General features: G+C 43.0%; 3 protein-coding genes across 4 annotated transcripts in view; all 3 read left to right on the top strand.

Moving 5' to 3' along the window:
• The window catches only part of LOC123992735 (ETS homologous factor-like), a 17034-nt gene extending 5593 nt beyond the window's left edge, over window positions 1-11441 (top strand). The window contains exons 2-9 of one of the 2 annotated variants that reach the window (XM_046294206.1): window positions 4339-4444; window positions 4640-4897; window positions 5237-5293; window positions 8452-8493; window positions 8599-8661; window positions 9196-9225; window positions 9379-9574; window positions 9669-11441. In XM_046294206.1, the coding sequence (XP_046150162.1) occupies window positions 4348-4444; window positions 4640-4897; window positions 5237-5293; window positions 8452-8493; window positions 8599-8661; window positions 9196-9225; window positions 9379-9574; window positions 9669-9768 (843 nt within the window). In that variant the 5' untranslated portion in view covers window positions 4339-4347 and the 3' untranslated portion in view covers window positions 9769-11441. Of the gene's footprint in view, window positions 1-4338; window positions 4480-4639; window positions 4898-5236; window positions 5294-8451; window positions 8494-8598; window positions 8662-9195; window positions 9226-9378; window positions 9575-9668 lie in introns of both variants that reach the window. The other variant, XM_046294215.1, reaches the window with a different exon arrangement.
• A 23745-nt stretch (window positions 11442-35186) lies between these two features.
• On the top strand, window positions 35187-98032 carry pdhx (pyruvate dehydrogenase complex component X). Its single transcript, XM_046309494.1, has 11 exons — window positions 35187-35361; window positions 42091-42174; window positions 54446-54546; window positions 61211-61389; window positions 62735-62833; window positions 72586-72757; window positions 77338-77485; window positions 82913-82971; window positions 88057-88215; window positions 93421-93485; window positions 97004-98032. The coding sequence occupies exons 1-11, from the start codon at window positions 35226-35228 to the stop codon at window positions 97257-97259; spliced, it is 1458 nt and encodes a 485-aa protein (XP_046165450.1). The 5' UTR covers window positions 35187-35225; the 3' UTR covers window positions 97260-98032.
• A 37660-nt stretch (window positions 98033-135692) lies between these two features.
• Window positions 135693-144179, top strand: part of LOC124002160 (CD44 antigen-like) — a 34392-nt gene continuing 25905 nt past the window's right edge. The window contains exon 1 of the mRNA XM_046309479.1: window positions 135693-135975. Coding sequence (XP_046165435.1) covers window positions 135909-135975 — 67 coding nt within the window. The 5' untranslated portion in view covers window positions 135693-135908. The remainder of the gene's footprint in view (window positions 135976-144179) is intronic.

Genomic DNA, 144179 nt, shown 5'->3' with positions numbered 1-144179 from the left:
ATGTGACAGTCATTGCAAGTACTGTGGTGCAGCCACTCCGCCTTCCTCTTATATACTCGTCACAGGCCTCAGTGCCGACCTCCAACTTGAATAATGTACTCTGAACAAAACAATGAGGGCAACATGCAACAATTTCAAATATTTTATTGAGCTACAGTTCCTATAAGGAAATAGATTAATTTGGCCCTAATCTATGGATTTCACATGACTGAACAGGTGCGCAATGGGGAGCCAGGCCCAGCCAATCAGAATGTCTTTTTCCCCACAAAAGGGCTTTATTACAGACATAAATACACCTCAACACATAGTATATATTTACATATTGAATGCAAATATGGTTGTGGTGAACGGTTTTCTCAACAAAAGTTCAATGAACGCAACCATGTTGTTGACCCACTATGGCCAACACTTCACGGGCAGTCAAGAGTGGTGATATGGAGAAGAGTATACCATGGTTCACATACAGTACTGTAGCACTACTGTCTTTCTATAAATATTCACTGATGTTATTTATGTTGCATTTACTTTTACAATGGCACTTCAATTCTTTGGACCTTCATTAACTTGTTTGTCAACTTTAAACGTGTCATTAAAGTCAAAATGGGGCCAACCAACATTCTGGTCGAGAATGCAGTGATGAGTACTAAAATTGTCGCCCGTAATAAAGTGCAGTGCGTTATGATAAACTGCATCTAATGGCTTTAAAGAAGTGGCAGCTGCGTTCATATAGATGATGTCGCCATAGTGTAGGACTGATGGGAACATTGACTGAATAATCTGCTTTCTGTTATTTAGCTAGAGGCAAGAACTATTTCTATAGAAGAAGCCCATTTTTATTCTCAACTTCGTAACTCATCAATATGCTTTTTAAAAGACAGCTTTTCATCAATCCAGATGCCCAGATATTTGTAAGCACGGACACGATCAATAGACACCATCCAAAGTGCATATGCATAAATCATCAGACTTAATTTTATACGCCCTAGAGAAGAACATATATTTAGTTTGACCTTTATTCAGTACTCATTTCTGGTCAATAAAGTTTTTGTATAATATGAAAGAAGACTGTAGTATAGATAGAGCCTTTTCAACCGTGGGGGCAATAGCATACACAACAGTATCATCAGCATACAAGTTTAGGTCACATTTTTTTAACGATGGTCGATAGTTAATGTTAACAGTAAAAAGCACAGGACCCAGAATCGACCACTGCGGGACTCTTTCTGTAAGGGAACCTGATTTAACACCATCGGTAGATATACATCGAGTTCTATCTGTCAAGCAAATTTTAAGCCAATTACATGCAACCTGGTCTAGGCCAATTGAGGAAAGCCTCTGAATTAGCAATGAGTGATCAACAGTTTCAAAAGCCTTTGACAGGTCAATGAAGAGGGCAGAATAATGTTGATTTTTATCCATGCAGCTAACCACATCATTTATACCTAGGGATGAAGCAGAGATGGTGCTACCTGATCAAAAACCTGAATGATGAACACTATACTGTGTATAAAAAATTGTGGACACCCCTTCAAATTAGTGGATTGGACTATTTCAGACACACTGTTGCTGACAGGTGTATAAAATCGAGCACGCAGCCATGTAATCTCCATGCTCAAACATTTGCAGTAGAATGGACTTTCTAAAGAGCAACAAGCTCACAGAATGGGTTCACTGAGTGCTGAAGCACGTAGTGCTGTCCTCAGTTCCAACACTCACTAGTGAGTTCCAAAATGCCTCTGGAAACAACGTCAGCACAAGAACTGTGGTGTAAAGCTCGTCGCCATTGGAATCTGGAGCAGTGGAAACGTGTTCTCTGGAGTGATGAATCACGCTTCACCGTCTGGAAGTCCGAAGGGTGAATCTGGGTTTGGCGGAAGCCAGGGGAACGTTACCTACCCCAACGCACAGTGCCAACTGTAAAGTTTGGTGGAGGACAAATAACGGTCTGGAGCTATTTTTCATGGTTCCAACTCGGCCCCTTAGTTCAAGTGATGGGAAAACTTAATGCTACATCATACAATGACATTCTACACAAATCTGTGCTTCCAATTTTGTGGCAACAGTTTAAGGAAGGCCCTTTCCTGTTTCAGCATGACAATGCCCCATGCACAAAGCGAGGTCCATACAGAAATGGTTTGTCGAGATCGGTGTGGAAGAACTTGATTGGCCTAAACAGAGCCCTGACCTCAACCTCATCGGACACCTTTGGGATGAATCAGAATGCTGACTGCTTGCCAGGCCTAATTGCCCAAAATCATTGCCAGATCTTGCTAATGCTCTTGTGTCTGAATGGAAGCAGGTCCGAGCAACAATGTTCCAAATTCTAGTGGAAATCATTCCCAGAAGAGTGGAGTCTGTTATAGCAGTAAATTGAGCACCAACTCATAATTAATGCAAATGGTCTTGGAATGAGATGTCCGACGAGCAGGTGTCCACATACTTTTCGTCATGTCGTGTGCATTTAGAATACATTTCAAAGATAACAAAGATCTTAGCTGAGAATGAATCAAGGATTCTAATATTTTAGCTTGGCAAGAAAGATTAGAAATAGGCCGCAACCTTTGTGAAGGGAAAGTACATGGGCCGCCTTCCAAACACCGGGAGTATCACATCATTGAATGTAACTAACCCCATTCATTCTACCATCAGAAATACAAATAGGCATACAGTGCAATCAGAAGGTATTCAGACCCCTTGACTTTTCCCCATTTTGTCACGTTACACCCTTATTCTAAAATAGATTTTTTTTAATCCCCCATTAATCTGCACACAATACCCATAATGATGAAGCAAATAAAAGATATATTTTTTTACAAATGTATTAAAGTAAATTAAAAACAAACACCGTATTTACATAAGCATTCAGACATAAGCATTCATTTACATAAGCATTCAGGTTTGTCCTGATTCCATTTATAATCCTTGAGATGTTTCTACAATTTGGAGTTAACTTGTGATAAATTCAATTGATTGGACATAATTTGCAAAGGCACATACCTGTCTATATAAGGTCCCACAGTTGACAGTGCATGTCAGAGCAAAGACCAAGCCATGAGGTTGAAGGAATTGTCCATGGAGCTCAGAGACAGGATTTTGTCGAGGCACAGATCTGGGGAAGGGTACCAAACAATGTCTGTTGCATTGAAGGTCTCCAAGAACACAGTGGCCTATATTATTCTTAAATGGAAGATGTTTGGAACCAACAAGAATCTTCCTAACTGAGCAATCAAGGGAGAAGGGCCTTCATCAGGGAGGTGACCGAGAACCCAATGGTCATTCTAATAGAGCTTCAGAGTTCGTCTGTAGAGATGTGAAACCTTCCAGAAGGACAACCATCTCTGCAGCACTCCACCAATCAGGCCTTTATGGTAGAGTGGCCAGACGGAAGCCACTCCTCAGTAAAAGGCACATGACAGCATGCTTAGAGTTTGCCAAAAGGCACCTAAAGACTATCAGACCATGAGAAACAAGATTCTCTGGTCAGATGAAACCAAGATTGAACTCTTTGGCCTGAATGCCAAGCATCATGTCTGGAGGAAACCTGGCACCATCCCTACGGTGAAGCGTGGTTGTGGTAGCAACATGCTGTGGGGATGTTTTTCAACAGCAGGGACTGGACTAGTCAAGATCGAGGGAAAGATGAACGGAGCAAAGTACAGAGAGATCCTTAAGTGGCCCAGCCAGAGCCCGGACTTGAATACGATTGAACATCTCTGGAGAGACCTGAAAATAGTTGTGCTGCAACGCTCCCCATCCAACCTGACAGAGGTTGAGAGGATCTGCAGAGAAGAATGGGAGAAACTCCCCAAATACAGGTGTGCCAAGCTTGTAGCGTCATATCCAAGAAGACTCGAGGCTGCGATAACTCCCTAAGGTGATTCAATTAAATACTAAGTAAAGGGTCTGAATACTTATGTAAATGTGATATCATTCTTTATTTATTGTTAATTTGCAGAAAATTCTAAAAACCTGTTTTTACTTTGTTATTATGGGGTATTGTGTGTAGATTGATGAGGGGACAAAAACAATTTAATACATTTTATAATAAGGCTGTAGCGTAACAAATTGTTGAATTCAAGGGGTCTGAATACTTTCCGAATGCACTGTGTATGTATGCAAAACAGACACACACACTCTCCCTATACTAACTCTCCCTATACTAACTGCACTTTCACAACTGTCAATGTTGTAATTTAGAAATATCTCATTTGCAAACATCTCAACTCACTATTGGGAATAACACTGTCTATGTGCACTGTGTGTGATTACATGGCAGCCTATCAATCACCTTGTTTGGGGTTTTACTCTCTACTGACTATACGTGTCTTTCTCCCCCAGCTCTGGACCATGGTCCATCATACCACCTGTATCATGAGCATCCCTTCCACTGCCAGCATTGAGAGCCAGCTGCCCACAACATGGAGCTCCTACCCCTGCCTAGACAGTCAGGACTTGTTTGGTTACTCAATGGATCTTTCAGTAAATTGCTCTGCTGGTTTAATTATTTACAAGTACCTGGGTTAGCCAGTGTTAATATTTTTTCACGAAACCCCCAGCACACTCTGAGATTAAATATTTGATATGCTACTCACAGCTATTACAAAACGCACCTAATCTCTATCTTCAACCCTATCCCCAGTTTCTACAGTGATGCCCGGTTACACCAGTCGCATGTGGTCCCAGGACTACAAGCCTCAGTATTGGTCAAAGTACATGGTGTGGCAGTGGCTGCAGCAGATGGTGGACATGCACCAGATTGATGCTGCCAGCATCCACTTCCAGAACTTTGACGTGGACGGCGATCAACTGTGCAGCATGACCTACCAGGACTTCACACGGGCCGCAGGCACCGTGGGGCCTATCCTCTACCAAAGCCTCAACGAGCTCAAATGGAGGGGTAGGTTCACACATTGGACAAAGCTGTAACGTCCTCTGTTATTGTTAGTGTCTTGTGTTAATCAGAATGGAGGCCAGGTCTGGCCATGTATTGTAAAAACATACTGTTAGTGATCAATTTGCTCTTCAGATTTTTGAATGTAGTATTTAATTTCAACATGATTTGAGTTGTTTAGAAAACCACAAACAAACCAGAACAGACAGTTGAACCAGTGTATGGTGGAAGGATCAAGGATTTAAGCATCAAGTTTGATTACATGCAACACAAAATAAAGAAGGGTGTTGTTACTGTCAGTGAAATAACAATGACCTCTTGTTTCTCCATGTCATCCCTACACAGGACAGTATCCTGGAGTGGAGTTTAACCCACTCGAGATTATCAAATCAGAGCCAGATGGTAAGAGCTGTGAAAAGCATACAAACCCAGAGAGGATGTAGTACATTGTTTTCACGTCCTTTATTCAAAATGCACTGTTGTATGCTTATAAAATTGTAATTTATAAAGTTATGGAATATGTACAATGCTTCAGACCCTCTTAGAGAACGGGGAGTCTATAGAGACTCTAGATCAGGGTTCCCAAACTGGCGGGCCTTGTGCTGGATTTGGCCTGGGGGTGGTTTTATTTGGCCCCAAGCAACAACAACAACACAAAATAATAATGTTTTGTTGAATTTACATTGTTGGAATTAAAAGACTAAAAACAACAAAAAAGCAGTTCCAAGTTATTTTAATTTGGAAATATTTTCCCAAGCATTCACACGCATAATAGAGAGACATATGTGATCATATACAAATGATAATAATGAATAATGGATTGGATTTATAAAGCCCTTTTCTACCAACTGAGGTACTCAAAGCGCTTTGCATACAGTAGTAGGGGGGAACTCAACTCACCTCATCCTCCATCAATGTGTAGCACCCACTTCAGTTATGCACGGCGACCATTTTGTACTAGAACTCTCACCACACATTAGTTATCATGTGGAGAGGTGAGGAGTGATATATGCCAATTAAGAATGAGGAGGATGACTAGGTGGCCATGATGGAATGTGGCCAGGTTGGGAATTTAGCCATAACACCGGGGTGAACACCTCTACTTTTACAATAACCGCCATGGGAATTTAAATGACTACAGAGTGTCAGCACAACCGTTTTAACATCCTGTCCAAAAGACAGCACCATAAGCAGGACAATATTCCCAAATGTAATCAAGGTTTGAAATTATGTCCATACGGGAGTTGCAACGATGGGACAAGTCTAACTACCAACTGGATAGCATGACAATTGGGAATAAAGGGGTGTAATTTGTTTGAAATCATTATGTTTTAGACAAATATATCTGTTTAGGCTTCTGCGGTCAATTTGCGGTCTAAGAATATACAGTACTATTCAAAAGTTTGGACACACATACTCATTCAAGGGTTTTTCTTTATACATTCTACAGTTTTGTTATGCAGGTGAATGAGGACCCAAAAGCGACTTAGCGAAAACAGAGTCTTTATTCCAGTAAATAGCAAAAGTAATACTCCTGGACAATTTAAGAAGAAAACAAAACATGAAAAAACTTAAATCCACTCGTAGTGACGAGGACAGACTGGAGACTCGACCATTGACTGCAGGTTGCCTCGGGAAGGCACCGACCGTAGCAGACTAAGACACCTGCTCACACGCAGCATCTGAAGGAGACAAGACACGACAGGGCGAGACAATGACACAGCACAGCGAACATCATACAAGGATCCGACAAGGACAGAAGCGGAAAACAAGGGGAGAAATAGAAACTCTAATCAGAGGACAAAATAGGGGACAGGTGTGAAAAGACTAAATGAGTGAGTTAGGAGAATGAGGAACAGCTGGGAGCAGGAACGGAACGATAGAGAGAGGAGAGAGAGGGAGGGGGAGAGAGAGGGATAGAAAAAGGGAACGAACCTAATAAGACCAGCAGGGGGAAACGAACAGAAGGGAAAGCACAATAACAAGACAATATATGACAAAACATGACAAGTTTAGTGAAGACATCAAAACTATGAAATAACACATATGGAATCATATAGTAACAAAAAAGTATTTAATATATTTTAGATTATTCAAGGTAGACATGCTTTGCCTTGATAACAGCTTGCACAATCTTGGCATTCTCTCAATCAGCTTCACCTGGAATGCTTTCCCAACCATCTTCAAGGAGTTCCCACATATGCTGAGCACTTGTTGGCTGCTCATCCTTCACTCTGCGGTCCAACTCATCCCAAGCCATTCATTTAGGTTGAGTTCGGGTGATTGTGGAAGCCAGGTCATCTGATGCAGCACTCCATTACTCTCCTTCTTGGTCAAATAGCCCTTACACAGCCTGGAGGTGTGTTTTAGGCCATTTTCCTGTTGAAAAACAAATGATAGTCCCACTAAGCGCAAATGGGATGAGATGGTGTATTGCTGCAGAATTCTGTGGTAGTCATGCTGGTTAAGTGTGCCTTGAATTGTAAATTAATTACTGACAGTGTCACCAGAAAAGCACCCCCACACTATCACACCTCCTCCTCATCCATGCATAATGGTGGGAACTACACACGCAGAGATCATCCGTTCACCTACTCTGTGTCTTCCAAAGACATTGCAGTTGGAACCAAAATTCTCAAATTTGGACTCATTAGACCTAAGGACAGATTTCCACCGGTCTAATGTCCATTGCTCGTGTTTCTTGGCCCAAGCAAGTCTCTTATTACTGGTGTCCTTTAGTAGTGATTTCTTTGCTTCTTCCGATTCACACAGTCGATGTTGAGATACGTCTGTTACTTGAACTCTGTGAAGCATTTATTTGGGATGAAATTTCTGAGGTTGGTAACTAACTTATCCTCTGCAACAGAGGTAACTCTGGGTCTTCCTTTCCTGTGGCAGTCCTCATGAAAGCCAGTTTCATCATAGCGCTCAATGGTTTTTGCAACAAACTTTCAAAGTTCTTGAAATTTTCCACATTGACTGACCTTCATGCCTTAAAGTACTAATGGACTGTCTTTTTATGCTTATTTCAGTTGTTATTGCCACAATATTTACTTGGTCTTTTACCAAATAGGGCTATCTTCTGTATACTACCCTTACCTTGTCACAACACAACTGATTGGCTCAAACGCAGTAAAGAATTAAAGAAATTCCACAAAATAACTTTTAACAAGGCACACCGGTTAACTGAAATGCATTCCAGGTGACTAGCTCATGAAGCTGGTTAAATAATGCCAAGAGTATGCAAAGCTGTCAAAGCATAGCGTGGCTACTTTGAAGAATCTGAAATATAAAATATATTTTGATTTGTTTAGCACTTTTTTGGTTACTACATGATTCCGTATGTGTTATTTCATAATTCTGATGTCTTCACTATTATTCTACAATGTTAAAAATAGTCAAAAGAAAATAAAAAAACCTGGAATCAGTAGGTGTCCACACTTTTGACTGGTACTGTATATTTATAAAAAATCTAGTCTGTGATTTCAATAAACTCTTGAGATGTTACTTTATGCCTCTCATTAAGTAAGTGTAAGCTTTATGTGCTCTCTTCTCCTCAGATTTCCCTTGTCCATTCCCAGATCCTAGCATATATCCTGCAGGTAGGTACCACATTGGAATGGATAGGAGAGACTTAAAAATGCAACATTTTAACTAACTTACGGACAGCATAATTATTTATATGTTGACATGTCTTTACTTTTTAGACATTTTTGATCCCTCGTGTCAATGTCTCGCACCTGTGGCATCACCCACTACCTCAAGTCCAGGTAAAGGATGAGCCCTGAAAACCTATAAAACATTATGTACACAAAGACGTTGGAAAAAGACCCAAGCCTTGAGAAGACTTAGATCTAGATATACAGTAGCCTAGTCCCCAAATAAATTGTTGCTGCACCAATGCGAATTTGAAACATAAGACATCATTGAGCAAAGTGGCAATTCAAGGCTATTGAAGTCCATGAACGTTCAGTAAGTGACAGTTTGGGTCAGCTGAGTTTACTCCTTCACTAAACAAAGCCACTGAGCAAACAATGTATAACGATCAACTGAACAAACTCATCCTGTAAATGTTTCCCACACCCATGTAATTGTATAGTATTGGGTTCCATAGAATTCATATGGAATGTGTAAGACAGCGGTACAAGTGTTAAACACGTATGAGTTAAAGCTCTGTTTGATTAGTTGGTTGGACTGCTATGATGCTAGACCCACTAGTGAGTTTGATTGTCACATGTTCCAAATATATTGAATTTGTTGTGAGCATCTGCTTAATGACCATGTGTCTATTAATTTATTTTCAGACAGTCGCCCTCATCAGATCAAAAAACACAGTGAGTAGTATTTATCATCTTCAATACAATCGTTCATTATCTTTTAATGCAAATGCTCAATCAGATGATGGCTACATGCTGAATGTTTTGCCTACGCTATAACTGATGTGCAGTAGATTGTTCTAATGCCACCACACATGTGTTTCTCCTCAGACCCCCGGGGGACCCACCTGTGGGAGTTCATTAGGGACATTCTGCTGAACCCAGAGCGGAACTCAGGCCTGCTCAAGTGGGAGGACCGGACAGATGGCGTGTTCCGTTTCCTCAAGTCAGAGGCTGTTGCTCAGCTGTGGGGCAAGAAGAAGAACAACAGCAGCATGACCTACGAGAAGCTCAGCCGAGCTATGAGGTAAAGACTGAAGGGATTTGGGTGTTTTGATGTATATTTCCTGGTTCGCATCTTAAGAAGGCAGTCATTTTGGCTCTTCCATTAACCTTTCCAGATATTACTACAAACGGGAAATCCTGGAACACGTGGATGGCCGAAGGCTGGTCTACAAGTTTGGGATAAATGCACAAGGATGGAGGGAGTCAGAAAAGTAAAAGAGTCTGGAGGACACCTCTCCACTATTTTGTGCCTTTTTTATCCTGTCTATTTATGTTTGTTTTTTATTTTAATGTGTCACTGTGGTGTTTTACTATGTCGTTGTTTTACAAAGAGGAGCATTACATTACATTACATTTAAGTCATTTAGCAGACGCTCTTATCCAGAGCGACTTACAAATTGGAGCAGAATGCCTTGTTGCAACTCTTGACATTTGATGGAGTTTTTGTATGATATGTTTACATTTGGTTAAGCAAGACTACATTTTACATTTAATTGCTTACCCAGCTAGCACATAAATGTTCTGAGAACCAAATGTTTCTTAGAGCTTGGTGACAGCGGGGTTGTCATATGGTTATTTTGCATACAACCTTCCTACAACTTTCTGGGAATGGTGCAGGATAGTTGCTTGACTGTGGAACATTCCCGGCACATTTAAGGAACTTAATTTTTTTATTTTTTATAATCTTGGTATTTCATTTCTTTAACTGAATGTTTCCTAAAAGTTCAAACATGGTTGGATTTAATGTCAATTTTGGTAATGTTCTAGGAATGTTCTCCAACTAGTTTGACATTGGGAATGTTCTCAAATAGTTCAGAGAATATTAAGAAACAACAGTCTTCTGTGGGATTTTCAGTACTTCAGCATAATGTTTTCTGCGTGTTTCCTCATGGTTATTTTTAAAGTCAGGTTCTCAGAACGTTAAGATAATGTTCCATAAAAACCACAAGAACATTAGTAACATTCAAATAACTTTCTAAGAATGTTATTTAAAAACATTTCATTCTTAGCATCAACAAAACTGTTTATCCTCTATCTTGTTAAGTGTGTTCAGGTGTGTTGGCCTCACCCACTTATTGGTCACACCTGATCTTTATTAATGCTTGTTTCCTTTCAAATGGGGTCTGTTTGAATAGACTAAAATGAACATGGTATGCTAGCTCCATCCTGGTTGCGCAGTGGAGTAATTCCATGGATAGAGAACCGAAGACTATCGGTACTGAATTTCACTGACGTTGTGCCACAACAAAAAATATGTGTTTGCAAATTCATTTCTGTGTCCTATCTAGGGTTGCAAAGGGAGGGTATTTTACTGGAAACTTTCAATTATGTAATCTACCACTAGATACTGTATCTACTGGTCTTTTGGGGGTATTTCATAATATCACCGGTGTCTGTAATTCTCTCTGTCCTGTTTTCTGGCCTTATCACATGGAAAATATGAAATAATTAAATACAATTATTTAAAAAATAAAATGAATGAGAAAGCTGTGAAATATCATCCTAAATATAAACCATCCAACTTAGTGAATACCATTGGTGCATTTTTATTTATTTTACTACGTCAACATGTATTTTTTTGTGAATGTTTTTGCCTCAAACTGGTGAAAGTTGTGATTAAATGTTGATTAGATGCTTTTTGATTAGATGTTTGTTGATTAGATGCTTTTCTAGGCTATTTTCTCTTCACCCATATGGTCTATCTATTAGAAACTTATGGACAATATGGACACAGATATATAAATGAACACTATATATGAACATATCTTTTTTAAGATATTCAAGTATAAATTACCAAAGTTAAGATAGATTGCAATAGATTTTCTGTTAATTACCAAAATTAATGAAGATTTCTGAAACTTTGGTACCGATAGGACTAGGTTTGCAAAGCATTCTGTGCTTGGAGTTCAAAACAGTTAACCCAAACTGTTATTAAAATTATTTTTAAGAAAGTAACCTTTTGTTCATTTTGTTCAAAACATTCAGAGAATGTTCTCAGAACTTTATTTAATTACCTTCAAATAACCAACCGTTTCCGTTCTCAGAACATAGAAAAAACAGCAAGTATTTCAGGGAATCATAGTAAAACATTCTCAGAACCTCCCTGAAACCCCCCAAAATTTACCTAATTTACCATTCCTGAATAGGCTAAATTTTCACTTTCGTTCTCGGAACATTTAAAAAATGTTCTGTTTTACTGCCACAGAATTCTATGGAATGTTATTTAAGTGTTAGCCATTGATGCCATTAATGCTAGTTAGTCCTACTGTATGGCATTGTTCCTAGAAGCAATGGTAAACCAAAAAAGTAAGTTCCCACAACTTCCATTTGAGTACTTGCAGTGATGAGTGTTTGCAGTACTGGGTACTTGATGATAATTTGCACTGAACTACTGTAGATGCATTCCCCATGCATCTGTGCAGTAAAAGGGAAGGACATTGCACTTTTACATATTTCCGGCTTGTTGTACATATTTAAACTGTGTAATGTTCTTTCCAAAGTATGTTTGATTGATGTGTTATACAATGCATTCAGAAAGTATACAAATCCTTTGACTTTTACACATTGTTACATTAGACTAATTCCAAAATGGATTAAAAAAATAACAAGCTCTCATTAAACTACACACAATACCCCATCATGACAAAGTGAAAACAGGTTATACATTTTTGCAAATGTATTAACTAAAAATATGAAATACCTTATATACATAAGTATTCAGACCCTTTGCTATGAGAATCGAAATTGAGTTCAGGTGCATTCTGGATTGTGTCGAGACACAGATCAATGGAAGGGTACCAAAAGGTTTCTGCAGCATTGAAGGTCCCCAAGAGCACAGTGGTCTTCATTATTCATTAATGGAGGAAGTTTGGCAGCAGCAATATTCTTCCTAACTGAGCAATCGGGGGAGAAGGGCCAATGTCAGGGAGGTAACCAAGAACCCGATGGTCACTCTGACAGAGTTCCAGAGTTCCTCTGTGGAGACGGGAGAACCTTCCAGAAGAACAACCATCTCTGCAGCACTCCATCAATCAGGCCTTTATGATAGATTGGCCAGGCGGAAGCTACTCCTCAGTAAAAGGCACATTACAGGCGCTTGGAGTTTGCCAAAAGGCCCCTAAAGGACTCTCAGACCATGAGAAACAAGATTCTCTGGCCTGCTGAAACCATGATTGAACTCTTTGGCCTAAAAGCCAAGCGTCCCATCTGGAGGAAACCTGGCACCATCCCTAAAGTGAAGCACGGTGGTGGCAGAATCATGCTGTTGGTTTGTTTTTCAGTGGCAGGGACTGGGAGACTCGTCAGGATCGAGGGAAAGATGAGCAAAGTACAGAGAGATCCTTGATGAAAACCTGCTCCAGAGCACTCAGGACCTCAGACTGGAACAACGATTCACCTTTTAACAGGACAACAATCCTCTCTGAATGTCCTTGAGTGGCCCAGCCAGAGCCCGGACTTGAAGCCGATCAAGCATCTCTGGAGAGACCTGAAAATAGCTGTGTAGCAACAATCCCCATCCAACCTGACAGTGCTTGAGAGGATATGCAGAGAAGAATGAGAGAAACTCCCAAATACAGGTGTGCCAAGCTGTAGCGTCATACCTCAAAAGACTCGAGGCTGTAATCGCTCTCAAAGGTGCTTCAACAAAGTACTGAGTAAAGGGACGGAATACGTTAAAAAAAATCTGTTTTTTATTTTTATTAGTACATTTGCAAAATTTGTCAAAAAGTTTTTGCTCTTTTCATTATGGGATATTGTGTATAGATTGATGAGGGGGTCTGAAAACTTTCCAAATGTGCTGTACAAAACATATCCTTCAGTACTGTTAATATGAAACTATTATAGGTCTTTCTGTCTTCTTTGCATTCATCCTCATCAGATGTATTTTAGTTTTGTATAGGTAACAGATTGGGCAAGTGTAGCTGCTAAAACTAAAGTGTTAGTAAAGCCGCTAAAATCATGCAGTACAGTATACATCAAGTAGTTTATTAGTTACGCTTGCGGGACCCGTGGCAATAAATAAATTAAACCAAAAGATTACCTTGACTTGGAAGAGTTCCAGTGTTGGATAGCCATAGCCAGCTAGCATCCCTCCCTGCTTGAACCGGTTGTTTGAATAGGGTAAACTAGCTAGCTGCATTCACTAACTAAGTAAGTGAAAGTAATATATGTATATATACATACATACATACATACATACATACATACATACATACATACATACATACATACATACATACATACATACATACATACATACATACATACATACATACATACATACATACATACATACATACATACATACATACATACATACATACATACATACACTACAGTTCATACATTTGGGGTCACTTAAAAATGTCCTTGTTTTTGAAAGAAAAGCACAAAAAAATTGTCCATTAAAATTACATAAAATTGATCAAAAATACAGTGTAGACATTGTTAATGTTGTAAATGACTATTGTAGCTGGAAACTGCAGATTTTTTATGGAATATCTAAATACGCGTAGAGAGACCCATTATCAGCAAACATCACTCCTGTGTTCCAATGGCACATTGTGTTAGCTAATCCAAGATAATCATTTTGCAATTATGTTAGCACAGCTGAAAACTGTTTCCTGATTAAAGAAGCAACAAAACTGGCCTTATCTAGACTAGTTGAGTATGTGGAGCATAAACATTTGTGGGTTCGATTACAGGCTCAAAATGGCCAGAAACAAAGACCTTTTTTCTGAAACTCGTCAGTTTATTCTTGTTCTGAGAAATGAAGGCTATTCAATGCGAGAAATTGTCAAGAAACTGAAGATTGCGTACAACACTGTATACTACTTCCTTCACAGAACAGCGAAAAACTGGCTCTAACCAGACTTTCAAAGAGGAGTGGGAGGCCCCAGTTTACATTAGTGTCTAGTTTGAGTCAGACACCTCACAAGTCTTCAACTGGCAGCTTCATTAAATAGTACCCGCAAAACCCCAGTCTCAAACTTCAACAGTGAAGAGGCGACTCTGGGATGCTGGCCTTCTAGGCAGAGTTCCTCTGTTCAGTGTGTGTTCATTTGCCCATCTTAATCTTTTATTTTTTTTGGCCCGTCTGAGATATGGCTTTTTCTTTTTAACTCTGCATAGAAGGCCAGCATCCCGAAGTCTCTTCTTCACTGTTGACGGTGAGACTGGTGTTTTGAGGGTACTATTTAATGAAGCTGTCAGTTAAGGACTTGTGAGGCGTCTGTTTATCAAAGAATTACCATAAAGAAGCTCTGGGATTTGTTTATTTTAGACGGTGACGATTCCACATAATGAAACACTGTATTAGGGCTCCCGGGTGGCTTAGCAGTCTGAAGCACTGCATCTCAGTGCAGGAGGCATCACTGTAATCCCTGGTTCGAATCCAAGCTGTATCACATCTGGCTGTGATTGAGAGTCCCATGGGGGTGGCAGGTAGCCCACATTGGTCTAGTAATGATACCATGATAATTTTACATGGTTATGGAAAATAGAGACCAGTCATATAATACGATATGTGAGTGAATTGTTTCTAAGGGTATGCTAAATTAAGCGCACATAAATGTTGGGGTAGATTAAAACAAACGATTAATGATTTGAGGGAGTACAATGGACTTATCAAGACTTATCAAGATCATGTTTTGTTTGTAGTTAAAACCTCTGGGTTGATGATTATGATATTAGTATATTGAATGCTAAATAAATTGACATTTCTCTTCCAGGAGAATGGGGGTAGTAATTTTATCTGTTTGGAATGTTTCCTCCGGCTATGGTCTTGGAAGAGGGGTTAGTGAAATTTGGCAGTTTTATAAGCATAAAGGTATCCGGATTCAGTCGTTAAGAGGAGTTACCAGGTTACATAAGGCCTGGCCAATTTTGTTTGTTTTTGACCTATAGTTTAACACACACACACAACTTATTGGGTATGTGCCTAGGTATCTTAAAGGGGCACACACACAAATGGAATTTTCAGAAGTGTTTCTTTTCTGAGTTTTAATTGAACACATATGAATTATTTTGATTTAAAAAATGTACTGAAGAAACTTACTGTAAACCTAGGAGACGAAATGTATGACATGTTTGACAGTTTTTTAGATAATTGGTCTAATAGAGAAAGTAACAGAGTTTGAATGACCTCTGACCTCTGTCTTGACTTTCTAGTGTGGTTTGATCGCCCTCACTGGAATGCCGAGAGACATTGGATGATGATTTAAAGGTCATATTTAATACTGGTTTAAAAGTCATTTGTAATACTGATAATTCCGGAGAAGTTTTATAACTAATAGGACCACAAGAAGGTTAGACCTGTCTATAGTCTATTTTTACTATGAGGATATGGGTAAAACAAAAATGTTGTTGGAGTTAGGGTAGTATTTGATTTGTAGTGTTGTTGTTTTTACACAGTCACTATGGTGAATTATGCGTCAAGATGGGGGAATTACCTTCTTTTCTTTTTTTGGGGAGTTTGAAGTTCACACCTTGAGTGATATGTAGGGATATATTGAGTGATGTATGAAGGATTGTATTGTTGTGTTGTTTGTTCTGTTTTGGTTTGATAAATCTCACCAGATTGGGTCTGCTGGATGATCAGCATCATTTCCTGACTCTGTGAATGATCCAATGACTGATGAGGTTGACGGTGTGATAAGGGAGTATAAGCTAATTTGGAACATTTATTCAACAGAATGTGATATTTTTTATTTGACACGTGTTTTAGAGATTTGCATTAAGAATATTGGTAGTAGTAATAATTTGAATTGTTGTTCTGATTTGTCCTTTCTTGAGGTTATGGTGGCGATGGTATTTAGATGCATAGGAGGGATAATTTGACCAAACAGGGTGTGGACCTCAAAACCCCTCTAACCGGCTGAAGAAATGGCTTTCACTACAGCCCTGTCCTGCACCACTTCTATCTAGAGACCTGAGTCTGAGCCAGCAAACGGTGTACAGCATCCAGTTGAAGTTATCAAATGTTTTTCACTCAGGAGTGCAACAGAAGTCCACGTGGAGTGAGCATGGACAGAGATCTGTTCCAAAACTTCTCATATTGCTGGTTGTGGTGGGGTTCAGGTGAGACCTTTGAAATTGGGACATTATCATGGGCCATCCACCTTGAACTGTGAAGTCATCTGAAGAAGACAATTAAGAAAAATGCCAGAAGATTAAGTGCTGGAGAAGGGAGGGGGTTGGTCAACTTTACCCGTAATTATTTTAGACTTGGAGGTCTACACTGCTATATTTAGAGTGATTTAAGCTAAGAATGCATTGAGATACTGATCTGTAATTATAACCCTGATTAGGAACTTAATACTATAATTATGAGATTAATATATTGTAGGGTAATATAAATGTACATTCTGCCAGTGTTAAATTGAGGGTTTTTGATTTTGAATGATACAACCAATGTGAATCACTGTGCAATGTCATTCTAAATTTGTTGGATGATTAATTGGGTTTTAATTAGGATTTGGAAACTGAATGATTTCCCTGACCTATTCCCTATTCCTGACTACATTTCTGATGAGGACCCCAATCCTGAGCATAAGGACCCAGATGTGGAGCCCACACTGAATGTACAAGGTGCCCAGAGAGTGGTGTCTGTCACGCTGACCCCTGTCTTTGTGCAAAGTGCCAGTGTGACGACTGTCCTATTTCCTGTAATGAATCAGGTGTGATTACATTTATGTTTCATTTTCTATTCCAGATTGACTGTGTTTAGTTAAGATATGTCTAAAGCTCAGCAACCAAAATAAAGTTTGTTTACTATGGATGAAATATCAGGCACTAGAAATATGTAGTTGTTTGTTTGAATTTATGTTTAGCAATAATCATGTAATGCTTGTATACTTACATTTTTTGTGGAATAAGCTAAGCTTCGAGAGGGGAATGTCAGGGAAAAATGACATACTTACCTGATTTGTTTGATATTAATAGTAATTTATATTTAACTAAGACTGAGTCTGGCCTGCTAATGCTCCCTGCAGCTAGTCTGGGTGTCGGGGACATGGTTTTTACTAGAGATAGCTTGAAGCTGACGATTGATATCTCAGTGATAAAAAAACAGCCACATTCCAGTCTATCATTAGAGGTGTATGTGAGACATATGTCTCTGGTCTAACTGGGCCTGCATGCTATAGATGAGATTGAGGCTCTCTCTATGGTTCTTAGACATCCTGGCATCTGGGAGACAGCACCAGAGGCAGATGACGATAGGATGAACCCAAAGTGGCTTATCGTGTGCCCCAATCTATATGGGATGGGTGGAACCAAGCATTCTGGGTATAAGCTTTATGAACTGTGCATTGTCTGTATGATTCAGACTCTCAGCCTAACAGTCAGTCAAGACTGTTGGGTTAACGTCTCATTATTGCAATAATGAATAGATATTAAATAAAGATGATTGTTTGAAGAAATTACTAAGTCTCTCTCAGTACTGCATTTCCACAATGTGTGGTGCATATATTTAGTATAGTTTTATCTAAAAAAGATTTTAAAAAGTTGTTTCACTTTTTCAATTTTTCTGAAATCCACCGAGGAGGATGATCCTTCCCTTCCTCCTCTGAGGAGCCTCCACTGACTGGCACTGTCACCATGTTTGGCATGCACAACGCATGCTATTAAGTTGTACTGCAAGCAGTGACATTGTAGCAGTGGTGGAAAAGTACTCTATTGTCAAAGATAGCTTTTAAGAAAATTACTTAATAAAAATATATTGGCACCCAGTAAAATACTATTTGAGTAAAAGTCTAAAAGTATCTGGTTTTAAATGTACTTAAGTGTTATGCAGGTGAATGAGGACCCAAAAGCGACTTGGCGAAAACAGAGTTTTTAATCCAGTAAGAAACTTTACAAAACAAAAAGCATAATACTACTCGTAAAGACGAGAACAGACTGGAGACTTGATCGAGAACTGCAGGTTGCCTCGGGAAGGCACTTGAACCTAGCAGACTCAGACACCTGCTCACCACGCAGCATCTGAGGGAAACACGACACGACAGGGCAAAACATAGACACAGCACGGTGAATTATAGATGAGGATCCGACAGGGCAGGTACGAAAACAAGGAGAGAAATAGGGACTCTAATCAGGGAAAAGGATCGGGAACAGGTGTGGGAAGACTAAATGATGATTAGGGGAATAGGAACAGCTGGGAGCAGGAACGGAACGATAGAGAGAAGAGAGAGCGAGAGAGCGAGAGAGGGAGGGGGAGAGAGAGGGATAGAAAGAGGGAAAGAACCTAATAAGACCAGCAGAGGGAAACGAATAGAAGGGGAAGCACAGGGACAAGACATGATAATTAATGACAAAACATGACAGTACCCCCCCACTCACCGAGCGCCTCCTGGCGCACTCGAGGAGGAATCCTGGCGGCAACGGAGGAAATCATCAATGAGTGAACGGTCCAGCACGTCCCGAGACGGAACCCAACTCCTCTCCTCAGGACCGTAACCCTCCCAATCCACTAAGTATTGGTGACCCCGTCCCCGAGAACGCATGTCCATGATCTTATGTACCTTGTAAATAGGTGCGCTCTCGACAAGGACGGGAGGGGGAGGGAAGACGAACGGGGTGCGAAGAAAGGCCTTGACACAGGAGACATGGAAGACAGGATGGACGCGACGAAGATGTCGCGGAAGAAGCAGTCGCACAGCGACAGGATTGACGACCTGGGAGACACGGAACGGACCAATGAACCGCGGAGTCAACTTACGAGAAGCTGTCGTAAGAGGAAGGTTGCGAGTGGAAAGCCACACTCTCTGGCCGCAACAATACCTTGGACTCTTAATCCTGCGTTTATTGGCGGCTCTCACAGTCTGTGCCCTGTAGCGGCAAAGTGCAGACCTCACCCTCCTCCAGGTGCGCTCACAACGTTGGACAAACGCTTGAGCGGAGGGAACGCTGGACTCGGCAAGCTGGGATGAGAACAGAGGAGGCTGGTAACCCAGACTACTCTGAAACGGAGATAACCCGGTAGAAGACGAAGGAAGCGAGTTGTGAGCGTATTCTGCCCAGGGGAGCTGTTCTGCCCAAGACGCAGGGTTTCTGAAAGAAAGGCTGCGTAGTATGCGACCAATCGTCTGATTGGCCCTCTCTGCTTGACCGTTAGACTGGGGATGAAACCCGGAAGAGAGACTGACGGACGCACCAATCAAACGACAGAACTCCCTCCAAAACTGTGACGTGAATTGCGGGCCTCTGTCTGAAACGGCGTCTAACGGGAGGCCATGAATTCTGAACACATTCTCGATAATGATTTGTGCCGTCTCCTTAGCGGAAGGAAGTTTAGCGAGGGGAATGAAATGTGCCGCCTTAGAGAACCTATCGACAACCGTAAGAATCACAGTCTTCCCCGCAGACAAAGGCAGACCGGTAATGAAGTCTAGGGCGATGTGAGACCATGGTCGAGAAGGAATGGGGAGCGGTCTGAGACGACCGGCAGGAGGAGAGTTACCCGACTTAGTCTGCGCGCAGTCCGAACAAGCAGCCACGAAACGGTGCGTGTCACGCTCCTGAGTCGGCCACCAAAAGCACTGGCGAATAGATGCAAGAGTGCCTCGAACACCGGGATGACCAGCTAACTTGGCAGAGTGAGCCCACTGAAGAACAGCCAGACGAGTGGAAACAGGAACGAAAAGGAGGTTACTAGGACAAGCGCGCGGCGACGCAGTGTGCGTGAGTGCTTGCTTAACCTGTCTTTCAATTCCCCAGACTGTCAACCCGACAACACGCCCATAAGGAAGAATCCCCTCAGGATCAGTAGAAGCCACAAAAGAACTAAACAGACGGGATAAGGCATCAGGCTTGGTGTTCTTGCTACCCGGACGGTAAGAAATCACAAACTCGAAACGAGCGAAAAACAACGCCCAACGAGCTTGACGGGCATTAAGTCGTTTGGCAGAACGGATGTACTCAAGGTTCTTATGGTCTGTCCAAACGACAAAAGGAACGGTCGCCCCCTCCAACCACTGTCGCCATTCGCCTAGGGCTAAGCGGATGGCGAGCAGTTCACGGTTACCCACATCATAGTTGCGCTCAGATGGCGACAGGCGATGAGAAAAATAAGCGCAAGGATGAACCTTATCGTCAGACTGGAAGCGCTGGGATAGAATGGCTCCCACGCCTACCTCTGAAGCGTCAACCTCGACAATGAATTGTCTAGTGACGTCAGGAGTAACGAGGATAGGAGCGGACGTAAAACGTTCTTTTAGAAGATCAAAAGCTCCCTGGGCGGAACCGGACCACTTAAAACACGTCTTGACAGAAGTAAGAGCTGTGAGAGGGGCAGCAACTTGACCGAAATTACGAATGAAACGCCGATAGAAATTAGCGAAACCTAAAAAGCGCTGCAACTCGACACGTGACCTTGGAACGGGCCAATCACTGACAGCTTGGACCTTAGCGGAATCCATCTGAATGCCTTCAGCGGAAATAACGGAACCGAGAAAAGTAACGGAGGAGACATGAAAAGAGCACTTCTCAGCCTTTACGTAGAGACAATTCTCTAAAAGGCGCTGTAGAACACGTCGAACGTGCTGAACATGAATCTCGAGTGACGGTGAAAAAATCAGGATATCGTCAAGATAGACAAAAACAAAGATGTTCAGCATGTCTCTCAGAACATCATTAACTAATGCCTGAAAAACAGCTGGCGCATTGGCGAGACCAAACGGCAGAACCCGGTACTCAAAATGCCCTAACGGAGTGTTAAACGCCGTTTTCCACTCGTCCCCCTCTCTGATGCGCACGAGATGGTAAGCGTTACGAAGGTCCAACTTAGTAAAGCACCTGGCTCCCTGCAGAATCTCGAAGGCTGATGACATAAGGGGAAGCGGATAACGATTCTTAACCGTTATGTCATTCAGCCCTCGATAATCCACGCAGGGGCGCAGAGTACCGTCCTTCTTCTTAACAAAAAAGAACCCCGCCCCGGCCGGAGAGGAAGAAGGCACTATGGTACCGGCGTCAAGGGACACAGATAAATAATCCTCGAGAGCCTTACGTTCGGGAGCCGACAGAGAGTATAGTCTACCCCGAGGAGGAGTGGTCCCCGGAAGGAGATCAATACTACAATCATACGACCGGTGAGGAGGAAGGGAGTTGGCTCGGGACCGACTGAAGACCGTGCGCAGATCATGATATTCCTCCGGCACTCCTGTCAAATCGCCAGGTTCCTCCTGAGAAGTGGGGACAGAAGAAATGGGAGGGATGGCAGACATTAAGCACTTCACATGACAAGATACGTTCCAGGATAGGATAGAATTACAAGACCAATTTATAGAAGGATTATGACATACTAGCCAGGGATGACCCAAAACAACAGGTGTGAAAGGTGAACGAAAAATCAAAAAAGAAATAGTCTCACTGTGGTTACCAGATACTGTGAGAGTTAAAGGTAGTGTCTCAAATCTGATACTGGGAAGATGACTACCATCTAAGGCAAACATGGGCGTAGGCTTGTCTAACTGTCTGAAAGGAATGTTATGTTTCCGAACCCATGCTTCGTCCATGAAACAACCCTCAGCCCCAGAGTCAATCAAGGCACTGCATGTAGCACCCGAACCGGTCCAGCGTAGATGGACCGACATAGTAGTACAGGATCTAGATGAAGAGACCTGAGTAGTAGCGCTCACCAGTAGCCCTCCGCTTACTGATGGGCTCTGGCCTCTTACTGGACATGAATTAACAAAATGTCCATCAAATCCGCAATAGAGGCACAGGCGGTTGGTGATCCTCCGTTCCCTCTCCTTAGTCGAGATGCGAATCCCTCCCAGCTGCATGGGCTCAGTCTCAGAGCCAGAGGAGGGAGATGGTTGCGATGCGGAGCAGGGAAACACCGTTGATGCGAACTCTCTTCCACGAGCCTGGTGACGAAGATCTACCCGTCGTTCTATGCGGATGGCGAGAGCAATCAAAGAGTCCACACTGGAAGGAACCTCCCGAGAGAGAATCTCATCTTTAACCACTGTGTGGAGTCCCTCCAGAAAACGAGCGAGCAGCGCCGGCTCGTTCCAGTCACTAGAGGCAGCAAGAGTACGAAACTCTATAGAGTAATCCGTTATGGATCGATCACCTTGGCATAGGGAAGCCAGGGCCCTAGAAGCCTCCCCACCAAAAACTGAATGGTCAAAAACCCGAATCATCTCCTCTTTAAAGTTCTGGTAATTGTTAGAACAATCAGCCCTTGCCTCCCAGATAGCTGTGCCCCACTCTCGGGCCCGGCCAGTAAGGAGTGAAATGACGTAAGCAACCCGAGCTCTCTCTCTAGAGTATGTGTTGGGTTGGAGAGAGAACACAATCTCACACTGGGTGAGAAAGGAGCGGCACTCAGTGGGCTGCCCGGAGTAGCAAGGTGGGTTATTAACCCTAGGTTCTGGAGGCTCGGCAGGCCAGGAAGTAACAGGTGGCACGAGACGAAGACTCTGGAACTGTCCAGAGAGGTCGGAAACCTGAGCGGCCAGGTTCTCCACGGCATGGCGAGCAGCAGACAATTCCTGCTCGTGTCTGCCGAGCATGGCTCCTTGGATCTCGACGGCAGTGTTACGAGCCTCTGTAGTCGCTGGGTCCATTCCTTGGTCGGATCCTTCTGTTATGCAGGTGAATGAGGACCCAAAAGCGACTTGGCGAAAACAGAGTTTTTAATCCAGTAAGAAACTTTACAAAACAAAAAGCATAATACTACTCGTAAAGACGAGAACAGACTGGAGACTTGATCGAGAACTGCAGGTTGCCTCGGGAAGGCACTTGAACCTAGCAGACTCAGACACCTGCTCACCACGCAGCATCTGAGGGAAACACGACACGACAGGGCAAAACATAGACACAGCACGGTGAATTATAGATGAGGATCCGACAGGGCAGGTACGGAAAACAAGGAGAGAAATAGGGACTCTAATCAGGGAAAAGGATCGGGAACAGGTGTGGGAAGACTAAATGATGATTAGGGGAATAGGAACAGCTGGGAGCAGGAACGGAACGATAGAGAGAAGAGAGAGCGAGAGAGCGAGAGAGGGAGGGGGAGAGAGAGGGATAGAAAGAGGGAAAGAACCTAATAAGACCAGCAGAGGGAAACGAATAGAAGGGGAAGCACAGGGACAAGACATGATAATTAATGACAAAACATGACACTTAAGTACAAGTCACATTGTATAATGATTGGAGACAGGTGCAGGAATACGTAATAGTGGGTTTTATTGGTACGAACACCCAAAGAAATGAGGGAGGTTTAAACCTCTAAATAATACATGGAACGAGAAAAAAGTGCACAATAACATGTAGTGTGGAAGCCGATACAATCGCAGTGTCGTGACGTTGTATTAGTTAATGTGACGTCTGTTGCTCATCAAATGATTAAAAGTTTCTAATTGCGTGATTAACTGAATCAAGCAATCATTAACTCATTAACCTGGGGCACCATGGGAAAATGTGTTTTTATTGAGTTTCTATTTCCCAAATTAACTCATAGAATATCAGAATATAGATTTTCCAACAGCCGCTAATTAACCAGTTACCTCTACAATCTTGTTCTGAATGTCGCATAATCCAGGAATCTGCACGGACCCGGGTCTCACCAATGAGTTCGTACCACACCACACACTTAGATGAGCATTTATTTACTAGAAAGCTAAAATGATAAAAGATACACATACACAAAAACACATTCTAGGCTATTGATTAGAACTTAGTATAACGGGCCAACACACTATGGTGCGTGTTACCCAAAATGGGGATTTAAAAGAGAGAAAAAGAGAATGTACACGAGAAAAATATACATTTGGGTGAATTTGTCAGCTATGCTTATTCTAACCCTAGCCTTGCCCCAAACTGCTGCTCTTATGGGTCAGAATATAATGATGTAATTACGTGAGGAAGGTCTCTGTGGATTTCTTTGTCTTCAAACTTGTGTTGCGTTTTGGGTTCTTTGACTTTTTAGACCTTGGCTGCAGCTTGGGTCACTTAGTATTGTCTGTAAAGTCTTTACTCACAGGTTTTATACCCTCGTGTCAGAAGTGGGCGTAACTGCCTTTAGGGCAATTCTCTGGGCATTTTCCATACAACGTACAATGGATAAACATCAAACATATACTAGGTAAACTGTTGACGTTGCAATGTTTTCATAATAACGTCATCTATTAACCCTTAATAACAAAACAAAAATGACATACATTTTCATATTCCATCGATCGTCATGACCACCATTGTGGCTGATGGAAACCATTGTTCCAAAGTCCCTTTATTTCATGTTAATGTTCTGAGGCTGGTTCTCCATAGTAACAGGACAAAAGGAATTTGTCTGTGGCCTAAGATTTACCAGAGGAGTGAGGGGTCATAAAATCCCACATCTTCAGACCCCTAGATCTCTCCTCCTATGTTGGGGTTGAGAGATAATCTGTAGGGTTGTGTTCTCCTGTAACCTGACCTGATCAGGACAGTCATGACAACAGGTACTCCCACGACCAACAGTCATGGTAACAATAACAGACAAGGGAGAACAGAGGGCACATACATACGCATACTAATCAGGGAGAATGGGAATCAGGTGTGCGTAATGAGACAAGACAGTCCAGGGTTAGTGGTAATGAATCCAGTTCAATGACACCTAAAGGCCGGTGACGTAGACCTCCGGAGCTGGTGAACAGAATGAGCAGCAGTACCGTCGGGATCCCTCCCACCCGATGAGCTGAAGGTGGGATGACACCGGCCTTGGAGACGACTACAGGGATAAGGTGCGGGTCAGTCAGGGCATCGACAGTGATAATCCCTTTTCAGCGAAGCTTCCAGGTTCTCCACCGCAGGAACACAGCAACGCGGGCTCCTCAGTGTGCAGAAACCAATCATTCACCACAGGGGCCTCAGTCTGGCTCAGATGCCAAGGCCAGCTGATAGTGCTAGGACCATGCCCCAGGACTACCTGACATGATGACTCCTTGCTGTCCCCAGTCCACCTGGCCATGCTGCTGCTCCAGTTTCAACTGTTCTGCCTTACTATTATTCGACCATGCTGGTCATTTATGAACATTTGAACATCTTGGCCATGTTCTGTTATAATCTCCACCCGGCACAGCCAGAAGAGGACTGGCCACCCCACATATGCTCTCTCTAATTCTCTCTTTCTTTCTCTCTCTCGGTGTCACAACTTCTACTGACACTCGGAGGACCTGAGCCCTAGGACCGTGCCCCAGGACGACCTGACATGATGACTCCTTGCTGTCCCCAGTGCCCCAGGACGACCTGACATGATGAGCCAGAAGAGGACTGGCCACCCCACATAGCCTGGTTCCTCTCTAGGTTTCTTCCTAGGTTTTGGCCTTTCTAGGGAGTTTTTCCTAGCCACGATTCTACACCTGCATTGCTTGCTGTTTGGGGTTTTAGGCTGGGTTTCTGTACAGCACTTTGAGATATCAGCTGATGTACGAAGGGCTATATAAATACAATTTGATTTGAATTTGATTTGATATCCCAACACGCACTGGAAAGGAGTGAGTTTAGTTGAGGAGTGGCAGAAGGAATTCTGTGCGTACTCAGGGGGGGGGGGGGGGGGGTCAGTGACAAAGTCCACCGAGAGGTTAGACCAGGGTTGTTGTGGAACTGGCAGGAGAAGGAGGTTTCCATAAGGGAGGTGTCTGGGTGTCTTAGACTGGACACAGATGGAGTAGGAAGAGATATAAACCCAGACGTCCTTTGCCAAGGTGGGCCACCAGTACAACTCAGTCAGGCAGGCGATGGTACGGCCTATCGCAGGATGACCCAACACAGGTGCCACCCAGGTAAGGAGGCAGTCCCACACACCTGTAGGCACGGTTCTCCGGGCAATGTGCAGGTGTGGGTTCAGTTGCAGGGCCTGCCGTATGTCGGTGTCCACTTCCCACACCACTGGTGCGATGATACGGGACGGAGAGAAGGGAGGCTCGTCTCCCTCCCTCTCCTCTGTGTCATAGAAGCGAGACAGGGCGTCTGGCTTCACATTCTTCGAGCCTGGCTTATGAGTGCGAATTGGATCCTGGCGAAGAATAGAGCCCACCTGGCCTGTCTCAGGTTTAGCCTCTTCACTGCCCTGATGTACTCCAGGAAAGGGTGTTTGGACCCCTCCAGCCAGTGCCTCCACGCCTTCAGAGCCCTCTTGACTGCCAAGAGTTCCAAGTCCCCTACGTCGTAGTTCCTCTCAGCGGGGCTCAGCTGCTTGGCATAAAAGGCGCAGTGCCACAGCTTTGGAGGGGTTCCGATGCGCTGGGACAGCACTGCACTGACTCCTTCAGAGGCATCCACCTCGACGATGAAGGGAAATGAGGGGTCGGGATGTGCCAGCACAGGACAAGTGGTGAAGCGTGCCTTAAGTGTCTCGAATGACGACCCCCCTCTCCACCTCCGCCGTCCAACGAAGCCGCTGGGGAACTTCTCTCAGCAGGGAGGTAAGAGGCACGACCACCATGCTGAAGCCCTGGATGAATAGATGGCCAGACTGAATTTAGCAATGCATCCCGAAATGGTTACTTATAGTGGAGTCTTTTGTTAAGACATGTAGCTAGCTAGTTATGTAAACAAAGAACCATAATCCCAACTCATGATGTTACTATCATGCATGAATCTGCAGGTAGCTAACCAACCAGATCAATGTTAGCTAGCTAACATTAGCCTATAGCTAGCCAAGCAAATGGCTCTTTCTGTCAAAATGTGAGACGTGTAAAATCTGAAAATGTAGCTAGCTAGACTATCTTACCCATATACATCATTCATGGTTAGACACATCGCCTGTCATGGTTGCCTTTAGTTTGAGACAGGTGTTTTCTCCATCTCCTTAGCTACCAGACTCGAATTCCACTGATTTCAAAACTCAGTCCTCCAGAAAGTGGAGAGCAACACAGTTTTAATACACAATACATAAAAAAACTGCGTTAGACAGGATTACCTAGACATACTGACCAGCACAAATAAACAGAAGTATGCTTTGTGGCGGACCAATCCAAACTCATCTCTTGGCATGTCCAGTACACTCATTATCTCAGCCAATCATGGTTGCTGTCTTTGTCTTTGGCTAAACCATCTAGGCTTGTAATTTAACTTCTTATGGCTGCGGGCAGTATTGAGTAGCTTGGATGAATAAGGTGCTCAGAGTAAACTGCCAGCTACTCAGGCCCAGTTGCTAATATATCCATATTATTAGTATATTTGGATAGAAAACACTTGCAGTTTCTAAAACTGTTTGAATGGTGTCTGAGTATAACAGAACTCATATGGCAGGCAAAAACCTGAGAAGAAATCCAACCAGGAAGTGGGAAATCTGAGGTTTGTAGTTTTTCATGTCGTTGCCTATCGAATATACTGTGTCATGGGGTCATATTGCACTCCCTAAGGCTTCCACTATATGTCAACAGTCCTTAGAACCTTGTTTGAGGCTTCTACTGTGAAGGAGGGGGGAATGAGAGCTGATTGAGTCAGTGGTCTGGCAGAGTGTATTACCCTTGGGTCCAGTCAACCCGAACACCACATATTTAATACAAATTATGTGTAGGGGGGTGCACAGTGTGCACTCAATGAAAATGTGTTATTTTTCATGTTCCTCACAGAAAATGAGCCAAGGCCAATGAGTCTCAGGTTGAAAAAATAATTTATTATATCATTTTTATGTTAGTAAACATTGAAAATGGGTCCCACAGATCTGAACACCACTCCACCATACCAAGGGTTAAACTGGAAGGTAGCCTAGTGGTTAGAGCGTTGGACTAGTAACTGAAATGTTGCAAGATTGAATCCCCAAGCTGACAAGGTCAAAATCTGTTGTTCTGCACCTGAACAAGGCAGTTAGTTAGCCCAATGTTCCTAGGCCGTCATTGAAAATAAAAATATGTTTAACTGACTTTCCTAGTTAAATAAATAAAGGTAAATAATACCCTCCTTTATTTATGTTGCTGTAGGCAATCTGCTGCCGCGTGCACGTGTAGAGCGCAAAGAAACAATGCTTATTTGTGGAAAATGTGATATTTTGAACTAAAGCTTACAGTATCTATTAAAAAATTAGATATTGGCAAAGGTGGGTGTTTTGGAAACCTCACCTCTTTCTGATACGATATAGTAATGTTGCGCAGCGGTCTAATGCACTGCACCGCAGTGTTACGGTGTCACCACAGTTTGGGGTTCGAACCCAGGCTGTGTCACAACCGGCCATGACCGGGAGTCCCATAGGGCGGTGCACAGCCAGTCCAGCGTCATCCAGGTTAGGGGAGGGTTAGACAGGGGGGGGGCTTTACTTGGCTCATTGCGATCCAGCAACTCCTTGTGCCGGGCTGGGTGCCTGAAGGCTGACATCAGTCGTCAGTTGAAATGTGTTTCCTCCGACACATTTGTGCGGCTAGCTTCCGGGTTAAGTGAGCGGGTGTTAAGAAGCGTGGCTTGATGGGTCATGTTTTGGATGATGCATGACTCGACCTTCGCCTCTCCAGAGCCCGTTGGGGAGTTGCAAGCAGTGAGACAAGATCGTAATTGGATATCAACAAAAAGTGGGTAAAATATATTTTTTAATTCTAACATCGTGTGTGTGTCAAACTGACTTCCTCTGCACTTCTACCGTTAAGTAGTAATTCAAACCATTTTTAGTAAAACCCATGTGTTATTCAGAAAGTGTCTGGTTTCCGCTAGTTTGTGTACTTAAAGAGATCATTTTCACTGTCTCATGAATGGTATGTTGAAACACCTTCTCATGTGATGGTGTTCAGGATCTGGAATTCAAACAAACACATTTGTATTGATGAAACTGTTACAGGGATACTTTGTTTTAATTCAATGTTGATTAACTTGTAGCATATCTGGTTAGATTGACTAGATGGATACCCTATCCACATTATTTCATTGGAGGCCAGGAATCTCTGACAAAAGGGTACAGTATGCATAACCCATGCAATCACTTATCTGGCTCCTCGTATCTTTTGTCACATTGGAAAGATTAGATCCCAATTTGAATGAGCCGTGCTGGATAGTTTTATTTCAAAGCAAAGACATTTATGCAATCAGATAGACTGCGGAGGAAGAATAAGGAAGTGATGACAGAACCACAGGCATAAAGACAAACCAGCAATCAGCAAACTGACACTTTTGTATAGTATATCCTTAGTGGATATATCATACTATCCCAAAAACACACTGATAATAAGTAGCCTATGACTCCATCTGGAAAGGAGCAATGTGCGTTTGGAAACACTCTCTCCTCTACCGGAAGATATACCTTAAATTTTTGTTACCACAGAAACAAGTGAGAGGTTCCTTTGGATAGCCAGAGTGATAGAATACGTAAGCAACTTTTAACATGTCTGACTATCTTCCTCAAACATCTTCCTAGAACATTCCTGTCTCCAATTTTCTGAAGGTTAGGAGAATATTCCAGCCCACTGATCCCACTTACACAGAGCTACCTTACGCCTTGATCTCTTGCTCCCCTCTCTGTTCAGATGAAATCCTGCGACTAGTGATGTCAAGCCGCCCAACGACCTGCCCACTTGAACCAATCCCCTCCTCCCTTATCTAGACCATCTCTGGAGACCTTCTCCCATTCCTCATCAACTCATCCCTGACCACAGGCTGACTTCAAGAGAACCCAAGCCTTTACTCCTATGAGTCAACTACAGACCAGTATCCTTTCTTTCTTTTCTTTTCAAAACACTTGAGCAGCTGTCTAACCAACTCTCTCAAAATGATCTTCTTGACCCTAACCAGTCAAGATTCAAGGCGGCTCACTCAACTGACATTGCGCTCCTCTGTCACAGATGCTCTCCGCTCTGCCAAAGCAGACTCTCTCTCTCTCTGCTGTCCTCATCCTCCTAAGTCTATCCACTGCCTTTAACAATGTGAACCATCAGATCCTCCTCTCCAACCTTTCAGGGTTGGGCATATCAGGCTCTGCACACGTCTTGAATGCATCCAACCTAGCAGGTCGCTCCTGAATTGACTAATTGTAAGTTGCTTTGGATAAGAGTGTTTGCTAAATGACCAACATGTAAAAAAAGTCAAGGTATTGGAGTGGCCATCACAAAGGCCTTACCTCAATCCAATAGAAAATGTGTGGGAAGAAATGAAAAAGCGTGTGTGAGCAAGGAGGCCTACAACATCTCTGTCAGAGGAATGGGCCAAAATGCATCCAACTTACTGTGGGAAGCTTGTGGGAGGCTACCTGAAACATTTGACCTAAGTTAAACAATTTAAAGGCAATGCTACCAAATACTAATTGAGTGTATGTAAACTGACCCATTGGGAATGTGATGAAAGAAATAAAAGCTGAAATAAACACTTCTCTACTATATTCTGACATTTCACATTCTTAAAATAAAGTGGTGATCCTAACTGACCTAAGACATGGAATTTTTACTCTGATTAAATGTCAGGAATTGTGAAAAACTGAGTTTAAATGTATTTGACTAAGGTGTATGTAAACTTCCGACTTTAACTGTATATACGAATTATATGACAAATCAAAAACAGGTTTAGAAATTTTTGCAAATGTATAAAATAATAAAATATCAAATTTAAATCAGTTGTGACCCTTTCTTCAGTAATTTGTTGAAGCACCTTTGGCTGCGATTACAGCCTCGAGAATTCTTTGGTATGACGCTAAAAGCTTGGCACACCTGTATTTGGGGAGTTTCTCCCATTCTTCTCTGCAGATCCTGTCAAGCTCTGTCAGGTTAGATGGGAAGCGTTGCTGCACAGCTATTTTCAGGTCTCTCGAGAGATGTTAGATCGGGTTCAAGTCCGGGCTCTGGCTAGGCCACTCAAGAACATTTAGAGACTTGTCCTGAAGCCACCATTGTGTTGTCTTGGCTGTGTGCTTAGGGTTGTTGTACTGTTGGAAGGTGAACCTTAGCCCCAGTTTGAGGTCATGATCTCGTTGGAGCAGGTTTTCATCAAGGATCCCCGTGTACTTTGCTGCATTCATATTTTCTGTGATCTTGACTTGTCTCACAGTCCCTGCCACTGAAAAACATCCCGACAGCATGATGCTGCCACCTCCATGCTTCTCCGTACGGATGGTGCCAGGTTTCCTCCAGCCGTGACGCTTAGCATTCAGGCCAAAGACTTCAATCTTGCTTTCATCAGACCAGAGAAACTTATTTCTCATGGTCTGAGAGTCTTTAGGTGTATTTTGGCAAACTCCAAGCGGGCTGTCATGTGCCTTTTACTGAGGAGTGGCTTCCGTCTGGCCACTCTACCATGAAGGCCTAATTGGTGGGGTGCTGCAGAGATGTTTGTATGTCTGGAAGGTTCTGACATCTCCGCACAGGAACTCTAGAACTCTGTCAGAGTGACCATCAGGTTCTTTCTTGGTCTCCTCCCTGACCAAGGCCCTTCTCCCCCGATTGTTCAGTTTGTTCGACTAGCTGTAGGAAGAGTATTGGTGGTTCAAAACTTCTTACATTTAAGAATGATGGAGGCCATTGTGTTGCAGAAATCTTTTGCTACCCTTCCCCAGATCTGTGCCTCGACACAATCCTGTCTCGGAGCTCTACAGAAAATTCCTTCGAACTCATGTCTTGGTTTTTGCTCTGACATGCACTGTCTACAAATCATGTCCTTTCCAAATCATGTCCAATCAATTGAATTTACCACATATGGCCTCCAATCAAGTTGTAAACATTTCTCAAGTATTATCAATGGAAACAAGATGCATCAGAGCTCAGATCTGTCTCATACCAATGAGTCTGAAAACTTGATATTAAAACATATATTTTTTTAAAAATACATTTGCTAATTAAAAAAACTGTTTTCACTTCATCATTATGGGATATTGTGTAGATGTATGTATTCAATCAATTTTATAATAATGCTGTAATGTAACAAAATGTAGAAAAATGCAAGTGGTCTGAATACTTTCCAAAGGCACTGTGTATATATAAACAGTACAACACCTACTCATTCAAGGGTTTTTCATATTTTACAATTTTCTACATTGTAAAATGATAGCGAAGTCATCAAAACTATGAAATAACACAAAATGAAAGATTAGTAGAATCTGTGTGGGTAGCTGGACAGGTAGGATGACTGACAGGGAAGGTGAACAGGTGGTCACGTGTCAGGTGACTGTGGAATGGATGAGACTGAGGCAGGAATTCCTTTAACCAAAAAGGGGAATATTTACTGAGTAGTCTGTGCTGCATCACAAAGGAAACAAATAACACGTATCCGATCAAATTCGTCAACCAAAAGATCATATCATAACAATCATTCATGATTAACATAATTAGGGAAGTCAACAATCCAGTTCATTAAGAAGTCAATAGTAATCATATGTTTGAAGCGTGCGCTCCGCGGTAATAACGTTAAGCAATAACTGATGGCCCACTCCCCCGATCGCCACAGATAGTTCAGATGAAAGGTAAACAAAGTCGGTGGATTCATGGACGCACAGAACTTCTGGATCAGACGGAGTTAAGGAAGAGAAAGCAGCGAGATCAGGCGTTGGCAATTTCCTTCTTTTATGGAGTTGAGATCTGTCGGACATTTCCACCTGACCTAATTAAAGCGCCCCTGGCCCAGCTGAGTAAGTGGCAATTATTCCACCAACTCCATAGGCCCTTTCTACACATATGGAATCATGTATCAACCAAAAACGTGTTAAACAAAGCTAAATATATTTTATATTTGAGATTCTTCAAACCTTTTGCATTGATGACAGCTTTGCACACTCTTGGCATTCTTTCAACTAGCTTCATGAGATAGTCACCTGGAATGCATTTCAATTAACATGTGTGCCTTGTTAAAAGTTCATTTGTGGAATTTCTTTCCTTCTGATTGCGTTAATGCTACAAGATAGGGGTGTTATACCCATTAGGAAAAAGACCAAGTCCATATTATGGCAAAAAATAGTTCAAATAAGCAAAGAGAAACGACAGTCCGTCATTACTTTAAGACTTGAAGGTCAGTCAATTCAGAAATGCTCAAGAACTTTTAAAGTTTTTTCAAGTGCAGTTACGAAAAACCATCAAGAACTATGAAACTGGCTCTCATGAGGACCGCCACAGGAAAGAAAGACCCAGAGCTACCTCTGGTTCAAAGGATAAGTTCATTGGAGTTACCAGCCTCAGAAATTGCAGCCCAAATAAATACTACACAGAGTTCAAGTAACAGACACATATCAACATCAACTGTTCAGAGGTGACTGCGTAAATCAGGACTTCATGGTCCAACTGCTGCAAAGAAACAACTCCTAAAGGACACAAAGAAGAGAGAAGGGACTTGCTTGGCACAAGAAACACAAGCAATGGACATTAGACCGGTGGAAATCTGTCCTTTGGTCTAATGAGTCCAAATTTGAGATTTTTGGTTCCAACCGCTGTGTTGTTGAGATGCAGAGTAGGTAAATGGAGGGTCTCTGCATGTGTGGTTCCCAGCATGGAGGAGGAGGTGTGATGGTGCTTTGCTGGTGACACTGTCAGTGATTTATTTAGAATTCAAGGCACACTTAAACAGCATGACTACCACAGCATTCTGCAGCGATACACCATCCCATCTGGTTTGCACTTAGTGGGACTATCATTTGTTTTTCAACGGGACAATGACCCAACACACCTCCAGGTGGGTAAGAGCTATTTGACCAAGAAGGACAGATGACCTGGCCTCCACAATCACCCAATCTCAACCCAATTGAGGTTTGGGATGAGTTGGACCACAGGGTGAAGGAAAAGCAGTCAACAAGTGCTCAGAATTTGTGGGAACTCCTTCAAGACAGTTGGAAAAGCATCCCAGGTGAAACTGGTTGAGAGAATGCCAAGCGTTTGCAAAGCTGACATCAAGGCAAAGGGTGGCGACTTTGAAGAATCTCAAATATAAAATATATAATACTACATGATTCCATCTATGTTATTTCATAGTCTGTACAATTATTCTACAATGTAGAAAATAGTAAAAAATATGAAAAACCCTTGAATGAGGTAGGTGTGTCCAAACTTTTGACTGGTACTGTGTATATATATGAATATATATTTCTAAAATGTGTATATATCTGGCGGATTGGAAATGATGCAAATAATTATATTTGCAGAATTAAAGCTGATCTTTTTAAATCGAAGATGTGTTTTGTGCTGCATGAGACAAATGGTTGTCACGCCCCTACATTTTCTAGTATCCTGACCACCATATGTGACCAACAGATACATCTTTATTCCCAATCATGTGAAATATGTAGATAAGAGTCAAATTATATTATTTAAAATGACAGATTTTCTTATATGAACTGTAACTCAGAAAAATCTTTGAAATTGTTGCATGTTGCATTTATATTTTCAGTATTCAGTATATAATACATTGTTAAATATAAACAAGTTTAAAGAAAGAATATATATATTTCAATTGTGCTGTGCTAGCCCTTTAACTGTGAAAAAATACTTGAATTGACATGTACATCAGGTTGCAGCTGAACTACAAGTTCATGACAGAGGAAGACTACAAAGAAGGACCTCAAAGATCCAATAAGGACGTCTTTGGCATTTAGTTTTATAGGAGAGTTGCAGTCAAATAGTCATCTTCATGAATGTATATCTGTCTAGTCACATGGCTCATTTTACATCGTATATAAACTATTCCACGTAATGGCTTCGTGTTGTACCACTTTACGGTTTATTTTCTTAATCTTATCACCTGTCAGGCATAAACTTGGGCAGCTCTTACCGACTGAGGACGAAAACATGGCGGCCTCCTTGCGTTTGGGTCGTCAAGGAATTCTATTTGGCCTGAGATTTGCAAAGCTTAAAAAAAAATCCTGGAACACATATTCGTTTCAGGACAATGTCAGGCAGTTCTTTCAATCGCCATATTTCTTTGGTAAGTGTTGACACTTCATTTGTTGTACTAACGTTCGTTGCGGATGACGGCCGCTAGCAAAGTTGCTAGCTAACCTCTTATTTATTTTTTTACTTCACCCACTTCTAAAAAAATACGTTTCAGCCGAATGTCACTGCATCTATGGGTTTTATTGAAGTAATATGGGTTTTATGTTTCCTTGGCTTTGCTGAACATTATCAGACGCTCGCTATCCGTTAGTTCTTCTCGTAGTTGTTACAGCCGAGCTGTCAAGGTTGCGCAGATTAGGTAGCTAGCCAGTTAGCTAACGCTAGTCATAACAAGTCTTGGTTTTTATTTTTCTAGCTAGCCAGTTGGGTCATTCCTACGATTTGCCATAGTTTTGGACCTCAAACATTTATAAATGTTTTTTATTATATATTGTTTTGTATTTTATCAGAAAAGGACGTTTGACTTTCAGGAAAACATTTGTTATCCTCAAGCACTTTCATTTTTTTTCTTCAACCTGTTAGTTGCAGGTTGGAAATGTAGAGCCTAAATTAGTCATGAACAAAATTGAGCTAGCATAATGGTGAAGACTTGAACAGGACTTTATCTTCTCTGTCAAACATATTTAACTTGTATAAATGTGTTTAATTTTCTCTAGAATTAACCTAATAGGGTGGACATTTATGGGTGAGACATAGACTAACAAGGTAAAATAGATTCAACTGAGTGTTTGTTTATTTATTTAGCTTTGTTTCTCACCGAAGACATTACACTTCCTGAATTAGTTATTTTCTGAAATGGATAATTACAACAAAATAACAGGGTGGGTGGAATGTGATTTAATAAAATAGTCATTAAAAATACATTATTGATGAGAGATATTTTAACTAGGACCAGATTTGACCAACCTGAAAGGTCGTGTTGTTTTTTCTGTATGCTGCTCAGTGTCTCTCTACATAGCTCACTCTGTCTTCCTGCTAAAGCTGACAAAACATAGTAGATATGTTGTAACTAAGTCAGTGATACACTGATGTAAGGTTGATCACGGTTACTCTATTTTAACCAATTCACTCATTCTACCTGGACCTTGTGCTAGGTCAGTTGAGTCATGGACATGGGGCCAGCTTTTACAAATGTGGGGTAATAAGTTTTAAAATCATTTGTGTTAAATTCTGCTCCCCACTTCAGATTGTGGCCCTCCTTGCTTTTTTTGTGAAACCTTTTTTTTAAACAAAATATCTAGGCCTATGATATTGATATCAAATTATATTCTGCATTTAAAATGTTAATAAGATACTCGCCCGTTGGAGACGGACGTGGAACTCCACGGTCGGCGCGGGGATGAGTTGATGAGCGAGGTGAGGTAAGGAGAGGTCTCCGGAAATGGTCTGTGAGAAGAGAGAACAGGGATGGGGTCAACGGTCAGTGTTGTTTGCTGCTCAGAAGAGGTCGTCTGATCTGAGGAAAGAGGGACGAAGGGCTGACAAGAACATAGTAGAAATGGTGATACTTTATTTGTCACATACACATGTTTAGTAGATGTTATTGCGGCTGTAGCGAAATGCTTGTGCTTCTAGCACCAACAGTGCAGTACTATCTAACAATTCACAACAATATACACATAACCAAAAAGTAAAAGAATGGAATTAACAAATATAAATATTAGGATGAGCAATGTCAGAGTGACACAGACTAAAATACAGTATAAAATAAAATATAGTAGAACAGAATACAGTATATACATATGAAATGAGTAAAGCAAAAATATGTAAACATTAGTGACTAGTGTTCCATTATTAAAATGGCAAGTGATTTCAAGTCTATGGGGCAGCAGCCTTTAAGGTGCAGGGTTACTTAACCAGGTGGAAGCTGCCTGGTGATGGGTATTTGTCTGATGGCCTTGATATAAAATTTGTTTTTCAGTCTCTGTCCTCATGAGATCCCATAACAATTGAGGGAAATAGGCATACTGCTTTTCAGTTTACTTAAGGTGCACAGAAAACATTATCTATTGGGGGGCAGTATTCTAAGATTACACTTAAGATTCAATTTCTGAAAACTGGCCCCTGGTGATGCTGTCTTTTGCTGGATCATTGCCATCACTAATAAAAATACCCCCTGGCCCAACGATTTGGCAATTCACAAAGGTTTCCAGCAGAGGGCAGCATTGTCCCATTCGTGTGTGTGTACATTACCAGTCAAGTTCGGACACACCTACTCATTCCATGGTTTCTTTATTTTTATTATTTTCTACATTGTAGAATAAGAGTGATGACATCAACTATGAAGTAACACATTTGGAATCATGTAGTGGGGCTCCCGAGTGGTGCAGCAGTCTAAGGATTTGCAACTCAATGCTAACGGTGTCACTACAGACCCTGGTTCAATTCCAAGCTGTATCACAACCAGCTGTGATTGGGAGTCCCATAGGGTGGCTCACAATTGGCCCAGCATCGTCCGGGTTAGGTTTTGGCTGGGGTAAGCTGTCATTGTAAAAAATAATTGTTACTTAATTAAAATAGTAACCAACAAAGTGTAAAACAAATCAAAATCAATTTTATATTTGAGATTCTTCAAAGTAGCCACCCTTTGCCTTGATGACAGCTTTGCACACTCTTGACATTCTCACAACCAGCTTCACCTGGAATGCTTTCCCAACAGTCTTCAAGGAGTTCCCACATATGCTGAGCACTTGTTGGCTGATTTTCCTTCACTCTGTGGTCCAACTCATCCCAAACCATTTCAATTGGGTTGAGGTCGGGTGATTGTGGAAGCCAGGTCATCTGATGGGAGTACTCCATCACTCTCCTTGTTGGCCAAATAGCCCTTACACCGCCTGAAGGTGTGTTGGGTTGTTGTCCTGTTGAAAAACTAATCAATCTTGTTTTCATTAGACCAGAGAATCTTGTTTCTCATCATCTGAGAGTCTTTAGGTGCCTTTTTTGCAAATTAAATGCAGGCTCTCATGTACCTTTTACTTCTGTCTGACCACTCTACTGTAAAGGGCTGATTGGTGGAGTGCTACAGAGATTGTTGACCTTCTGGAAGGTTATCCCATCTCTACAGACACACTCTGGAGCTCTGTAAGAGTAGCCATCAGGTTCTCGGTCACCTCCCTGACCAAGGTCCTTCTCTCCTGATTACCAAAACATTTCTGCATTGTTGAAGGTTCCCAAGATCACAGTGGCCTCCATCGTTCTTAAATGTAAGAAGTTTGGAACCACCAAGATTCTTCCTAGATCTGGCCAAACTGCGCCATCGGGGGAGAAGGGCCTTGGTCAGGGAGGGGACCAAGAACCCGATGAGCTCTGTAAGAGTGACCCAGAGTTCCTCTGTAGAGATTGGGTAACATTCCAGAAAGACAACCATCTCATAAAAGGCACATGACATTGCGCTTGGAGTTTGCATTAAAGGTACATAAAGAACTCTGACTGTGAAAGACAAGATTCTCTGGTTTGATGAAACCAAAATGGAGCTCTTTGGCTTGAATGCTAAGTGTCATGTCTGGAGGGAACCTGGCACCATCCCTACGGTGAAGCATGGTTGTGGCAGCATCATGCTGTGGGGATTTTTCAGCGGCAGGGGCTGAGAGACTAGTCAGGATCCAGGGGAAAATGAACAGAGCAATTGTACAGAGGTCCTTGATGAAAACCTGCTCCAGAGCTATCATGACCTCAGACTGTGGCAAAGGTTCACCTACCAACAGGACAATGACCCTAAGCACAGCCAAGACGATGCAGGTATGGCTTCGGGACAGGTCTGAATGTCCGTGAGTGGCCCAGCCAAAGCCCCGGAGAGACCTGAAAATAGTTGTGCAGCGATGCTCCCCATCCAACCTGAATAAGTTTGAGAGGATCTGCAGAGAAGAATGGGAAAAACTCCCAAAATAACAGGTTTGCCAAGTTTGAAGCATCATTCTCAAGAAGACATAAGTCATAAGGTGAATGGCTGTAATCGCTGCCAAAGGTGCTTCAACAAAGTACTGGGTAAAGGGTCTGAATACTTATGTAAATGTAGTATTTCATTTTTATTTGTATACATTTGCGAAAATCTATTAACCTGTTTTTGCTTTGTCATTTTGTGGTATTGTGTATTGATTGAGGGGGAAAACTATACATTTTAGAATAAGGCTGTAACTACAAAATGTAGAAAAAAAATCCAAGGGGTCTGAATACTTTCTGAATGCACTTATATATGTGTATGTATATACTGTATGAGGAAATCACGTCACTGTCAAGTGTTTTTCATTTACTCAATCTTATCTCTACTCACCTCCTTTACAAAGCGCAATGGATGAGAAGATCCATGTGATTCAATGCGTTTTGAGAACGAGAAAGTGAGGAATGGAATGAATAAAGAGCCACTGTTCCTGCCTTCCTGGGTGATTTGACCTGATTGAATCAGTGTAGACCTATTTGCAGACCTTAATTGGAACTGCCTAATCAGCTTGTTTGTTTCCATGGTCAATTTGAAGTCACAGATACCATCATCTTTGCTCTCAGCTAATGAGTCAGTGATGTATTTCTATGTTGGGGCCTATTTCATCTGATTTTTAAAATGAAAATGAGGCGTGGCAGAGCAATGTTTTACAGACATGAATTGGTCGGCAAGCTCCTGTCATGGCGGTCACGGCCCTTACATTCTCTATCTCTCTGCCTCTCTCTCTCTCTCTGTGTGTCTCAACAAACGCACACACTCAATTGCACATTGGCTTCCCCTGCCTGTTCGGATTAAGAGAGCGAGGGTTATGAATGGGAGGTTTCAGCGGGTGTGCTTTCAGGGCATTGTTGTGCAGATATGTGCTCATCCAGGCCTGAGTTCTTCACACATGACATGCAGAGCAGAAGGAGACCTTCGTACATGAACGGCAAAAACAACACATGAACAACAACAAGAGCACCAGAACATGAGGTTCCCTCTGTTCACACACAGCCATGGCTCATCACCATGTATCATTCAGGCATTGCAAGCCATTTTTAATCCGCTAGTTCTATCTAAAGGTCTGTATTCTAGCATTTGTCATTCTAAGGCAGCGTAACATTGTAATACTCAGTATTACAAGGTGACTTAGTTGGGCATTAGCATGGCCAGCCCAATGCCTACATGATCCTGAGCCAGCTGAACTGTTGTCTTCTGAGTGGCTCTAGCTGCTGTGGATGGCTAGGTCCCAGGCTGTGGTGACCCAGTGGTTGACAGGGCTACCAGCCCGATTCAAGTATGTCAGCCGCCATCGCAGCCTACTGTTGATCTGCCTGCACTGCTCTCTCTTCTGTCGCCAGTGTGCTGTCCACTTCCTTTGGCCTGGTGGCTTTCATATCTCCCTGTCAGTGGATGAGTGCTGAGGCACGAGCCCCACAGCTCTCACCCCCTCTCCTATTGCCTCTTACTGTACCACTTCTTTCTTCTTCGTAAGCGCCTATGCATTTCTAGTTTCCTAACTTTCTGCTCCTCTTCCATCTCAAAAGACTGACTGAATATAGCCTAGCTTGCCTTTTTTAATGGACTTATTTGATGTCACAGACCCAATCAGGATAGGATATACACTACGTGACCAACAGTATGTGGACACCTGCTCTTAGAACACCCTCCCTTTTGCTGTTACAACAGCTTCCACTCCTTTCTACTAAATGTTGGAACATTGCTGCAGGGACTTGCTTCCATTCGGCTACGAGCAATAGTGAGGTTGGGCACTGATGTTGGGCGAATAGGCCTGGCTCACAGTCGGCATTCCAATTAATCTCATGGGGTTGAGGTCAGGGCTCCATGCAGGCCAGTCAAGTTCTTCCACTCCGATCTTGACAAACCATCTCCGCATGGTCCTTGCTTTGTGCACAGGGTATTGTCATGCTGAAACTCATTGTATGCTGTAGCGTTAAGATTTCCCTTCACTGGAACTAAGGGCCCTAGCCCGAACCATGAAAAACAGCCCCAGACCATTATTCCTCCTCCACCAAACTTTACAGTTGGCTCTATGCATTGGGCCAGGTAGTGTTCTCTTGTCTGTCGGACTGCCAGATGATGTAGCGTGATTCTTCACTCCAGAGAACGTGTTTCCAGTGCTCCAGAGTTCAATGGCGGCGAGCTTTACACCACTCCAACCGAGGCTTGGCATTGCGCATGGTGAGATTAGGCTTGTGTGTGGCTGCTCGGCCATGGAAACCCATTTCATGAAGCTCACGACGAACAGTTCTTGTGCTGATGTTTCCAGAGGCAGTTTGGAACTCGGTATTGTGTTTGTTGCGACCGAGGACAGACGATTTTATTACTCTGGGGTCCCGTTCTGTGAGCTTGTGTGGCCTGCCACTTCGCAGCTGAGTTGTTGTTGCTCCTAGAGTTTTCCACTTCACAATAACAGCACTTACAGTTGACAGGGGAAGCTCTAGCAGGTCCGAAATGTGACGTACTGACTTGTTGGGAAGGTGGCATCCCATGACGGTGCCTGGTTGAAAGTCACTAAGCTCTTCAGTAAGGCCATTCTACTGCAAATGTTTGTCTTTGGAGATTGCATGGCTGTTTGCTTGATTTTATTTTTATATATATCTGTCAGCAACGGGTGTGGCTGAAATTGCCAAATCCACTCATTTGAAGGGGTGTCCACATAAGTTTGTGTATATATGGTGTTGCATAGGCCTATTAATGCATTTATGTTCAATAGAATTCTAGTTATGTAGACTAGGGTGAACATGTCCCTCCTGTTTATAGATGAGCATGTATTGCTACTTGTTATCTGACTGGTGTTGATGTGTTCTCTCTTTCCTCTAGGTGCTGCACCTGTCAAAGTGGAGATGCCTGCTCTCTCTCCCACCATGGAGGAGGGAAACATCGTCAAATGGTTGAAGAAAGAAGGTAAGAGAGCCGTGCCTCCATTTGCCAATGTTCACAACATACTCAGCTTTTCTGTTGCATGCAGACTACAATGCTACATAATATAATCGAGCCTACGAAACAAATCCAATATGGTTGATTTTAATTTTACATCTCCATCCAGATACCTTCATAAAGACACACATCGTAGATGGAAAAAAGCTGTCCTCGAAATGGTCTTGATATGTTCTTCAAAAGAAGATCAGCAGAGTAACGCCGAGGTCCTTCACAGTTTTATTTGAGACGACTGTACAATTAAGATTAATTGTCAGATTCAACAGAAGATCTCTTTGTTTCTTGGGACCCTACATCCTCTCAAGAATGTGGCTTGATGGTTCAAAAGCAGCACTAAGGTCTAGGGCACCAGATGTTCACCCAAATAAGGTCATTCATCCACCTTCACAAGTGCCGAGTGCCATAAAACCAGACACATTCTACATTTTGAGATGTTAATAATGACTGGATATTCCATGGTGCAGTTTAGTGTTTGTCAGATTAGCCAGCTCCTAATTTATTAAGGAGGAGAAAAGCAGTGCCCTGTTTCTCCCTTTCTCCACCCCGGAGTGATAGGGGGCCATTGTTAAAAATATATAAAATAAATGTTTGACCATGTGACATCACATCCTTCTACACAGCGGTCAGAGCCCAGGCATGCTGAGAAAGTAAGGCACCTGAGGACTGCTGCCAGTTAACTGGCCCAGAGAAAGTTGGCGCTGTCTATGTCACCGGGTTGCAACGCTGTTCGCCGCCATAGCCACATAGCCTTGGGTCTTTGGCCTGGTTTGCTATCTTACTCTCTGAGTGCAGTGTATAAAGCAACTGCCTGTCACCACAGGCGTATCCCAAAGCTCGATCCTAGGACCCAGCCTCACCCCCCCTATATGAGATCTACTGCAGCCGTCAACCTCCAAATACAACATCTGTTCTGCCAGTCACATTCTGTTAAAGGTCCCCAAAGCACACACATCCCTGGGACGTTCCTCTTTTCAGTTCGCTGCAGTTAGTGACTGGAACGAGCTGCATCAAACACTCAAACGGGACAGTTTTATCTCAATCTCTTCATTCAAAGACTCAATCATAGACACTTACTGACAGTTGTTGCTGCTTTGTGTGGTGTATTATTGATTCTACCTTCTTGCCCTTTGTGCTGTTGTCTGTGCCCATGTGTTTTGCTGCTTCCATGCTGTGTTGTCGTCTTAAGTCTCTCTTTATGTAGTGTTGTGGTTAGTAATGCACCAATATTACATTTTTGGCCGATACCGATATCCAATTTTTTCCTTCCCAAAACAACAAACATACCGATATTTAACATTTTAGTGGCCTTTTAAGCATTCTAGTACAGTTAAATAGTTAACACACACACATGGACGCAGTGGTCTAAGTTAGAGGTCGACTGATTAATCGGCATGGCCTATTAATTAGGGCCGATTTCAAGTTTTCATAACAATCGGTAATCTGCATTTTTGGACACCGATTTTGGTCGATTACATTGCAGTCCACGAGGAAACTGCGTGGAAGGCTGACCACCAGTTATGCGAGTGCAGCAAGGAGCCAAGCTATGTTGCTAGCTAGCATTAAATGTGATTGTTTTTTATAAAGATAATCTTCACATAATCACAAGTTATAACTACACATGGTTGACGATATTACTAGGTTAACTAGCTTATTTATTTGAGACTAAATACATTTTATGTTTTATATTAAGTTAAAATAAGTGTTCATTCAGTATTTATTGTAATTGTCATTATTACAAATAAAAAAGTTGGCCAATTAATCGATATTGGCTTTTTTTGGTCCTCCAATTATCGGTATCAGCGTTGAAAAATCAACATCGGTCAACCTCTAGTCTAAGCCACTACATCTCAGTGGAAGAGGCGTCACTACAGTCCCTGGTTCGAATCCAGGCTGTATCACATTCGGCCGTGACTGGGAGTCCCATAGGGCGGCGCACAATTGGCCCAGTGTCGTCCGGGTTTGGCCGGGGTAGGCCGTCATTGTAAATAGAATTTGTTCTTAACTGACTTGCCTAGGTAAATACAGTTTACACACACACACAACACTGACCAAAAAGTTATTTTGTTGGCATTTATGTATGTCCCCATTTCTAGTAAAACATAATCAAAACCCATTTATTTCACTTATTTGCTGTGCTGTTTCGTTGTTCATTTGTTCAGTCTCAACCAGGATTTCATCATACATGTCAAGCAGTGAAGTTTCAGCAGTCTGTCTGTGGCCTCGATTCCTCGGTGTGCACTGTCACTGTCCGTTTCCCTCTTGTCCAGCTGTGTAGGTAAAATGCACTTAAACCCTTAATTTTCTGCATCGAAGTAGCGGTCCTTGTACCTAGCATCAAGCATGGTGGCAACACAGTAGAGGCTCAGAGACAATGCCACCAAATTGCTTCTTCACAACCTCTAGTAGAAATGTTTGTTGAGCAGGTGTTTCAATGCAATGACGTATCACGTCTGCTGCAGATGCAGTTGAGATTATTTCTCGAGTCAGTTGTTCAAATGGAGCTGGGAATGTTCATGTCTCCAAATTTAAACATGTTCTCAAATGCCATTGAAATGGAAGCAGCGGTATGAGAAACGGCACATTCTTGAGTATGCAATACTGCTTTCCTCAGTATGAAATCCTCATCGACCCACTGCTGTCACACTCATAATGCTCATAGGGCTGACATCGCTGGTTCAAATGTCAGTCATGAAGCTAATAACAGTGACGCCCATAGCAAGTATCTGTGAGTTTCAACAATACTGTGTAACTCTGGTAACGAAACATCAGAAAAATAGCACCTACTTGGTAATGTGTACCGGTGCTCGACCAGTCGCTCGATGGATTCCGCCGTTGCGCTGTCTCACTGAAATGTTCTTACTCTTTAAATGACTGCTCGACTTGTTGACTGCTCGATCCACACAGCAGACATTGTGGGCTAGGTTAGGAATGCTGTGTTGCACGTGTAGCGCTATATTTTTCGTGGCATTATTGAGTCATCTACCTACGTGCATACCTATATAACGTCACCTTTGACATCGTTTTTTTCCACATCGCCGTTAAACTACACATGCCATTGTTGTCATTTTTAGCTAATATCCGATAAGCTTACCTATATTGCGCATCACTATTTGTGCATAATTTTTGCTGTTGAAAATCACAATGAAAGTGCCCATTTGAGGCCCTTAGACCTATACATGCCCCCTGTAAGACCCAATTATCAATGATACAGGCAACATCTTGGTGTCATTATACTCCATAGTGTGCTCTAAAATATTTAGTATGGCTACTTTCTGAAATACAATTTTACACTAATTTATTCAACATTTAAAACTATTAATATCTCAAGTCCCCTTTTTGTATTTATTTGACATTGTTTAAAATAATATACTCTACAAGTCCAGTAAATTTCCAGAGTGGGCTCTCTGCTGCTGTTATACTTTATGAACACCACCAACACATTCAGTGGGGAAATTAATTCAAAGGGAACTCTGCTGGTGATTTGATGAATATGCAATCCTACAGAAGGGCTATGATTGGTTAAAGACCTATAATGTCAATTTCCACTCTTGAAATTTGATGTTTGAATAGTATATTCTTCCAAACAATATGTGGGTGATTCCACATGAAGGTCATCCTGAGCATCCCAAATTAAATTAATAATTTCCAATGGAAACTGTTTCTTACTATTCTGAAGGTCTATATTTTGGAGGACACTGTATGAATTCTGACTGTAGGTGACCAAGTCTCTAAGGCATTTCAGTCAATCATATTTCGTGGCTTTTAGAAAGGGCTTATAAGAGCTTGTTTTTCCACTCACAGCTGTCCCCCAGTATTAGAAATGAAGTTGAGATGTTAAAAGGAAGCAATACAGCCTACATTTGAAAGTGTTTTGAGTTTTGTTTGTGTGTTCTTCAGTCTTGTACAGCTGGGGGTGTACAACATGCTCCTTACATGGGAACTATGCAACAGGCAAAGCGTCAATACAGGACTAAGATTGAATCCTACTACACCGCCTCGGATGCTTGTTGGATGTGGCAGGGCTTGCAAACTATCACGGATTACAAAGGGAAACTCAACCACAAGCCGCAAAATGAAATGATCCTACTCAATGAGCGAAATGACTTCTACGCTCGCTTCGAGGGACGCAACAATGAACCATGCATGAGAGCACCAGCTAATGGACAAAGCAAAAACAGGTTTTTAGAAATGTTGTCCAATCAATGTAATTTACCACAGGTGGATTCCAAGTTGTAGAAACATCTAAAGGATGATCAATGGAAACAGAATGTACCTGAGGTCAATTTCGAGTCTCATAGCAAATGTCAAGGTATTTCTGCTTTCATTTTTAGTAAATTTGCAAAATATTCAAAACCTGTTCTTTTTTTTGGCTTGTCATGAGGTAGATTGAGGATGAAAATGTATTTAGTACATTTTAGAATAAGGCTATAATGTAACACTGTGGCGTAAGTCAAGTGGTCTGGATACTTTCTGAATGCACTGTACATGTTTCAAGCAGACCACCATAGTCCCTTTGCACAATAACCTAAGGTAACATCTTGAAATGACTATCGCGCCTGCTTAATCCCCGCCTGTACTCCCTTTTTCACATACAACTACGTGGCAACACACACGACTCCGATACCATCATTAAGTTTGCTGACGACACAACAGTGGGAGGCCTGATCACAGATTACGATGAGACCGCCTATAGGGAGGAGCTTCACAGACCTGGCAGTGGTGCCAGGACAACAACCTTTCCCTCAGTTAAACAAAGTAGTGGAAACGGAGAGCCAAGCACACCCACATTCACATCGACGGGGCTGTAATGGAGCTGGTTGGGAACTTCAACTTCCTTGCCGTCAAAATCTATCGTGGTCCAGACACACCAACCCAGTCACAGTCGTGAAGAGGGCACAATAATGTCTCTTCCCCCTCAGGAGGAAGAAAATAATTGTCATGGGCCAGCATATTCTCAAAGTTTTACAGCTGCACCATCGAGAGCAACTTGCCTCGCTGTGTCACCGCCTGGTATGGTAACTTCTTGGCATCCACAAGGCGCTACTGAGGGTAGAGTGTACGACCCAGTACATCACTGGGGCCGAGCTCCCTGCCATCCAGAACCCCCAAAAATTGTCAGACTCAAACTAACCTAGCAACGGACTGTTCTCTCTGCTACTGCACAGCAAGCGGTACAACAGTCTGGAACCAACAGGACACTTGAACAGCTTCTTCCCCTAAACCATAAGACACAAGATTGCTAAATAGCTAATCAAATGGCTACCTGCATTGACACATTTTTGCACTAACTCTCTTGCACTGACTCTATGTACACACACACACACACACACGACTCTACTCACACATACGGACACCCCAACACACACACACACACACACACACTCTAGATGCATTTTGACTTCGATACCAGGTTTAGTATCACAGTACTCGATACCATCACAGTTCTCAATACCAAAACTATACCCAAATGATTCCATGGCAACAAAAAGGCAGATTAGCTAGTCAGTCATAGAATGCTCTGTTCAATGGTTGGACACCTTTTTAGTTCCACATACATTAGCATTTCTTTTTTTTTTTACAACTTTTTTCCAGAGATCCATGTATGCAGTAATGAATCAATTGCACAATCATACAATCAATTTGACTTTGGTCAAAAAAGATCTATCTACTTAATGGGTATCATTTATTCAATGGTAAATCTTTATTGATAAACTGGTAAATCAAGATGTAGCTTAGGCCTATCCACAATACAGGTGAATGCGTTTTCAATAGGAGTGTGTGCATGCATTTAGTTATTGAGCTTGTTTTGGCTGATTTTCATGGGGTTACTAATGACAATCTGTTTCCCATTCCATTTGGGATTTATGTTTATTATGCTGATGAACAACATCTGCATAGCAGTAGCTTCTTTCATAATTGCGCTTGGTGGTTTTTGCGCCTGCACATAAACATAAAAAAAGAAGTTTTTGACATTTTCTGACTTGACTGACCTTCATATCTAAAAGTAATGATGGACTGTCTTTTCTCTCTTACTTATTTGAGCTGTTCTTGCCACAATATGGACTTGGTCTTTTACCAAATAGGGCAATCTTCTGTATACCACCCCTACCTTGTCACAACACAACTGATTGGCTCAAACACATTAAGAAGGAAAGAAATTCCACAAATGAACTTAACAAGGCACACCTGTTAATTGAAATGCATTCCATGTGACTACCTCATGAAGTTGGTTGAGAGAATGCCAAGAGTGTGCAAAGCTGTCAAGGCAAAGGGTGGCTACTGAAGTATCTCAAATATAAAATATATTTTGATTTGTTTAGCACCTTTTTGTAAAAACAAAGAACATCCCTTGAATGAGTAGGTGTGTCAACCTTTTGACTGGTACTGTTTTATTTTTGAATGGTGGAATTGCATTTGATATGATTGCATTTAGGAACCCAATCCCCCGTTGCCGCAAGATTTAATAGTTTTGACCACGGTCCATTGCTATGATTGGTGCAGCTAGAAATCATAATGTCTATCCTATTCTGAAAAGGCACCCGCAAAATTAAATTCCACAAAGTTTATCCATTTTGTGTTGTTTAGATTTGTATTTGGTTTCTTGTCCAATGCCCTCAGGGTCCAATGCCCTCAGGGTGTTAGATATTATAGTGCCCTATTACAAACTGAATCCAGACATTAAAACGGAATTCAACAACATTGAATTGTATTGAATTTAGTATTAAATCAACTTATTGTATTGAACTTATTATAACATTAATATGGCCAAGATTATCCAGCAGCCTACCAAAGGTTACAATGTAGAAAAATATGTCTAGTCCAAACTTCCGATAGTTCCGTATTACCAGCTTCATCTTATTCTTTTTCTATTTCTATGGCGGATTCGCAATATTTTTTTAATTTTTATAAATGTTCACCTAAAATGACATACCCAAATCTAACACCCTGTAGCTCAACCTAAAGCAAGGTTATGCATGTTCTTGATACCATTTGAAAGGAAACACTTTGACGTTTGTGGAAATGTGAATTTAATGTAGGAGAATATAACACATGAGATCTGGTACAGGATAATACAAAGAAAAAGCATGCGTTTAAAAAAAATGTATTATTCTAGCCCAGGCACAATTTAGATTTTGGCCACTAGGTGGTAGCAGTGTATGCAAAGTTTTAGACTGATCCAAATAACCATTGGATATCTGTTATTAAAATGTATTAAGACTGCCCAAATGTGCCTAATTTGGGTTTTTAATAAATGTTCAAGTTCGTAATTGTGCACTCTCAAACAATAGCATGGTATACTTTCACTGTAATAGCTACTGTAAATTGGACAGTGCAGTTGGATTAACAAGAAATTAAGCTTCCTGCCCATATGAGATATGTCTATGTCCTGGGAAATGTTAGTGTTACTTACAACCTCATGCTAATCACCTTAGCCTACGTTAGCTCAACCGTCCCCTGGGGGTACACCGATCCCGTAGAGGTAGTTAAATAAGAAAGCTTGCTACACTTAACCTTTTTGGCTAGGGGGCAGTTTTTTTATGTCCGGATGAAAAGGGTGCCCAAAGTAAACTGCCTGTTAACCTCTCTAGGGTAGGTGAGATGGTAGCGTCCCACCTCTTCAACAGGAAGTGAAACTGCAGGGCGCAAAATTCAAAACAACAGAAATCCCATAATTAAAATTCCTCAAACATACATGTACTTTACACCATTTTAAATATACACTTGTTGTAAATCCAGCCACTATTATGTTAGTTTAGTGCCTATTCACAGAATAACACAGCCATTTTTCCAGCCAAAGAGAGGATTCACAAAAAGCAGCAATAAAGATCAAATTAATCACTAACCTTTGATCTTCATCAGCTGACACTCATAAGACTTCGTTACACAATACATGTATGCTTTGTTCGGTAAAGTTAATATTTTTATCCAAAAATTTCAGTTTACATTGGTGCCTTACTTTCAGAAGTTCCAAAACATCCTTTTGATTTTGCAGAGAGCCACAGTAATTTACAGGAATACTCATAATAACCACTGCTAAAAGATACAACTGTTATGATTGTAATTTTAGATGCACTTCTCCTTAATTCAACCGCTGTGACAGATTTCAAAAAAGCTTCACGGAAAAAGCAAACCATGCAATAATCTGAGTTGGCGCTCAGAGCCCAATCAAGACACAAATATACCTGCCATATTATGCAGTCAACAAAAGTCATAAATAGCATTATAAATCTTCACTTATCTTTGCTGATCTTCGTCAGAATGCACTCCCAGGACTAGAGATCGACCGGTTATGATTTTTCAACACCGATATCAATTTATTGGAGGACCAAAAAAGCTGATACCGATTAATCAGCTTTATTTTTTTTCATTTATTTGTAATAATGACAATTACAACAATACTGAATACGTAGAATGTATGCACACATGACTGTAAGTCGCTTTGGATAAAAGCGTCTGCTAAATGGCATTTTTATTATTATTATTATTATTACATCAATAAAATCAATTTAGCCTCAAGAAAAATAATGAAACATGTTCAATTTGGTTTAAATAATGCAAAAAAAATGTGTTGGAGAATAAATTAAAAGTGCAATATGTGCTATGTAAGAAAGCTAACATTTCAGTTCCTTGCTTAGAACATGAGAACATATGAAAGCTGGTGGTTCTTTTTAACAGGAGTCTTCAATATTCCCAGGTACAAAGTTTTAGCTTGTAGTTATTATAGGAATTAAAGGACCATTTCCCTCTATACCATTTTGTATTGCATTAACCTTTTGATTATTGGATGTTCTTATAGGCACATTAGTATTGCCAGTGTAACAGTAAGGCTTCCGTCCCTCTCCTCGCTCCTCCCTGGGCTCGAACCAGCAACACAACGACAACAGCCACCATCAAAGCAGCGTTACCCATGCAGAGCAAGGGGAACAACTACTAGAAGGCTCAGAGCGAGTGACGTTTGAAATGCTATTAGCGCGCTAACTAGCTAGCCATTTCACTTCGGTTACACCAGCCTCATCTCGGAAGTTGATAGGCTTGAAGGCATAAACAGCGCAATGCTTGACACACAACGAAGAGCTGCTGGCAAAACGCACAAAAGTGTTGTTTGAATGACTGTTTATGCGCCTGCTTCTGCCTACCACCGCCCAGTCAGATACTTGTAGATACCTGTATGCTCAGTCAGATTATATGCAACGCAGGACACTCTAGATAATATCAAGTAATATCATCAACCATGTGTGGTTAACTAGTGATTATGATTGATTGTTTTTTATAAGAGAAGTTTAATGCTAGCTAGCAACTTACCTTGGCTCACTGCATTCGCGTAACAGGCAGTCTCCTTGTGGAGTGCAACGAGAGAGAGGCAGGTCATTATTGCATTGGACTAGTTAACTGTAAGTTTGCAAGATTGGATCCCCCGAGCTGAGAAGGTGAAAATCTGTCATTCTGCCCCTGAACGAGGCAGTTAACCCACCGTTCCTAGGCCATCATTGAAAATAAGAATGTGTTCTTAACTGACTTGCCTAGTTAAATAAAGGTGTATAAAAAAGTCGAAATCGGCATCCAAAAATACCGATTTCCGATTATGAAAATTTGAAATCGGCCCTAATTAATCGGCCATTCCGATTAATCAGTCGACCTCTACCGTGAACCTTACATGGTACAGACAACATCTTTGTGTCATTATACTACAATATGTTCTAAAATATGGAGTACCTCTATCGGTATCGGCGTTGAAAAATCATAATCGGTCGACCTCTAGTTCACGGATCAAAGGGTCTCACAGGAATAATGTCTAGGTCTAAAAAAAGGGCGTAAAAGGGCCACTTTCCTCATGATTTTCCCAAACAAATGTGTCATACATATGTAAAAAGCATGTTAAACGTCCTTCCTCGCAATACATTTGTGAGTTGCCGAACAATATGTGATACCAAAAGTTTTGGGAATCGCCCACTTGGCTTTGTCAATGGATATCCAGCTTTTCCTCTGACCCCATCCCATCCCCAGTGGTGTAGTGCTATATTTTGTTTTAGTTGAGGGAGCACCATTATTATTATTTTTTGTGACGTCATATATTCTTAGTTTGTACAGAGTACCGACAGATGTAGCCTATTGAATATCATTGTAGGATAGGTCTGCATAAACTACATCCTTCAATTGCCACATCTGCCTATGTCCACCCATATTGTTTTAAGGCATACCTCATTTCAAAATAGGCCATAATCGCTGTCAATCGTGAATGATCATTTTTTTACATGTTACGGGTGAATGTCCAAACTGCATGCAAATCATTTTCACTTGCAAATCAGTTTCATGGGAATATGCATTAAGATCTTGAATTAGTGCTTTGTGAGTGAATTAAAGCTGATGGTGTTAACAAACTGGCCTTTCTTGTCGACCTATTTTGTTTTAATCAAAGCATACAGTGTGTTCCTTGACTTTTTCCACACTTTGTTACGTTACAGCCTTATTCTAAAATTGATTAAATAAATAAAAATCCTCATCAATCTACATGCAATACCCCATAATGACAAAGCAGAATGTTTAAAAAAAATCTTTAGCAAATGTATACAAAGCGTAAATTGAACTATTACATTTACATACGTATTCAGACCCTTTACTCAGTACTTTGTTGAAGCACCGCAAGAGCGGGTCCAAGGCAGACGTGGTGAATTTGGATCCTAGATCTCATCGGTGTGTTAAGGTTCATGTGGTGGATCAGTTTGTCTGCATACGCAATCGAGGTGGTACGTTTCTGTAAGCTAAGCACTCTGACAGAAGGTCGAGTTCAGGTGCGTCGTACATGAGCCCTTAGTCCATAACAAACTGGAGGACAGCCGTTTTAGCAACCCCTGGTAAGGTTTTATGTCTGTTCCTGTCACGTCAGATTTGGCCCGCTCGAAGTTGTCAAGCCTCTGGCCGACGGGCCTCTGCACACACGCCAACAGTTATTCATTATTCGCACGACTGCCAGAAAGAGAGAAGACAGGGAAGAACATCCCTGCCCATCCCCTTGTATTGTACGTTTGTGTCACCGTGTAGCTTAATCCTATTGCCATTCCAGTGGAGAAGAGTTGAAAGGGGCAGGTGGTTGATTTAACTTTTAATATCGCTCATCACTGGCTAACCCCTTGGGTCATCTGGTGTTAACCACACACACACACATCCAATCTAGTCCTCCCTTCTCCCGGCTCTCTGGAGCTTCTGAGGTCAATTCTCACTCCCACCCCTGCCCACTTCTTCCCTCACATCCTCTATGATCCTCCCACTACCCTCTCTCCCACAATTATCCCTTTCGCTCATCCTAAAAGTTGAGGTGATCTTTTACTAGGCAGGATATTGGAGCTGAGGATGGTGTTTTCCTGTATGGATGTGTACCTTCTCACTCCCTGTGTTATTGTGTTGACCTGAAGTGACCTTCCCGCCCTAGGATCACCTGTTGAAAATAAAGTCTGACTTAATGTGACCCCTGCCCAATAGGACCCAGCATCCATCTTCCTCTTCTGCCGTGTCTTCACTCAATAACAAATGGCCTCTTTTTAATAAAACATATTGAATTACCTCTCCCCTCTCGTGTTTTAGACTTGCTTTCCCTAGCTCCATAGGGAAATGTAGATACATGAGAAATATTATGAAGAACATATAAATCCACCAGAACCCCTTCCTTTACACCCAGTACTGTTTGAATTGAAGGGCAGTCCATAAGCGCAGCAGATGAAGGATATAAAGGATATGGAAAGATTCTGTGTGGAGGAATGATCTTCTCCAATCACATAAAACATTTGAGAAAAAGCCTGTCGTTATCCTTGCAAGGGCAGGGTGCTGGAGAACTGAAAACGGGTGCCAATCATTTTGACCCATATCTTTTTGAGATTTTGTTTTTATTACTTTTTAAACTAAATCTATTTTCTCTGAGCAATTGTATTAGTATATACTGTATAATAATAATAATAATAAATTGTCCCACTTTTTTTCTCATACAGTATACAGTAGCTCAGTTGTATTATTGTACACTATTTTTTTGCTCATCTTTATCATGGGTGACTTTATGTACCCCACTGTATAGCCTAATGATCAGTGTTACCACCATAGCAATATAGCAGTTCTATATCTATGATTTCATCATCCCTTAGAAATTGACTTTCTACACTCTCAACAATTTTTTTTCATAACTTTTTCCTTTTCCCAATTATTGGTCTTTGACATTCTAAGCGGTCTGACTGTTGCCGGTGTCCTGCAGGTGATGCGGTAGCGGCTGGCGATGCGCTCTGTGAGATCGAGACTGACAAGGCTGTGGTTACCCTGGAGTCCAGTGATGACGGCGTCCTGGCCAAGATACTGGTGAGTGAACTGTGTTGTGTGTGTCAGTTCTTAGGGCTTCCCTCTTCTCCTTAGTTGGCGGAACATCAGTGATGAGGTGTGCTTCGTGACCTCTGTCTCTGTGTGTGTGTGTGTTGTGTGAATATTAATGACTCTGCCAAAGACAGACCGATCACTTGTCTTTCATCAACACTGCACCACATGTTTGTCCCTCAGAACAGAGGGATGAAAGCAGTTTATCCTCCGCTGTCAGATCGATCTGGCAATGGGAGAAGAACCTCCAATTGGAGGCTTAACGAGAGAGAGTGAGAGGATATTGATGGAAACTCTGTGGTACAGCTTTGCCTGTAAACCATCCTTTCCTCTGTCCTCTTAATTATCAGAGGTAATTTATCCAGCAGTCATAATGACATACTTTTGTATATATTGTGTATGTGGACACACCTTCAAATTAGTGGATTCGGCTATTTCAGCCACACCTGTTGCTGGCAGGTGTATAAAATTGAGCACAGAGCCATGCAATCTCCATAGGCTAACATTGACAATAGAATGGCCTTACTGAAGAGCTCAGTGACTTTTAATGTGGCACTGTCATAGTCAGTTCATCAAATTTTTGCCCTGCTAGAGCTTCCTCGTTCAACTGTTAAGTGCTGTTATTGTGAGATGGAAACGTCTAGGAGCAAAAACCGCTCAGCTGTGAAGTGGTAGCCTAGGCCACACAAGCTCACAGAACGGGACCACTGAAGCGCGTAGCGTGTAAAAAATATTCTGTCCTCAGTTGCAATACTCCCTACCGAGTTCAAAACTGCCTCTGGAGGCAACGTCAGCACAATAACTGTTCGTTGGGAGCTTCAGGAAATGGATTTCCATGGCCGAGCAGCCACACACAAGCCTAAGATCACCATGCGCATTGCCAAGCGTCGGCTGGAGTGGTGTAAAGCTCGCCGCCATTGAACTCTGTAAACACGTTCTCCGGAGTAATGAATCACGCTTCACCATCTGGTAGCGGATGCCAGGAGAACACTACCTGCCCGAATGCGTAGTGCCAACTGTAAAGTTTGGTGGAGGAGGAATAATGGTCTGGGGCTGTTTTTTTCATGGTTCGGGCTTGGCCCCTTAGTTCCAGCGAAGGGAAATCTTAACGCTACAGCATACAATGACATTCTAGACGATTCTGTGCTTCCAACTTTGTGGCAACAGTTTGGGGAAAACCCTTTTCCTGTTTCAGCATGACATGACAGCACAAAGTGAGGTCCATACAGAAATGGTTTGTCGAAATCGGTGTGGAAGAACTTGACTGGCCTGCTCCGAGCCCTCAGCTCAACCCCATCGAGCATCTTTGGGGTGAATTGAAAGTGCCCGACCTCGCTAATGTTCTCGTGGCTGAATGGAAGCAAGTCCCCGCAGCAATGGTACAACATCGAGTGGAAAGCCTTCCCAGAAGAGTAGAGGCTGTTATAGCAGCAAAGGTGGGACCAACTCTATATTAATGCCAATGATTCTGGATTGTGTCCACATACTTCCGGTCATGTAATGTGTTTTTTTTGTATTTATTTTCAACCCAACATTCATTAAGTGACACACACACACAGACCCTTGCCTGTCCCACAGCTGATGCCATGGTTCCCTCCAGTCAGTCATCCGATCAGTGAGTGTCACATCGTTCAGAACAGTGTCCTAGTGGCAATTAGCCGTGTAAACCAGGCCACATAGCATAGTTCAGCGAAGCATACCCATGTTGTTCTAGTGCTGTGGTTCAGGTGGTGTCTGAGTATACCCTGAATAAAGAGCTGATGTGGAGTAATTACTTAGACCGATAGCAACACGTGTGCATAAACAAGAGTGTTGCTCTGGAAATATAACATTTATATGACATCACTATCAGCAGGCGAAGTGTCTCTCATTGTTATGTGTTTTCAATTATTATAATTTCTCTCTCTGCCTTTTTTAGCCCCTGCTCCATTCTCATTCTCTTCTTCATGTTTTCTTTCTCTTCCCTCTCCCTCCTTCCGATCCATGTCTCGGCTGCCATGGGGATAAGGTAGTTTCCATGGCAACAGCCCAGGAGTTGGAGGGGCTTTTAGGAAGGCTTGGAGCTGGCAGAAAGAGGGAGAGCGATAATCCCCCCCCCCAGGTTCAGCTAGCATCCAGACCAACACCCCCACCCCTGAATACCCCGGAGGGGTATTAGAGAGGAAGCGTGCCCGTCTCTGTGTGGATGTGTGTCTGCGTCCTGGTGTGTATCGTGTGTGGTGTTACTAGTATGAGCGATGTCTTTCCTGGCTGTGTGTGGAAGGGGCTTGATGGCCTCTGCTCTCTGTAGATCACAGCACAGATTAGCCCACAGTGGTGTAGTAGTGGTGCTGTCTAAGCATGTACCCACTAGGATTCTAGTTTAGCAGCCAGTGTTACATCCGTGAACACACAAAAGGCTGATATGGCACATGTAGAGATCCCCCACACATTGATGGATCGATGGGTGTGCAGTGATTTTCAAGATGGATTGATATGGTGGACAGAATGCATGTCAACATTTAACAGTCGAGATAACGAGTGGCAATATGGATGGATGGAAGAAGGAAAGGCTAGATGAAGATGGTCTGACATGGTCCACAGTGCTAACCTGACAGCATTTATCATGCAATTTATCACTCTGCTTCCCTCCCTCCATTCCTACATACTTTCTCATCAGGATGCTGTCATTTTAGGATAGATTAATCATCCAAGGGGGAGTTTGTTGGCTGTGTCTCTGCTCAACTGACATCTTCCCTGCACTACAACTAGCCAAACCATGACTGTAAAAAGAATGGACAAAGCCATCCATCACGTGACATCATACATTTCTATGTGAAGCCTCAATTGATCATTGAAGTCAAATGAAGTTAAGATGGCGTCTCATGGAGGCATAACGTGTAGTTAGAGCTACTCGAGGAAGTGACGTTACAGGCTAGCTCGGTGCTGCCCCCTCAAATTCAGTAATGCTGCGTTTACCTGGTATGAGGTAGACGTCAATCCGGATGTCATTGTTGTCAATGAGAGCTCAACGGTAAATGCTGTTGAAGCTGGCAGTGAATGCAGTCAGCCACCATGGTAGATGGGACTTGCAGCCAGAGTTCAAATATTTAAACTTTTGCCATCTGCCGTAGCATTGTTTTCTACCGGATGTTGATTTGCTCTGAAATCACCATAGCAACGCATCCCGTCATGCTGGCTTGCTTTTGCCATCAGTCTTTCTTGCTTTCTTTCCCACAATGTCGACTGGTATGCCGGTTTTTGCATCCCTCGTCTAAACGCAGCATAACTCAAGTTGATGGCCGGCCGGGATACTGCATGCTGCCATTAGCAACTCAATTAGCAACTCAACTGGTTTAAGGACATACATCTGGTGTATCAGAAGCAATTATTGGTACCATGATTGTCTTCGAAGCTGTTTATTTACATGAAGATTGCCATTTCCCCATTCACTATAATGGAGGATCATGCTTTCTGCCAATAATACCTGCAGGAGCGGTGGGCCTTCTGTGGCATTAATGAGAAGGGCCAGTCGTTCTCCCCTGGGCCGGAAGCCTTATGAAAAGAAGAACAGAAAGGTCCGCATGTTGAATATGCTCCCAATTTACCACCTTTTTATAGGCAACGTTTCAATCCAACACAGATCTTTGTCTGGTCATTGAATTTATACAAAATACATAGGTTAACCTCATAAATGGTGTTTCGTTATATAATTTATGAACTAGTTGATATATTCAGGATAGACCCCGTAGGAACACTATACTCACTGATCTCCCTCGTCTGCTTTAATTTATCAGATTGAGAATGCAGACGAATCAAAAGCCCTGGGAGAGAGAGGGCTGCTGGGGAAAATGCCTCCTCTGGACTCTAATTAGACTAGTCTGCCCAGTAACAAGTTGCAGCATATAGGATTCAATCATATCGCCTCAAATCCCTCTTTCTGTCTCTCTCTCCTGGCAAATCAATACACTCACACGGAGGCACACACACACACCAAATCAATACAGTATATTTTTATTCCAAGAGTCTCCAAATAAGCCAACCTCTTCCCCACCCCTTCCTTTCTCTTTGATCTGGAGGTTGAGGGACTAATTGTGTACTATTTACAAGTCACATGTGTCAAGCCTATCCTTGTTGAGGGTGCAAGTCTGGGTGTGTGAGTCTTGAATTGTGTCAGAGATCACAAGAGTATCTAATCAATGGTCATTTTCTGAAATCTGTGCATAGCCCGCTAAAAATGGTGTCCTCCTCATCCACCTCTTGACTTATTGTTCTTTACTGAAATCAGCCAGGTCTTCTAATGTGTGTCATTCAGATTGAACCTGTGCCATTTCACTGTCTGCTGAGGTCTGAGGTGCTCCTCAGGTATTTGGCTAAGTGCCTGTGTTTGCTATGATGTGGCGGAATGGTTCAGGACCGGCACTCTCCTTTTGCAACCAGATGGCAGTGTTGAGCCCCACACTAGCAGTGTGTTACACTCTTCTCCCTTTTCTCTCTCTGTGTGCCAATGTGCTCTTGCGTCTTTGATGGAGACATCCACATAAGACGCCACCCCATCTGTGAATAAGTAGAAAGAAAGGGACGATGATGATGTGTGTGTGTGCGTGCGTGTGTAAAGGCTGTGAATGACACAGCCCCCAGCTGCAGCTTCTTCGAGAGCTGTGTTAAACGACTATAAATACCTGCTTGTCTAACTGCTGTTTATAGAGAGCCTAATGGTAGGGAGAGAGCATCGCTGGTCTCTCACTCTCACACACACCAGTTACATGCATTGTGTGGCACAGTATTGTGCAAGACTGTGGTTGTATGTTTTCTAGTTCATTGCAGCCCCACAGTCGCATTGGAATTTAATGGGTTTGTTTTGTAGCACAATAGTGGTGTGCCTATTGGGATGGTGGTTGTCAGAGGCAGTTTGAAATACTGCAGTGTTGCACTGGTATATCATGTGGATTATGATGGGGATATACTAATCTGTCATGCCCTTCAGACAGCTGTATGACCCAGCTAGGGTCAGGGGTCACTGCCAGGGCTGAAGTTCAGTGTCATGTCACATCCAACTGTTCTGGTAATCCTGTCATTTCTCATTGTGGTGAATGTAACCAACATAGCCACATAGTCCTACTGTATGTGGTAATGGCATTTCTAAAGCCATGAGGCCCTGCCATTTATTGATCACCTCACACTGGGCCAGAGGTGCCATGGACACACACACACACACACACACTACCTGTAGCACCTAGCATATGGACAGAATGCCATATGTGTGTGTGTAACGCCAGGGTAGTGGGTTCGATCCCCGGGACCACCCATACGTAGAATGTATGCACACATGACTGTAAGTCGCTTTGGATAAAAGCGTCTGCTAAATGGCATATATTATTATTATTTATTATTATATATATTAGTCACACAACAAACAGACCGGGTAGTTTAATGCATCAGGGATGTTGTGCCACTAGCTATTTTGTAGTAAACAAAACCGTTTTTTTCCCTTCTTCTCACTGCCAAAGCAGTCACATCTTCCCTAGCTACCTACTATCCAATGGAAATTAGCCTACCTTTTTGCTTTTAGGAATCCCTTGCCTCTACTCAGTGAGACATGGTAGTAAAGTGTTTTTGACTGTTGTACTGAGGGGAATATCCTGGGTGAAACTGGAGCTGTGCCTGGCTGTGCCTGGCTGGCTGGCTGGCAGGCCTGGTCAGCCTGGGAGCGCAGGTGGTCTTATCCTGCTGCTGTTTCTGGTTAGGTGGAGTCCGTGGTCTTATTGGAGCGCATCTATTGTTTAGATGCCACTGGGGAGACGGTGACTGGGTGAACTGCTTGATTCAAAGCTATCTGACATTCAGCCAGTTACAATGGCTTGTGTTCTGATCTAATGCGGAAACCAATTGCCTGATCAATTTCATTGTCGCCATGATTGAATGGGACTGCTTTCCCTGTCGGCAACAGCGGTTGTTATTTGTGTTGTTTTTCTCTTCTTTTCTGGCGAGCGGAGCTACGCCCTTTAGGAGGAATGACAGCTCCGTAAGTGGATACCTTTTGGAAATAGATGGAGTGTTACAGCCCTGCCTCATCCATTGTGCCTGGCCTTTCATTTAGAACTAATCAATATTGACCGGGGGAAAACACCTTTCTGACTATGAGGGGGTGAAGACATACACGCTGTGCCTTAATGACGCTGTTAGAGACCGAGATGAAGAGAAAGATGGATATTGAGAGCGAATCGAACCGACCGGGGGGGGGTGTGTGTGAAGGAACAGTAAGCATTCATTCCCGCCTCCATTAGAGTCCTTGGCCTTGCGTGTTTTGTCAGAACAGAGGTGAGGGGAAATGAAGTGAATTGTGTAGGCAGTGTGGACAGACACACAGTGGATGGAAAGGTCTGCCTATGGTCCCTCTGGTAGCAGTAACATATTATGTCAAGAGGTAATGATCTTTTGAAAATCCTCCTCCTGGTGGTTCTTTCAATTCTTCCTATCATGTGTTCTCTCCCTCTCTATTTGCTCTCTTCTCCCTTCCTTCTTCCCCCAAATGCTCTTTCTTTCTCGTTCTTATGTGCTTTCTTCCCCTCTATTTCTCCACCTCTCCTCAGTCATCTTGCGCATTCTGATTCAAATTCAAATGCAGCTTGATAGTGATTATTATTATAAAAGTGTGTCTGCGTGTCCTCAGATGGAGGAGGGCAGTCGTGCCGTGCGTCTGGGGACTCTCATTGCCCTCATGGTGGAGGAAGGGGAGGACTGGAAGACAGTGGAGATCCCGCCACCTGTGGCAGCCACCCAAGCAACTCCCGCTCCGGCAGCCCCCACTGCACCCCCACCACATCCCCCCAGAGCAGCCTCCACAGGACCGTGAGTCTCACCTCTCTCCTCTTCTTCGTCTCTCCCACTATTACATCACTCTACTGTCATGCTCTACTCTGCCATTCTAATCAACTAATCATTAAATGAATCAGTAAATCAATTGGTATTTATGTAGTGCTTTTCACAAATACACAAACATTTGTCAAAAGTGCTTGATAACAACCTTGGCATGACCCTGTAAAGAGCAAATAGATGCTTCAGTGGTAAGGAAGAAACTCCCAAGGAAGGAAGAAACCTTGAGAGGAACTAGACTACAGCTGAAGCCCATCCTCTTTTGCCTGGCCAGATAAACGTTCAGAGTACATACAATGAAATACAAATGGTATAGAGGGAAATAGTCCTATAATTCCTATAATAACTACAACCTAAAACTTCGTACCTGGGAATATTGAAGACTCATGTTAAAAGGAACCACCAGCTTTCATATGTTCTCATGTTCTGAGCAAGGAACTGAAACGTTAGCTTTCTGACATGGCACATATTGCACTTTTACTTTCTTCTCCAACACTTTGTTTTTGCATTATTTAAATCAAATTGAACATGTTTCATTATTTACATGAGGCCTAATTGATTTTATTGATGTATTATATTAAGTTAAAACAATACTGAATGAACACTTATTTTAATTGTCATTATTACAAATACATTTTTTTATTTTTAAATCAGCCAATTAATCGGTAGCGGCTTTTTTGGCCCTCCAATAATCGGTATCGGCATTAAAAAAATCATAATCGGTCGACCTCTAAAATGGACTCTGAAAGTCACTTGACTTCAATAGGTGTTTGCTAATTTAAGCAGTACCACTGTCATTATCCTCAGTCTATATTGAAAAAGCGTGAGAGCAGTGTCATGTCAATGTTTTTAGGATTGAAGTGGGTGTTAAGGCCCAACGGCAGAGACATTAAATTGGTCCTTTAGAACAGTTTAATTGCTCCTCTATTAAAATGTCACAGGGCGAAGCATTTACGCTTATAGCTGCTTTTTTTTTGCCTTTTTAGGTGAAAGTGAATCTAATCAAATAAAATTGTTTTTGTCACATACTTCGTAAAACAACTAGTTGAAACTAACAGTGAAATGCTTACTTACGGTAGTGAATGGTACCGCAGGTGCATGTTCTGAACTGTCTAGAATGTACACAAGCTGAGTGCATTGACAGCTTAATGGGCTAAAGCCTATATGGCCTACATAAGCCGAAAAATAACACATTCTGAAAAAATATTTGTTTACATTTAATGTTCACTATTCATGTTCTCTGACCAATCAGGACATGCTTATGGTCAGATTAATTTTGTGTCTGTGTGTCTCTCTGTCCCTGTCCTTTCTTCTCCCCCAGGTTGCGGTTGAGCCCGGCAGCCAGACACATCCTGGACACACACGGTCTGGACCCCCAGCTGGCCACCCCCACCGGACACAGGGGCATCATCACCAAGGAGTGAGTTCACGTACGAGATGTGTTCAGTGTGGTGAAGTGTAATGAATAGGGCGGACATGATTCCCCTCTTCTAATCTAGCTATAGACTGTCAAGTGTTTTGTGACTTTAGACTCCGAGTGTGGGTACTGGGTGTTTTATGTGTGTTATACACTACTGAGCAAGTTAAAATAGTGAAAATCTCTGAGGAAGCAATGACAATCTAACTGACAAAAACAAGTGCGAGAGATGTTGTGAATGAAAGGGGAGAGAGGAGAGTACGGTGTAAAGTGACAGAAATTCACTGAGTGCAAAAGTTCTCAAGTTGCCAGGTGCTTTAACCCTGGTATGCGGGTGTGCTCACACCAGAGGAAGCTGTGAAACTGTGAGCGCAAACAACACACACACACACACACACAACTTTAATGGCCACCTGCTGTCACGCAGGGTTTGATGGAACGTTATAGTTACCCAACTCGCACCCTGCTGGGGAATCTCATTAAGACACAGCTGTCTCTATGGCAACCCAGTCTCCAGGGCCGACTGGTGGCCATAGAAACACAGGCCATATGTTTTAGGAGACGTATCTGTCGATGTTCCCGTGTGTCTCTTTGTTATTCACATGAGTTTGTGCGCGAGTATGTCTGTTAGAGCGAGTGTAAGGGGACGTAAGGAACCACACTCGACACGGGAAGGTCACCTAAAGGCCTTCCCACACTGCGTTGGATTCAGTCTTTTGCGATTATTATATGTCACATTGTGTGATGTTACCAAATTTAAATCTTACAATCTGGCCATGTTGATATTATGATTTGCTTCAGTTCTGTCGTCACATTCTGCGATTGTCTTGTGAGGCTTCGTCAGCCGATGTAGGGTATTTCAACTGCAGTGGTGTATTTGGTCTGTGCATGTTCCAGCAGCGCAAGCCTTCCTCTATGCTTATGGGCAAGTAAAGGGAGTTTGGAAGAACTGAAAGTATGCATCTTAGAAATAGTTTTCACATGCTTTTAGTCATGTTGTGTACAAGGTTATATGTGGACACCTGATCATCAAAAATCATGGGCATTAATATGGAGTTTGACCCCCCCTTTGCTGCTATCACAGCCTTTCCTCTTCTGGGAAGGCTTTCCACTTGATGTTGGAGCATTGCTGAGGGGACTTGCATTCGTGAGGTTGGGCGATTTAGACCTTGATCGCAGTCTGTGTTCCAATTCATCCCAAAGGTGTTAGATGGAATTGAGGTAAGGGCACTGTGCAGGCCAGACAAATTCTTCCACACTGAACTTGACAAACCATTTCTGTATGGACCTTGCTTTTTGTACGGGGGCATTGTCATTCTGAAACAGGAAAGGGCCTTCCTTAAACTGTTGCCACAGTTGGAAGCACAGAATCGTCTAGAATGCTGTAGTTCCAGTGAATGCAAATCTTAATGCTAAGTGGCCTGAACCATGAAAAACAGCCCCAGACCATTATTCCTCCTCCACCAAACTCTACAGTTGGCACTATGCTTTGGGGCAGGTATCGTTCTCCTGGCATCCGCCAAACCCAGATTTGTCTGTCGGGACTGTCACATGTGGAAGCGTGATTCATCACAGAGGCAGGTTGGAACATGGTCGTTGTGGTAAAACAATGCACAGAAAATGGTAGGGGATTTTAAGGATTTTTCAAAATCCCATCAGGTAGCCTGATTTCAGATGTCATGTAAACACGATTATTAGGGAAGTCGTTCTTCATCCAAAGCATGAACATGTTTAAATTGAACTATTATATTAATCTGACTATTCACAATAATAATTTGACCCTATTGTGTGCATGCTCAGTTCCGGCCGTGTTCCTGTTAGTCATCGGGATCTGCTCATAACATCAGCCACACTACACAATAAAGGCTCCAGATTTCTGACACTGCCAGAACATTGTTGGAGTCTACGATCGCACGGTAGACTCCATCGGCAGACTTAGACCCGAACGAGGCAAGGTGTCCGGCAATTGTTTACTACCTGAAGATTTACCCATGGCCATGAGGTGTACATTTTGTCTGGGATGACAAAATTGTGGCATAAGAAGGCTAAAATTGTACAGTCTGTGCAGACCTTACTGTAGACATTGCAGAAAAGTATGTACACTTCTTTGGTGAGGGTAGATTGCCAGCAATGTTTCCCCTATATGCATTTTACTGCAGCGCACTCAGATAGCATAAGAACAAGGCTTAAGCTACGTAAACGTGTAGAATTGTAGGAAACTAGCTTTAAAACTAACATTTTCTCTCTGCTCTGGCGCAAAATGAGTAGAATTGCAGAAAATGTGCTTTAAAACAGCAACATTTTGTCTCTTCCGGCCAAGAGGAGTGGCCTCTTGTGTGGGTCATTTAGGAGTGGAAGGGTTAATTTAGGAGTGGAAGGGGATGAGGATGTTGGGTTTTTGTATCACTGGTTATTCAATGCTTGATTTATCATACCAATAGCCCTCAAACACAATGGCGCATGGAAGTAGAATTTTTTTTTGAGGCCACTCCCACTTTAGTGTAGCCAACTGCTCATCTATTTTCTGGTGCATCAGTGAGTTTCCTAACTAATGTAAACGCATGTTACATGGTGCGATGATATGACAGCTCTGACACCAAAACAAACTAACTCCACTGTCTCTCAGATCATTAGTCTTTATCTCTCTCTCTTCCTCTATTCATTGTCTGTTGATGTTGAAAAGGAGGCCCGGTGTTTCTGGAGAACATTGTGTACTGTTAACTTGGGGGATATGGGGGATTCAACACGGTGTCAAATAACAATGGCAGGCATGTGGCTGTCCTCTTTCCTTCTCTGTCTCTAAGGCCTACAGCTACAGCATGTACAGAGAACACACATGACTGGCTAGCTACAGATAGATAAAGCACCACTACCTATCTCTACCATGCTTCACTTCACCTCAATGGCTTAGAAAACACTTTCTCATTTGCTGGATGTGTTCCAACAAAATATATGGTTAATGGCATGGATTTATGCAATTATCATGCATGCCTTGTAAGGATCTGACTACGAGTGGGTAATCTGTCTCTACCATCAGTCAACGTATAATCATTGGATAACAAAATAGACGAGCTACGATCACGAATATCCTACCAACGGGACATTAAAAAACTGTATCTTATGTTTCACCAAATCGTGGCTAAACGACGACACAGATAACATACAGCTGGCGGGGTTCATGCTGCATCGGCAAGATGGAACAGATGCCTCCGGTAAGACGAGGGCTGGTGGTCTGTGTATGTTTGTAAACAATAGCTGGTGCACGAAATCGAATATTAAGGAAGTCTCAAGGTTTTGCTCGCCTGAGGTAGAGTACACTATTGACCAAGAGTATATTTTTCATAGCAGTCTATTTACCAAGACCGCACTCAATGAGCTGTAAGCCATAAGCAAACAGGAAAACGCTCATCCAGAGACAGCGCTCCTAGTGGACTTTAATGCAGGGAAACTTAAATCCACTTTACCTCATTTCTACCAGCATGTTAAATTACCACCTTTACTCCACACACAGACGAGTGCAAAGCTCTCCCCCGCCCTTCATTTGGCAAATCTGACCATATTTCTATCCTCCTGATTCCCGCTTACAAGCAAAAACTAAAGCAGGAAGCACCGGTGACTCGGTCAATAAAGAAGTGGTCAGATGACTCAGATGCTCAGCTACAGGACCGTTTTGCTAGTGCAGATTAATCGCCCGGGGAGCAGTTGTTGTTGGGAGATAACTGCCTTGCTCAGACCATATGGTTCAAGAGGAAAATGGTATAATTCATGAAAAAAAGCATCTAATCAACAATGGCATTATTTTCAATTAACTCTGCAACTCTTCCAACTATTTACTTTTTTCACAACTGCCACAAGTTTGGCGACAAAACATTTTCAACAAATGCACATTGACATAGCAAAATAAATATGTTTGTAAAAAAATTAGATTTTTAATGCTGAAACCCTCATATTAAACACCAATGGTACGTATTCCCTAAGTTGGTTTATATTTAGGATGTTTTACAGCTTTGTCATTAAATCTATTTTAAAATGATCGTATACAATTCTTTCATGTGTTGTACATGTGAGAAGGCCACGCAGAAGGCCACGCAGAAGGCCACGCAGAAGGCCACGCAGAAGGCCACGCAGAAGGCCACGCAGAAGGCCACGCAGAAGGCCACGCAGAAGGCCACGCAGAAGGCCACGCAGAAGGCCACGCAGAAGGCCACGCAGAAGGCCACGCAGAAGGCCACGCAGAAGGCCACGCAGAAGGCCACGCAGAAGGCCACGCAGAAGGCCACGCAGAAGGCCACGCAGAAGGCCACGCAGAAGGCCAGATATTATTAGTCTCCTGTGATAATCTGAAGTACCCAAAAGGGCCACTAGAAGTCTGGTGATACATTTCATAAAATTCTTAAGTTTCCAGTGGTAAACCCTCCTTTGGCAACCCTAATAAGCATAAAGTGGGCTTTGGCTTAAAATAAACTAACATTTACATTAAGTGGGTCTAAGCCAGCCATATTGTCTCCATACGAAGGGCTATTATCGTCAAGTACATCCCCTGTTGTTAACATCAATACCATTTTAAAGGCACTTAAACCATTTCAGTGTGCTGCATGTTTGTCTGCCGGAGGAGAGAGGAATGGAGTAGTTTTTTTTGTACTTCGGGCTGATTGTGTTTTTATGGGAAGGGTTGTTTCAGAAATGTAACATTTGTCCAAGGAAGTCTGTGGTCGTGACTTATTTCAAGGTACACTGTACGTTTATTTTTTGGTGGACGTTAGGGTTATGCAAAACCTGTCCGCAGCATTAATTTTCTAGATTTCTTATCGCCCTCTGACAAGCGACCTGAAAAGCCTGCCTCAGTTTGACACTGTGACTTTAGATATTACCCTTATCATCATTACTGATAATAGTAGAATTACAGTATCATTATATCGTATCATTACTTTATACGGCAGTGGTTCCCAACCTTTATTGGTTAATGTAGCACCAAGTATATTTTTCTCTGCCCAGATTATCATTGGAAGTAACCCATCTGCATTTTACCAGTAGGCCTATGGGCTCATGAGTTTTCTCAAGTACCCCGCGTGGATAGGCCATGTACCTCCAGGGGTCCTACTACCTCTGGTTGGGTAACACTGGTTTACGGTATACCTTCACAGTATTCTTTAATAGCTAGAATCTGCAAGAGATCAGGCCAAAAATCGAACCCAGCTGCACCAGGTTTCTGGACTATGGTAGATATTGTATTTTATGTTGAGAGACTCAGATCTTTCCCTCTGTGGCAATATAAGACTTTTCTCCACTGGAGTGAAGGGGTTGTCATGACCATCATTTCCTCTGTCGTGTCCCAGATGGCAGTGTAGAGTCTGGATTTCACTCAGACAGTCAGGGGGAGGTGTGTGTGTCTGTTTTATCTGTTGTGTGTGTCTGTGTCTGTGGTGTGTCTGCATCTTTAATATTCCAGTCACCTCTTCACAGGCTTTGAGGCTCTTTGGCCTTGTCTGTCAGTGGGTGTAAATGGCCTGTGTTAAAAGCAGATGTCTTGTGTGAGGAAGGATCAGCCAGCCAGGCAGCCAGTGAGCCAGCTAGCAGCACACGCAGTAGCCTATTAGTGAGTGATGTCATCGCCACACACTGGGGGCTCTGGGCTGACGATGTATGAGCTAAATTGATGTGCTCTTCATCGTATAGAAAGGACACACTTCATGTTGCATTGGGATTCATGGATAATGTGTAACACACTCCACCATACAAAGAAATAGGATGAATTTTGTACATGGTATATATATATATATTAGTGGTGTTATTTTTCAAGTTGTAATGTGAAGCTCTACATGCAGCTCCCCCATCCCTTTTGAAGGAAACTGACAGGGAGGTAATGACATCGTCAATGTTTAATCTAAATCTCACATCCTCCTCTTGTTCACTGGCTGGGCTCTCTTTGTTCTCTTAGCAGGAGTAGGAGCAGTCATGCAAATTCAGATGCACATGTACAGTTGAAGTTGGATGTTTACATACACCTTAGCCAAATACATTTAAACTCAGTTTTTCACAATTCCTGACATTTAATCCAATTAAAAAATTCCCTGTTTTAGGTCAGTTAGGATCACTACTTTATTTTAAGATTGTGAAATGTCAGAATAGTAGTGTAGAAAGTGATTTATTTCTGCTTTTATTTATTTCATCACATTCCCAGTGGGTTAGAAGTTTACATACACTCAATTAGTATTTGGTAACTTTGCTTTCAAAATGTTTAACTTGGGTCAAAAGTTTTGGTTAGCCGTCCACAAGCTTCCCACAATAAGTTGGATGAATTTTGACCCATTCCTCCTGAGAGAGCTGGTGTAACTGAGTCAGGTTTGTAGGCCTCCTTCCTCGCACACGCTTTTTCAGTTCTGCCCACAAATGTTCTATATGTTCTATATGATTGAGGTCAGGGCTTTGTGATGGCCACTCCAATACCTTGACTTGTCCTTAAGCCATTTTGCCACAACGTTGGAAGTATGCTTGGGGTCATTGTCCATTTGGAAGACCCAATTGCAAACAAGCTTTAACTTCCTGACTGATGTCTTAAGATGTTGCTTCAATATTTCCAGATAATTTTCCTTTCCTCATGATGCCATATATTTTGTGAAGTGCACCATTCCCTCCTGCAGCAAAGCACCCCCACAATATGATGCTGCCACCTCCGTGTTTCACGGTTGGGATGGTGTTCTTCAGCTTGCAAGGCTCCCCATTTTCCATCCTAACATAACGTTTGTCATTATTGCCAAACAGTTCTATTTTGGTTTCATCAGACCAGAGGACATTTCTCCAAAAGTACGATCTTTGTCCCCATGTGCAGTTGCAAACCGTAGTCTGGCTTTTTTACGGTGGTTTTTGGAGCGTTGGCGTCTTCCTTTCTGAGCGGCCTTTCAGGTTGTCGACATAGGACTCGTTGTACTGTGGATATAGGTACTTTTGTGCATGTTTCCTCCAGCATCTTCACAAGGTCCATTGCTGTTGTTCTGGGATTGATTTGCACTTTTTGTACCAAAGTAAGTTCATCTCTAGGAGACAGAATGCATCTCTTTCCTGAGCGGTATGACAGCTGCATGGTCCCATGGTTATTATACTTGCGTACTATTGTTTGTACAGATGAACATGGTACCTTCAGGTGTTGCTCCCAAGGACCAACCAGACTTGTGGAGGTCTTTGCTGATTTTATTTAGATTTTCCCATGATGTCGAGCAAAGAGGCACTGAGTTTAAAGGTAGGACTTGAAATACATCCACAGGTACACCTCTAATTGACTCAGATTATGTCTATTAGCCTATCAGAAGCTTCTAAAACCATGACATCATTTTCTGGAATTTTTCATGCTCTTTAAAGGCACAGTGAACTTCGGACCCCCTGGAATTGTGATACAGTTAATTATAATTGAAATAATCTATCTGTAAACGATTGTTGGAAAAATGACTTGTCATGCACTAAGTAGATGTCCTAACCGACTTGCCAAAACTATAGTTTGTTATCAAGACTTTTGTGGAGTGGTTGAAAAATGAGTTTTAATGACTCCAACCTGTGTATGTAAACTTCAGACTTCAACTGAATCAGCAGAACGGGTAGGAGTAGCAGGTAGTGATTGGGCCACCCATGCAAAGTGGCTCAGGTCTTTCAGAGGGCATGTAGCTTCCTGTCGCTAACCTAACCTGGAGGAACCAGCTTCTTCTGCCTGCATGTCTACCTTCCCACCTACACTGCTCTTCAATTATATATGTGTGTGTGTGTGTGCCTGCAAATTGGTTTGTGTGTCTTTAAGTGTGGGTGGGGAATTCCAACATGCCAAGGACCCCAAAAACAACAACCAAGAACAATGAGAGAAAGGAAGTGAGGGATTGTGAGAGAGACTGCATAGAAATGGAAGACGAGAGTCAGGGACCCAGCCTTGTCCCTGCTGTATGGATGAGGGCAGCAGGAGTAGCTAGTTCAGACAAAGATGTGGGGTAGGAAGGCCTCAGTGCACTGTTGTGGAACCAGGGTGCTGGAGCAGATACCCAAAAAGGTAATACCAGTCGCCTTAAATTATTTTAACTCAATGTACTAACACTTACTGTAGATTGCAGCTGCCAATAATGTAAGCCATGGGAAAAGTGTCTTCAGTGTGAAGTGGAAGCAACATACAACAATGTGTCATGACTAACGACAAAGCCATGCAGGTGTTAATATTTATACTGGAGGAAGGGCAAGGCTGTTACCTGAAAGCACTTTACTGTTCTGTTTGATAAGCAGAGAAATCAGCCCACATCAAAGATGGCTGCCACCTTTGAACTGCCGATCCAGGTGCCTGCCTGACAAACCACATTAATTACACTTCAGGAACACTTGATGAAACTAATGATAATCAGTCAGGTTTTGTTTTTTGTTTTCCTAGGCGGTTATCATATAGATAATGATTTGTAGAGCGATGTTTAGTTGATGTGATTTATTGCTCATAGTAGTTTTGTTGGCCTTTTCGTTCACTGCGTCTCCTGACTTGTTCAGCCTGCCCAGTTTGCCCATGCGATATGCATGCTCCGTTTGTCCGATGAGAGAGTGAATGCATCTGACACCTGATCCTGGCTTCCATTGTGGCGAGGTATTTGTTTGTGAATGGTGAGCGCTTCTCTTGTCACATCACCGTCCCTGTGCTAGCCCTGGAAGGATTTAATAAGAGTTAGCTCTGTCTCTCTCTCTCTTGCTCTCTCGCTGTCTTTCTCCCCTTTCCCTCCTCCTCCTCCTCCTCCTCCTCTTTCTATATCTGGCCCTCCACTTTTTGTTCTCTCACACTCTCTGTCTCTCTGCCTGTGACATTACACACAAAATGAGCAATGGGGTCACTTTCAGTCAGTCTCCTCCAGCCTTGGGTCACACAGTGGAAAGCGTGGTGGTAGTCATAGTGCTTGACCTGACTACACCAAGCCCTCTCCTGGTTGGGGCAATATTCTCCAGCTAGATAGACATTCTATTCCTGTCTGCCTGCCTGGGAATTTCCATTGAAAAGCTTTCAGCTAAACAAACGCTCTCCTCTGAAGATGGTGAGAGGATTAATTTGCTTGCATAAATGTTTATGTTAGTAGTGAGTACTAGGCCAGCCTCTACCTAACCTGGGTTTTGAAAGCATGTTGCTTATCCCTGGGAAATATTTACATTCCCCAGGTGTTGGGGCCATTTTTTCTCAAATGTTTATTTTTGATCATATTGGGCAACGTTGGAGTAGGGGATGTGTCGACTCCGGTTGAGATGAGTGTTTTTCCTCTCCGAACCAAGCAGGGTCAATATAAATAGGCCCATTCACTGACAGAAGGCCAGAAATTGGATGTTTGCGCTTGGATCGAAAGTACATCATGTATGCTTTCAATAACATGACACCGATAAATGGCTTCCTGGTGCCTAGCTACCTACCTACACACTGGTGTTCCCGTATCTGCTGCAATACTTCGTACAGGTGTGTGTGAAAGCAGTTTTTATTTGCATTATTAGTTTGTTTGCCCATATTCATGTTGGGACGGTCAGGGTGTCAGAGGAGTGGCCCAGTGTTAAGTATTTTCATATGGTTTCAAAGCCCTGGTCTCACATCCACCCTCCCTGAGTCGTACTGTAGGCATAGTGTACATTTGCTTGGTCTTGTTGAAATGGTAGGCTACTTGTTTGTATTGATCTGTGTAATAGTGGTGGGGATTGTCCTTTTTACCTCCTGCTTTTTGCTTAATCTATTCTCGACCACCGTGTGCCATTATTTTCCTCTACAGAGATGCCCTTAATCTCCTGAAAAAGTTCCCTGATTCCAAGACGACTCCAGTTACAGCAGCCCCAGTGGCAGCAGCCCCCAGTCCAGTTGCCACCCCAGCAGCTGCCCCACTTCCCCCAGGCAGCAGGCCCATGTACCCCCCTCAATCCATACCTGGCAAGCCTGGAGCTCCGGTGAGTACACACACACACACACACACACACACACACACACACACACACACACACATCAGTAAACACATTAAAATGTCCAAATCGAGATCAACACCAAGTGCTCAAGGGGCTTGAAGCATTTTCAGAAAGTGTATGACTTAATGACTTATGCACCTCAACACAGTGGATTATATCATAAGGAAAGCAAGTCGTGGTTAGGGAAGTATAGATTTAACTCTTCAAGGCTCAGTGGTGTGTGAAGAGATGGAGGGAGGCAGGGACCACCTCGACGTTGGTATGAGTCACTATGGCTGCCACCTACCCTCCCCCACTTTCTAGACGGACTCACACTCCCTCTCTCTCTTTACCTCACCTTCTCTCAGTGCTGCTATTCACTAAAGGTGATGGGCACAACACACAATTTATCAAGATCTATAAATAGTGGAGTTGAGGGCACATTTTCACGGATTTAATTTTCTTGACTTCACATTAATAATTTGCCTGTAAGTGTTGGAGCGTTGTTCTAGCCTTATGTAACATCTTATAACATTATAAAGGGGAGGAACAGCATTTTCCAGTAGATAATTCCCTCATTCAGAAAGCCAAGTTTATGCTAATATATACTACTACTATCGGTAGTTGAATGGTGTGACTTTCATGTTCTTCATTTCCTCCTGTTTGTTCCTGTTGTGCAAGTCTGTGAGATCGGTGATTGGACACAGTTAGCTTGATTTCCAGCAGGGTTTGGAAGAACTTCTGAGAAAGTATTGAAACAACACTCTGCTCCAAAGCGTATGAAAAGCGTCTAAGCAGACATTAGCCGTATCTTAATAGTCTCTGGAGGCCCCCATGCTATGGAACAGATCCCGATCGTTGTTTGCACACAGCCCCTATGCTCCCATGCAAAATGCGCATGACGACATATCGTCTTACTCCCTCTCCCCCACAGATTGAGCCATCAAACAGACGGAGGCCTGGGGTTGTGCAGGGGGTAACCAGACTTTATCATCTGGTCAGTGGAAACCCTGTATAGAGCTGAGGACGTAGGTCTTGACAGTTAATGCAGTTTTAGTATTATGATCATGGAATTCCGAGCACATCATGTGTGTACACTTACATTTCAGTGTGTCCAGATTCCCTTTGTCTGCGCTATATTCAAATGCCTGTATGCATTCTATAAACGGTCCAAATAGACAAAATGTGATAACACAACAACAACAACGACCCAAACTGTTACAGACCTATATCCATCCTGCCCTGCCTATCTAAGGTCTTCGAAAGCCAAGTCAACAAACAGGTCACTGACCATCTCGAATCCCACCTACCTTCTCCGCTGTGCAAACAGCCGGTCACGGGTGCACCTCAGCCACACTCAAACGATATCATAACCGCCATCGATAAAAGACAGTACTGTGCAGCCGTCTTCATCGACCTCGCCAAGGCTTTCGACTCTGTCAATCATAATATTCTTATCGGCAGACTCAACAGCCTCGGTTTTCGGATGACTGCCTTGCCTGGTTCACCAATTACTTTGCAGACAGAGTTCAGTGTGTCAAATCGGAGGGCATGCTGTACGGTCCTCTGGCAGTCTCTATGGGGGTGCCACAGGGTTCAATTCTTGGGCCGACTCTTCTCTCTGTTATATCAATGATTTGCTCTTGCTGTTTGATTCCTGATCCACCTGTGCAGAGACACCATTCTACTTTCGGCCCGTCATTGGACACTGTGCTATCTAACCTCCAAACAAGCTTCAATGCCATACAGCACTCCTTTGGCCTCCAACTGCTCTTAAACGAGTAAAACCAAATGCATGCTTTTCAACCGATCGCTGCCTGCACCCGCATGCCCGACTAGCATCACCACCCTGGATGGTTCCGACCTTGAATATGTGGACATCTATAAGTACCTAGGTGTCTGGCTAGACTGCAAACTCTCCTTCCAGACCCACATCAAACATCTCCAATCGAAAATCAAATCAAGAGTCGGCTTTCTATTGCAACAAAGCCTCCTTCACTCACGCTGCCAAGCTTACCCTAGTAAAACTGACTATCCTACCGATCCTCGACTTCGGCGATGTCATCTACAAAATGGCTTCCAACACTCTACTCAGCAAACTGGATGCAGTCTATCACAGTGCCATCCGTTTTGTCACTAAAGCACCTTATACCACCCACCACTGCGACTTGTATGCTCTAGTCGGCTGGCCCTCACTACATATTCTCCCGCCAGACCCACTGGCTCCAGGTCATCTACAAGTCCATGCTAGGTAAAGCTCCGCCTTATCTCAGTTCACTGGTCACGATGGCAACACCCATCCGTAGCACGCGCTCCAGCAGGTGTATCTCACTGATCATCCCTAAAGCCAACACATCATTTGGCCGCCTTTCGTTCCAGTATTCTGCTGCCTGTGACTGGAACGAATTGCAAAAATCGCTGAAGTTGGAGACTTTTATCTCCTCACCAACTTCAAACATCAGCTATCCGAGCAGCTAACCGATCGCTGCAGCTGTACATAGTCTATAGGGAAATAGCCCACCCATTTTCACCTACCTCATTCCCATACTGTCTTTTATACTGTTTTTATTTATTTATTTTTCTGCTCTTTTGCACACCAATATCTCTACCTGTACATGACCATCTGATCATTTATCACTCCAGTGTTAATCTGCAAAACTGTATTATTCGCCTACCTCCTCATGCCTTTTGCACACATTGTATATAGACTGCCCATTTTTTTTCTACTGTGTTATTGACTTGTTAATTGTTTATTCCATGTGTAACTCTGTGTTGTCTGTTCACACTGCTATGCTTTATCTTGGCCAGGTCGCAGTTGCAAATGAGAACTTGTTCTCAACTAGCCTACCTGGTTAAATAAAGGTGAGATAAAATAAAATAAAAAAATAAAAAAACTTTGTGGTAGTGGCTATCTTCTGTAGCTAACTAGCAAGCTAGCAAGCAAAGCTAAAGTGATTGCAAATGAGCTACCATAACTAAATATTAGCTAGCTGGCTAGCATTTGTAAGGCCAGCAAGCATTTCCTCACATGCAATGAATGTATTTCCTCCAAAGTTATAATGAAAAGTTGCCTCTCGCTCCCAAAACACATGTTTTTTGGAGACTTGTGCGTGGAGTGCTGATGACTTTGCCCACTGTATTTACTTTTGGTAGCCTGATTTGTGTCCAGACTGAGGAGAAATTAGCACACAGTCCATCGCTGACCACCTCCTGATGTGGTCAGCCAGATCTGAACACAATGTGACTTTTGTCTTTTCAATGTGATCTTCGTATTCTCACAGCAAAGTTGCACGTAAGTGTAGAAACAGCCACTTTCTCGCTCTGAAAACACCCCTGCTGATCAGTGACTACTGGGACTCCAAAAGAGACATCAGTCTCACCTCTGTTTCCCCTGATAGACGACTGGTGGGGAGGCAGGAAGGTTCCTGGGTTTCTTGAAGAGTCACGGTAATTGTGTCAGGGCGCCGAGCATCGTTCAGCGGAACAAAAGGCCACCTCCAGTGACAACACTTTATCCTATTTCTTAGTAGTGAGGTGATGAGGTAATTTGTTTGCTGTATTCTGATATGAGGGAATAGCATTCTATGGTATGATGACACACACACTTCTCTGGCTTTTCAGTCTGTAACGACCAAAAAAACAGCTCCTTGACTTTCTCTTACGTTTTATATGATCACAGTCATTGCTGTTATTTGATGTATTTTGTACTTTTTATTTGATAGCTTTTTTCTTCTTTTTTTAGCTTGACTTGATGCCCTTGTAAAGAGTATTGTGTTTGTTGGACAACTCTATACTGTGGGTTAAATAGAAGGCTCCTTCTGTCCTGAGATAGAGCCCAGACCCTGGTCAAGCTTTAGAGCCAGGCCTGTCCAAACACTCCAAACAGCAGCCTTGTAAAGACGACCCAGACTGGTTGGGGTAGTCTGCTTTCCATCCCTGACTCTTTCACTGTAATGGGGATTTAAAGATAACATGTTGAGTTTTGACTGTTGAATACTAATTGTAGCATTACTGCAGAAGTGTTTACAGCAATTAACATCTACACAAGAGGTTACTATTCTTATATATATTATATATATGTGTGTGTGTGTGTGTGTGTGTGTGTGTGTGTGTGTGTGTGTGTGTGTGTGTGTGTGTGTGTGTGTGTGTGTGTGTGTGTGTGTTTAGGCATGGTGGATTTAGTTGTAATGTCAAAAATGTCCTCATCTTGTTTGCCATATTGGAGTTTATTGGGTTTGAACTACCTAGTATAGTATCAAGCATGTCAATAACTTAAGTGCTAATTGTATTTTCAAGACTATTACGTCGCCTGGTCACAATAAATGACCCAATATACCACCTTAGAGTTTGTCCTATTTTTAGTTGAACAAAAATCCCAATCAATCTTTTGTAACGAGCTTGTCAACAGCATTGACATGGGTTCTGTAGCCTCACCAAAGCCTCTAACTTTAGGTGAAAGTTAATACGTCTGCAATGGTGTTATTGATGGGAGCAGAGTCATAAAGTCGTCCAGAAATATAAATCTGCACAGTGACTGACCGTTCTCTATTCTGTCCTCTCTTTCTTCCTCTCCTCTCCTGTCTCAGGGCACCTTCACAGAGGTCCCGGCCTCTAATGTGCGACGTGTCATCGCCCAGAGGCTGACGCAGTCCAAGACCACCATCCCTCACGCCTACGCCACCATCGACTGTGACCTGGGCGCTGTCATGCAGCTCCGCAAGGAGATGGCCAAAGGTGAGGCCACAGCACATCAGAACATAACAGGGCACAACACATCACATCAGAGGTCGACTGATTATGATTTTAACGCCAATACCGATTTATTGGAGGACCAAAAAAGCCGATACCGATTAATCGGCATATTTTATTTATTTGTAATAATGACAATTACAACAATACTGAATGAACACTTATTTTAACTTAATATAATACATCAATAAAAATCGATTTAGCCTCAAATAAATAATGAAACATGTTCAGTTTGGTTTACATAATGAAAAACAAAGTGTTGGAGAAGAAAGTTAAAGTGGAATATGTGCCATGTAAAAAAACCTCAAGCTTAAGTTCCTTGCTCAGAACATGAGAACATATGAAAGCTGGTGGTTCCTTTTAATGAGACTTCAAAATTCCAAGGCAAGAGGTTTTAGGTTGTAGTTAATATAGTATTTATCAGACTATTTCTCTCTACCATTTGTATTCTATATACCCTTTGACTTTTGTAGGCACTTTAGTATTGCCAGTGTAACAGTATAGCTTCCGTCCCTCTCCTCGCTCCTCGCTGGGCTTGAACCAGGAACACATTGACAACAGCCACCCTCGAAGCAGCATTACCCAAGCAGAGCAAGAGCAAGTCTCAGAGCGAGTGACGTTTGAAACGCTATTAGCACGCACCCCGCTAACTAGCGCGCACCCCGCTAACTAGCGTGGTTAGGTACACGTTGGAGCAACGACAGTCCTTTGTCCTGTATCGCTTGTATGCAGCGCAGGAAACGCTAGATAAACTAGGAATATCATCAACCATGTGTCGTTAACTAGTGATTGTGATTGATTGTTTTTTATTATAGGATAAGTTTAATGCTAGCTAGCTAGCAACTTACCTTGGCATCTTACTGCATTCGTGTAACAGGTAGGCTCCTCGTGGAGTGCAATGAGAGGCATGTGGTTAGAGCGTTGGACTAGTTAACTGTAAGGTTGCACGATTGAATCCCCGAGCTGACAAGATAAACATCTGTCGTTCTGCCCCTGAACAAGGCAGTTAACCCACCGTTCCTAGGCCATCATTGAAAATAAGAACGTGTTCTGAACTGACTTGCCTAGTTAAATAAATTCATTTTTTTAACCGATTTCAAATTGTTATGAAAACTTAAAAACGGCCCTAATTAATCGGCCATTCCGATTTAATCGGTCGACCTCTAATCAGAACACAACATAACAGGGAACAACACATCAGAACACAACATAACATGCACAGCACAACACAAAGCTGGTCAAAGATGAATGCAGTTTGTGTTCAAGTAAACAGTAGCGCGACATCACACAACCCAGCTGAACACTGAGGGATATAGGTAGCCTAGCCTCCTTATCGCTAAACATTGCATCATTATTGCTAAGCAGGGAGCTGAGTGACATGAGCCTTAAACGGTTTCTCCCCTTATCAGTACTGCCACATATGAGCGTGTTCCCTCCACTCAGCCCCTCCAAAGCTTCATTAGGGCACCCCTCATGTCTCTTTTGTAACTGTTCCTATACTTCTGAGTATAACAATGTTCAAAGTTTCACCCAGAACACCTCCATATGTATTTGGACAGTGAAGCTGCATTTCTTTTATTTGGCTCCTATACTCCAGCATTTTAGATTTGAGATGTTTCATATTAGACGACAGTACAGAATGTCAGCTTTTATTTGAGGGTGGTTTCATACCTGTCTGCTATACCATTTACAAAGAAACGTGTGTTGAATTATGATGACTGAGAAGGTTACAGAGGCACAGATACCACACCCCCCCCCCCAAAAAAAGAAATGCTAACCTCCCGTTATGGTATTAATGAGTGGTAAGCATGTTTTTTTTGGAGGCATCTTAATCATCATTATTCACGATTCATTCATGATTTTTCTTATTATTGGCATTATCAGAATTAATTTAGAAGTGCTCAGAAACATCTTATCTACTCACTTAGAAAGAAAATTACTCCAGTCATCATTCACCATTCAGTTACTATTGTGCAGAACATAACCCAAAACAAACAGCAAATGCATCCGAGTTTGTAGTCACAAGCTTGATGTAGTCTTTGCGTGCAAGGAATATGGGACCAAATACTACACTTTTGACTACTTTAAAACCCCCCAATGTCCACGCCCCTGTGGAAATGTAATTAGCATAATACATCTGCTTAAAAATATTTTTTCAATTGGATGTCGCACTTCCGCATCTGCGGTGAAAGGTGACAGCTAGAACAGTGTTTGTCAGACCATGAGACAAATGTCTAAAAACCTTTGTCATTATGCTTTGTCATTATGGGGTGTTGTGTGTAGATTGATTAGGAAAAAACGATTTAATCCATTTTAGAATATGGCTGTAAATGTAACAAAATGTGAATGGGTCTAAATACTTCCCGAATGCATTGTATATACTGTGTACCCTGCATGGCATTGTCATGTCATTTACGCAAGGTCCCATGGGGGGGTATTAGGTGGACATTTCCTTTTTAAATTAGGGTAAGATACATATATTGTTGGGTGTCTTCATTTGAAGTGTTCCACAGGCAAAGGAGAGACTTTTATTTGCAGGACACTCCGAACTCAAACGTCTCCAGTCAGCCAGGATAATCATATATTCCGGGTTCAAAGCATGTCACATTGATGTGCCCTGTGATTATATCATCGCAGCAGGGAAAAGGTGTCTGCTAAACGCCTAAGAAAGGGAGAGATGGAGAGAAGAAAATGAGGGTGAAGGGGAGGGGGAGAGAGAAACTGAAGGGGTATGGAGAGAGAGGAGGGCTGGTGTTTCTTTACTGATATGACATGAAGTGATTAGGCAGGGTTGGCAGTGCCTAACCCATTCAGTCCTGCAGGGGATTCCTTGCATGTTCTCCTTTCACTCCCTCACCTCTTCTCTCATCCCATTTCTCTCCACCAATCAAATTAGCCAAGGCATTGTGCACAACATATGTTCCATGTTTCTTCTGCTTAATGGCTTCTCAGTAAAGGGAGGTACAGGTAGACTACTCTACAAGAAGAGAGAGAAAGATAAAGAACATTGTTTACACGTGTCATAACTACCACCCGATGGTGTTGTTTTTTATTTATACTTGGCCCCGAGCCAGTCCAGAAACTTCATGGTGTTTTGGTGGGGTGGCACCAGAGCCCAGAGTTGTTCCTTCTCATTTTACATGGTCAGGAAAAACTCCTGGTCCAGCTCATTATTCCTTTTAAGAGATGCGAGATGAATGCAATGCGGCCTTATTAAATCTAAACCTGACAGTTAAACCCAACTTTATTTATATGCTCTTCAAGATGACCGTGACAATGCATGTAATACATTTCCATTTCCAAGGAATTAAATAATGATTCCTATAATTTTAAAACGCGGAGTGAGTGGCCATTCCAGGATTATTAGCTTCAGTGTTGTGTGTGTTGAGGTATTGTGTGTGTTGTGTGTTGAGGTATTGTCTATCCTCTGTCCGTCCGGTTGTTTTCCCTTGTTCTCTTTGTTCAGGAGCACAGCGAATTTCACAGTTAGCTCATTAGTGATACTTCTAACAGCATTCATAACCGTCTGCCGCTAATGGGCACTCTTAAACAGCCCAGGACTAACGCCAGGCCCTGCCCACTCCACCCCGGGTACTGTATTGAGGACAGGAGAGACAGTGAGGTATATAGGCGAGAAAGAAAGCGAGACAGAGGAAACCTGGAGGACAGAGAATGAGACAGATTGTAGAGGCAGGACAGAAGGTCAGGGATGTATAAAACATTTGCCTGTTGTTGCTTGAACGTTCCCAGAACACATTTTTAATGGTTCCCAGAATGTTTAAATAAGTTGTGGGAACAGTCTAGTGCAAACATTGTGGGGACATCACAATAGATATGTTCGCAAAACACAAGCTGTCCAGTTGTGCGGATTATTATAGGGTGCAAAATGTATTCATCTGATGTCACAAGAACGTTCCCAGAACACATTTTTTATGTTTCTTTTCAATTTCTTAAAAAAAAATTAATAATTCTCCCCAATTTCATGGTATCCAATTAGTTAGTCTCGTCTCACCATACGGGCGAGGTGAAGGTCGAGAGCCGGAGGAAACACCGCACACCTGGCGACCGTCTCAGCGTGCACTGCTGCTGGCCCGCCACAGGAGTCGCTAGTGCGCGATTGGACAAGGACATCCCTGCCGGCCTAACCCCCCTCTAACCCGGAAGACGCTGGGCCAATTGTGCACTGCCCCATGGGTCATCCGGTCGTGGCCGGCTTCGACAGAGCCTAGACTCGAACCCAGATTCGCTTGTGGCATAGCTAGCACTGTGATGCAGTGCCTTAGACCACTGCGCCACTCAGGAGGTACCCCAAACACATTTCTTTAGGTTGTGGTAACATTGTGGGGACATGATGAATGAGGTTCCCAAAACACTAAATCTGTCAAATTGTGCTGACATTCAGATAATGTATGTATTAGGGTGCACAAAACATTCCTTTGATGTTGCAAGAATTTTGACATAACAGCCTTTGAGTTTTGTAAAGAGTCCCGAAACATTTAATGCATTTGTGGGAACAGTGTGGATACATTACAAGAGAGGTTCCCAGAACACAAAATATGCTCAATTGTGATAACATTTATGCAATGTTTAAGTTAGGTAGCACAGGACATCCCTTTAATGTTGCAAGAATGTTGACAGAGCACTTGGTCTAAGTTCTTTATGAAAGGTTCCCAGAACATTGAATTAAGTTATATCAGTTGTCTGGGATGTTGCAAGAATATTCTTGTGATATTCACATAGGTTACACAGAACATTCCCACAATGTTCCATTATTTCCCAAAAACAGTGTTTTTCTGATGTTCATAGCATATTTGTTTTAGGTTTAACATATTTCATTCTGGGAACCTTTTAAAGAACAGACTATGTTCTAGGAATGTTCTTGTTACATCAGGTTGAATGACTTTTCACCCTAAAATAAACATTGTAGAATCAATAGCCCATCTGGACAGTTTTTGTTTTTTGGGAACATATATTTTGGGACGTCCCCACAATGTTCTCACCAGACTGTTCCCACAGCCTAATCATACATTCTTGGAACCTTTTTAAAGGGCGGTTTAATCTTGTTCTAGGAGCGTTCAACATCTGGAAAATGTTTTATAATGTACAAACACTCTATAATCATCATCACGACCGGACATTTTGTGTTATGAGAACATTTGCCGCGACCTAACAAATGTTCTGGTAACTTTAGCTGAACCAATTTTGGTTTGCTGGGAGTCCTCTATTTGTCCTGAACACACATGATTAGTAAGTCTGAATCTTCACATCATCCTATAGCTTGCATACCAGATGTCACCTGCCATGGTCTTTGGAGAAGTTGGTGTTTGGATAATTAACTTACCTGACTAGCAGCTCTTGAATTATAGATCTGGAGTGTGACAACTGTTGTCTTTTTTTCCCTTTTTTTCACAGCGGAAATCAAAGTGTCCGTCAATGATTTTATCATCAAGGCCGCTGCTGCTACGCTTAGAGTAAGTACCATGCCTGTTTCAGTCATTCTGTCAATGTTCATTTCCATATGAATGTTTTTGATATATCAACAGTGCCCATAGAAAGTGCACAGCCCTTTGCAAAATGTGTTGCTTCACAGCTTGGAATTTATTCGGTTTTAGTTTCCTGAGCAACAAAGCCACGTCACCATTGCAGATCCCCTGAAGCCATTCCTCCCCATCTGTCCCTAGTTCAAATAACCCCATTTATATTTATCGACTGACTGGTGGTAGGCTAAGGCAGGCACAGAGCTTACTATTGTCTGGCTGATGGGCAGACTTATAAATAGACACCAATTCCTAGTTAATTCTAGCACGTCTTTCGGCCAGTTGATGGGAATTCTGAGAGATGAATACTCCTTTCTGGAAAGTTTTTCTAAATTAATTTAGTACATTTTTCATGGCAAGGAAAGAGAGGGAAGGAAAACATTTCTGTAGTAGGGAAAATGTCTAGATTTTCAATTTCCTGCGCTCTGTCTGAAGATTGGGCATGTAATCGCCAAACAGAATCTGTAGGATTCAGCTGGGTGCCTTAGCCAGTACAATTTGTGGAGAGGATAAGCTTTGATTTTCATAATGTGCATTTTGAATATGAATATAGCTCCTTTGTGTGACTGACTGTATCCATGGAGACCGGGACAGAGGTGAATAAAAGATGAGAACGTGGCTCACCCACTTTGTTAGGACCTACGGCCGTGCCTTTTGTCAGAGCAGTGAATCTACTATCACACTGGCCCATTCACCTTTCACCCTGGCCCATCCTTACTTCTGTGGAAACATCTTATCTTAATATGTTATTGTATCTTATCAATCGTGGTAATAGGACAGGGTATAGTTTCAAGTTTCATTGTCACATGCAAAGGATATGGCAGGTGTAGAACAGTACAGTGAAATGCTTAACCTATCATTTATCTGCATGTCCAGCCCTTATACGCAGAGTGTACAAAACATTAAGAAAATGTTCCACACTCAATTTGTTGGGGCATGGGCTCTACAAGGTGTTGAAAGTGCTCAACAGGGATGCTGGCCCATGTTGACTCCAATGCTTCCCACAGTTGTGTCAAGTTGTCTGAATGTCCTTTGGGTGGTGGACCATTCTTGATACACAGAGTAAACTGTTGAGCATAGAAACCCCAGCAGCGTTGCAGTTCTTGACACAAACCGGTGCACCTGGCAGCTACTACCATACCCGGTTCAAAGTCACTTAAATATTTTGTCTTTCCTATTCACCTTCTGAATGGCACTCATACACAATCCATGTCTCAATTGTCTTAAAGTTTAAACATCCTTCTTTAAACTGTCTCATCCCCTTCATCTACACTGATTTTGAAGTGGATTTAACTATCTGTGGTCACTAAAGATCCCATGGTATTTATTGTAAGAGTAGAGGTCTTAAACCTGGTTTCCTGTCTACATTTCCAATCTGGCCCTTATATCATCATGGCCACCTAATCATCCCCAACTTCCAATTGACTCATTCACCCCCCCTTCTCCCATGTAACTATTCGCCAGGTCATTGCTGTTAATAAGAATGCTGTCTCAGTTAAATTACTTGGTAAAGTAAGGGTTAAAAATGTCGTGCCAAGAGCTGTTAATGTTAAAGTATTTTGTCCCACAATTGAGTGTGTTCACATTTTCCTATTCATGACCACGAGACAAAATTGACAAACAGTTGCATTCATGAGTTTTATTGACCAATGTCAATAAAAGAGAACCTGATACAGCACTCACATAAATTAGTTTGTAAGTACATAAATTGTTAGCTCAGTGGGAAATGAATATCCAACTAGTCAGTGACAACTATTTTGGAGTTTGTGAAAGCAGCAATGTAAGCTTATTACGGTATTATAGACACTGTCCTTTGTATTCCTATAATCTTCTATGTAGAAAAACCCCTTACCTTCTAACGACTCTTGTGTAGCTTGTTAGTCTCAGCTTTTTATATATTGCATTTAATAGTTTGCAGTTCAAACCATTCCGACGCCGCAGACATTTTTTGGTTTATAAAAAGTCCGCTCAAGCTCAGACCCCGTTAATCACACAGACTCACGGTTGGTAGAAGAAAACTATGAATCCAATGGTACAACCCAGAAGCTCAAACACTCATGTTTTAAAAGGGGTTAGAAGTCCTAAATCTCGCTGGTGCGACAGTGGGACTCAATGGGTTAACTTGCGAGCACTTTCCCAACAATGCAGAATAAAGGTAATCATAAAGATAAGCAGAAAAGGTGAAATACATAAATAAATAAAAGAAACACGAGAATGCAGTTATGTACAAGTCAGTACCATTAATACAATGTGCAGTGCTACTAATAATTGGTGTCGGTACAGTGCATTCAGAATATATTCAGACCCCTTGACTTTTTAAACATTTTGTTACGTTACAGCCTTAAGTCATCATCAATCGATACGCGATACCCAATAATGACAATGCAAAAACAGGTTTAGAATTTTCTGCTAATGTATTACAAATAAAAAATGATTACATTTACATACAGTTGAAGTCAGAAGTTTACATGCACCTTAGCCAAATGCATTTAAACTCAGTTTTTCACAATTCCTGACATTTAATCCTAGCAAAAATTCCCTGTTTTAGGTCAGTTAGGATCACCACTTTATTTTAAGAATGTGAAATGTCAGAGTAATTGTAAAGTGATTGTATTTCTGCTTTTATTTCTTTCATCACATTCCCAGTGGGTCAGAAGTTATCATACACTCAATTAGTATTTGATAGCATTGCCTTTAAATGGTTTAACTTGGATCAAACATTTCAGGTAGCCTTCCACAAGCTTCCCACAATAAGTTGGGTGAATTTTGGCCCATTACTCCTGACAGAGCTGGTGTAACTGAGTCATGTTTGTAGGCCTCCTTGCTCACATGCTTTTTCAGTTCTGCACAAACATTTTCTATAGGATTTAGGTCAGGGCTTTGTGATGGCCACTCCAATACCTTAACTGTGTTGTCCTTAAGCCACAACTTTGGAAGTATGCTTGGGGTCATTGGCCATTTGGAAGACCCATTTGCGACCAAACTTTAATTTCCTGACTGAAATGATATGTTGCTTCAATACATCCACATACTTTTCCTTCCTCTCGATGCCATCTATTTTGTGAAGTGCACCAGTCCCTCCTGCAGCAAAGCACCCCCACAACATGATGCTGCCAACCCCGTTCTTCACAGTTGGGATGGTGTTTCTCCAAAAAGTGGGATCTTTTTCCCCATCTGCAGTTGCAAACCGGAGGCTCTTTTTTATGGTGGTTTTGGAGCAGTGGCTTCCTTGCTGAGCGGCCTTTCAGGTTATGATGATATAGGACTTGTTTTAACTTGGATATAGATCGTTTTGTTCCTGTTTTCTCCAGCATCTTCACAAGGTCCTTTTCTGTTCTGGGATTGATTTGCACCAGAGTACGTTCATCTCCAGGAGGAAGAACACTTATCCTTCCTGAGCGGTATGACAGTCCCATGGCGTTTATGCTTTTGTACTATTGTTTGTACAGATGAACGTTGTACCTTCCGGCATTTGGAAATTGCTTCCAAGGATGAACCAGACTTGTGGAGGTCTACACGTTTTGAGGTCTTGGCTGATTTATTTCGATTTTCCCATTATGTCATGCGAGTTTGAAGATAAGCCTTGAAATACATCCACACGTACACCTCCAATTGACTCAAATTATGTCAATTAGCCTATCAGAAGCTTCTAAAGCCATGACATCATTTTCTGGAATTTTCCAAGCTGTTTAAAGGCACCGTCAAGTTTGTGTATGCGAACTTCTGACCCCCTGGAGTTGTGGTACAGTGAATTATAAGTGAAATAATCTGTCTGTAAACAATTGTTGGAAAAATGACTTGTGTCATGCACTCAGATGTCCTAGCTGGCTTGCCAAAACTATAGTTTGTTAACAAGAAATTTGTGGAGTGGTTGAAAAACGAGTTTTAATGACTTCAACGTCCGAATTCAACTGTCATGTAAGTAAAGTATTTTTTTTTATATATATATATATATAATCCATTTTAGAATAAAGTTGTAACGTATCAAAATGTGGATAAGTCAAGGGGTCTGAATACTTTCTGAATGCGGTGGGAAACCCTTTGGGTAAGGGGGAAATAGCCTCATTGGCAACCTGGCTGTTATCAAATGTTGAAGTCAGATGTCAATTATGGATATGGGGGCTTTTACATTTACATTTTAGTCATTTAGAAGATTCATTTCCTTCAGCAAAGTCAGTGCTAGCAGAAAATAGAACTTTCACAGTGCAGTTGTGATTTCACCTCCAGAAAAGGGCCTTCAGAGCTCTGGGAATAGTACATATATTCATCTTCTGTGGAAGTTTGTAAAGATAGTCAAAATAAAATGGATAGAAATATTAGATCAATATGTCTATAGACTGCAAAAGCATGAACATCATGAGCACGCACACACACACATAGGATAAGATTTTGGCTACCATGGGATGACAAATGCCCCCATCCACAGGGCACAAGTGGTCACTGAATGGGTTGATGAGCATGAAAAAGATGTAAACCATATGCCATGGCTGTCTAAGTCACCAAATCTCAACACAAAGAAACACTTATGGGAGATTCCAGAGCGGCGCCTGAGACAGTGTTTTCTACCACCATCAACAAAGCACCAATTTATGGAATTTCTTGTGGAAGAATGGTGTCGCATACCTCCAATAGAGTACCAGACACTTGTTGCGTCTATGCCAAGGTGCATTGAAGCTGTGGCCCTATTGTTGGCGTTTCCTTTATTTTGTCAGGTACCTGTATTTTCCCACTGTAATCAGCCTATACTCCAGAGTTTTATGTTCACTGTTCTGTTATTGTATATACTGTATTATTTCTATGTGGACTGTGCATTTTGTTTGTATATTGTCCATTGCTGGCAGCACCGTCTCAGTAAGGCAAGTTGTGGGTATGTGTAAATGTAGGCGATTCTGAGTCATTGAGTCGGTCTTCCTTTATCCCCTTCTCTTCCACCCTTCCACTCTCTCTCCCCCTCAGTCCTTTTCTCGTCCTTGGTGTCTAATCTCCTCTGACAAAATCTGACCTGACCTTTGCCTTCAGGAGCTGCCGGAGGTCAACGTGACCTGGTCGGGGGAGGGGCCTCAGGCGCTGGACTCCATTAGCATCTCCATCGCTGTGGCGACCCCAAAGGGCCTCATCACCCCCATCATCACGAACGCTGCTGACAAGGGGGTGCAGGAGATCTCAGCTAATGCCAAGGTAGGGTTGAACACCGCTCTACCGATACCCGGGCACTGTTGAGCTCACAGTTCAGAATGGTGGCCTGTTGGAGAAATACATGCCAGTGAGCTGCTAACTATCTTTACATTACATTTAAGTCATTTAGCAGACGCTCTTATCCAGAGCGACTTACAAATTGGTGCATTCACCTTATGACATCCAGTGGAACAGTCACTTTACAATAGTGCATCTAAATCTTAAAGGGGGGGGGGATACTTATCCTATCCTAGGTATTCCTTAAAGAGGTGGGGTTTCAGGTGTCTCCGGAAGGTGGTGATTGACTCCGCTGTCCTTGCGTCGTGAGGGAGTTTGTTCCACCATTGGGGGCCAGAGCAGCGAACAGTTTTGACTGGGCTGAGCAGGAGCTGTACTTCCTCAGTGGTAGGGAGGCGAGCAGGCCAGAGGTGGATGAACGCAGTGCCCTTGTTTGGGTGTAGGGCCTGATCAGAGCCTGGAGGTACTGAGGTGCCGTTCCCCTCACAGCTCCGTAGGCAAGCACCATGGTCTTGTAGCGGATGCGAGCTTCAACTGGAAGCCAGTGGAGAGAACGGAGGAGCGGGGTGACGTGAGAGAACTTGGGAAGGTTGAACACCAGACGGGCTGCGGCGTTCTGGATGAGTTGAAGGGGTTTAATGGCACAGGCAGGGAGCCCAGCCAACAGCGAGTTGCAGTAATCCAGACGGGAGATGACAAGTGCCTGGATTTGGACCTGCGCCGCTTCCTGTGTGAGGCAGGGTCGTACTCTGCGGATGTTGTAGAGCATGAACCTGGCCTGAGGGGATTACAATCATTAAATGTTACAGTATTGTTACGAATCCCTTTTGGCCCGACAGTCTAGGGGGGATGGTAATGAGATCCGTAACATAGCTCATGCAAATTATTATTGTGACAAAGTAAAAGTGTGCACGAAATGACCACGACAACAGAAATCTACCGTCAAACTCTAGGTTTATTTATAAACACACGGTAATGGGGGGAGCAGGAAAGGGGCTGAGCTGGACCCAAGGAAAGAAACTATAAATATACAAAAACACACCCCTAAGCTAGACTAGCCTACTTTAACAACAACTAACTAACCAAGAATACAGTGGGTGGTCCGCCCAGTTCTAACTAGTGTATTTAACAAAGTTCACCTACGGGTAGTGTATGCCCATGGGCGACTTGTCTTGGTTTCCCCCTTTTCCCACGAGCAACAAACAAACACCATAACCAAAAACAATACTCACAGGTGATGACAAAGTGCTATGGAGGTGCTTTAAACAAAAGAGAGGTTTAAGACACAAAGCGAGAGTGAAACACAGAGACCTACAGACATGGCATTTACAGAGAGATAGAACAAACAAATGATGGGGTTTTTAAACCATGGGGAAGGAACTGTGATAGGTCAGGAAATAGGAGGAGGTGTGTCTTCTGATTGATGATTGATTGTTGACTGATTGGGGAGTGATGGTTTTCACCTGTGAGGGGAGAAGGAGAGAAAAGAAACACACACACAGGATACACACACACACACAGGATAACTGTATCCGTAACAAGTATCTAAAATGGAATTAGCTGTCTCCATTATTTAATAGTAGTTACAAAACACTCAAATTAAAGTTCCAATAAAATGAGTGTAGCATTTACATTTACATTTAAGTCATTTAGCAGACTCTCTTATCCAGAGCGACTTACAAATTGGTGCATTCACCTTATGACATCCAGTGGAACAGCCACTTTACAATAGTGCATCTAAATCTTTTAAGGGGGGGGTAGAAGGATTGTATGGAATGTAAAAATTACATTTGTTTTGGTCAATCCTGCCAATGTTTCTTGTACTTGGGTTTTCAAAACTTTGATATATGTAATGCAATGCAAACACAGTATGGCTGGGATTTGCCAGGGACCTCACGATACAATATTAACACAATAATTAGGTGCCGATACCATATGAATTGCGATTGTCACAATAGTATATGTATTGCGATTTGATACTGTGATTTTATTGCGATTTGCTGTTCCAAACATATTGCTACCCATGTCTGCTGTAGAGGTACAAGAGAGAGCCATGAGAAAACAAGTTTTGATCCCTTTTTAAAAAGATGGCGAACAAACTATGCAAAGTTTTGGCGCAGGTGCAGCCAACTAGAGCAAAAGTTGGACAGGGACCAGGGAGTATTGCAGATCTGGGTTCAAATACATGTGTATTTGTTATTTAAATACAAGTAATTATTTTCTGTGTATTTCAGTATTTAAGTAATGTGGCCCGAATCAACTGCTTCTATTGGAAGTATTTGAAAGTATCTTCAAATAAGGTCCTATAAATAGCCTACGATTTGAACATATTTTTAAATCCCTGGGTTAAATGCATTGGAGTGTATTTGAGTCCGTGTGTTTGACTATTTTCATGCACCTGCTGTTATTGACAAATAGATACAGACCGCCACCCCTTGTCTTACCGGAGACAGCTGGTTTATCTTGTCGATGCAGCATAAACCCCGCCAGCTGTATGTTATCCATGTTGTCGTTCAGCCACAACTTGGTGAAACATAAGGTATTACAGTTTTGAATGTCGTCTTGATTGGGGCTCATCCAGTTTTTATATCCAATGATTGCACGTTGACTAATAGGACGGATGGTAGAGGCAGGTTACCCACTCGCTGTCGTATTCTTATAATGCATCCTTAACCTACGGCCCCTATATCTCCCTCTCTTCTTCATGCGAATTACAGTGATTGGGGCCTTGTCCAGTGTCTGAAGTAAAACCTTTGCGTCCCATTCATCAAAGAAAAAATATTTGTGCAAGATTTAAGAACTGCAAAGAATAATGCAGATAATGGCCTGAAGTACAACCCTCCAGACCTGGGTTCAACTGTTTTATTTATTTTTTACTTCAGTTTATTTTAGTAAATACTTCCTTAACACTTATATTTCTTCACTGCATTGTTGGTAAGACTTTCACTGTAAGGTCTACCTACACCTGTTGTATTTGGCGCATGTGACAAATAAAATGTGATTTTTATTTCAGCATCCAGCTATCAACTGAAGGTGCCATAATTATACATAAATATACATACAGATATGATGAGAAAAGATCACCATGCTAGATCAGTAGAAGGTATATAAAGAGGTTTATAGTGGGGGTCGGTTTACATAGGCCTCAGCTGCCATAGGCCACTAATGGAGTCTACAGAACCACGAGTCATTCCTTACCCTCAGGTGACTGCCTGCAGCTGGGGAGAGCGGGAGGGAGAGCTCAAACACACTTGTACATGCACATTCATTCTGGCTCGCTCACACACACACACACACACACACACACACACACACACACACACACACACACACACACACACACACACACAACACACCGGTGTGCCAGCTTAAGAAATAGACTTCTGTCTCAAGAGGCTAGTGACTAGGCTGTGTCACCAGCAGTGACAATGTAAATCCCCTCAAATGGTGGACATGTGCTCCCGATTTTGTGGCCCGCCACAACTCATTACTGTTCTCTAATATTGACTCTCCCCAGAGTGCACACAATCGCTAACAAGACACACACACAACCATGTATATACATTCGGACTGTTCTCTTTCTCATGCACATTTACTACACATTAAATGTGAGTCAGAAGCCTGGTTTGAGTTAGGGCAGAATGTAAACCCCTTATCAGCAGCTAATTGAATACAACATGTGGTCTGGAAAATACACAGAGCGCTCACTTGCTACCATGCCTGAATCCACTGAAAACATGATTGCTTCTCCTTTCAGTGCTTTTATCGCAAATGGATCCCCGTGTGTTCTATTGCGCCTCTGGGTCTTTTGACATAGTGTTTTAGATAAAAGCAGCTTCACTGCAATATCTATAAAGCATATTTCCATTTGAATGAGCATGACGTACATGAGAGCTGTATGTAGGATTATGATACGTCATATTGATTTTTTTGACTTTTGATTGAAGAAGGTAATGTGTGTTTTCATGTTATTGTTTGTAAAGCACCATTACATTAGAGAACTGCTAATCTGTCTTCTCTGCTCACTGAGTCATGTCAACTCCCTTACTCAGTCTAGTCGATTCAGGTCAATAGGGAGGATGACACACTTAATACATTTGGTGAAGCAGCAACTTGGGCTCTCACTCCACTGTAGCCAATAAAGGGAAAATGTATAGTATACAAAAGTACTACTGTGTTTGAAGTTTACCCAGGACTTGTAATCAACAATGGTGTCAACTGGGGTTAAACTTAGATGATAGACTACAGGACATGCATTCAGAGCTGTAAATCAAGATGAGTCGATTGTTTACACACAACGTTCATTTACCAATGTTCATTTAGCAGAATATTGTTGTCATTAGTCTAGTGCCGTCACATTTCACCCCAGATGGCCTGCTTAGGCTCCTTCCAAAGACTAATAGCTGATTTTATGCTCGATCCTGCAATGCTGTCCCGAGGCGCCGTATGGAGGGTGTGACGCAATTGCGGCGCCTGCGGAGGCCAAATCGAGCTCCATATGGCGATGCCATGCACCTCCTAATTTTTTTTAACAATGCAGAGCTCCGCAGAGCATAAGTAGTATGAATGACTTGACTTCTACAGAGGCCGTATCGCAGTAAATGCTGTATGGCCACTGCAAATGACAGATTGACCATGCAGAGCCTTTAACTCTAAATTAGTGGGATTTTTCATTCAAAGCAATAGCCTGCAGTGTTTCCTCCCGCTCAGCCAATTTATCTCTCATTGTGTTAATGAAAAAGCAATGTGTTGACTTCGATGGGGTTCAACAGAGTAGTATTGAACAGCACTCTGCTCTAGCTCTGTGTGTGTTGATGCCTAGGTTTATTTAAGTGATGCTAACAGAAGATCTGGTGTGAAGCCCTTTTAGTAAAGCAGTTGGGGTGTTGACAGTATGAACTCTTGAGTGAGGATTGCCTATAGAATGTTAACCATGTCATGTTGGAGGGAGGTTGTCAGCATTTCAACATTACAGTATGGACTTCATGGTTCAACGATATCACTGGAACTGCTAGAAACCTGATTTGATAGATATGATTGAACCAGCATCACCTCTAGACAGTAGATCATTGATTTGAGTTAGGGCAGAATGTAAACCAGTTTATCCCTGACAATTTCATTTTAGAGTAAGTCCAGAGGATCATCTGACTACATTAGATGACTGACTAAATGCTGATCTCTTCTCTCCAGGCACTGGCCCAGAAGGCTCGAAATGGGAAGCTGCTTCCTCATGAGTACCAGGGAGGCTCCTTCAGGTAAACACAACACGCCCTTGCTATTGGGCTAGGAATTGCCAGGGGCATCACGATACGATGATATCGTGATATTTAGGTGCCGATACGAAATGTATTGCGACTCTCACAATTCTATATGTATTGCGATGGGATACTGTGATTTTTTTTTTTATAGTGACTTGACATTCCAAACATATTGCTCACAATACATTGCCTTCATAAAGTATTCATACCCCTTGCTTAGTCCACATTTTGTTGTTGCAGCCTTATTCAAAATGGATTAAGTATTAATTTTTTTCTTCAACCATTTACACACAATGCCCCATAATGAAAACATGTTTTTAGACATGTTTGCAAATGTATTGAAAGTGAAATACAGTTATCTAATTTACCACCAAGACTCTTTCTAGAGCTGGCCGGGGGAGAAGGGCCTTCGTCAGGGAGATGACCAAGAACCCAATGGTCACTCTGACAGAGCTCCAGAGTTCCTCTGTGGAGATGGTTGTCCTTCTGGAAGGTTCTCCCATCTCTGCAGCACTCCACCAATCAGGCCTTTATGGTAGAGGGGCCAGACGGAAGCCACTCTTCAGTTAAAGGCACATGACAGCCCGCTTATAGTTACCAAAAGTCACCTAAAGGACTCGGACCATGAGAAACACATTTCTCTGGCCTGATAAACCACAATTGAACTCTTTGGCCTGAATGCCTTGCATCATGTTAGGAGGAAACCTGGCACCATCCTTTCGGTGATGCATGTTGGTGGCATCATCATGCTGTGGGGATGTTATCCAGCGGCAGGGACTGGGAGAGGCTTCAGCTGCTATAGGCCACTAATACAACCCTACAGATCTGGGTTCACATGTTTTATTTATTTTTTACTTCAGTTTATTTTAGTAAATACTTTATTAGCACACTAGTCAGGATATAGGGAAAGATGAGCGGAGCAAAGTACAGAGAGATACTTGATGGAAACATGCTCCAGAGCGCTCAGGACCTCAGACTGGGGCGAAGCTTCACCTTCCAACAGGACAACTCTAAGCAAACAGCCAAGGCAATGCAGGAGTGGCTTCGGGACAGGTCTCTGAATGTCCTTGAGTGGCCCAGCCAGAGCCCGGACTTGAACCCGATTGAACATTAATGGAGTTACCTGAAAGTAGCTGCACAGCGATGCTCCATCCAACCTGACATAGATTAAGAGGATCTGCAGAGAAGAATGGGTGAAACTCCCCAAATACAGGTGTGCCAAGCTTGTAGCGTCATAACCAAGAAGACTCGAGACAAATCGCTGCCAAAGGTGCTTCAACAAAGTACTGAGTAAAGGGTCTGAATACTTATGTAAATGTGATACTTCAGGGTATTCTTCTCACTATGTCATTATGGGGTGTAGATTGATTCAAATATATATGTGTGTTTGTGTGCATTTCATCCATTTTAGAATAAGGCTTTAACAAAATGTAGAACAAGTCAAGGGGTCTGAACTCTTTCCGAATGCACTTTGTAAGCACTTTATTTCTCTCCTGAACTTATTTACATTTGCCATAACAAAGGGGTTGAATATTTATTGACTGAAGACATCTTTTCGTATTTTGTTAATTTTAAAAACATAATTCCACTTTGACATTATAGGGTATAATGTCTAGGCCAGTGACGCATTTGAATTTAATACATTTTTAAGTCAGGCGGTTACATAAAATGTGGAAAAAGTCTGCTGCAGAGGAACAAGAGAGCCATGACAAAAAAAGTTCTGAGCAGTCATGTAAATATAAGTGTTGGCTCCATATTTCAAAAGATGGAAAGCAAGCTATGAAGAAAATTTCGGTGCAGGTACAGCCAACAAGCACAAATATAATATTGCGATGCAGTGCCCTAGACCACTGCGCCACCCTGGAGGCCCCCGAGGTGTCCAGTTTTCACTTGTTTGTATAGCGAGTTAAATTAACAAATATGGATTGTCAATGAAACTTGGCAAACGCAAAAAATCTCTCCTCACATCAACCCTCAGCACAGTCTGGGTATTTATATGCTGACCTCGAGCATCTTGTTATTGGTCAATACTTCTGTCCACCGTTGATTGGCAGATGTGTGAAGTAAATTTTAAGAGACATCCGCACGAGCTCAGTCATCCACATAAAGGGATGCACGTGCAATTATTGAACTGGGAACATTTTCACGCAGGGAGAAATTTTACAGCATGATGTCACAATTAGAACGATTGGGAACTATTTCACAGGGGAAGATTTGTACATGGCACAAGGCATGAGGTAATAATTCCTGTATAGTTCAGTGGTCTGCTGATAGAGAAGCAGTCCTAAATGTCCTGCTATTAGTTATAACCCAGACCCATAAAATAGCTAGTCCATATATTATGCATATTCTACATTATCACATGCAGGCATGAAGAGAATATGTGAACAGACGACAAGAGCCATCAATTACATGGCCATCCATTCCAGTGGAGGGAGGGCGGGCTGTTTTAATGCATTCAAATTAATGGGGTCTTTTAGACATAAATGGGGTTTTTGTCTCGGAGATTAGGATAATTAATTCCTATGTGAGCTCTTTCTATCTCTCCTTGAAGATATACTCCGCAAATAAAGAAACGTCCCTTTTTCAGGACCCTGTCTTTCAAAGGGGCGGCAGCGTAGCCTAGTGGTTAGAGCGTTGGACTAGTAACCGGAAGGTTGCGAGTTCAAACCCCCGAGCTGACAAGGTACAAATCTGTCATTCTGCCCCTGAACAGGCAGTTAACCCACTGTTCCCAGGCCGTCATTGAAAATAAGAATATGTTCTTAACTGACTTGCCTGGTTAAATAAAGGTAAAATTAAAATAAAATAAAAGATCATTTGTAAAAATCCAATTAATTTCACATTAACCAGACACCAACTTTATCCATTCGTCCATCCATCCATCCATCCCCAATGGCTGTATATCATTAAGCCACACAGCAAATTGCCTATGGATGTTATTGCTCACCAGACACAGCTAGGATGGTCTCTCTGTGTTCACCTCTGTTGTTACAAGTGGCACATTGTCTTTGTCTGTTGAGGAAATGTTCCCTCTGGTGTCCTCTTGTATTCAGTTTTAATTCACCTATATTCACCTATATATTCCACTCCTCTGTTGTATTCAGTTTTAATTCACCTATATTCACCTATATATTCCACTCCTCTGTTGTATTCCGTTTTAAGTCACCTCTCACCCTTCTTTACGATGTGAGTGTATGTTGTATTGAATGTATTAGTAACAAGGAATCGATAGTAAAAAGGCCCCGTTATCTCTGACTAATCTCCACCTTGGTTAATTGTCTGCATGTTTTCCCTGGCCGAGCCATACTTATAATGGGATATCCATTGTCTCCTATCTCTCTCATTTCCCTCCCTTCTCTCACCACCCTTCTTTCTTTCTCACACTCCTTCATACCTCCCCCTCATTCTCCTGTCTCTCCTTCCCCTATTTATTCCTCCCGATTCCTCACAAATCAAATGAGCTTTATTGGCATGAAAGATTAAATCTCTCTCTCTCTCGCTCTCTCTGACAGTATTTCTAACCTGGGAATGTTTGGCATCAGTGAGTTCAGTGCGGTGATCAACCCTCCCCAGGCGTGTATCCTGGCTGTGGGAACATCAAGGGCTGTGCTGCATCTGACCGAGGAGACCGGTGCCCTGAGCACCCAGCAGCTGATGACCGTCACCCTGTCCAGCGATGGGCGCCTTGTGGACGACGAGCTGGCATCACGCTTCCTGGACAAGTTCCGTGCCAACCTGGAGCGGCCACAGCGCATGACACTGAACTGAGAGGGGGATGAAGAGGAAGTGAAGGAGAGCAAGGGAAACACTTCCATCATGAAGCCTATTTCATGCTTGTAAGAGAAGCGGTCAGACAGTTAATTTAAGTTCATTTTAACTAAATGACCATTGTCAATGCACATTTCAATGTTAGGTGTGCTATTGGCCTGTACATAGTATATAGTTGTTTTGACTGTTTATGACCTATGCTATGTCCGGATCATCACTCCTAAGGCTTTGGGATGGAGGTGTGTAAGTGTACTATTGCTGCAGAGGTCTATGTTCTGTAGTGGAGCCCCAGACAAATGTTACCATAACAGGGTACGTCTCAGTTAACCTGAGGGAGGTGGGAGCTGCATGGGAGATATTCTAACCATGTTGGTATCTAAAGTGGCTATTCCAGTCCCATATATCAAGTCCCAATGCAACGACCCATGTCACAATTAGTTCTCATTCTTTCACCTGGATAATTCTAACATGTTTTTGTACATTTCTTTTGTGTTTATTATGGGCCATCAAAGCACTGCATTTCTTCTGTGCAACTCATTCTACCCCTGACAGAGTGAGTGGCACTTTGAAATTCCTCTGAACATTCTGACTGTTGTGATTTTTGGGTCTCCTGATAGGTTGAGGAAAACAAACAAGTCCACTGATATCTCTCACGATTGTGCGTATGAAAGGTTTTAACTTATTTAAATACAAATATAGTCTACCATAACCATCCCCAAAACAGATATATCTATTGACAAAGCAAACCAATAAATTGCATTCAACTCACAAAAGGCCTACTGTTCTGTGTTTTATTTACCAATGTCTCCTCCATCCTGTCTTATATGATCCTCTCCAGTGTAAATACAGATGTGTCTGGGTCTGTGTGTGCTTAATTGGAATCTGAAGCCAGAGATTTGCATAGAAACCAATTAGAATAATTTGCTGGCTAGAGAGGGGTGTTAAGCCTCCGGCGGCAGATGGATTTGCGCTCTAAGTATGTTTAGAACAGCAGTTTACATGTGTGTGTCAGCACTGGTGGGGCACTGTATCCTCCATAAACACACAGACACTGTATAACATTTCCAGTGTGTCCAAAAACATCAGTATCCCACTCCCTTTACTCCTACAGAGCTCATCTTTGTTAAATCAGAGGTGCTCAATATAAGTTTGACTTGGAGATCTGAGGCGTTCCTGGACTCATCTTATCCCCCCTTGTGAGAGATCACATGGCCTGGAGGATGACCCTGGGACCTGCTCCGTTGACACACAATGTGAGAAGCGCTTTCAAACAGGTTGTACATACGTGCACTTGTCCAATGAGAATCAAATCAAATGTATTTATATAGCCCTTTGAACATCAGCTAATATCTCAAAGTGCTGTACAGAAACCCAGCCTAAAACCCCAAACAGCAAGCAATGCAGGTGTAGAAGCACGGTGGCTAGGAAAAACTCTCTAGAAAGGCCAAAACCTAGGAAGAAGCCTAGAGAGGAACCAGGCTATGTGGGGTGGCCAGTCCTCTTCTGGCTGTGCCGGGTGGAGATTATAACAGAACATGGCCAAGATGTTCAAATGTTCATAAATGACCAGCATGGTCAAATAATCACAGGCAGAATAGTTGAAACTGGAGCAGCAGCACAGCCAGGTGGACTGGGGACAGCAAGGAGTCATCATGTCAGGTAGTCCTGAGGCATGGTCCTCAGAGAGAAAGAAAGAGAGAATTAGAGAGAGCATACTTAAATTCACACAGGACACCGGATAGGACAGGAGAAGTACTCCAGATATAACAAACTGACCCTAGCCCCCCGACACAAACTACTGCAGCATAAATACTGGAAGCTGAAACAGGAGGGGTCAGGAGACACTGTGGCTCCATCCAAGGACACCCCCGGACAGGGCCAAACAGAAAGGATATAACCCCACCCACTTTGCCAAAGTACAGCCCCCCACACCACTAGAGGAATATCGTCAACCACCAACTTACCATCCTGAGACATGGCTGAGTATAGCCCACAAAGTTCTCTGCCACGGCACAACCCAAGGGGGGGCGCCAACCCACTTTTATTATTATTATTTATTATACACTTTTCGTTACAGCACCCATACTCTCAAACATTCCTTTACACGCTACCTATCAATCAAATTGATTTATAAAGGCCTTTTTACACCAGCATATGTAATGTACATTATATTGTGCCATCTGAACAGCCTCAATGCATTAGGGAATGGACTCTACAAGGTGTCGGAAGCAGTTCACAGGGATGCTGGCCCGTGTTGACTCCCAATGCTTCCCACAGTTGTCAAGTTGGCTGGATGTCCTTTGGGTGGTGGACCATTCTTGATACACACGGAAAACTGTTGAGCGTGACATATGCACTCAAATCGTGTGCCTGGCACATACTACCATAACCTGTTCAAAGGCACTTAAATAGTTTGTCTTGCCCAGTAACCCTCTCTCTGAATGGCACACTTACACAATCCATTTCTCATGGCTTAAAAATCATTTAACTTGTCTCCTTCCCTTCATCTTCACTGATTTGATGTGAATTTAACAAGTGACATCAGTAAGGGATCACAGTTTTCACCTAGATTCACCTATGTCATGGAAAGAGCAGGTTTGTAATGTTTGTGTACTCAGTGTATATGTCATTGTCTTTCAGGAAATTGCTGATTCTATCTACTGTAGGCACAGGAAATTCAGACACTTGCTATATTCAGAAAGGCTATGGTATTCCATGTGTTTCAAAGGAGAAATGAACACACCAATGAAACATGAAGTCCACTAAAATTATACTGGTTACAATTACCAGGACCCAATTAAGAGTCCCCTCCTAAAAGGCAACACCAATGCATAACCCAGGGTCCTTCCCACTATTTCACCGGTGACAGTGCTGTTTCCATCGCTCACACGGCATACAACCACACTACAATGACTGTGGTGAGAGAACATTTTGTTCTTCCTTTGAGGTTGGCCTGGAGCCGTTGCTTTGGAAGCAGGGAAAGATGTGTGCATTCTGTGTTTGGGGGAGATAGACAAGCGGGGGTTCAGGGGGCACACAGGCAATTGGCACCACACAGCTGCTTTCTACAGTGTGCCCACTGTTCTTCCACCCATTTCCACACACACCCAGCCACTGTCTCCTAGTTACCACGGTGATGGAAGGTGCGCTAAAGAAAGAGGAAAGAACAAACACCTCTGAACATTTCAGCTGGAGTTATAACAACCTCGCTACAATATAGGGAAAATACTCCTGTTACAGAATGACAGCTATTCTGTTCCCGCTGTCCCTATCTCACACACAACCATGAAAGGCCAGCTTAATATTTTGTGGTGTTCAGCTATTGTTTTTGACAGTGCTGTACCATGTGATATTTTATGTATACAGAATATGTGCAAGACGTTCTATGTGGTATAAATTTGCACAGGATGAAATATGCTATTACCCTAAATCCCCCAATAGCCGCACCAGCCAAGATAATCTCCATCCTCATCTCTGCCAATTGAAAATTGAATCCATGAATTCCATAGTAATGGTCTCATATCCCCTCCATTGTGCAGGCTGCTGCATAGTATATATGGATGCAGGGGAGGCAGCAGCTGTTGCATGCATGTACAGTAGGTTTGAGTCCACCTATGACAACCATCGGCCCATAGATTAGATTGGGCCAAAGGTCTGATTCGACAACCAGGGGAGCGGCTGTGGAGGGGGTCCATCAAAGACTGTGTCAATACCAGGCAGATTCACAGGATGGAGAGGGGGTGGTCATTGCTCCTAAATTAAGAGTTTATACATCATTTCACAACCATTGTTTGGATGCCATATGAGGAAGGCACCTACCGCAGAACCTTGGCACTAGACCGGTGGAAGTGTTGGTAATGTGGATACATTCACATTGCCATTAGGAACTAATGTACTTGTTCTGGGAACATACCTTTTTAGGTTGCAGGAGGTTTCTGAGAACGTTTTATGGTATTTTGAGTTATATCCTTAAAGCTTTCAATAAGATTCCCAGCTTATTTTGGGTTAACTGTTTTGAACACCAAGCACAGATAGGACAAACACATGGAAGTTAATTTGCTCAGGCATTAATTACATTTTACTCATTTATCAGACACTTTTGTCCAGAGTGGCTTACTGTAGTGATTTCATACATTGTCATACTTTGTTTTACTGTACTCGTCCCCTATGGAAATTGAACCCACAACCCTGGCGTTGCAAGCACCATGCTCTACCAACTGAGCCACACAGGACTATTAATCATGCTAACACATACATTTTTATTGTGGCACAACGTCAGTGAGATTCAACCCTGTCATCTTCTGTTCTCTAGCCATGGAATTAGTCCACTATGCCACCAAGATGAAGCAAGTTTGCTGTGTATTTTATTTTATTCCTCATACAAGCTGTTCATTTTAGGCTATTCAAACAGACCCCATTTCAAAGGAATCAAACCTTCATCAAGATCAGGTATGGCCAATTAGTGAGCGCAGCCAACACACTTTAACATCATAGGGCAGTGGTTCTGAATCCTGTTCCTAGGCCCCAAATTGGTGCACATTTTTGTTTTTTTCCTTCCCCAGAAAGTAGTGGGAAGGTTGGATGCAAAATAACCATAAGACAACCATGCTATAAGAAACATATGGCTCTTAGAACATTATGGGCTAGCTGGGTAGTTATGACCAAAGGATTTTGACATTTTGCCAGCCTCCTGCCAAAGTGACATTTCCTTCCCTGAGCAGAGGCTGCCTGTCTCTGTCATTACATTGTTGTAGATGCTCTTATCCAGAGCAACTTACAGTAGTGAGTGCTTACATTTTCATACTGGCACCCCCATGGCAATCAAACCCACAACCTTGGCATTGCAAGCACAATGCTCTACCAACTTAGCTACATGGAAAATACAGCCCAATACCCAGAACATCTGGAGTCAGGCACCGCTCGGTGTAGAGGAACATGTCCGATTGGCTGTTTTAGAATATACATGGTTTTGATGAAATGAGAGCTGAGTCTTAAGGAAGGAGAGCATGGTGTAGTGTCTGGGGTGTAGGGCTGGAGGGCAGACTTACAAACACACAGCATGGAGAGTCACATGACATCAGTAATACCACGGACAGTTGCCATGGAGACAGAAGAGGGCCAATACTGTCATGGTGTGATGGTTTGGCTATTATACTAGTGTCCAGATGTCCTTCAGATCCAATTTATGATGGGTGTGTGCACATATGTACGTGCGTACATGTGACTATGAGAGTTTTGCAGCTTTGGTTAAAGGGATCTAACATAATGGAGATGTTTGATTACAGACCCAATGGGGAACATGCAGGCCAGGCAGACAGTCTGCTGCTCATTGTGATGTGGGGGAAAAATAAACTTCCTTCGGCAGTGGAAGTTGGGGGGGAGGCTTCATTCAACATTGGGAGAAAGAGACGGAGACAGACAGAGGGATGAACTCCACCACTCTACACCGCCCCACGCCCCTCTCTCTCCCTCGGCTCTACCACTCCAACCCACTCTCTCTCCCTCCACCTTACCCCTCCCTGTTCCTCCACCCACTGAGCTTCATCAAAGCAGTGAACCATACATTCATGTCTTAACAGGTCCAGGCATTCAGAAGAGGTCTATATTTTTCATATTTGCCCATAATCAAACAAAAAATTATCATCCAGTGGTGACGCTCCTAGTGGCTGGTGATTTCAATGCAGGAAAACTGACAACCACCTTACCTCATTTCTGCCAGCATGTCACGTGTGGAACTAAATGCTTGAGCTAGTAATAGGTATTGGGGAAGCTTTTTCTCTTTTGTGGTTGACACTGTGCTTCTGGTTTGATGTACTCAATTGGGGCGAGAGCAGGTTGTTATTTGTCCATAGTTGGTTGACTGTTTGACTATGGCTAACACTGAGAAATTCTTCCATGTCCCGAGGGAGGAGTATCTGGATTGCTATATTAAAGACCAATTGTTACGAATTGCATAACGTTGAGATTGATGATAAATGTCTGACTAGACGGTTAAGTCCATACTAATGGCCAACTTGATCGAATCCAGCATTCAAATGGGGTAAATTTCTTCTGGTTTTGCTACATTTCGGTCCACAGCAAATGCCCCTAATCCTATCTTATTTTTTGAACAGCAAAAGGAAATATTGCTACAACTAGAGCATGATAGGCTGAAACAGCAACACACCTTGAAGGATGAAAGGCTTAAACAAGAAACGGAGTGTGTCAAACTGACGCCGCAACAAGTGCGTTTTAGATTTGGTCAGAGATGGTAAGCTCTCTGTCATGTCTCTTAATGACAGTTATGATGATTTCTCCAGAGGTCGTGCTCAGCTTTCCTTCGACGTAGCTGGAAACTTGAGGATGCTGCCGAAATTCAGTGGAAAGCAACCTGAGATTTCTTTTGCTGTTTGAAAGGGTACCTGTTTCCAGGAATTGGCCTGACACCGACTGTACATTGATGTTGCAATGTGTGCTAAATGGGAAAGCACAAGAGGCCTGTTGGCTCTTAACGTTGCTGACAGCCAGAACTGTGGAAGAGTTGAAGCTGCTGTGTTGCACGCCTCTGAGGCTGCCATGTTGTGCTGATGCATGTGCTGACACATAAAGATTACTCTGGGGAACCCTGTCTTCGCAATTATGGTCGCAGGGAGAGTTTTGTGACAAAAATTATTTCCTACTGGGCCTGATCTTGTCTCAAGGAGTTGACTGTGGTTCCGATGTGAAATCAGATCATGGCAAAATCTGCAATTATTACCATGGTAAAGGTCATTGGAAGCATGAATGCCCTGACCTTAAGAGTTAAAGCTAGGCCTTCTGGGGTTAATGCGCCCGTAAAGCCTACGGCATTAGCAGCACTTGCTTTTAAGGTAAGGGATTCAATTGTTCCACCACAGGACCAGTTAAAAGAACCATTGGGTATGGTTGACAGTGCACCCATCTATTCACCATTCGTTAGAGGGTTACGTATCACTGATAGTTAACCAAGAGTGGGTCCCAGTTAAAGTCCTGCGAGACACTGGTGCTTCAGTCTTTCATTCTGTAGTCAGTGCTCCATTTTTATCCAGAGATGGACACAGGACACCGTGTCTTGCTCCGAAGGATAGGTTTGTATATTTTGTCTGTCCCTTTACACAAACTTGTGCACTCGACAGATCTGGTACAAGGTGAGGTCATCATGAGAGTGCGTCCCTCGTTGTCTGACGAAGGAGTGTTGGTGATTCTAGGTTATTACCTTGCCAGTGTGTGGGTCTGGCAAGGTGGATTACCACCTCCCATAGTTTCCATGCCTTCGGCCCATCTCAGAGGTGCCAGATGAAAGTGCTCAGAGTTTCTCCGAAGTGTTTACTGCTTGTGCTGTGACTCTTGCAATGAGCCATGCTGAGTCCATGTCTGACTCTGGTGTAGAGGCCAGCGAGGTGGCGGACTATTCTGTAACTTTTATGCCTCCCAAAATGTATACAGCCATATACAGTGGTACGTCAGGTTTCGGAGTTGAAATATGTGGTTGCAAATCCACAAAGGAAAAGGGCTACACAGCTCTGTCGTGAATTTGTTGAAGCCTTACTATGAGGTTTCCGAAACAGAGGTTGATGCAGCGTTGTCTGTACCTTCAAGCTTTTCCCCTCGAGATTCGTCATTAAAGGGGAGGACAATGTTTTGGTGGATGCTTTGTCTCTCCTCAGCTGTCATGTTTAATACTGAATGTTCTATGACAATTTGGTCTTCTCTCTCTTGGTCTCACTCTTTCTCTCCTTTTCTAAATTTGCATCCAGCTGGAGGTGTGGGTTGAGTTAAGTGGTGGACCAGGATGGTTGGATGTCCAGGGAGTGTGCAAGTATATTTGTATTGTCTATTGCTTGTACATACACGTGATTTTAAAAGGTTTGTATATTTTGGCTTGGCCCATCGCAGGTTATCTGTATTTCCATACCCCCTTCTTGTTCAATTTTGCCTGACCTTCGGCTTGCAAGGTATGTTGTCACGACATCCGGCGAGGTCGACTCCTCCCCTTGTTCGGGCGGCGGTCGATGTCTCCGGTCTTCTAGCCATCGCCACTCCACTTTTCATTGTTCCCTGGTTAGCTCGTCATGACCCCACTATTTCATGACAACAGAGGGCTCTCACGGGGTGGTCGCAAGAGTGCTTGGGGAGGTGTGTAGGGGTTTCCATTGGTGCTTCTCCAAAAAGAAGGCGACTCATTTACCACCCCATCGACAGGGGGATTGTGCGATAAATCTCCTAGTAGACACCGCACTTCCGAGGATTCATGTGTATCCCCTGTCACAAGCGGAGATGGCGGCTATGGAGACATATGTCTCTGAATCCCTGCGTCAGGGGTGCATTCGGTCCTCCACTTCACCCACCTCCCCGAGTTTATTTTTTGTAAAGAATAAGGAGGGAGGTCTGCACCCGTGTATTGACTATCGAGGTCTAAATCAAATCACAGTGAGGTACAGTTACCTGCTACCTCTCATCTCCACGGTGATTGAGTCAATGCACTGGGCGTGCTTCTTCACTAAACTGGATCTCAGGAGTGCTCACAACCTGGTGCGTATCCTGGAGGGAGACGAGTGGAAGACGGCGTTCAGTACCACCTCAGGGCATTATGAGTACCTCGTCATGCCGTACGGGTTGATGAATGCTCCATCAGTCTTCCAATCCTTTGTAGACAAGATTTTCAGGGCCTTGCCCGGGCAGGGTGTAGTGGTGTATATCGATAACGTTCTGATATACTCCGCTATACGCGCCGAGCATGTGTCGCTGGTGCGCAGGGTGCTTGGACGACTGTTGGAGCATGACCTGTACGTCAAGGCTGGGAAATGCCTGTTCTTTCAGCAGGCCATCTCCTTCCTAGGGTGATTCAGAATGACCTCAGGGGTGGAGATGGAGAGTGACCGCATTTCAGCCGTGTGTAATTGGCCGACTCCCACCACGGTCAAGGAGGTGCAGCGGTTTTTAGGGTTTGCCAATTACTACCGGATTTATCTGGGGTTTTGGATGGGTGGTGGCTCCCATTACATGACTGCTGAAGGGGGGATCCTGTACGTTTGCAGTGGTCGGCGGAGGCGCACAGGTCTTTTGGGCACGTAAGGGCTCTGTTTACCTCGGCTCCCGTGCTGGCCCATCCGGATCCCTCTTTGGCATTCATAGTGGAGGTGGACAATCCGAGGCTGGGATAGGAGCCGTGCTCTCTCTGCACTCGGGCATGCCACTGAAGCTCCGCCCCTGTGCTTTCTTCATCTTAAAAGGTCAGCCCGGCGGAGCGGAACTATGATGTGGGGGAGTGGGAGCTGTTGGCTGTGGTTAAGGCTTTGAAGGCATGGAGACATTGGCTTGAGGGGGCTAAAAACCCTTTTCTCATCTGGACTGACCAGGTTCTCAAAATGTGAAAAATGTGCTGTATTATACGGAGGAGGCCCATGGATCAGATTCCCATGCTCCCGGCCTCCTTCCTGGTAGCGCCGGTCGTGTGGGAGCTGGATGCGGACATTGAGCCTGCTCCCCTCCAGTGTCCCGCTCCCCTCCCTCACAGGGAAACACCACTATCCTGGTCGTTGTGGGTCGTTTCTCTAAGTCCTGTCGTCTCCTCCCACTGCCCGGTCTCCCTACGGCCCTAGAGACTGCGGAGGCCTTGTTTAAGCACGTCTTCCGCCACAACGGGGTGCCTGGGGATATAGTGTCTGATCGAGGTCCCCAGTTCACTTCGAGAGTCTGGAGAGCATTCATGGAACATCTGGGAGTCTCGATCAACCTTACCTCAGATGTTCACCCCTAGAGTAATGGGCAGGTGGAAAGAGTGAACCAGGATGTGAGCAGGTTTCTGCGGTCTTATTGCCAGGACTGGCCTGGGAGAGTGGGCAGCTTCCGTGCCCTGGGCAGAGATGGGGCAGAACTCGATCCGCCACTCCTCCACTCATCTTTCCCCCTTCAAGTGTGTATTGGGGTACCAGCCGGTTCTGGCGCTCAGACCGAGGCACCTGCGGTGGACAACTGGTTCCGGCATGCGGAGGAGACATGGGAAGCCGCCCATGTTCGCCTACAGCGGGCCGCACTGCGCCAAAAAAACAGCGCGGACTGTCACCCCAGTGAGGCCCTGGACTGGGTCTGGGGTTTGTGGGGCCATTTAAAGTCCTGAGGAGAGTGAACGAGGTGTGTTACAGGTTACAGCTACCCCCGATTACCGAATTAACCCTTCGTTCCATGTGTCTCTCCTCAGGCCAGTGGTGGTTGGTCCGCTCCAGGAGTCTGAGGTACGGGGATCTTCCTCCGCCCCCTCTGGACATCGAGGGGGCCCCGGCGTACTCCGTTCTGTCCATCCTGGATTCGAGACGTTGGGCGAGGGGCCTTCAATACCTCGTGGAGTGGGAGGGGTACGGTGTGGAGGAGAGGTGCTGAGTTCCGGTGGAGGACCTGTTGGACCCTTCAACGCTGCCAGAGTTCCACCATCTCCAGCCGGATCGCCCCGGAGCCTCGCCCTCCGGGTCGTCCCGAGGCCGGTGTCGGCATGCTGCTGGAGCCGCGCGCAAAGGCGGGGTACTGTCACGACTACCACCGAAATCGGCTCCTCTCCTTGTTCGGGCGGCGTCTTCTAGCCATCGCCGCTCCACTTTTCATTGTTCCTTTTTTTTTGTCTGGTTTCCCCGCACACCTGTTCCCCCCCATGTCTTTGTGTGGAATTGTTTTGTTATGTGTTTTGAGTGACATGCCAGGCTGGTTTTTCCCAGGTACCGTGTTTAACCCGAAGTGTGTTTAATTGTTAAACATTTGCGTAATTACCAAACCATGGTAATGTTACACAATGTGTTGTTATGCAACCATAAGTTTTGTTACAATGTGGACAATATAAAGATTTATGTTAACAAGTTTCACCGAGCTCGCTAACTAGGGCACCTATTGTAACTTGTGAGTACTTGGGACAGTGTTTGAGTGAGTTTCTATGTGCTCGAACAGGTGCCTGAGAGCTGTGACTACATTTGACTTGTATTGTATGGTGTGCTGTTGTGCACTGAATGTGTGCACGCAGCACCTGTTATTTCTTTTTGCCGCTCTCTTTTGCCTGACCTTCGGCATTGCAAGGTGCCTGAGAGCTGTGACTGTGCCAAGGGCTAAAATATTGTGTGTTGTCTCTTCATGTGCAGGACAAATAAAAATAATCCAACCAACAGACCTTCAGCTGTGGCAGTGTCCTAATTAAAAGTAGACAACGCAGAATGAACCACGCTACAAACCGCGACCTGCCGACTGGTCAGCTCAAGCCGACCACCAGAGTTGTGCATGTGAATGATGTGCGCGATCTGCGCATGCGCACTTGTTGATGGTTTGCTATAAATGAATATATACTGTAAATACAGAAGGTGAATGTAGCATATTCACTGGATAAGGGTATTTGTGTTTATTTGCATGTTTTGCAGGAATTTGTTTATTGAAACAACAAAAACATGTATTTGAGTGCAGTACATTACAGTGTATTTTAGTGCTCTATTGAGCCACGGAAGACTCAAGTTCCTAAAATGAGTTATGCTCAGGATTTTAGTGTGGGTAGAGGGAGTGGTGTCCTTGCATTTACACCAATTGTACAGTCAGCTCCTGGGAGTAGAGTATTTGCAGGTCCTGAGTTTACAAGCACTGGGAGGGGTAGGCTGTTTACTCCACCTGACCAGGGTATCCCACCTCTGTCTTTTGATGTACCATCATCCCCAGTCCTCAGTAATAATGGGACACCTCCGAGCCAGCTTAGTGACCTGATTAATCAGATTATTTCAGAGATAGGAGAATCTAGCAGAGCGAGTTTACTGCAGCCTGGGGCTTCAAGTCTTTCTCTTGCCCATTCCCCTCACCAACCCCAGCAGTTTCCCCTGCCTGAGCAATGTGGGTCAAATTTTATTGATTGAGGGGTTACACTGGGTCGGAGCATGTTGGGGAGGTGATGTTTAGGCTCATGGGGAGGGCACGGGATGTGACCAAAGTCTGGATGCGTAACAACCCTGTTGTCACAGATGTTAAGGCAGTGTTCTCAAGCAACACTTTGGGGATATTGTTTTCTCAGGTATGCCGTGATTCCTACTCAATCAAACTATACGTTAATGAGTGTCCACTAGATTTCTGGATTAGGCTTAACAAAGCTGCAGAGGCAGCTGAACAGTACCTTGTAAGTGAGGGTAGAATCTTGCCCAATCAATGCTCAGAGTTGGCAGTCATGTTTGTACGCAACTGTCCTGATAAAGAGTTGGCCCAAGTGTTCAAATGCAAACCCCTTCGTGACTGGACAGCCAGTGAGGTACAGGATTGTACTACTTTCACAGCAGGATTGTAGAACTTTCACAGCAGGTGGCTGCTGTCTTTGACTCCCTCCAGGAGGAAGTGGATCATGTGAGTAGACCTAATGTGTCATCTTTTTCTCAATGTGGCCGGGAACCAGAACAGGCCCCATCTGTATCTGAAAGTGGGACATTAGAGAAAGTTTTTAATAGGTTAGAGAAGGCTCTTGTCAGCAATACTCAGTCTGTGATCAGAAGGCCCCGTAAAAAGTTTCCCAAACGTCAGCGTGAGTGCGCTGTCTGTGGAAGCACCATTCACTGGACCAAAGCTCACTCAGATGCACCAGCTGTGTTTCAAATGCTTCTCTCCAGGCCACATAAGCTTTGACTGTAGTGAGACTGGGCAGCGACAGAGCCCTGGATGTGGACAGACTGGCAGGTCTCAGGAAAACTGGAAAGCCTCCATTCTGAGGAGGGCAATGTGGGGCAGTCTAATTTTCCTTCACTGATGATTATATCCAATCTGTTTATTCTTATTTTTGTGAGTCAGTACCCAAGAACAACACAGTCATTTTTCAGTACACAATGAGAATTACTCAGAACGACAGTTTGTTTTACACCACCGTGCTGGTACAGGATAAAGTTGAGGTAAAGGGAATGTTAGATAGTGGGTCCATGGCTACTACTCTGCGAGCAGATATTGTACCTCGGTTGAAGGACTTTCTAGCTTCTTCAGCCATCATCCTGGTGGGTTGTGGTGGGACACAAACTAGCCCAGTGGGCATGTGTGACTTAAAAATACAGCTTTATGGCTTCAGTTATGTAGTCTCAGTGCTTATTGTAGATGGGCAGGTTGATGAACTCATTGTGGGCAATGTTCAAATTAACGTGTTGAAGTCTCTGATTAGGCAATTAAAGTAAAATGACAGCTACGGGCGGGTGGTGTGCACGCCAGGTCCTTCTGGCCAGTGTGATAACAGCCAGTTCCTGCCTCTCCTATCAAATCTGGAGAGATGGAGAGGAGACTCCATCCCAGATAAAGTGGGTACCATTATGTTGAAGACCGCCTACCCCCAAAGACAAATCTCTCTGTGGGTAGTACTGTTGTTGTCGAGCCCAGCACGTCTCATTGTGTGAATCAACACATATTAGTAGGGAGAGTAGTTATGCCTCTGTGAGGGGATGGATGGCTCCCTGTGAAGATTGTTGTTAAGGGATTTTTTTATCAATAATGACTAATTATGTATACATTTCAATCAGGACTGACTAATCAGAATACTATTATGTTACTGTATATGTATGAATTTTATTTTAATCTTAGTACTGAATACAATGTGTGTAAATATAATCAATAATTATAACAATGACTGTTCCTTGGTAGAAAGGAATGAACTTATCGCTAGCCTGGCTAGAATGCTTATCTACACAGGCAGACCTTGGCTCGGATCATAAATTATCTAAATTAGTAGAGATGATTTGGGAAGGCTTGAGAACAATACAGCCTTTGTACCAGGGTGAAGAAGAGACGGGACAGTTCGAAAACTAACGACGTCATTTTCAGTTTATAACCTGTGGTAAACTGTATCATGTTCAGTACTCTCGGGAATAAACACTGCTGATTGATTTTGAGACTGGTCTCTGTCCATTTTATGCAAATAAGAGTCTTACAAATTCTTAAGAATTGACCGTGTTTAATTTTAATTGGGTATTAAAACATATAGGACTTTAATTCCTGTAACAATTGTGAATCCAACAACTTCACCAGTTACCCTGAGACGGAATGCTAAAGTGGCGGATGTGTACCATTGCATTGCATTGGAGGATTTTGATGATGTCACGCAGCAAGCAGCTTACCAGAACGTGGAAAAAGTACAATTTGACATCTCACATGGCAGTCTGACAGCTAAGAGTTCAGTTGGTGGCAATGTAGTTAATGGCAACAGGACATTGAGCACTCTTGGACTTCAAGGCTTGTCTGTTGAGGTGTGTCCAGTTCCACAGTTCTGGAAAGACAAACTTGTCGGTTTAATTGAGAAGTATGACACAGTGTTCTCTAGACAGCCTGGATTGTGGCGAGGCAAAAGAGTTCTGCCATTGCATACGGCTGACTGATGACCGCCCATTTCAATTACCTTATCGTAGGCTTTCTCCAGCTCATTACCAAAAATTCAGGGAAACACTGGATGATATGGAGGAAAAGGAAATCATCAGAAAATCCAGCAGCGAGTATACCTCACCATTGGTGCTGGTATGGAAAAAGAATTGGGACATATGTCTATGTACTGACTTTAGGTGGTTAAATAGGTGTGTGGTTAAATGCCCACACAGTAAAGGATGCTCATGTACTGGCTGCGCTGGGAGGTAATGCCTTCTTCAGCACAATGGACTTGACATCAGGGTACTACAATGTGCCACTGCATGAAGAGGATAAGAAATACACTGCATTTTCGTCTGCTTTAGGTCTGTACAAGTACAATCGTTTACCTCAAGTCCTTTGCAACAGCCCAGCTACTTTTATAAGAATGATGCTGACCGTCTTTGGTGACCAAAACTTTGTTAGTCTCCTTTGCTATTTGGCTGATCTGATGGTTTTTGCTAAGACGGAGGAGGAGAGTCTGCAGAGACTTGAGATGGTTTTTCAGCGGTTGCAGGAGCACACTTTTAAACTGTCTCCGTCTAAGTGCAAGTTTTTGAGGTCTGTTAAGTTTTTTGGCCACATCATTTCTCAGGAGGGTGTAGCCACCGACCCTGCTAGGGTTCAAACCATTGTAAATGTGACAGAGTGGGATGAAGCTGATGGTGTCACTCCGTCTCCTAGCAAAATCCGTTTTTTCCTTGGTATGGTAGTATACTATTAACACTACATTGAGAATTGTTCCATGGTTGCTCAGCCATTGTTTCAGCTGACCACAGGTCAGAAAAGCCTAGGAAAGGCAAGGGCAGAAAGAGGCCTGGTCCCTCTCGCAGGCTCACTGCTGCAGACTGGACTGCCGAATGTCAACTCGCTTTTGAAGCTTTGAAAGCAGCACTAGTTGACCAGGCACTGCTGACTCATCCAGATTTTTCTCAGCTATTTTTACTTTCTGTTGATGCATCTACTAGTGGTTTGGGGGCTGTACTATCCCAAGTGCAAGATGGGAAGGCCATAGCCAGGCCAATAGCTTTTGTTTGTAAATCTCTTAATCATGCACAATCCAAGTATCCTTCTCACCGGCTGGAATTTCTAGCCGTGAAATGGGCCATTCATGATAAATTCAGCCATTGGCTGTGAGGGTATAAGTTTACTGTGTGGACCGACAACAATCCACTCAAATATATTCTTACCAAGCCGAGACTTGATGCATGTGAGCAGAGATGGGTTGCAAAGCTGGCATCCTTTGATTTTGATATCCAGTACATACCGGGGCCCAAGAATGTTGTTGCTGATGCTTTGAACAGAGAGCCATTTGTCCTCTCAAGTTCTGCACCGACTGACAAGAATTCCATATGATGTCCTGCTGGACGAAGCCAGAGGTCTTTGAGTGGATGATGTACAAGACATGTTCCGCCTTCCCTGTGAGCAGCCCGAGGCTGGCTGTAGAACGTCTATGGCTCCTGGGAGTGAGTTGAGTAAGAGCTGGAGACGATGTCAGTGGGTTGGTTTCCTGTGAAGAGGTGTCTGCAGTCCTCCATGCTCACCACTGATGGGATGATGGTGCCACAGTGAGGGCCGTTTCACATGTGCAGCATCTTGAGAAGTTGATGTCCATGGGTCATAGCCCATTACCTGTCCTTACACACTGGGAGCTGTATAATAACCAGTCACTGGATCCTATCATCAGCAGAGTCATGTTCTTTGTAGATAGATGCCGGCGCCCATCTAGGAGAGAGCGAGTCCTTGAAGCTAAAGAAACAGTTTATACTCTAAGACAGTGGGGAAAACTCACCACGTGGTTAGGGACTCTGTATCGTGTCTCAAAACAACACCCAGTGAGTAAGAAGAAAATATTCCAGTATGTCGTACCTGTGTCTTTCTCCTTTTATAGCTGTGAATGAGCTACGAATGAGCTTACGTTTTCCACATATTCCCCAAGGTGTCTACAGCATTGTGACGTCTTTGTAGGCATTTCCATTGAAGAATGGCTGTAAGGGACCATATATAGCATGTGGTCACATGGTGTCTCCCACAGAACATCTTGCGTAAAATACTAAGGCAGCCATTTTTCCAATCGCTTCTTATGTCTAATATATTTTGACAATTCATGTAAGTTTGTGTGTAGTCCATCGGCAGAAAATGTATATGGCATTTTTTGTATACGGTTGAATAAGGGATTAGCTACCCCTTATTTTTCCTATTCCTTCGCAGGATAGCTTTTCAGTTGATCGACCATTTGTGGGTCTAGAATTAAGGGACTACACTGGGTTACTCTGTCGCCCTGTTGTTAACAAAAGGCTAAGCTTGTGTTTGATTATATTTATTTAATTTCATTTGCGATTTTTTGCGTATTTATGTCTGCTGCGTTATGCTAATGCGTTTGAGGCTATGATTACGCTCCCGGATACGGGTTTTTTTCGTCGCAAGAGGTTAAGAAGAAATGAGAGAGATCTAAAATTCCATGCATAACACTTGTATCATTTATCAATGTTTATTATTAAACATTAGTATTAAGGCATTAACCTCTCTCTTAAAGCTTTCATTGTACCTAAATCCAAATCTTTTTTTAACCAGAAGGGGACTAGGGTTCCAATTTGGGAACACCCCCCCCCCCCCACGTTCAGCTGGAAGGTGGCGCATGGAACGCAAAAATATTCCTAAAAATATTTAACCTCCACACATTAACAAGTCCAATGGCTCAAATGAAAGATAAACACCTTGTTTATCTACCCTGCCAGTCAGATTTCTAAAATGTTTTACGGCGAAAACATAGCACATATTTATGTCAAACCACCACCGAAGACACAGCTAATTTGCATAGCCAAGTTGAAAAAAAATATGCAATCAACAAACGCAGGATTAAAAGAAAAATAATGCATTAATCTTTTGCAATCTTCATCAGATGACAGTAATATAACATGTTACACAGTATATTTATGTTTTTTTCAATAATATGCTATATATATCCATAAATCTCTGTTTACAATGATGCATCGTTCAAAAAATGCTACTCAAATGTCCTGAGAAATGACGATAGCTCCGGCAGATAACGTCAGCTAACAAGGAATACACATCATAAACTTTGACTAAATATGCATGTTCCCTTACCTTTGCTGTTCTTCCATCAGAAGAGCTGGAAGGAATTATACTTACCAAAAACAGCTTTTAGCTTTGCAGTCTGTGTCTTTCGGTTCTCAAACACGACACATTTCGGTTGAAATGTAGCCAAAAGTCAAGTGGATGCGCACCAAAACGTCGAACTTACATATTATATGTCGACTAAACTTGTCAAACTAAGTTCATAATCAAGCTTTAACATGTTATAAAGGTGTACAGCAATCGTGAGGACGAACAGAAACGCATGCATTGTATAATCGATCTTGGAAAAAAGACAGGACCGAAACAGAGCGCGCATGAGAGTGACCTGTTTTTTCGCGTGACCGAAAGGTTTCGGCCCGCCAAAACTCTCGTGAGCGCGCGATTCTCACAATGAGAAGCCCCATTGGAAGCAGACATTGCGCTGAAGACAAAGACTGTTCCCAGACCTGTAGGTGCTTGGGAAGGGTGGGGGCGATGACGTCAAAGTTGGGCCAACTTTTCTGATGACAAGAGAGAGTTTGGGAGAATGACTGCCCTGAGAGTTCTGCTTTACATACAGACATAATTTAAACGGTTTTAGAAGCTTTAGAGTGTTTTCTATTCAATAATATTTTTTATTTGCATATATTAGCAACTTTTGACAAAAATAATTATGTTTACTATGGGCACGCAATTACTCCAGCAGGGGCAGTGAACAGCCCTATCCCCAACAGGTTTTAAGCTACTAAGAGAGGCCCATCCTAAATTTAACAACACTGTAATCTCAGATTATTTCAAAATATGCGTTACAGACAACGCTAGACAAGCATTTGTGTAAGTTTACTATGGCATAATGCTATGCTAGGCTCTGCTGGCAGCAGGCAACATTTTCACGAAAATAAGAAAAGCAACCAAATTAAATCATTTACCTTTGAAGAACTTCGGATGCGTTCTTAATATAATAATAATAATAAATGCCATTAACAGACGCTTTTATCCAAAGCGACTTACAGTCATGTGTGCATACATTCTACGTATGGGTGGTCCCAGGAATCGAACCCACTACCCTGGCGTTACAAGCGCCAAGCTCTACCAACTGAGCTACAGAAGGACCACAGGAGACTCAGGAGACTCCCAGTTAGACAGCAAATGTTCCTTTTTCCAAAAATATTATTTTTGTAGGCAAAATAGCTCCCGTTTGTTCATCATGCTTGGCTGAGAAATCGACCGGAAAATGCTACCATTACAACGCCAAACTTTTTTCAAAATTAACACCATAATATCGACAGAAACACGGCAAACGTTGTTTAGGATACATCCTCAAGGTGTTTTTAACATATATATTCGATAATATATCTGACGAGGCAATTGGTTTCTCATAAGAAGCGATTGGGAAAATGGCTACCTCAGTATTTTACGCAAGATTTTCTGCGGGAGACACCATGTGACCACTTGCTATATATGGTCCCTTACGGCTATTCTTCAATGGAAATGTGTAAAAAGACGTCACAATGCTGTAGACACCTTGGGGAATACGCGGAAAATGTAAGCTCAATCGTAGCTCATTCACAGCCATATAAGGAGTCGTTGGCATGAAGCGGTTTCAAAAAATGTGGCACTTCCTGGTTGGATTTTTATCTGGGTTTCGCCTGTAACATCAGTTCTGTGGCACTCACAGACAATATCTTTGCAGTTTTGGAAACATCAGAGTGTTTTCTTTCCAAAGCTGTCAATTATATGCATAGTGGAGCATCTTTTCGTGACAAAATATCTTGTTTAAAACGGGAACATTTTTCATCCAAAATGTTTAATAGCGCCCCCTAATGCATAATTAAGAGTAGGCTATTTGCTTGTATGAGGATTAAACAGTACATTTTCAGTGGATTGACAATGGATTTATTTTCAAATCCTTTTCAAATTAATTTATTTCATCCTCCAGAAAATTATAAATATAATATTCCACCAAATAATATGGGTAAACTCCAATATATTGCTAAATGCAAATTTGTTTTTTTATACAAGAACGGTCTAATATTAATAAAGGACATTGTAAACAAGAACGGTAAAGTTGCCACACAAGCAACAGTGTATGCTAACTACAAAATTACAACCAACTCATTGTGGCTCTGCCAGAATATTGGAGGCAATTAGACTAGCTTTAATTTCTTTGTATGCCACACGAAAAATCATGACTTAAAATGTTTAGTATAAATCAAAAAATGTATCAGTTTCACTTAAAGCAGCAATATGTAACTTTTTGGGTGACCTGACCAAATTCACGTTATAGATCTGTCATTCTCACTGAAAGCAAGTCTAAGAAGCAGAAGATCTGTTCTATGTTCGCCATTTCTATGCTTCCCGTTGTTAATTTTTGTTTTTGCATCTTTTACTTTAGACTTTGTACACCAGCTTCAAACAGCTGAACTTATATTTTCCATTGGGTGTGACTAGGGTGGGCATTCTAGTTTCTTTATTTCTATGTTTTCTGTTTCTATGTTTTGGCCGGGTATGGTTCTCAATCAGGGACAGCTGTCTATAATTGTCTCTCATTGGGAATCATACTTAGGTAGCCTGTTTTTCCACCTTAGTTGTGGGTAGTTGTCTTTGTTAGTGGCCTGTATAGCCGAAGTAAGCTTCACGGCCGTGTCCTCATTCTTTGTTTTGTTGGCGATATTTATAAATAAAGAGAAATGTACACTCACCACCCTGCACCTTGGGCTGGTCATTTCCACGACGACGGCGATTGTGACTGAACTATGCACCACAAACGGACCAAGCGGCGTGGCCAGGAGGAGCAGCGTTTTCTGGAGAAATGGACATGGGAGGAGATCTTGAAAGACAAGTGACCCTGGCCAAAGGCTTGAGAGTATCAGCGTCCAAGGGAGGAGATAGAGGCGGCGAGAGGCACGAGAGGCAGCCCCAAAACATTTTTTTGGGGGGAGGCACACGAGGAGATTGGCTGAGTCAGGTTGGAGACCTGAGCCAACTCCCCGTGCTTACCGTAGGGAGTGTGGTATTGGTCAGGCGCCGTGTTATGGGGTGGAGTGCACGGTGTCTCCAGTGCGCGTTCACAGCCCGGTGCGCTACATTCCAGCTCCCCGCATTGGACTGGCTAAAGTAAGCATCCAGCCAGGACGGATGGTGCCGGCTCAGCGCACCTGGCCTCCAGTGCATCTCTTCGGCCCAGGATATCCTGCGCCGGCTCTGCGCACTGTGTCTCCGGTGCGTCTGCACAGCCCAGTGTGTCCTGTGCCAGCGCCCCGCATTTTCCGGGCGAAGGTAACCATCCAGCCAGGACGGGTTATGCAGGCTCTACGCTCGAGACCTCCAGTGCACCTTCACAGCCCAGTGTATCCGGTGCCTACTCCAAGAGCGAAGCCTCCAGTGATGATCCATGGCCCGAAGCCTCCAGTGATGATCCATGGCACAAAGCCTCCAGTGATGATCCATGTCACGAAAGCCTCCAGTGATGATCCATGGCACGAAGCCTCCAGTGATGATTCATGGCACGAAGCCTCCAGTGATGATCCATGGCACGAAGCCTGCAGTGAGGATCCATGGCACGAAGCCTCCAGTATTGATCGTCCGGGGCCTGCAGCGAGGGTCCCCAGTCCGGGGATAGAATAAAAAGAAATGTACGCTCACCATGCTGCACCTTGGTTGGGTCATTTCCACGACGACGGCGATAGTGACATCCATAACCAAAAATATTGTAACAGCGGTTTAAAGAGTGCAATGATTCTCTACTCTTTACTTGCTTTGTCCAAATGTTTTATTTCACTTTTATATCATGACAGAAGGCGAGGCCCAGATGCAGACACAGGAGGCAGATGGTTGGAGTTTAAGATTTTTAAGAAATCCAAATCCAAAACCAGTTCAGAGTTTAGGAGGTACCAAAGGGCAGGCAGGCTCGAGGTCAGGGCAGGGAGAATGGTCAGGCAGGCGGGCATAGAGTCCAGAAAACAAGCAAAGGTCAAAACCGGGAGGACTAGCAAATGAAGAAAAGGAAAAGCAGGAAAACGGGAAAACCACTGGTTTGCTTGGACATACAAGACGAACTGGCACAGAGACACAGGAAACACAGGGATAAATACCCTGGGGAAAACAAGCAACACCTGGAGGGGGTGGAGACAATAACAAGGACAGGTGAAACAGATCAAGGTGTGACACTTTATTCAACTAGGTAGGTCAGTTAAGAACAAATTCTTATTTACAGTGATTCCACTCGGGAGCCCAAATAAACTGAAATTAGGCAAACTATTCTAATTTTAGCAACCAGGAAATGGCAGAGTGTTTTCTGCATAGTGCACATTTAAAGTAAAAAAGGTTTGACAGCAATAACGTATCGTATAAAATTCAAGTCAGTTGGGAACACGTTTTTGATGTCTCAATATCTTGGCATCGTGTCTATGAACTGAACTGAACTGAATATGAATTGAAATATAAAACAACAATTAACACATCAATCAGTTTGTTTCCATTTAAGCTATTATGTAAAATATTTGCCACAAAAAGAATGCTCAATATATGGGGCATTGAACAGTCAGCCTTGTGCAGAATCTGCAGATTCAATTTAACTTATTTTCTGGTTTGGGCCATTGGTGGCTTGCTTTTGGAGTCAGGTCCAGGAATGTCATATAATCAGGGTTCAGATGGACCTGCAAATTTATGGATATCAGAGGGTTGGAGTTAAGATCAGAATAGATGGTGGATTGGCAGCTGTAGGTGAAAATCCAGCACTTGAGGAAATTACGAAGATATGTATTGTATAAATATTTAACTACAGGTATCGTAGATGTGAGCAAAATAGCAGTAGAATTATTCCTGTCCATTAGTTTAGTTCAGTTAGGGTCAAGTCTAGGCATTGGTCCTGTGACTTCAGTGGGTATCTTTAAGGACGATCAAGTGACCACACTCGTGTGATGAGTAACTTGTCTGAGACCTGACACGTTGCATTGTCTGGTGCACAGGAGACCTGGGTTAGAACCCCATCAGTCAAACTTACACGTCTTCATCTCTCTGCCAAGGTTGCTCATCACATAGCCTGCCGCTACATGCGGTAATCAGTCTAGTAATTACGAGGCTATTTATCACATGGATGGATAACCACCTCTGTTGTACTCATTAAATATGGTGCACAGGTCCTTCTGTGTGCCACAGAAAGTGTTGTTGTTGTGCAGTAGGCCTTATTTTGAACCCAGGAAGTTATATTGGTGCCGTGATCTCTGAGTATGAGGTCAAAGAGGGGTGAAATGTAACCGAGGTGGTTTGATGAATCTTGCAAGAGACTTGAAGACGTGTGTTCGCTTCCTGAACTCATCCCTTTGGGCCTTATCTAAGTGAGCTAACACAGTCTTGTGACATGCAGGAGACCTTGTTCGTACCCAGTCAGTCATTTGAGAAAGATTAAATAGATAGTGGAAAGACTATCCTTTGAAGGGCTATGACAGGGCTATTCAACTATTCTCATGGGGGCCAAATTGCGGCTTTTGTGACACTCCCTTCTAATGCGGCCTGTGATCATCCATGCTCCAGAGAGTCTTAGCTTTCAGGAATGGGGTCATAATAGCCAAAGTGGTACAAACACTAGAGCCAAAATCATGGCAAGAGAATAAATTAAACTAAATTAAACATGCCACATTGGCTTCAGAAACCGCCAGAAGCTTCTGTTTACCACAGAGAGCGTTTGGTTCTATTTGTTCTATTTGTTCTACTCTATCTTTCCTGCCTATCTTTCCTGCCTGGCAAAATACCGGAATGTTGTCTCTGGTTTTGAATCTGAAAGCATCTAACCAATTGTGCAAGTTCTCCCACTTAAAAAGATGAGAGAGGCCTGTAATTTTCATCATAGGTACACTTCAACTATGACAGACAAGATGAGAAAAAAAGACAGAAAATCACATTGTAGGATTTTTCATGAATTTATTTGCAAATTATGGTGGAAAATAAGTATTTGGTCAATAACAAAAGTTTATTTCAATACTTTGGTGGCTAACTAAATACTTTTTTGCCCCACTGTGTATATATTATTTTTTACTGTTATTTAACTAGGCAAGTCAGTTAAGAACAAATTCTTATTTTCAATGATGGACTAGGAACTTATATACCATATTCAAAGTGAATTTATAAATATTGAATATTGAATTACATTGAAATTAACATTAATTTTGTAACCACTCCCTCTTCCAATTAGGGCTAATTGGAAAAGCTGTTCAAAAGAGGACATTGTATTCCCTTTTTTTGGTACTCCCTGACGAAGGCCATGCAGCCGAAATGCATCGGTTTAAAAAACACAACGTTGTTTCTATTGAACATGCCATACTAATAAATGCATTTAAAATAATTATATGAAGAGTGCCTTGGTCCTCTTTTCTTTTTCATTTCAATTTAGTTTCAAATCATTATATAAATCTTCAATTTATTAATTCAATGATTCAATTTGTGCATTAACCATTCAAATATATTACATTTAATATCCTAATACATTTCAAAATTATAAAATTCAAATAAAGTTTTGTTGGCACTGAAATCGCTCCATACACCAAGCGTGTGTTCAAACATGCTGTGAATGGGGTGAAGTGAGTGTGCAAAGCTGTCATCAATGCAAAGGGTAGCTACTTTGAATAATCTCAAACATGAAATCTATTTTGATTTGTTTAACATTTTTTTGGTAACTACATGATTCCATTAGTGTTATTGAATAGTTTTGATGTATTAATTATCATTATACAATGTAGAAAATTGTAAAAATAAAGAAAAACCCTTCAATGAGTAGGTGTGTCCTAACCTTTGACTGGTACTTTATATTTTGTAAATATTGTTTGCTTAGACATCTCATGGCCAGCTTGCTCTGTCACACACACACACACACACACACGGTCTTGTACTAACCTTGTGGGGACACACAATTCAGTCCCATTCAAAATCCTATTTTCCCTAAAACCTAACCCTAACTCTAGTTCATAATCCTAAATCTAAGCCTAGCCTTAACCATATAATCCCTAGAAATAGAATTAGACCTTGTGGGGATAAAAACATTTGCCCAGTTGGTCAAATTTTTGTTTGTTATAGTGAAACACGTCCACACACACACACACACTTGTCTGGGTGAGCAGGCTTTGTGAATGATCACCAGACTTGGTAAAAGGCCCATTCCCATCCACAATGCCTCACGCTCAAGTTTATTTAGCCATTGTCGGCAGGATTTCCTCTGCCCTCCCCTCGTCCCCTTCATACTACGGAATCACTCATTCTAACTGGGATGTACTGAAACTGTACGCTGAAAAAAACATTACAACTCTTTCCCTCTACTTTCTTCTGATCTTTCTATATTTGTCTGTACCTTCTTTGTAATTTATTTTTTGCGCTATATATATTGCGCTATATATATTACTGCACCTGTGTGCTTTCAGGTCATGACTTACTGTAAGGGAAACCCCATTTCAACTACAAAAATTCTGTGGAGATTCCACTTAACCCTAGTTGTGAGTATGACTGCATGTGACACTGACGAACACACATAGTGCCCAAATATTGATCAGATTGGTTCACCTGCAGTACCAGTCAAAGTTTGGACACATACTCATTCAACAAGACAATGATCCAAAACATACCTCCAGGCTGTGTACGGGCTATTTGACCAAGAAGGAGCGTGATGGAGTGCTGCATCAGATGACCTGGCCTCCACAAACACCCGACCTCAACACAATTGAGATGGTTTGGGATGAATTGGACCACAGAGTGAATAAAAAGCAGCCAACAAGTGCTCAAGACTGTTAGAAAAGCATTCCAGGTGACTACCTCATGAAGGTGGTTGAGAGAATGCCAAGAGTGTGCAAAGCTGTCATCAAGGCAAAGGGGGGGGCTACTTTTAAAAATATAACATATATTTTTATTTGTTTACCACTTTTTTGGATACTGCATGATTCCATGTGTTATTTCATAGTTTTGATGTCTTCACTATTATTCTACAATGTAGAAATAGTTTAAAAAAATAAATAAAAACCCTGGAATGTGTAGGTGTGTCCAAACATTTGACTTGTACTGTATATACATCAAATAGGGGTGTAACAGAATGAGGTTCTCTTTGTTATCCTCTGACTAAATCTTGTATGACCCAGAGGTGAATGAAACATGGGAATTCCTGCTGGCCATACAGTAGACACTCACACCGTCACTATCCAAACACCTGGCTGCCTGAACCATCTCGTCACCCGAACACCAACCAAGCCCCTCGCTCTCACTGTTATTGTAGAGCAAAGCCAGTCCTTTTGAAGCAGCCCAGTCATGCTCCCATGATGCCTGGCCCAGCCGAGACTGGCTGGTTCATTCAGGCTCTGACGCTGCTGCGTCAACTGAGCAGGGGTGAGGTAGGGCTGACCCGTCCGATTCTCTTAACACACACAGAGGTACACACACACACAGAGGTACACACACACACACCGAGGCACACACACGTACACACGCACACACACACACACACACACACACACACACACACACACACACACACACACACACACACACACACACACACACACACACACACACACACACACACACACACACACACACACACACACACACACACACACACACACACACACACACACACACACACACACACACACACACACACACACACACACACACACACACACACACACACACACCATTCAGGCTCAGGGTGTGTTTGGTGGTTGCAGAGAAATGTTAACCAAACCCCACAGGAAACTGCACCACTGCAACCACCATGGTTCCATTTCTTCACTAATGTCCTTAGAGCTCACATCTTTACCAGAAAGATAAAAGACAGATCGATCAGATGATAAGGACAGCACAATGTTTGACAGTTATAGGTTTCATGGTTTTTAAACATCACAGAATCAGAGCTCTTCATGGTATCTTCAAGAGTTGAGCCCATTGAGGCTTGGCTATATCATCCTTCCTTATTCCCACCAATTAATTAACTGATACATGTTTAATGAATATCCTGGTAATGAGCAGCCTGGTTCATTCACCACTACGGGTATTATCAACTGTCTATCCACTACTACAGTGTGACAGAGGTATAGTCCACTAGTCCAACTAACTTACATTTCATCTTCACTAGAGTCTTTTCACTCATACTTTAATGTTTAGTGGAACCAGCTTTCTCACCGGTCTGTACATATATGGACATCTTGTGATCACGTCTAGCCACATTTTTCTCAATGGGCTGCTACCAGGCAAAAAAAGGCACGTGGTGTGAGAGGAATGCTGAGGAAGTGCCATTAGTCAGCCAGGCCGTCACCACAAGCAGAACCGACCACGGATCTGGCTGCGTGTGTGTCTGTGTACGTGTGCCATACTGAGTAAATGAATGAGAGCAGAGGAAACTCTTACTGGTTCTGTGTCTGTAATTTTGGGATTAGGCTTGCCTGCCACACACCAATTAACCTCATGTGTTCCTGTTCTACTCACAGGTATGTCTTCTGGAGAGCACAGAACACAGACAGAACCAAATTGGATTTGTTAGGCGTTTGGTACAAATTTTGAGAATGCTCATATTGCTCAGGACTTTCTTCTTTGTCTGTCTTTGTTTCTCTCTCTCTCCCCCTCCTCTCCTCTCTCTCTCTAGTTATATTGACTGGCTGGCTGTCTGCCAACGTGTCTCTCATTCTTCCTTAAGGGTTCGTACAAGAAAGGAAATTTGATCCATATCTTAATCCCAGACTCCAAAATTGACCCCTTTCAGAGAAATACGATACCTTCAGTCAAAGGCCATGTTCACTCTAAAGCAAGTCCCTGGGTCCTTTTCCTGAGTTTGACTAAGGTAAACAGGTAAGCACAGGTGAAATGGTTTGGTGTTTGAGCAACTGGAGCATTCCATTGTGCTGCACCATTTTGGTTTTGGTCTGTGCTACATTTGGCATACCAGCCGCTGTGTGCCTAAGTGCTTAAAAATACATTAGTCGAAAAAGCAAATATGACACAAATGGTCCAGCGCACCCATTAAGGACTGGACCGTCTTTGCAGTGTGGGTCACTGTTGCCTCCCCACAGAGAGAAATGAGACAGCCATTGTTCTCTGGAGGGAAACTCAAATGGACACTCTTTCTCTCTCTCAGACATATTCAACATTATATGATAGTTTATACAGATTCTAGATTTAATCTTCATAATTATGTGTTAACCTCAGACGTCAGTGTCTTTCAATGTGTGTAAATGCACTTTCATTACCTCCAGCTGTTTTGATGAGAACACAAATATGTGTTTTATTTGGGCGTCTCGGTATTTGCCTATGCTTTCTGCCCTGTTATCATCACAGAGGAGAAAACCAAAAATATATGTTGCCATGCCAATGACTGAACAGTAAGCGACACGTTGAGGAAGTGTGAGGTAAAATATGATTCAGAGAGGGGGGATTCTTAAAGGCCCACACAGACTGTATGATTTTAGCCTTCTTATGCCACAATTTTGCCGTCCCTGACCTGATCCGTTTCACCTGCCTTTGATTGTCCCCACCCACTTCCAGGTGTCATCCATTTTCCCCAATAGTCCCTGGGTATTTATTCCAGTGTTCCCTGTTTGTCTGATGCCAGTTCATCTTGTCAAGTCAACAAGCGCTGGTTTCCGTGCTCCTGCTTTTTCTTATCTCTCTTTTGCTAGTCCTCTCGGTTTGGACCTTTGCCTGCCTTGACTCTGAACCCTCCTGCCTGACCATACTGCCTGCCCTGATCTCGAGACTGCCTGCCCTGATCTCGAGCCTGCCTGCCACTCCTGAACTCTGACCTTGTTTATGATCTTTTGCCTGTCCACGACCATTCTCTTGCCTGCCCCTTGGATTATAATAAATATCAGAGACTCGAACCATCTGCCTCCAGTGTCTGCATCTGGGTCTCGCCCTGTGCCCTTATATCCCAGACAATATGTTGTTGACAAATTCTTAGGTTGTAAACGATTGTCAGACATCTTGGCTTGCTCAGTGTGACGGTTTAGGTTTGCCGATTAAATACCACTGTGTGCGGTCAAAGGCTTGGAAACAGTTTTTCCAGTTTTCAGAAATATTGAGCTTTTATCGTGTAGTGAGGATGGTGTTACGAGCCGATCCCGGTGACTGACCAATAGGAACACAACCGGCACTGAGTATTGTTGTGAATATTCTAATCAAGTAAGGGAGAGGAGACTTTCAATTTCTTCAAACAATCAGCCTTTAATATCGATACAGTTTTGCAATAATGGAGCTGGTCAACAACCAACCATAGCTGATTGTTGAGAGCCCAATAATACAGAAAACGGAGAGAGGAACCATCCTTTCTCAGAAGCCCAGCATTGTTAGAATGGAAATGTCTTACTATTGTTAAGCATATAATTGTTAACTAATAATATTCAACAAATGAGGTAAATTCATATTTTTTCTCTCACAGTATACCCACAATAATACGATCATTGTGAATAGTCACATTAATATAATAGTTTGATTTAAAAGATTACATGCGTTGCAAAAAGAACGATTTCCATAATCTTGTTTACATGGACAAATCTGAAATCAGGCTACCTCAAAATAAACTTTCTACCACAGCGACCATGTTATTTTTGGGAAACCTATTTAATTCTGAGTTAAGACATATCAAATTTGTACGTGAAAACTATTTGCATACTTTCAGTTTTTCAAAACTTACTTCACTTGTGCATAAGCATAGAGGGAGGATTACGCGTCTGGTGCTGGAACATGCACAGACCAAATACACCACTGCCGTTGACATACCCTACGTCGGCTGACGAAGCCTCACAAGACAATTGCAGAATTTGACGACAGAACTGAAGCAAATCATACAATCTGGCCATGTTGATATTAAGATTTTAAATTGGTAACATCACACAATGTGACATGTAATAATCGTAAAAGACTGAATCCGACTTACAGTGTGGGAAGGAAGGCCTTTAGTCACTGTGGTTAATGCTTTGTCCTCTAGTTCCTACAGCCCAGTATGTCTCACTCAGGTTGATCCCATCATTATTCACACATGATTCACTCTCTCATCATCTTCTTGTGTATTACACAAGATTACAAAAGTATTTTTCTGTAAAATACAATCCACAGCCTCAGTCGAGTTCACATTCATGCCTCACGTCAATTCAAGCTAATTCTTTCTTATTCAATATTTTGCCTTCCACTTATCCACAGATCCTCTGGTCCTCTTGACTCACTGGCCTCTTGTGAAACCAGCTGTCTTCATCTCATATATGGTTATAAACCCCTGTACATTACTACGTTCCATTGACGGGGCTAAGGCAGGTTGAGGAATAGGAAGTGGACACGTTCTCTGACAGTGACCTGTGGGGACTTCGTTGTTCCCAGTGTTTTCTACATTGTTACCAATTCCAGCAATTCAACTCACATTGTGTTTATGCATTGTGCTTGAGCGGATATCCACAGTGTTTTATTGCAATATATGTGTTTATGTGTTACACAAACCTGACTGTTTTCCTCTTAGTGAGAGATAAATGTTGCTTTTTAGACAGCAAATACCTAGATGGCAACTTGCTGTTCATAACACTCCCACACTGTCACCTGTCACAGTCATGAGTCCAAGCCTCTAGAGCTGTCATCGACCAGATAAGATCATCGCCGATGGTGGGATTTATACAGCAGTGGTTATCTTTACCATCATCTTTCATAGGCGTGATAAAGATAAACTATAACAGTGCTCTCTATATCTCTCCTGTGGTTAATGAATGGACACAGTGCTTTATGTCTCACGTTAGCTCTCGCTATTGCCTCATGTAGATATACACAGATACAAAATGTGTGTATTATATTGGCTTGTTGCATACAATCTACAGTTCATCATATTAATGTAGAATCGCATATTCAAGGTGTTTTACATGGACTACTTTAGATACACACGTTTAGTTTATCCTGAAAGGTGCTTGCCTGACAACTCAAACTGAATACCTCCGCTGCTCTATACTGGCACTACATACTTCAGTCTGAGAATGCAACCATTGAAGTTGTTTGTGGTGATGTGAAAATGAGGGGTGTTGTACAAAACAAAGTCATCAGCGATTGGATCATCTCTAACCAATCAGAGTATCAAAGCCAATGACATTTTCAAAACGTTGCTTCACCCACGTGTTCTGGCTTTGGCTCAACCCATCGGTTTCTGGGACCAATCAAAAGGTCTCGAACATATTTTCATTTGCAGAAATTGTCGGGAAGGTACTCAGTTCGAGACTTACTGCAGAGAAGAAACTGATGTCCATGGGTGTGGCTTAGCATTTGGCCAGAGCAAGGAGTTTGGGTAGCCAAGCAAGTAAGGTGCCATGGGTTACTTGAAATTAGCATCTGGAAAATTACTGTCCAAAATGACCGCTCTGAAATCTTATTCGACATCGATTAAAATGACTGTGTCCAGTGAAAGGGCCAAATAGACTCAATTGGGGCCATTACCACATTCTTTATGCATGTTTGGTAAAGGAGCAGAAAACAAGACAACTACAACACAGCATTCATATTGTTGACCTGTTGTAGGTACATGGAAATGTAGAAACATTTTGTCTGAGTTCTTTCCTTTAGACCTAAAAGGACCAGTGTATTTTAAGCTAGAAGCTCAATATTACATTTACATTACATATTACATTTAAGTCATTTAGCAGACGCTCTTATCCAGAGCGACTTACAAATTGGTGCATTCACCTTATGACATCCAGTGGAACAGCCACTTTACAATAGTGCATCTAAATATTTTAAGGGGGGGGGGGGTGAGAAGGATTACTTTATCCTATCCTAGGTATTCCTTAAAGAGGTGGGGTAATATGAATGTCATAGTGACGATATCACCCTCATGGAAATAGAAACGGTGTGGTTGATAACATTATTAAAAGCTTGCCTAATCTTCACATAGATGCCATCTAAAAGGTAGCTGCCAAAATAAACAAAACACTTCAAATATATTTTAAACAGGTTCTTCCACACAGGTGTGGTTCCTAAATGAATTAAGCAATTAAAACATTCCATCATGTTTAGGGTCATGTATTAAAATGCCTAGTTGTCCATTATGTTGGTTACCGTGGCTAGAAGAAGAGACATCAGTGACTTTTACAGAGGGGTCTGAAAGGATAATAGGGGGTTTAAAGTGTGTGTGTTCAAAGCAAATCTTATTTGTCACATGATTCGTAAACAACAGGCTCACAGTGAAATGCTTATTTACGGGCCCTTCCCAACAATGCAGAGAGAAAAATATATTCAAAACAAGAATAACACGAGGAATAAATAAACAACGAATAACGATAACTTGGCTATATACACACAAGATACAAGTACCGAGTCGATGTGCAGGTGTAAGAAGTAATTGAAGGAGATACAGTGCATTCAGAAAGGAGTCAGACCACTTGACTTTTTCCACAATTTGTTACACCTTATTGTAAAAATTGATTTAATAAAAAAAATCCTCAGCAGTCTACACACAATGACAAAGTGAAAACAGGTTGTTTTCCGTTTGTTTTAAACAAAAATACTATTTACATAAGCATTCTGACACTTCTATGAGACTCGAAATTGAGCTTAGGTGCATCCTGTTTCCATTGATCAACCTTGAGATGTTTCTACAACTTCATTGGAGCCCACCTGTGGTAAATTCAATTGATTGGACATGATTTGGAAAGGCACACACTTGGCTTTTCAAGGTCCCACAGTTGACCAAGCCTTGAGGTTGAAGGAATTGTCCGTAGAGCTCAAAGACAGGATTGTGTCGAGGCACAGATCTGGGGAAGGGTACCCAAAATGTTATGCAGCATTGAAGGTCCCCAAGAACACAGTGGCCTCTATCATTATTAAATGGAAGAAGTTGGGAACCACCAAGACTCTTCCTAGAGCTGGCATCTAGGCCAGGTGAGGTGACCAAGAACCCGATGGTTCCTCTGACAGAGCTCCAGACTTCCTCTGTGGAGAGGCCAGAATCTACCAGAAGGAAAACCATCTCTGCAGCACTCCACCAATCAGGCCTTTATGGTAGAGTGGCCAGATGGAAGCCACTCCTCAAAAAAAGGAACATGGCGGCCCACTTGGAGTTTTCCAAAAGAAAGCTAAATGACTTGGATTGAATGCCAAGCGTCATGTCTGGAGGAAACCTTTCTCCATCCCTACTGTAAAGCATGGTGGTGATAGCATCATGCTGTGGGGATATTTTTCCGTGACTGAGAGACTAGTCAGGATAGGGAAAATGAACGGAGCAAAGTACAGAGAAATCCTTTACATATAACATCTTATTAATCATTACCTCTTATCAAATACTCAGTGAAATTGTAACATTCTTGGATTTGCAAATCTCCTTCTTTGATCAGCCTTGTGCATTATTCAGTTCTACACAAATTGGTATAATCATTTATTTACTAGCTAACTAAATAATAACACAGAATACCCACACACACCTACATGAAACAAGGTTCCTAGTGGACTTGTTACAACATAGATGGAGGGGGGGTAGAGAGAGCGAGAGAAAGAAAAAGGGACACTTTCTATAACTATTCTCCCATTAACCATATACTTTGCACATGAACCGCCGCCCGTTTGGAATAAAAAATCATGAATGTATTTACATGTGTCTTCGTCGTTTATCTCGGGCCTGATTGTCTGAAAGGGGTCTCCCCTTTCCTGTCCTCTACTGTTGTTCACTCTGGAAGATAACCAGCCATGTTGACGGTTCCCATTGGTGATGAGCGTTGTAGGATAGTCTCACTTAGATTCACTTTTCTCAATATCTGACTTAAGACAGCTAATCAGTTGTACCAGTGATTGTCTGAGGTGAGCTTCTCACCGCTTCCTCCTCGTGTTAGTATAGATTCTCTTATCCCTCTTAAAGTCACATTCATATCTTAACAAAAATACGTCTATAATTGTTCATATTGTATTCACAACATATTGGATGAAAACTTGACAGATGAAGGGGGTATCCTTTCCAAGTTACAGTATTTGGCCCATACAGTTTTTAATAACATCACAAAATGATAAACAATATGACATTAGTGACGACTTCCCACATTGTGTTCCATTATCACTTTTTGGACATTAGAGTTTGGGTGGGAAAAAGTCTCTCTAGACATAGTTATTCCTTTGGTTGATACTAAACGGTAGAGAGAGTTTTCTCCTGCATAAATTTAAGACCGGGTGTGAGCTGTCTGGTTATTGTCAGCCATTGCCAAGCTGATCCATTGAGATCCTCCCAGGACAGTCAGGACATCGGTCAATGCAGATAATCCAGGTAGCTGTTTAATTAACTATTTAGTGGTCATACGGCTTGGGGGTGGAAGCTGTTCAGGGTCTTGTTGGTTCCAGACTTCGGTAATGTGCTTCGGTAATGCTTTCCATGCGGTAGCAGAGAGAACAGTCTGTGACTTTCATGGCTGGAGTTTTTGACAATTTTTAGGGCCTTCCTCTAACACTGCCTGGTACAGAGATCCTTGGTGGCAGGGAGCTCGGCCCCAATGATGTACTGGGCCGTACACACTACCCTTTCTAGCGACCTGCAGTCGGGTGCCAAGCAGTTGCCATACATTTTACATTTACATTTACATTTAAGTCATTTAGCAGACGCTCTTATCCAGAGCGACTTACAAATTGGTGCATTCACCTTATGACATCCAGTGGAATAGTCACTTTACAATAGTGCATCTAAATCTTAAAGGGGGGTGAGAGGGATTACTTATCCTATCCTAGGTATTCCTTAAAGAGGTGGGGTTTCAGGTGTCTCCGGAAGGTGGTGATTGACTCCGCTGTCCTGGCGTCGTGAGGGAGTTTGTTCCACCATTGGGGGGCCAGAGCAGCGAACAGTTTTGACTGGGCTGAGCGGGAGCTGTACTTCCTCAGTGGTAGGGAGGCGAGCAGGCCAGAGGTGGATGAACGCAGTGCCCTTGTTTGGGTGTAGGGCCTGATCAGAGCCTGGAGGTACTGAGGTGCCGTTCCCCTCACAGCTCCGTAGGCAAGCACCATGGTCTTGTAGCGGATGCGAGCTTCAACTGGAAGCCAGTGGAGAGAACGGAGGAGCGGGGTGACGTGAGAGAACTTGGGAAGGTTGAACACCAGACGGGCTGCGGCGTTCTGGATGAGTTGAAGGGGTTTAATGGCACAGGCAGGGAGCCCAGCCAACAGCGAGTTGCAGTAATCCAGACGGGAGATGACAAGTGCCTGGATTAGGACCTGCGCCGCTTCCTGTGTGAGGCAGGGTCGTACTCTGCGGATGTTGAAGAGCATGAACCTACAGGAACGGGCCACCGCCTTGATGTTGGTTGAGAACGACAGGGTGTTGTCCAGGATCACGCCAAGGTTCTTAGCGCTCTGGGAGGAGGACACAATGGAGTTGTCAACCGTGATGGCGAGATCATACCAAGTGATAGTGCAGCCAGTCAATATACTCTCAATGGTGCAGCCAATCAATATACTCTCAATGGTGCAGCCAGTCAATATACTCTCAATGGTGCAGCCAATCAATATACTCTCAATGGTGCAGCCAGTCAATATACTCTCAATGGTGCAGCCAGTCAATATACTCTCAATGGTGCAGCCAGTCAATATACTCTCAATGGTGCAGCCAGTCAATATACTCTCAATGGTGCAGCCAGTCAATATACTCTCAATGGTGCAGCCAGTCAATATACTCTCAATGGTGCAGCCAGTCAATATACTCTCAATGGTGCAGCCAGTCAATATACTCTCAATGGTGCAGCTTTAGAACTGTATTGAGGGTCCTATATTGACACTTTGCCTGTTTTATGGGTCATCGGATGTTGTAGCGGGATTTCTTATAAGCGTCTGGATTCGTGTCCCGCTCATTGAAAGCGTCAACTCTAGCCTATATCTCAGTGCGGATGTTGCCTGTAATCCATGTTTTCTGGTTGAGATATGTTGTATGGACCCTGTGGAGATGAGGTGGTTGATGCATTTATTAATAAAGCAGTTCACTGTTGTGGTAAACTCCTGAATGTTATCTGATTAATATATTCCAGTCTGTGTTAGGAAGCAGTCCTGTAGTTTAGCATCCACTTCATCTGACCACTTCTGTTTTGAGCATGTCACTGGTACTTCCTGTTTGAGTTTTTCTTGTAAGCAGGAATCAGGAGGATATAGTTTTCCCATAACAGTCTAACAGGACTAAGATATATGGAATTGTTTTAAGAAGGTCATACCAAGGATAATTTTGCTATTTGAGTTGGATTTTTAAGACACCTTGAAGTATCCAAAAAATATAACAAGTATTTGATGAAAAATACGTGTGGCCTTACTGCTATTAGCCCATACAAACACATTGAATAACTGATTCACTAAACGAAACAACAGAGTCTCTCAAAAAATCAGAAGGAAGTTTGTTCTGAAGTGTCTGTTCTAAAGACACTATCTGAGAGATATAAGAAAGATCAGGAATTGTTTTGATTTAAAAAAAATGTATTTCACTTATTTTTGGCACAAAACAGTCTCCATATACTGTATACAGTACCAGTAAAAAGTTTGGACTCATTGAACGGTTTTTCCTTATTTTTACTATTGTACATTGTAGAATAATTAGTGAAGAGCAAGGAAAAACTTGACTTAGAAAGAAACACACTTGTCTATTTAAGGTCCCACAGTTGACAGTGAAAGTCAGAGCAGAAACTATACCATGAGGAAGATCACCGAAATAGTGAAGTGAAGGTTATAAAACTATTTCTAGAGTGTTGAATGTTTCCAAGAGCACAGTGGTCTCCATCATTGGGAAATAAAAAATATATGGAACAACCCAGACTCTGCCTAGAGCTGGCCGTCCAACCAAACTGAGAAGCCGAGCAAGAAGGACCTTGGTCAGCGAGGTGACCAAGAACCCAATGATGGCTGAGATTGGAGAACCTGACAGAAGGACAACAGTTTCTACAGCACTTCACCGATCTGAGCTTTTGGGAGAGTGGCCAGACGGAACACACTCCTGAGAAAAAAGCACGTAGTAACAGCACGTTTGGAGTTTGCAAAAAAGCATTTGAAAGACTGAGAGCATAAGGAAAACATATTCTGTGGTCTGTGAGAGAAACATTTTACTCTTTGGCTTGAATGCATAGCGCTATGTCTGGAGAAAACCAGGCACAGCTCATCACCCGTCTAACACCCTGCCTACCGTGAAGCATGGTGTTGGTAGGATCATGCTATGGGGAGGCTTTTCAGTGGCAAGGACTGGGAGACTGGTAAGGATAGAAGGAACAATGAATGGAACCAAATACAGGCAAATCCTTGATGACACCCTGCTTCAGAGTGCAAACGACCAACAGAACAATGACTCCAAGCATACAGCCAATGCTATGAAAGAATGGCTTCAGAACAGCAATGTGAAAGTCCTTGAGTGGCCCAGGCAAAGCCCGGACTTGAATCAAATTGAAAATCTGTGCAAAGACTGGAAGATTGCTGTTCACGGTCGCTCCCCAACTAACTTAACAGAGTTTGAGAAAATATTGGAGAAAATCGACAAATCCAGATGTGCAAAGCTGATACAGACATACCCAAGACGACTCAAAGCTGATACAGACATACCCAAGACGACTCAAAGCTGATACAGACATACCCAAGACGACTCAAAGCTGATACAGACATACCCAAGACGACTCAAAGCTGATACAGACATACCCAAGATGACTCAAAGCTGATACAGACATACCCAAGACGACTCAAAGCTGATACAGACATACCCAAGACGACTCAAAGCTGATACAGACATACCCAAGACGACTCAAAGCTGATACAGACATACCCAAGACGACTCAAAGCTGATACAGACATACCCAAGACGACTCAAAGCTGATACAGACATACCCAAGACGACTCAAAGCTGATACAGACATACCCAAGACGACTCAAAGCTGATACAGACATACCCAAGACGACTCAAAGCTGATACAGACATACCCAAGACGACTCAAAGCTGATACAGACATACCCAAGACGACTCAAAGCTGATACAGACATACCCAAGACGACTCAAAGCTGATACAGACATACCCAAGACGACTCAAAGCTGATACAGACATACCCAAGACGACTCAAAGATGTAATCGCTGCCACAGGTGTTTTTACAAAGTATTGACTGTATTTAATTGATACATTTGAACATTTTTCTAAAAAACATGTTTTCACTTTGTCATTAAGGGGTATTGTTTAGATGGGTGAGATTATTTTTTATTTAATCCATTTTGAATTGCGACTAACACAACAAAATGTGAAATAAATCACAGGGTATGAATCATTTCTGAAGGCAGTGTATGTCCAGTCAGTTCATGGTTCTGTTTCATATAGGCTCACCTTGAATTCTCATTGGCAACTGATCTATAATATGAATATGGTCGAAATCTATCTAGTCGTTTAACCTATTAGTTACAATGGAAAAGAGGCTAGGATAGGGAAGGTCTTGAGAAAAAGCCCATGGTAAGAATAAAAGTTAGCTTTATTTCCTGACATAGTGTCACTGTATGATGGCAGTTGTTGAGATTGGGAAGAGAGGGGGAGAGCGAGTGAGAGAGGTTTACTGGAGAAAAAGTAGATTAAATGAAAGCAGAGCAAGGAATGTACAAAAGACCAGATGCACTCAGAAACTGTTGCTGTCAGAGACAGAATTTAAGAAAGGTAGAAGAGGGAGAGAAGGAGAGGGGATAGTCAGCGAAACACAAGAGAGACCTTCCAAGCTAATAAAAAAATAAAAAAATAACCGTGACAGGAAGGAGAAAAGAGAGAGAGTGTGAGAGAGAAAGAGAGAGAGGCTGCACAAGGTAGGGAAGGAGGGGGGGGAGCAAGAGAGGGAGAAGCAGAAGGGTGTGTACACACCGGCACCACCCTCTTCCCCTTTCTGCCTGTGTCACTAAGCTCTGAAACCCTCTCTCTCACACAGAATATAAAAAAAGTTGGCCAAAGTCTGTCTCAGCTCCAATAGCTACCAGACACCCACAACAACCTCTCTCTCTTTTATCGCTCGCTCGCTCTCTCTCTCTCTCTCTCTCTCTCTCTCTCTCTCTCTCTCTCTCTCTCTCTCTCTCTCTCTCTCTCTCTCTCTCTCTCTCTCTCTCACACACACACACACACACACACACACACACACACACCACCCCTCACTCCTGGCACAGAGAAGACAGGACCACTGGAGAGACCATACACACCTCCGCCTCCTCCTCCAGTCACTCACCCAGCCATCGCCAGACGCTAAGCCCAAGGATGTGGACTTTGCTCTTGGGGGTCACCTTAGGATTACTGGCCTCTTCCAGGTCGGAACCGGCTCAAGGTGAGGGCACTGCACCTCTCTCTGCTCAGCGGATGCCTCTTTGTCTGGGGCTTTTTTTCTCTGGTTTCAGCCTGGAAACACTCTCCTTTGTTGGTGGATTTTATGGCGACACAGTTGATGAGCATGTATAGTGTGTATATTTGTGTGTAAGGAGTGAGAACGATAGGCTGAGGCAGTGCCAAATGGATGTGTAGACGCTGGTAAAGCAACGTGCGCTAGGCTACACAAGCTTACGTCTGGCAGTCTGAGACTCATGACAGCACAGACACAAAGGAGACAGTCGCTCGTGCTCTCTCACACGCACACTCAGACACACACTTACCGGAGAGTGTGTTAGGGAAGAAAACGATGAGCCCATTTCGGGCAGCTGCTCTTTTCTCATGCATTCAGGTATTCTTGGTATTGTTTTGCCACTGTAGCCTTCAGAAAGCATCTATCTGCTCTACAATCAATGTGAGGGTACGAAAGAGCTCTACTCATTGTCTGACCACAGCTTAGGGATATGTTGACGTGCTTTAATGCTAATTTTCTAACACAAAGGAGGAAACTCATCAAATCCTCTGCCTCTCTCTTTAATTTTCTTTGGCTTTCGCTCCCTCATGCTTTCAGTGAGGGATCTTGATTGGATGTATGTCAAAGGAGCATCTTTTTGAGGAGGGGAAGTTGGTGCTGAATCAAACAGGTCTGGCTTAGTCTCCCTCTCTTTGACTTGGCTGGGTGGGGGGAGGGGACGGGACGGGTATCACTGTGCCTCCTCTCTGGCTCTGTGCCAAATCACAGCCAACATACAGCTATAAATATGAACGGTTTAAAGGAAAACAAGAGAGGAGGTATAAGGTCTCTTGTGTGTGTGTTTAAAGGTTTAGAAACAGAGGGGTGTGTGTTCACATTTCCCCCATGTGTTTCTACTGTATATTTGTTTGCCCAATGGTTTAAGCTTAGGGCATGCAGTGTTGTAAGGAGCTGATAGCTGTGTGTGTGTGTGTGCGCGCACACGTGTGTGTGTTAACAGTAATTGGGTGTCTGGCAAATGCAATCCAGGGGTGGTTACAGCTCGTCCTACCCTGGCCTTGTCTTTGAACCCTAAATGTGCGGCAGTCTTTCCTCCTAAAGCACATCATTAACAGCAGGACTCATGGACATGTGTTTCATCCATCCAGACATCCATGTAAACCAAGATCCCATTAATGGAAGCTTTTTACAATGGCTCTCGCTTTACTGTGGATCCAGTCCACATGTGGTTCTGTAATGTCCAAGGCAATAGAAGGTACCTTGAAATTTGACCTTCAGAAAATGTTTTGCTCTCCTACCCATTCTGGTTAATGACGCCTCCTATAGCATCCACTTCACTCGCAAACACAAAAAAAAAGGGTGACTTGGCTAATGGCCAGGGTGACTTGGCTAATGGCCATCTTTACTCCGCTCCTCAGAGCATGTTAGACAAGGCCTGATTGATCAGATCCTGGCTAAAGGTATGCACAGGGCCAGATCAGTTTGTGTCTGTCCAGGCTGGACACACACACACACACCATCGAGGCCAGCCGGCCCCCAGTCTGTGTACATGTATTTGCTCCCCTAGCGTAACTACCCATCCCGTACCTGTGGGCATCACATTTCAGGTTGAGGGTCGGTGAGAGGCCCCTGTGGAGAAGGACTAGGGCCTCACAAAGGGGGCTTGTGCCCATGCAAGCTGGGAGTACTGTCACCTGCCATCTGATCTGCATGGACACGTGCTTGACCCTTGTACTACCCTCCTCTAGCTTTCTCTACCAACCAACCACCCGTAGGTGTCTCTTCCTCTTTCATTGAGTTTCAGCCTCATCCCCCTCTCCAGTGCTTTTGGTGGCCCATTCTCTCAGTCAGAAGCTGCTCAGCATTTAAACTGTATTTCAGACCTACTGTATCTCCCAGAACGTTGTTAAACCTATTAATTACGCTTTAAAGCCTCTCTGTGAGTCTCATGCTCGCCGGTAGCAAGGCTGTATCCCCGGCCCTACCTTCTCTTCCCTGATCATATACACTGAAGTCTTTGTAGCCCAGGCAAAGCTGCTCCAAAGGCCTCTCTCTGTAATGTATACAGATCCTTAATGCATGAGGCAAGCCCAGCCATCTCTAACCCCACCCCCCCAAATCACCAATCAGACTACATTTTGTAATCGGGACCAATACAGCGGCTGTAGCTAAGTGTATTTCTCTATGGCATTTCTGTGAGATTTTACTGCAAGTCGGTAATCATGTAATAACTCAAATGTTTTCTCAATTTGGATTTAATAGGTGGGAGCTGAAAGTCTTTGAAAGACATAATGGGGAAAATGAACGGGTCACTGAGATTTGAGAAGCAGAACCTCTTTATGCCAAGCCTTCAAAAAAGTAAGAGAAGAAGAAAGGCGGAATAAGGGAGTCAGAGGGAGTCAGAGAAAGGTTGAGGAGGGGGAAGAGAAAAAGAGAGTCCTTCAGGTGACTTTGCTTTGGTGAGTTTTGTGTGAAGGGATCTCATGTTTCTCCTGTACCACTGGTCTATTGGCTCTGTGGATCCTGTGACCAGCAGAGTGAGGGATAGCCACAACATACATGCTGACAGCACCGTCTTCTACTGAGAGAGAGATTATCAGAAATAACATGGTACACAAGATCAATGTCACACTGATATTGCCAGAGTCTGTGAGAAATGTACACTCTTAGAAAAAGGGTTCCAACAGGATTCTTTGCAGAAGGAACCATTTTCATTTGTAGAACCCTTTTTGGAAGATGAGGGTTATACCTAGAACCTTTTTCATCCTAAGAACTGTTTTTTTTTGTAAGAAAGGGTTCTTAGATATTCTTTGGGAGGCCAGAATGATTATTTGGAAGGCAAGGAGGGATCAGCATAGAACCCTTCTGAATCTGAATAAGCTTTTTTATTGTAAATATTTGTATTTCTTTTAAATAGTGCCTGAGTATTACTCAGTGTTGAATCTTTACCATCAGGAGGAATAATCTGATCCATTTAAAAAGATAGGTGTGAGAATGGTTAAACTGTACCTACATATATATGGGAATGTATTTGCATTTATTTGGTATGTCCTTATTAAATTGTATATATACAGTACTGACATAGTTGATATTTGAGAGAGAGAGATGCATCAGAGAAATTCAGACAGGTGGGAAAGAGCTGTTTGGCTTTCAAGTCTGATAAGACAGCTATGAGAGCACAAACTGCAAATTGACTAATGTGTGTGGTGGTGGTTGCCAGTGTACAGTGTTTACTAGAGTGTGTGGTGTAATATGCTGTGTATAGCTATAGGAGAGAGAGGAGCCTTTCTCTTCCAGTCAAAGCACCTGGAGGTTCTGGCATGCGTTAAAAGCTCCCTTTTCTCCTAGCTAGCAGCCTCTGTATATCCAGACCCTCTGTGGTCTCTGGCCCTTTCAACTCCATTAACTGACAATAGAGCTTTTCTAGAGTCACTGCCTTGGAATAGCAGGATCTTGGAGTGACAAAGCAGCACATGGCCACACTCCCTGCATGCTAATGGTAACACCTCTGAATCATGGGTTCCCTCTCTTTTCAGTCGTTCAAACGCTGTGTTCACTTTGATCCACCCTGGGCAGGTCTGTGATGCCAGGTCTGTGATGTTTTTCTCAAGTTTAGAAACATTGTGGGGTGTGTGGGTATGTTTGTGTGGTTGGGGAGGGGTTTGTGGTTGTGAGTGTGTGTGTGTGTGTGTTTGGTGTGTGTGCATGTGTCTCTGTGCCCAACCGGCACTAATGGTAAAGTAACTTCCTGTTCAACTTCCTGCCTCTGCTAGGCCTCTAGTGTACACCAAAGGGCTGGGCCAGGCAGTTAAACTGATGCCCTAAACATTTGTTCACTTTCGAAATGTGACACGTCATCAGTTAACGCATGGGGTTAATGGAACTGCTGTGAGTGCATTGACTCTCCACAACTCTGTGCTGTGGGTGGCAAAGCAAACTGCAGTCAGACAGGTAGAAAGATCTAAGTCAACTATTATACGCTCACCCATCCACCCCAACCAACCACCCTACTTTAGTTTTTGCCTTAATTAACCATCTTTCTCATGTAAGATATAATAATATACTGAACAAAATATAAACGCAACATGTAAATGTTGTTCCCATGTTTGATGAGCTGAATTAAAAAATCCTAGACATTTTCCATACACACAAAAAGCTTATTTCTCTCAAATGTTGTGCACAATTTTGTTTACATCCCTGTTAGGGAGCATTTTTCCTTTGCCAAGATAATCCATCCAATTGACAGGTGTGGCATATCAAGAAGCTGATTAAACAGCATGATCATTACACAGGTGCACCTTGTTCTGGGGACAATAAAAGACCACTCTAAAATGTGCATTTTTGTCCCACAACACAATGCCACAGATGTTTTGAAGGAAGCACCCTGACTGCAGGAATGTCCACAAGAGCTGTTACCAGATAATTGAATTCCCTACCATGAGCCGCCTCCAACGTCGTTTAGGAGAATTTGACAGTACTTCCAACCGGCCTCACAACCGCAGACCATGTGTAACCATGCCAGCCCAGGACCTCTACATCCGGTTTCTTCACCTGCGGAATTGTCTGAGACCATCCACTCAGACAGCTGATAAAACTGTGGGTTTGCATAAGCTGTCAGAAACCGTCTCAGGGATTCTCAACTGCATACTCGTCGCCCTTGCCTTGACCTGACTGCAGTTCGATGACGTAACCGACTTCATTGGGCAAATGGTCACCTTGCTCTTCACAGATGCTCTTCACGGATGAATCCCGGTTTCAACTATACCGGGCAGATGGCAGACAGCATGTATGTCGTTGTGTGTGCTAGTGGTTGGCTGATGTCAACGTTGTGAAAAGAGTGCCCCAAGGTGGCGGTGGGGTTATGGTATGGGCAGGTATAAGCTACGGACAGTGTACCAATAGCATTTTATCAATGGTAATTTGAATGCACAGAGATAGCATGATGAGATCCTGAGGCCCATTGTTGTGCCATTCATCCGCCTCCATCACCTCATGTTTCAACATATTCATAGACGGCCCCATGTCGCAAGGATCTGTACACAATTCCTGGAAGCTGAAAACATCCCAGTTCTTCCATGGCTTGCATACTCACCAGACACCTCACCCATTGAGCATGTTTGGGATGCTCTCGATCAACGTGTATGACAGAGTGTTTCAGTTCCCACCAATATCCAGTAACTGCGCACAGCCATTGAAAAGGAGTGGGAGAACATTCCACAGGCCACAATCAACAGCCTGATCAACTCTATGCGAAGGAGATCTGTTGAGCTGCATGAGGCAGCACTGCATGATCCACACCCTTTCTTTCTTTTTTCTTCTTTTTTTTACATATCTTTGACCAACAGATGCATATCCGTATTCCCAGTCATGTGAAATCCATAGATTAGGGCCACATTTATTTATTTCAATTGACTGATTTCCTGTAACTCAGTAAACTTTTTGTAATTTGAGTGTACCGCATTTAAGTTTACTATGTTGCGTGTAGTCTATGAGACCAGGCTGAACTGTCAGATACACAAGTCAAATCATTTACACATCAAAACAGACAGCTGTAAAATAATGCAGACAGCTAGGTTTCCATCCAATTGACGATAGATTTTCAGGCAAATATTTTTTTATCCACATAAAAACTATATTCCCATTTACTGAATAAAACATACAAGTAAAATTGGTTTCCATCGCATTTTTTACTCTTCTGATCATTTTGTCACAAATATTTTGCTTTATATATTTTGAAATTGCCCACTCCGTTCTTGGCACGGGTGCTCTAGCCAATAGCTCGCAGATACAGTTTGGGTAGGCTAACTACATGATGAGATTATTATGGTCAAAAGAGCAATATTATTTTCATTTGTGAAAAGGCATCTAAGCTGTAACGGGTACGATAGGAGTCGAGAAGTAAGTACAGGGAGTGAATTTACTAATAAATGAAACAAGGAACAAAACAAGAAACGCGAGTAGGGTACATATAACACAGGAACAGAATCAACAACACCTGGAAAAAGAACCAAAGAGTGACAGATATAGGAGAGGTAATCAGAAAGGTGAGTCCAGGTGAGACTCATGAGGCACAGGTGCACGTAACGATGGTGTCAGGTGTGCGTAATAATGAGTAAACTGGCACCAGAGAGGGAGGGCAGGAGTAGACATGACCCCCTCCCCGACACGTGGATCCAGCCACAGCTGAGGCGCTGGAACCTGTCGAGCCAGCTGAGGCGAGGGAACCTGTCGAGCCAGCTGATGCGGGGGAACCTGTTGAACCAGGTGAGGCATGGGAACCTGTTGAACCACATGAGGTGTGGGAGCCTGACAAGCCGGCTGAGGCCTGATGAGCCGGCTGAGGCCTGGGAGCCTGATGAGCCAACCGAGGCTTGAGAACCCGTTTAGCGAGCTGAGGCATGGAAGCCTGTCGAGCTAGTTGAGGCATCCCCAGTAGCTTCGGCAATGGAAGCCTGACGAGCCAACCCAGGCTTGAGAACCTATTGAACAAGCTGAGGCATGGAAGCCTGACGAGCCAGCTGTTATTCTGTAACGGGTACGCTAGGAGTCGAGAAGCAAATACAGGGAGTGAATTTAATAATAAATTAAGCATGGAAAGAAACACAAGTAGCGTACTGACATAAAACACAGGAACAGAATCAATAACACATGGGGAAAGAACCAAAGGGAGTGGCAGATATAGGGGAGGTAATAAGGAAGGTGATGGAGTCGAGGTGAGTCTCATGAGGCACAGGTGCACGTTACGATTGTGGCAGGTGTACCTAATAATGAGTAAACTGGCGACAATTAGCACCAGAGAGGGGGAGCGGGAGTAGACGTGACTTAAGCATCAAGCTCATCACCATGCATTTTCATCAATACTTTCTCCTAATAAACTGCATGCTTTCATAGTGGGAGGTACACAAAACAAATAAACGCGTTAATAATACGTTTACTTAAATAAGTTTACTTCTATATGATGCCTATTATATCAACATTTGTTTATAAAGGTGTTTCCACCAGCATTTCTCGCACAATGAATTTGACAGACACAAAAAGATCCCACCTTATCTAGCGTATTATGTAAAGTTTACCAGAAATGTACGGTTTCCATCAGGCCTGTAGTAAAAAAAAAAAGATTCTTCATGTACTTTAGTTGCATACAAAGGTTGGGTGGAAACGTGGTTACTGGGACGATTTTGCTCTGGTACAGTAATTTGTCAGTAATTTAACAACATCAACTCAGCTGATGTTTTATTTTTCTGTGATATCTTGAGTTCATGGACAAATTCTGTGACATTTAGTGCTAGTACGAACTCGGACCCAGGCGAAGGAAAAGCAGCAGGTAGAGGTATTGGTAAATCCAGAATATTGACTTAAGGTCTTCATAGCAAAACAACAAAGCAAGGGCACACGAGAACACTGAACAAAACATGAGACTTCAGCAACTGGCCCTGTCCACAGAGGATCCTAAATAGTCATCCAGCATGTGATCCCAATAAGCCCAATCAGGGTCACCTGGATACTAGAAGTAACCCAGTGGCAACTTCAGGGAGTACACTCAAGGGAGAAAACCTGACCTGTAACAGGATGTGGAGGTGGGATGAACCCTCATGGACCGGGGAAGATGAAGACAATAGGCCACTGGATTGATGCGCCGTAGAAACTAGAATGGCCCAACGTACTAGGGAGCCAACTTCCTAGATTCCACACGTAGCGGCAGATCCCTACCAAAACCTCCAGACTATCTGGCCTGGACGCGGGAGGGGACTCGGGCGGCGAGGGCGGTTGGCCTGTTGTTGAACCCAAGCTGAGGAACTCAGGAGCCCTGACCAAGCCCTCTCCCAGATCTGGCGGCAATGAGAGATGAGGCATTGAGTGGAAGGAACTGTCACTTCAATCTCCTGATCAGGCAACAGGGGGGGGGGGGCTGGTAACTGTACAACACCTGGAATGGTGAAAGGCCAGTGGAGGAACACTGGAGAGTGTTGTGTGCAAACTCCACCCAGGGAAAGAGGCTGACTGCAAGTAAAGGGGTTGGCAGACACACAGCACTGTGAGGCGGTCTCCTGAGCCTGGTTCACCTGCTCAGTTTGACCGTTGGCCCCAAGAGGAACAAAAAGTATGTTAGGTGGACGGGTGTCTGGAATCGCCTCCCTACCTTGTGCCTTCCTCACAAAAGTCTCTATACCCCAGGAAACCCGCGCAAGGAT

The sequence above is a fragment of the Oncorhynchus gorbuscha genome, linkage group LG02 (genome assembly GCF_021184085.1).
Source record: "Oncorhynchus gorbuscha isolate QuinsamMale2020 ecotype Even-year linkage group LG02, OgorEven_v1.0, whole genome shotgun sequence".
Lineage (NCBI taxonomy): Eukaryota > Metazoa > Chordata > Actinopteri > Salmoniformes > Salmonidae > Oncorhynchus > Oncorhynchus gorbuscha.
The sequence above is the reverse complement of the archived record's forward strand: the minus strand, read 5'-3'. Positions and strand labels throughout refer to the sequence as shown.

Bases quoted from the DNA above. Each gene is read 5' to 3' on its own strand.
- pdhx (XM_046309494.1), top strand. From the start codon at position 35,226: ATGGCGGCCTCCTTGCGTTTGGGTCGTCAAGGAATTCTATTTGGCCTG. The intron at 35,362-42,090 runs GTAAGTGTTGAC...TCTTTCCTCTAG, and splicing joins TCAATCGCCATATTTCTTTG to GTGCTGCACCTGTCAAAGTG. The intron at 93,486-97,003 runs GTAAACACAACA...TCTCTCTGACAG, and splicing joins TACCAGGGAGGCTCCTTCAG to TATTTCTAACCTGGGAATGT.